The sequence below is a fragment of the Pantherophis guttatus genome, chromosome 2, assembly GCF_059756535.1.
Source record: "Pantherophis guttatus breed Tessera chromosome 2, ASM5975653v1, whole genome shotgun sequence".
Taxonomy (NCBI): Eukaryota; Metazoa; Chordata; class Lepidosauria; order Squamata; family Colubridae; genus Pantherophis; species Pantherophis guttatus.
The window spans coordinates 128,290,841-128,430,921 of NC_142064.1; the positions used below are offsets into that span (position 1 = coordinate 128,290,841).

Consider the following 140,081-nt stretch of genomic DNA (forward strand, 5'->3'; position numbering starts at 1 on the left):
ATAACTTGCTGGCAGTTGATAGAAAGCCTCTCAAGGCTATTTTCAAAGCTTTTGGGGGGGGGGGGTGAGAGGGGGGTTTCATGCCCTGGAGCCAAAGATTACACAGCCCTAAAAGAAGCTATAGGGAGGCAAGATTGGACATGTTTTTCTTTCATTTTCTTTTAGGACAAAGGCAGGAAGAGAAACTTCAGCTTGGCCATAAGGGCCTCCAATGCCACAGGAGCAGAAGTGAATGATTTTTCATAGCTGATCTCTTGGGGTGGGGGGGGAGAATTTTTGGTACTTTCTGAAGCAGCTGGCTAGACAGGAGCAATGATACCTCGTGGATTTATTTCTTCTTTTTTTAATTTCACGAGTCTGCCTTTTTTTTTTTTTTTTTTTTTTTTTTTTTTTACAGAATTATGTTTTCTTCCATTTGGCAGCGACAGCTAGGCATTGTTGCTGTCTAGAAGGTCTAAGCAGCTATGAACTCCTGGCCATCAAAGGTTGCCCTGTGTTGTTGCTAACTGGCAGATCTTTGGTGTCAAAGTTTCTTCCTGGTCCAGACTGTTCCGTCAGGTATGACAGGAGCTGTCAAAAGAGGTAGTACGATGTCACTGTTTGGAAATGGAACTTGAAAACCTGAGGTGAATTTTCAGAGGGGGTGGGTGAGGAGGACCCTCCTCATTCCTAATAAAATATTTATTTTCTCCTGGAAGGTTCTGAAAAGAAATTTGAGCAGCTCTTACACCATTTTCCACCTCTTACAACCACAGAGGAAGCTTTCACCATTGTCGAAGTAGCAGAGTATAAAGCTTTCACCATTGTCAAAATAGGAAAGGCAACTTGAATAATTCCCGGCTTGCCTGTCCACAGAACATTCATGGATTTTTATGGGGCCAAAATTTTGCCAACACCCTGTTTTTCACATGGTTTCTCTGAATGATTATCCTTACCAGAAGACAAAGAAGGGATTGCTGCACTGTTAACTTGGGTGCCAGGAGCTCCCAGCCTATAAAGGTAAAGGTAAAGGTTCCCCTCGCACATACAAGCTAGTCGTTCCCGACTCTAGGGGGCAGTGCTCATCTCTGTTTCTAAGCTGATGAGCCAGTGCTGTCTGATGATGATTCCGTGGTCATGTGGCCGGCACAACTAAACGCTGAAAGCATATGGAGCACTGTTACCTTCCTCCCCAAAGTGGTCCTTATTTTTCTGCTTGCATTTTTACGTGCTTTCGAACTGCTAGGTTGGCAGAAGCTGGAGCAAATAATGGGAGCTCACTCTGTTACGCGGTGCTAGGGATTCGAACCGCCGAACTGCTGACCTTTCTGATCGGCAAGCTCAGCGTCTTAGCTGCTGAGCCACTGCATCCCCTTTGAGCCAAATCAGAGTCAACCTTTCTCAAGCTAAAAATTCTTTCAATGCCAAGCCAGGGGCCCCACACCACAACTGGAGAGAAAAGTAGTTAGCGCTACAGAAAAAAAATCTAAAAAACAATAAAACTTTAAACATCTTTTAAAATACCGAATACAGGTAGTCCTTCACTTACAACAGTTCATTTAGTGACCGTTCAAAGTTACAAAGGCACTGAAAAAAGGGACTTATGACCATTTTTCACACTTACGACCTTTGTAGCATCCCCACGGTCATGTGATCAACATTTAGGCACTTGGCAAGTGACTCATATTTATGACCGGTGCGGTATCATAAATATGGCCTTCTGACAAGCAAAGTCAGTGGGGAAGCCAGATTCACTTAACAGCCGTGTCACTAACTTAACAACTGCAGTGATTCACTTAACAACTGTAGCAAGAAAAGCTGCAAAATGGGGCAAAACTCACTTAACAAATGTCTCACTTAACAATATGCATGGGCTCAATTATGGTCGCATGTTGAGAACTGCTTTTAAACTCCAAGAAGAAAAACATTATATGGGTAGTCCTCAACTTATCATGATTCATTTAGTGACCATTTGAAGTTACCAGTTGTTTATCAGAAGGTCATAAATATGACTCAGCTGCCAAGTGTCTGAATTTTGATCACGTGACCCTAAGGGATGCCGCAACGGTCATAAGTGCGAAAAATGGTCATACGTCACTGTTTTCAATGCAGTTGTAAGTTTGAATGGTCACTAAATGAACTGTTGTAAGTCAAGGATTATCTGTACTTTGGTATCTACAGTGCAGCTGAATGTTGGCAACAAAGGGAGGAGGTGACTCCAGTTTTCTCCCCCACTTAGAAACTAGGATTTATTCAGTGATCCTTTCCTCTAAGGCAGGAGTCTGCAACCTTAAACACTCAAAGAGCCATTTGGACCCGTTTCCCACAGAAAAGAAAACACCGGGAACCACAAAACCTCGGTGGGCATGGCCAACTCGACATCACTCACTTTCACCAATCACATGACCCCCTAGCCATGCCTACCCAGCTGGTCATTAGGGCAGAGAACCAGTTGTTAAAGAACAATGGGAACCACAAGACCCTTTTCACATCTCTCTCTCTCTCTCCCTCCCTCCTCCCCCTCTCCCCCCCCTGTATCTCTCTGTCTCTGCCCCAGCCGCTTCTCCATCCCCTGCCGTCGCCCTTACCTTCTCAGGCCAGGTGAGGAGTGACTGGGAGGGGAGGGCGAGGGGTGGGACCAGACAGTGGTGGGATCATCCAACAGGGAACCACAGCAGAGGGCCCCAAGAGCTGCATGCGGCTCCAGAGCCCAGGTTGCAGAGATCTGGCCTAAGGGAAGAGCCCTTCCTTCCTTCCTTTCTCCATCAAAAGTATCTCACACCTTGTTCTCTTGGGAAGATACAAGGAAACATTTTTTGCTTAAGAACCAAAAGCATGCCAGTGTTGATTTTCCTAAGAACCACCCCACCAGAAGTGGGTTTCACATATTCTTAGCTCTGGTTCACCCTTCTGCACATGCGCCCTGCCTCGAAAACATGACTAAATAGGATGGTATTACGCCGGGGCGGGTGGTCACCCACAGTCGCCGCTACGGGTTCGCCCGAACAGTCTGAACCGGCTGAATGTCACCACTGCACCCCGCTCAGAAATGCCATTTCTAAAAGAGAACCAATTGTTGTGACCCAGGCCCAAGTAGTTAGTATTAAGTACAAACAGTTCGAAAACAAACAGACTTTATTAGAACAGCTGAGAATTAACTCATTCTCAGCGTAGTCCAAACTAAATTAAAGCAAATTCTTCAAAACACCATTCCTCAGTTTATCACCAACCTTGGGATAATTAGCCAAACTGCCAAAGGCTTTTCTTGGCAAAAGTTCAGAAGCAGAAGACGCCGACAAGAAATGAATACAGTGAAACAAGAAGCAAATCTCTCAACGTTGTTTTCCGGCAAAGAGGCCAAGAGCCGTTGCTGGTCTTTTAAGCCTTATGGGAGGGGCCAATCATCTCTTGGCCCTACTCCTGAGTAGTCCTCTCTGCTTTATCTGCTCCTACCTTCTGGTAGCTCTTCTTATAAGTGCACTAGAAACAGGCTCCTCCTGTTCCTCTGCCTCTCTACTGTCAGCCTCTGGAGGCTCCAAAGTCCGCACATCACTCCCCGATGGCCCTGGCCCCATCTCTGCCTCCAATGCAGAGCCGTCCTCCGGGCCTACTCCTGACTCCAGGACTGGCCCATGTTCTTCCTCAGCCTCATCGCTGTCCGACTCCACTGCCAGCTCCGCAGGCTGCTGGCAGACCACAACACCGATATAATAAGCCCTCCACTCTCCACAGGGGCATTTCATCTCCTAGGAGAGGACAGCTTTTGGATAAATATCATGAATATGCAAATTACATATATGCTGATTTATCTGGAAAACAGCTCCTGAGCTTCTGTTTCATTCCCCTTCCTTGCAGTGATGTTCTTGTTTCTTTCCTTTTCTAGATAACCTGTTCAGAAAGCTTGACCTTTTGTTTCCAAGGAAAGTCTTTGCTGGAAATCAAATGTGGCATTGGGATTCATGTGGTTTGCATGTGTGTGTTTGTGTGCTTTGAAAAAAATCTCACGATACAGAAACAAAAACTCTGTAAGGGGGGTTACTGGTTTCAAATTTCTACAGAAATACACCTAGAAGCCAGGATTTCTTCCTTTGGGAAGGCCTTACTTTCCAATGATGTATTTATTTGATGCATGTTCTTATTTGATGCTACCACATGGTGTATGTATTTATTGTATACAACCACATGGCGTGCAAAGAGAAAAGAAAAAAGTGTGCCTCTCAAAATCGTTTAGGCCAGAGGTAGGGAACCATGGCCCCTTTATGACTTGTGGACTTCATCTCCCAGAATCTCATCCCAACGTTTGTTTTTGTGTTCTGATTGGGGGAAAAAAAATTGACTTCCAGCCATTCACATCACTGATCCCGGCATCAGGATTTTCTTTGACAGGCACCCGATATGCTTGATTTTTAAAAAACAGCAACTATTTTTAAGCATGAAATTCCACTCCGAATCTCATCCCAGCCTCCATTTTTGTGTTCGGGTTGAAAAAAAATGTGGGCCCTCCACAGCTGTGTCCCTAATCCCGGCATCAGGAATTTTCTGCCCGGGTACCAGCTATAGTTAATATGGTCGGTAACCAGCATCCTTTTTAAGCATGAAATTCCACCCGAATCTCATCTCGGTGTCCGTTGTTGTGTTCGGGTTGAAAAAAAATTTGGCCTCCCAGCCACCCACATCCCTGACCATCAAGGGATCATGAAGGAATTTTCTTCCCCAGCACCCAATATGGTCAATTTTTAAAAACAGCAACCAGCAGCATTTTTAAGCATGAAATTCCACCCTGAATGTCATCCTTGTGTCCATTTCTGCATTCGGGTTGGAAAAAAGGTTAGTCTCTTCGCCATCTGGGTTGCTGACCCTGGATCAAATGTTGCAAAAAAAAAAAAAAAAGTCATAAAATCAGCCATGTGACCCAATTTATACCTGTCTCAATTTACGAGTATAATCTCAGGCTCAATTAAGGTCATAACTTGAGGACTACCTGTGTTTGCTGCCTACCCACATTCCCATTTCATGCGCCACCTGTTTCAGTGTGAAAGCTGAGATCCTCAGCCTAATGACAATGGAATCTTGGTTTTAATCTGCAACATCAAGATGCCAATCAACTAATCACACCTATTAATCCTTTACAACTGCCTGGAATTCATATTCTGTGAATATGTATAAAACCATGGATGGGTACACGAAACACCTATCAGAATTGCATGTACAAATATGGAAACCTGATTTCTCTCTCACATCACCTTGCCATTCTTCCCCCTCTATCTTTGCACCTTATGCAAAGTGCAGGTGCTAATCGCGCCCCTTAATGATGTATAGATCAGCCTGCAGTGTGGTATTTTCAATTACTTGCAATGTCTCCTGACCTTTTGCAAAGATGTCAAGAGAAATAGGGGTGATTAATCAAATAGGTTTGGACTTACAGGTTTGGCAATATGGAGGAATGGTGTACTCTTTAAAACATGCATGCATATATGCACTTATGCACGCAAGCGCACACATAAAGCTTGCCAGGAAAAAGGATGAGAGTGACACAGTAATTGAGGGATTTTTCATGCAATCTAGCTCAGTTAAATTGACCATTGTAACATGTTAGGAGGCAAGGATGTAAAAACACCCATGGGATGAATAGCATAACTTAATCTTAGCACTGCAAGTATGAATTGCACATCTTGTCATCTCTGATACAAAATCCATGTGGTTTTCCAAAAGTTTGCAACCAGGGGTGGGATTCAGCTGGTTTGGACCGGTTCAGGAGATCCGGATGCTAATTTTACATCTGGTTTACCGAATCGGTAGTTGCAAGTTGTGAGGTGAGTGCAGGGCCCACGTGGAGGCTCTAGGAGGGCGAAAAACAGGCCTACCAGAAGTTCTGGAAGTCCGGAAACGGGCCCGTTTCTGGCCTCTGGAGGGCCTCTGGAGCCCAGGGTAGGCCGTTTTTGCCCTCCCGGAGGCTTGGAAAAAGCCTCTGGAGTCTGGGGAGGGCGCAAACGCCCCCCCCCCACCGTGTTGCAGGAAGCCGAGTAGGCCACGCCCCCTTGGCCATCTCCACCCAGCAACTGGGCAGAGAACTGGTTGCTAAAAATTTTCAGTCCCACCCCTGTTTGCAACATTGGACATTAATTCATGAGTGGAGTTTTCCTACCCATCCTAATTTTGGAGGTGATGGATGTATTTTCCAACACTGATCTAGAAGAACTCTGCTTCTTGTGGATATGTGGAGACAAGGAACTTCAGTTAAGTGTTTCTTGGAGATCTGAATATAGTGATCAAAGCAACCAATTTTCATAAAGTGGATGAGGGTTGCTTTACCACTCTGGATTTCTGAATCTTTGCTAAGGGTTGCCCAACCACTTTTTAAATTTTCCTTTTCAGCCAGATTGATCACCAGCTGAATAAATGAATATAAAGAGGGAATTTTTTTTTAAAAAAAAGCAGAACAAAAAAAGATGAATGTTCAGATGCTGGGTTAGTTAAGTCATGTTCCATTGTCTTTACACTGATTAATTCGGAAAGCAAAAGAGAGCGGAGGAAGAAAAGAGTGGGAGGCTCAGGCTACCCTCTCTGGGCTCCAAAAGCCAAATGACCAATAGATGGCAGGACAGAGTTTGAATTTTCTGTCTCTCTTCGCTGCCATAAACCTAAGGTGACCAGATTTTAACATTGGTAAAGAGGGACATTGTGGGCGTGGCTTATTTTGTGGGCGTGGCTAGCTGGTCATGTGACTGGGTGGGCGTGGCTAGCTGGTCATGTGACCGGGTGGCCATGGCTATGTCTATAGGGTAAGGTGAACAGATTTTAACATTGGTAAGAAGGACACCATTGTGGACGTGGCTTATTGTGTGGGCGTGGCTTGGAGGCCATGTGACTGGGTGGGCGTGGCTAGCTGGTCATGTGACCGGGTGGCCATGGCTATGTGTATAGGGACTACTCAGAGGGCTGAAAAGTCATTTCTGACAGGTCCTCACACTTTTGACTGGTCCTCACACTTATGACCATCCTCACATTTATGCCCGTGCAGCATTCTTAACAACCATGTCACTCATTTCACAACTGCTTCTCTTCAACAAGGTGACAAGATAGGGCAAAAATGTAAAATGTGAGGACAGTCGTAAGTTCGAGGACTGGTCAAAAGTGTGAGGACCAGTCAAAAATAACTTTTTCAGCCCTCTGAGTAGTCCATATGCACAAAAGGACTAACCAGAGGGCTGAAAAAAGTCATTTCTGACAGGTCCTCGCACTTTTGACTGGTCCTCACACTTATGACCATCCTCACATTTATGCCCGTGCAGCATTCTTAACAACCATGTCACTCATTTCACAATTGCTTCTCTTCAACATGGTGACAAGATAGGGCAAAAATGTAAAATGTGAGGACAGTCATAAGTTCGAGGACTGGTCAAAAGTGTGAGGACCAGTCAAAAATAACTTTTTCAGCCCTCTGAGTAGTCCATATGCATTAAAGGATTACAGCAATAGAGAGGGATGAAGGAATGGAAATTAGAGTAGGAGTGAGGGTAAGAGAGGGAGGAAAAGAGGAGAAGGAGAAAGAAAGAGGAAGTAGGGAGGAGAAAAAGAGGGTGGGGGGAAGAGAAAGTAAGAAGGAAAGAAAAGAGAGAGGTGGTAGGTTTGAGGAGAAAGATTGCTGTACAATAAAAAAGATGAAAGGGAAGAAAGCCAACCCCAAGCAAATATAAAGATATTAAGATAAAGAATGAATTGTTAAACTTTAAAGAATAAAAGAGAACAAATATGAATAAATAGCAATAATTAGAAACACACATACAAACATACAATGTATTTTCTTTGAACAGAATATTTGGCTGGTTCACAAATTTAAACAGCGTTTAGTCATTTCAATTAAATTTACAATTTCTATATTTCCTTTTTGCCATATTTATTCCTCATCTATTTTTTTAAAAAAACAATATTACCCTTCATCCTCATCTCTAATCTTAATCAAATTCAATTTTTCCCTTCTATTCTATATTATACCCCTTCCCATTGTCATCTATTTTTATATCCATCCTCACATTGTTTAATTATGTAATTATGTAATACAGTTGTTTAATACAAATTCAACATTTTAATATAAATCAATTAGTTATAAAACTATCTTTTTTGTATATTAATCAATATGAACATGAATATTCCAATTATTTCCATGCAATCCAATTTCTTACAAATCAATTAATTATATTTACCAATAATAATAAACCAAATAATTTCTCCCATATATTCCTCCGAACCACAACTTAACCATTTCTGCTTTCAACACAATATACAATTAATAGTATCTCAATTATTACAATTCCCTACTTAAATACAGCCTTTTTTCCTTTGTGTTTTAAAATCTTGAACTCTCCTCCTAAATTTCCCATTGTTTGCAGTTTTTCACCTACCTTTTTTGGGGAGGAAAAATAAAAATAAAAATAAATCTCTCTCTGCCTCATTTTGTCATACTGCACCAAAGACCCTGGTTTCGGTTTCGGTTCTGAAGCTTAGCTAGGGGGAAAAAAAACTGGTTTACACTGATTGCCTGTAGGGCGGCCCTTTGAAGCCCCGGGCAAGAGTTTAAACAGTTTTTTTTTTCTTCTAGCCATCAGCTGGGGCTCAAGAAAAATCGGGACTTTTTTGAAACGCCGCGGGACGCGGGACAAATTGCCCAAAAGCGGGACTGTCCCGCCAAAAGCGGGACGTCTGGTCACCTTACATAAACCCTCTCTCCAAATTTCTGCAACTTATCTGGTGACAGTCCTGGGAGAAGGCATTACATAAAGGTATCTTTAAAAACAGGAACGAAACAAGAGCAGGGAGCTTTTCACCCTTGTGGAAATCAAGGCAGGACCAGAAAAACCAGAAAGTGGGCAACGGTTAAAATGATTGTGTGGAATACACAAAGCCCCAGGACACGGCTTCCTGAGGCTTGCGTGATAACCACCACCCCATCAGGGATGCTCTGAAGCTTTAGTGCTTAATTTCCTATTAACTGCTGATAAATCCAATTAGGCCCTGCCAATAATTAGCGACATCTGCTCTGTTCTTTTGCAGGGAAAGGCAAATAGCCTGCAGGCTGTGATGGAGGAGCAGGCAAAGCTCAGGCAGCCCCTGTGGCTCGTTCAGCTTTCCCAGCCTGCCTCGGCCTTGCTATTTGCATCCCTCAGAAGCAGCCTGACATGACTTGTTATTTTCCAGATGACTCTAATTAAGTTGTTCTATTCAGTTTGTTAAATTAAAGAAGGGGGGGAGGCCCTGCTTCTCTCCCAGCCTCCCCCCACCCAGGGCCCACTCCAGATGCACCTTCCCTTCTTCCCCATGCTTCCCACTCTGGAGCACTACAAGGAAATAAATAGAGAGGGCTGGTAAAAATTAACTGTAGAGGAGATGGGAAATGAGGTGGAAAATTGTAACGTTTTGCCATTTAAAGGCTGTCTGGCTTATCTCAAAGGGAAATGGAGGTGTGGGAGGAGGGGAGGGAGAAGAAGAAGAGTTAACGTAGCCTGTAGGTAAACTAACAATCCACCCAGAATTTATTGAGGGCGGCGAAAATGCCATTGAGTAATTCGGGTCCAAATGTTGTAAGGTTTGGGCTGCGGGAGGGAGAAGGAGAGAGAAGTAATGTGCCATGTCCTAAACACTTGGCAACTGTGCTGCTCAAAACTAACAGAACAACGGCCTTATTGCTGGGGCACAACGCAAGAGACAAAATGGTTCCTTTGTGTTTGGAGTTGCTAGTATTTCGCACTAGAGGTAGGCCTCCTTGAACAACCACTCGTTCAGCAGTTGTTCAAAGGTATTGTAGAAAGTTAGCACCCACCCTTCTCCTAGAATAATGAAATAATCCAGGAAATATTAAAAAGGCAGAATATTATACCTCCTTAGATGAGAAAAGGAGAAACATGCTCTTGGAAAGCAGCCCCCACCTTTGTTATTAGCCCCAGAAAGATTGGTGCCAACCTATCTACAAGACAAAAGACTGGGCCAGTCTATCTGCAAAACAAAAGACCTTCACCCTCAGGACATGAAAGGATTAGCCCTCACTCAAGATCCAAACCAGGACAAAGCCCTTAAGCCATAATAGGAATTGCCCAACACCCTTTCAGAACACAACCCTCTTCATTGCATCATTATCCAGCAAGATTCAACCAACCCCAGGACTCAAGACAACCTACTAAGTTACCCCTGCATAGCCCCATGGGACTCTGACAACCAATCAGAATATCTGCCCTTACACAGAAACAGGAAGCTCCAAGGCAGGGCCCAAGAGAGGGTATAAATCTCTCTCTCACACCGATGTGCTCATTTGCCCAGGACCCAAAAACACCATGTGGTCCTGTCCACCATTAAACCATCTTTCCAAACAGCCTCCATGTTTCCAGTGTCTTTCTCCCCACTTGGAACTGAACCCAGATGGATATTTCTTCCAACAGTATGCTGGGTCCTCATAGCTGAATCCGTCGCAGTGTCCCCATGGTCACAAGATCATAACTCAGGTATTTAGCAACTGGCTTGCAATGATGACATTGCAGCATCCTGTGGACACATGATCGCTATTCGGGAGCTTCACTGCTGGCTTCCCAATAAGCAAAGTCAATGGGGAAGCTGGAAGGAGGTCACAAGTGGCAATCATGTGGCTACCGAATGCCGCAATCACGTGGGATTCGCCTAACAAAGGCACTGCTGGTACTACCATTGTTAAATCAGTGCAGTCATGTGTCATAGTGCTTTATTACAGCATCGCTTAGCAGCAAAGTTGCCTGTCCCAATTACCATTGTGAGGATGACCTGTATCAGGTTCAGCAGGAAAACATGAAAAACCATACACTTACAAGTAATTATAACTAACAAGCTCTAGATCGGGTCTGGTGTAATTGCACACACTGTACATATCCAATTGGGAAACCAAATAAATTAAAGAGAAAAGGGAATATTCTTATTTTACACCAGCCAACCCTGTTCACTATATTCACTGTCCATATAGGTGGCCTCATTGACTCTCTAAAAGAATGCAAATGACCAGCTGTCTGCAAGGAATATAGATCCTTCCATTCCCCACCATCCAGTCAGAGGTGAAGAAGCTTTTTGGATGAGAAGCGAAACGTTTTCAAAGAAAAACCAGAAAGTCCAGTTGCCTCTTGAAAAAGCACCTTTGGGCCAACCATGACCTGGATGGCTGAGAATCTCCGTAGAAGTCCATCCTTTTGTGTCAGTGCAAATCATTCTTGCTTTCACCATATCCATACACCTTTTTTTTTTTTTGTCTTTAAATTTGTCATCTGTTTCTTCTTGAAAATTTGGTCAATTCCATCCAAACAAGACCTTTTCGGTCTTCCCCATCCTCTCATTCATTTTTTTTATCCTGTAACCTGTAACCTGTATCCTGAGGTATAATCCTTATACCTCATTTGTTCTCCCTATATCAGGGGTTCCTAAACATTTTGCCACCAGATCTCTCTTTTGTGTGATATCAATGTACACACTTTTCCTAATAGTTCAAACACCAAAATGAACAATGAAAACAAACTAACAATGAAAGCCTTCTCTACATGATCAACCTGCTTCAAGTACAACTTCTACACTCTCTTTTGTATTTAATCCACATTCATTCATCATTCATTAATTGTTGTCCCTATTTATTGTTTTGCTTTACAACACATATTTAACTATCCCATTTGCTACACATTCAACATACCCTAATGTTTCTCCTGGTCTACTCAGTTCTCATTTCCATGTAAGACTTAGAATAACTTTATTGTCACTTCGAATGCGCACTAATCAGCATATGTTAAAATGAAATTTCATTGCCTACAGCTCTCAAAGGGTCGCCACCTCCAATATACACTACAGAAACATGACAAAATAAAGAAAGAAATACAAATTTATGCATACATTATATACACATATACAATATATTATATATGTTATATGACACATATATTATATGACAAAGAGAAACAACACAGTCTAGTTCGGATGTATACATGTATATGGCAAAAAAAACAATTCTTGTGAGTTTACCAGACGGATGGCATAGGTGATCAGAAGCAGGCTCTTATATACAGGTAGTCCTCGCTCAACAACGGGTTGCTTAGCAACCATCTGAAATTATGACAGATCTCCCCAGAGCTACTGATGATCCGTTTTTGAAGTTCAGACAGTTGCACACAATCCCAGGATTGCATTTTGGTTGCTTGGCAACTGGCTCATGTTTACAGCCGTTTGCAGCATCCTGCAGTCATGTGACTGAGAGTTTTGGCATTTTTTTTTGCCAGTTTTCAGCATTTACTTCTCATTGGGGAAAAAAACAGCCAATGGGAAGAACAGGTTCACTTGACGACTGTGTCATCGCTTAACAACCACTGCAAAATTTGTAAAGTTGGATGCAATCACATGGTAACCCGTTTAACAACCACCACGATTTACTACTCTAATTCTGGGCTCCAGAGATCATACACAGCCTACTACTTTGCTGCCAACTTTTATGTTTCAGCTTTTCTCCATCCATCTCCAGTTTATCATGGCACATTTTCAGCTGCTAGTTTTTCCACCACTGACATTAATTTTCAGAACCATACAATGTAATATACATTAGCGTACTGTACATGTATGTATGGTATGGTAAATATATGGTAAAATTATATTACCATACAGTGTAATGTTCACTGCAAGTCACAATGTAGCATTACCTCCATGCGAAACAAATGTACATCGCTCTTCATGTGTCCAATCACACTTTTATCATCACTACCACAAGCATTCCTAATGCATTTATTCATAAACAATCATGGCAATTTAGAACATCTTTGCTCTATGCAGAAGCACTTGCTGAGTATCACACTTATTCTCACTTTACCTCCATTATATACTGCTTTTATTGTGTTCAACAACAGCTTCATGTTCACGCAAAATATTTCACAATTCAAGCCTATTCATTTCTTAGTCTAAACTATCTATGTATTATAAACATTATTTCTCCCATTCATGTATTTCTTAATGACCTGCTGAAGAACAAAAATCTGATCTGCATTTTCCCTGCCTTGTATGAAACTGTACTGCACTTCCCATGCCTATTGTCGTGTTTTATACTTGGTCCCAGGGACACATGGCTTTTGCATTCACCCTTTCATTTTGCACAGGGGAATAATGATGACACTCTTCCAATTGTGAGGCAAGGATGAGTGCAGTCTTCACACATGCTTTAAACAAAGCACACAGCCACTCCTACCTACCTACCTATCTTCTATTAATCACCTATCTATCATGTATCATCTATCTATCTATCTATCTATCTATCTATCTATCTATCTATCTATCTATCTATCTATCGTCTATTAATCACCTATCTATCATGTATCATCTATCTATCTATCTAACTATCTATCTATCTATCTATCTATCGTCTATCTATCAATTATCTATCATGTATCATCTATCTATCTATCATCTATCCATCTATCTATTATTTATTAAGAAAATGTATATGGCTGCTGCACTCACTCATGGTGACTCTGGGAGGCTTGCAGAAATAAAACCCCAAACTATATCTTTAAATAATCATTTCTCCAGTCATACCATCAATATCTGCAGCCTTACAATTTTTTTGACATTCTCATAGGACATATGATTTTTTTGACATTAATTTTCTTAGAACGAACATTAAAGCATTCCTAATTCAGCCCTCTTCACCTATTTCTATTTTTTTTAAAAAAACAGCAATCTATTTTTTGCCCTTTTTAATCTTAATAGTTTCTTACTTTCTTTGATTATATTCTTTGCATTTTGTTTCTCTCTGTGCTTATTACACGATAATTATATTTTTTTGCAGAAATTATATCCTTATATGTTTTTTGGCTTATTCACAGCCTCTTTCACTTATTATTCCAGTAAGCATCCTTTTTCATATATTCCATTAGCATGACTCCAAATATTGCTAAAGCATTCTGCCTGAAGAATCCTTTTATACAATTCACAACAGCTTCCATAACTTATTTTCTTACATCCACTTAAAACTTACAGCCATTCATTCTGTTGGGAGATTCATCTGTATCAGGGGTGAAATCTAGCAGGTTCTGACAGGTTCTGGAGAACCGGTAGCGGAAATTTTGAGTAGTTCAGAGAACCGGCATGTATGTGACATGTACTTTCCCTTCCTGCAGCCATTCTACTTCCATTCTAATTTCTTCCCTTTTCTTCCATGTCCATTTTTTCCAAGATACATTTCTGGTGTTATTAAAAAAAAGGATCTGTCTCATACTGAAAATCTCTCATCACTCTTGTATAACTGTGTGCTAATGCTCCCACCCTGCCATCCTGTATTACAATGAAACAGTCTTTTAGATCTACATTCATACCTTTGCCATGCATGTGTGTGTGTGTGTGTGTATGTATACACACAAACACACTTTGCTTAAACCATATTGTTAAAACAAAGAGCTTTTACTAAGCAGCTATATACCAGTCACTACTATCATACATTCTTGATCCAATCATTTTTTTTATATTCTGTTGCTTCGTTCCCACCATCTAAAAGAATAACTTTTGCCTGAGATTACATTTATCCAAAATGTTGCACAATTTTTCTTCAAATTCATCTTTGCTTCTTCTAGCACCACAATTCACTGGAGTGTAAGATGCAACTATCGTTTCAATTTATGAATTCAAATTTTTGTATGCACTCACAAGAACTAAGTTAACACAAATCCAACCTTCTAATATATATAGCCCTTTCATTCATCATAAAACTTACAGCCTTATTTCCCTGCGTAAATTCATCAATTCCATAAGATCACACCTTGTTCATTCAGATCTATCACCACCTTTCCTCTCTTAGTTTCCAAAACACAAAAAGAACTATTTTTCTTACTATTTCACTTCATTCATTTTCTTTATATTTGCTCCACTTACATTCTAAATTACAATGTTCCATAAACCGTGGTCATCATCAGATGGGGCCATGGATGTTGAATTCCATCACTTGCCATAGCTTTGGTCAATCAAAAATTTTACACATATTTTTTTCTTTTACTACAGAAGGCATAGAATAGGCTGTTAACTTTAGTTTATAACAAGCTCCACTATAGCTTAGCTTTATCCCAAGATTGCTTATGCTACTCTTTGCAAGATGGTATCTCTAAACCAGAGATTCTCTTGCTAACCAACATAGTTGGTATCCCATCAAATAGAACAGTGGTCACCAACCTTTTCATCGCCGCGGACCGCTCTCTTCCCAGGATCCTTTGCGCTGCAGCGGCCGGCGGCCCGGTGCCGGCCCAGGAGCCTTTGCGGAGCCTTTGCGCACGGCCCAGGAGCCTTTGCGCTGCAGCGGCCGGCGGCCCGGTGCCAGGTACTCCACGGCCCGGCACCGGTCCGCGGACCGGGGGTTGGGGACCACTGAAATAGAAGATATGTGCAGTTTATTGAGACACACTGATAATGCTTTTGCTCTGATTCAGTGTATTGGCTCTGTCAGGAAGCATATTGGAAAGCCCCTCTTTTTAAATGATGGCAATTCTACTTCATCAATGGGACCAGAATTAATGAGGGTGGAAGGTAAGGAGAGTAGAGCTACTGGGATATTGGGTAAATCTAGTAATCTGAGGTACATACAGTATGCACAGGACTGATACCTATTCAGAGTTGCAGCTTTTATTCATTTGTTTGTTTGTTCATATTTTATAACCACTCAACCAAGTGACTCTGGGTGGCTTAGAATTCTAAAAATACATAAGGCATCTTTCCCAAATACTCTTCAAATCTATAGGGATGACAATTCTCAGAATTTCCAGACAATTGTAAATGTCAATCCTTTCTGCAGTATTTATTACCTAAGACAAGGGTAAAAGACTTCAGAACTTTAAACCTTTTTTTTTTTAAATACAGGGGCAAAAGCAAGACTATGATAATATTGTCAGAGAGCAAGCCACACATTCACTAGAATTGATGATGTTACTTTGTTGGATAAGGAAACGTTGGCCAGCAAATAACCAAGCTCAGAGAGTACCAAGGACTCCACAGTTCCAACATTCTCAGATTTATTGTATAGCACTACAAAGTTGGTTAAACTTTATGAAGCTTTACAATTCTTTATGGACGTTGCACGCATCAGTTGTTGTAAGTAACTGAAACAATTACCTCTTCAGAATTTAAATGGTTCTATTTACTGGACTGAACAATTATATTGCTTACTAGCCAAACGTCACTTGAAAGAGTTTTTTCTCTTAAATGGCAGGTTCTCATCATTTCAGACTTCATTAGCTCAGCTTGGGCATGTCTTTCTACTGGATTTTTTTAAAAAATGTTTTATTTCTTTAATAGTTATATTATTTTTTATCAGTGGTGATGTCATTATCTTTTTTCCTACTTATTCCTTTCAAAAATATTCTTTGCACAGTCTAGAAAGACAGAACCTCCATGGCAGTGGTATTCCCAGGAAGTAGCATCATACTGATTTGGAAGGACAGGAATCCAAAGCATCAGGAATTTCCAGATTTACTTTTGGAAACTGTTCTACTTTAGGTTTTTTTCTTCCCAGTGATGGATAACTTTATAGAATACCACCAATAAATAGCCATAGCTGCTCTATATTTTGAAGTTCCCCAGAAATACAGGTTTGAGTCCTGAAGAGTCCAGCACCGGTCCGTGGCAGGCCAGAAACTGGGCCACACAAACAAGCAAATGTTAAATTTATATTTACTTCTGTGTAGAAAGTCTCATTGTCTGGAAGGTGGGGGTGGGATTTTGTTTTCCTTTATTGTACAAAAGCAGATCAGCTCTGAAACACTTTGATGAAGAAGCATCAAAGGTCCTAAGAATTTTGGACTCAGTTTTCTAGAAGGCAACTGTAACTTTAAGTATTTAGTCAACAGATGAACCTTACCTCCTACTTAGAAATGAGGTTGCTGCAAACGTTTGTCAGCTTGCTTCTTGTGAATTTCCACGGCTGCGCTTAAAGCCTTCTTAGTGTTTTCCCATGACTCCTTTAAGGATTCCATCCATTCATTTACTGACATGGACGGAGGGGGGTCCCTTGGCAACTCGGGCATGGGGACGAATTCCATTCCAGTACTAATCTGGAAAAGGGTTAACCCAGAGGTGGGTTTCAGCAGGTTCTGACCACTTCTGGAGAACCGGTAGCAGAAATTTTGAGTAGTTCGGAGAACCGGTAGTAAAAATTCTGACTGGCCCCGCCCCCATCTATTCTCTGCCTCCCAAGTCCCAGCTGATCGGGAGGAAATGGGGATTTTGCAGTAGCCTTCCCCTGGAATGGGGTGGGAATGGAGATTTTGCAGTATCCTTCCCCAGCCACGCCCACCAAGCCATACCCACCAAGCCACACCCACAGAACTGGCAGTAAAAATTTTTGAAACCCATCACTGGGTTAACCACATGCTGTGGTTTGCATTATTATAAGCAATCTCAGCAAAAGATAATAAATCAGCCCAGTTGGACTGCTGGTAATTTACATAACATCTTAAATATTGACCAATCATTACGTTCGAATGTTGTACCGATTCATTAGTGCTTGGATGGAAAGCTGAGCTCAACCCTTGAGATGACCTCCAGAACTTTGCGGTGAACTGAACCCCTCTATCTGAAATTATCCTGCAAGGTACTCCATGTAATCTATAGATATGTTTAACAAACATCTTGGATAATTTCCTGGTTGATGGCACTCCTGAACATGAGACAAAATGAGCTTGTTTGGAGAATAAATCCACTACGGTCCAGATGACCATATTTCCCCCACTCCAGGGGTGAAATCCTACCGGTTCGGATCGGTTCGGGTGAACAGCTAGGGATTAGGGGCATCAGTTTGCCAAACCGGTAGTAATTACCCTTCCTTGGCCCCACCCATGCCCAGCCCATCACTGCTCACCTCTTCTGGCCGCTCGATATTCCACAGAATTCAATGTTAAATGCAGCAGAGAGAATGCTAACTTTTCTCCCCCCATTCAGAACGGAGCTGCTGCAGCCTGTCCCTTTTAAGGTAGTCCCCAGGAGGAAAGGGGGGGGGGTTTATACCGCTGGAATGGAGTCATTTTTGTGAAAGGCAGAAAAATGGGGAAGGGGATTTTCCTGCCTGTCATCCATTCCTCAATCTCAGCACAGACTGAGGGAAGGATTGTAGGCAGGAATATTCCCCTCCCCATTTTCCTGCCATTCGTGACAAGGAGTGGCTGGGAGGGGAGGGGCCAGTGAGGAGCCCCTTGGTGTGAGTGATGTTGAGTTGGCCATGCCCACCTAGTCACATGACCTCCCCCCAACAAGCCACACCCACAGAACCTGTAGGGGATTTTTTTTTAATTTCACCCCTGCCCCACTCTCCGGTAGATCTACTATAAAATCCATTCCTATTTCCTTCCAGGGTTGAGAAGGGTCGGCCACAGGTTGCAGAAGTCCTGGGGGCTTCCCTGATCTGGTCTTCATGGTAGCATTTGAGAGAGCACTTCATTCACACCACATACTAAAATAAATCTGACCTGGCTGGTTTCTGGTTCAGAAGGTTGTATGGACTGAACCAGGGTGGTTAATTTATGGTTCAGTGTGTGGTCAAGCCCAAGCAATTGGTGAAGTAAGCAAGCTGTGGTTGTTAGCAGGTAAGCATGTTGTATGAACCCAATCTAGATTGGAATTAAAGAGGCCAGTGGTGTAAGGTGGAATCTGTGGTGGAATCTCCTGCTAGAATAGAGGAAGGAATAAATAGGCTAGACCTTGGAGTCCCTCCATGGGACATAATAGAGGCCAGACTCTTGAAGTCTTTATCTTATAAACAGAAGAATAAAAGCAAAGAAACAACTATGACTTACTCATGGAGATGTTCTAGTTCCTTGCAGACAGAAAAAAAATGTTAACAAAGTCTATGGAGATTCTCAGTCATCCAGGTCATGGTTGTCCCAAAGGTGCTTTTTTCAAGAGGAAACTGGACTTTCTGGTTTTTCTTTAAAGACGTTTTTGCTTCTCATCTTTAAAGACATGGCACGTCTTTAAAGAAAAACCACAAAGTCCAGTTGTCTCTTGAAAAAAGCACCTTTGGGACAAACTCTTAACAAGCTAATATCTTGCTTCAATCCGCATGATCAGATCTAGGATGATTTTAATAGGAATATTATATTGACTCACAGCAGTGCTGTGTTCTTTTATTAAATAACCAACAAATTTCAATTGCACCCCTTTGAGATAATCAGGGCCATTTTTAAAAGGCTGGCCAGTCTGAGCAGCTACAACTGTTGGTTGTGTGAATGAGTTGGAAGAAATCATTTTGTGTTTAGCAGAAGTTTGAGATAATAATTGGGCTTACATAATCATCTCGATAGGAGTCAGCACAGCTGGTAGCTATGTAGATCAGTCACTGGGGATAACATTGCAGCTGAACTGTACTTTTATTTTTGGTCTGTCAAGCTGACTTTCTCTGTCTGCACTAGAAGCTCAATTCATGGTGTTCTTTGTTTGCAAAATGTGTCCCCCTACCTATGCAATTGCTGGAGTCTGATTGCATGACCATTTATCATAGACATAATGGACAGAACAAGATACTTGCCAAGCAGAGAGTTCCGTAGCTTGCCTAGGACAACTAGCTTAAAGTCCAACCAAATAGCAGAGTTTTCAAACTGGGTTCCATGAGGGATTAAGGTGGGAGGGGGACTTTAATGTACTCAGCCATCCACTTGCCATTAAGCTATTCCCCAACACTGGTTATATACTTCGCCAGTGTGTGCAAGAAAGCAATTGATAGCCTCTTGACGTCCCCAATACACACCACCTGCTCCTTGCTTGCCCCAAACTCTGACAAATATTTCTATCCTGAGAGATCTCAGGAGTCCCTCCCTTTACTTTCCAACCCACAGAAAAAAAATATATTTGTTTGTATGCATGCACGTGCTCCCAAGAGGTCTACTTATAATCATCAGGGTGGTCTCTTGTTCATATATATTCAATATTATCTGATTCAACCAATCAGAATAGAGCTGGAAGGGAGCTTGGAGGTCTTCTAGTCCAACCTCCTCCTCCAGCAGGAAACCCTATATCACTTCAGACAAATGGCTGTCCAGGCTCTTCTTTAAAAACCTCCAGTGATGAAGCACCCAAAACTTCTGAAGGCAAGCTGTTCCACTGGTTAATTGTTCTCACCGTTAGGGAGTTTCTCCTTAATTCCAGGTTGCTTCTCTCCTTGATAAGTTTCCATCCATTGTTTCTTGTCTTGTCTTCTTGTGCTTTGGAAAATAAGTTGACCCTTCTGTTCTTAGTGGCAGCTCCTCAAATATTGGAATACTTCTATCATGTCACCCCCTAGTCCTTCTTTTCTCTTTAGGAGTAAGACCCTTGGAGCTGTGCAGGAAGAAAGTTAGGCTTGTGTTGCTCAGCTGCAACATATGTGTGCCTCAAATCTCTTTGGAGGGAGACTTTTTCCAAGATACATGACAATGTTGTTTGCAAAGTCAGCCAGACGGAGGAAAGGGGGTGCTTAAAGAGGCTTCAACTAAGCATTCGTAATGGAGAAAGAATCATGCCATCAACCATGCCCTAAATAAAGCATATGCATATCATTTTTATTTGTTTTATTTATTAGGTTGAATAAATATTTATGTAATGTGAACATTTTTCCAGATATGGATCACTGGCTACAAACTGGTAAAATTACAGATGCGAAACCCAGAAAATGAAACAAATTCCAGGGTGGCTGCTGTTGTTGCTGCCGCTTTTTATGACCCGACTTTTGAAAAACAAAAATTAAATTTAATGGATTTCCATTACAAACCATATTTCTTCGTGTGGAACCTTTGGATTTCTTGGATAGAGCTCTTAAAAGAATATCCTAAGATTGCAAGTTGAGCACTAAAATACTTTTATGTTGCTTGCAAACAACTTTTGTCTCTGAGTCCACCACCTCTTTGTATAGAGCAATAAAAAGCAAGTAAAGAAAAAGGCTAAATGTAGAAGGTGATTTCCACTTAAAAGTACTGTAATAGCAGATGCTCCAAATATGGATCTTTCATCCAGCACGATGCAGCCGCATCTCAGCTCCTGGATATTGATTGGCTGAGTTTAAACATTAGCCTCCCGCATAATTGTGAAAATTGAATTATATTTATAAATTGGAAATGTTGCTTTGGAGTTTGCTTCCCGTTTTATTCCCAGTTTTATGTTTCACAATTCCCATCATTCTGAGCATTGAAGCTGCTCAAACCGAGGAATTCTAGTCTCTCACTCTTAGAAGCCAAGAGAAAGGCTGTTTTAGGTTTTGTCATTTGCAGTTCTAGAATAGCCATTTCATTATTTAATATTAGCTTCATGGAAGTAGCCAAAATCAATACCATTGGCATCCACATCCAGGCCAGGATTGTTGCTAATTATAATTATCATTGGTCTGCTTAAAGTTTTAGCTCAGCTCCAATGGGATCACAGGTCCCTGGCTCTTAAATAAAAATAAAATCAATAAAACTGTCAAAACAAAAATACCATAGAAACATAATAAAACAAAATAAAAAGAGGTAAAGAGATAAAAAGCAGAAACAAGGAGAAATATCAATAAGACACGAGTAAAACAGCAATAAACAGAATCAGATAAAAGCCATCTGATTAAAAGCTTCAAAGAATAACATTGTTTTTAATCGGCTGCCTAAAATACGGGTTGACAGGATTTGAGAATCAGTGATGAGAACATAAGGAGCAAGACTTCCAGTGAGCATTTTAAAGGGAAGGCAGGCATATGTGAATGATGTGGGTTGGAAGGAGAGGGGAAAAAATAGAATAAAAAACTGGATTCAGATTGCAGAAGTAATCTTGACCAAAAGATTGTATGGGAGCCTTAAACCAGGATATACGATGCCTTCTATTTTGGGAAAGCTTGAGAACCACAGTGCATCTCTTGATCTTCCAGCCAAGGCAACCTAAGTGGTTTTCAAGATCAGCCAAGACAAAATTGCAAATGAATATTTTTAAAGGATTCTGAATGAAATATACATGAGCAAAATATGAAGGAGAAAAAAAAATCTCTCTACCGTTTTGTCTGCTAGGTCTGAAAAGATTTCATTGTGAGTGATTAAACTTTCACTGCTTGACATGTCAGCTGCATACAATTTTCATAGAAACGGCCATTTATTATATCAATGAGTTTGTGAAGAGATGTGCATCAAATTTCCTCCCAATCCATGTATTTCGTATTGTTCATTGTCTCAAAATGCACCATTGCCGCTTTAACGAAACACAAGCAAAAACCGAGATATTAATAGTTAGTGTTGTGGCCCCGCCCTCTGAGCCTATCTCATCGGAGGAAGAAGGCTCCGAACATGAGGGAAAGGAGTCAGCCAGGCCTCCCTCTCCAGGCCCCTCCCCTCTGGCACTGTCTCAGGTGCCGGCCGAGGAAGGGGAGATTAGCCAGGAGCCAGGTGTCTCTGATGAGAGCGAGGAAGGAGAGCCGTCGTTCCTGGATGCACGCCAACAAAGGCGTGATAAACGGTTGCAGCAGTTAAGGAGGCGTGCTAGGGATTATAACTGAGTCACTGGACCACACCCCAGAGACTATATAAGAGAGGATGGTGGCTGGTAAAACTCTGTGACGAACAAAAACTAACTCTGGCTAGTCACTTGAACAACGCCTGAAGCTGCCGAAGGGATATTGTTTTGCTGGACTATTTACACTGCGTATGTAATTTTATGTTATCTGTTGAAGTAAAGCTCTTGGCAGACGGTGCTTATATTGTTGCCAAGTTTGAGATAACGACCTGTGTGCGTGCCAAGTGCTTTCTTAACCCTTGGCTGGCTGTGTTTGTATATGTGTGAAGACTGGGACAGAACAGTTAGATGTTTTGTTTTCCAGTAAAAGGTCTTCATCCCCTTACCAAGTAGTAAACTTCTTTCCATCAGCATCTTCATGATGGTTTCATTCAGAACCTGTTAAGACGCTCAGACTGAACATCACTTCCTGTTTGAAGGCAGACTGGCTTCAGAGATGCCAGGCACAAAGAATCAAGCCCACATGGTATGTGTTCTGTCCCCCTTCCTCACACAGGCAAACATAATACCAAGCACGCCTGCCAATATTTTATTAGATAAACAGATTAGAATTCTTGGCAGACCAAGATTTTGGCAGCAAACTGCCGAATGCCTGCCAAGACCGTTTTCACTCCCATAAAGCAGAAGAGGACTTATCTTCAGTCTGTTCCAGGAGCAACAAGTTATCCACGAGACAAGAATTTAGTCAATGTTCAGTCCAAAATATATCCAAGCCGAATTTCAGAGATCACGATGTGACTTTCAGGGTTTAACTTTGTCCATCACAAAGCCTCAAGAGCAATGCCACCCACTTTTATTCCTGGTGGGTCATGGCTCCGTGACTCAGTTCAATCTTTGGCCCTCCCACGCCTCTTCCGTTGCTGCACACACTTCTCCCTCTGATGCTGCCTGGGATCAAGTCAGGATTCATCATCCTTGCTCCCTATCAATTGGTGCTCCGATATGCCTTCCTCCTGGCACATCCCAGGCTGTTCCTCCTGGCCTTCGGATGGAACCTGAGGCATTGCCAGAAAGGAGGGTCCTGGAGAGAGAGGCCTTGTCAGTTCCTCCCCATCACCTTCTGAGTCCTCTTCCTCTGTTAGGACAGGCTCGGGAGTCGGGGTCACAACACTATGTTCCAGTTAAGAAAATGTATTGCTCACGCCTATTCCCAAGAATCTAGTCAAGTAACTTCCTCCTCCTCCTCCTCCTCTTTCTCTTCCTCTTCTTCCTCCTCCTCTTCTTCTTCTTCTATTCCCATAACTGCAGGGCCCGCTTTTCAGATCATTGAACACCACTTTGCATGGTCAGCTGCATCTCCAGGGCACAGGCCTGGGGCTTGCATATCTTTGTTGATGGCATCTTGCCATCTCTGTTTTGGGCACCCACGAGGACACCTGCCATTGACTTCTAGTTGGTAGGCAATCTTGGCAACAGTGGAAGGTGCTGCTTTCAGGACAATCTAGCCAAGTTATAGTCTGGCTAAATTTACACTTAACTAGTTAAGTGTGTTAATGAAATACAAGGGGAGGGGAGGTTGGACTTAGATTGCTTGTAGAAACATCACTACTCCAAACTGATTCCTCTTTTAACTTCAACCCCAGGCTCTGCCTCTCCTTCTCCTACATATCCCTTTCCTCCAGTTTCATTGTACAATCCACTATATAGGAGAGCTTCAGCTGCCAGTCTTTAACTGAAACTAGGGTGGGTCTGTCCATTGACTCACATGTGCTCTTGGTACCACTTAGGTATCTGCAACAGGAACATTGACCTCTGCCCTGTCTCTGTGTGCAACCTTGAATCTGGAATGATGCTGAAGTGACCCCTGTATATGTCTACAATGACATATACTCAATGTCCCACTTCAACTTTCAACTCAAAGTGTCTACTTAACACACTGTCCTTCTTTTTGGAGCTCCATATCAACAATACTTTTTTTTTCTCCTAAGAGACCCTCTTGTGTTCTCCAGTTTGAAAGTAGGAGAACTTTGAGCACCAGCTCCTGGATCGCTTGTTGTCCTAACCTTCCTTGTTTTTCTTCCAAAACAGTAAAAACAGTTGAATCCCAGAGAACAGAGAAATAGTGAAAAGGGAGTCTAAGGAAAGGATTGGACTAAAGTCTGTTTTCCAGAATCATTTTGATTCATGTAGATCCTGTAGCAACACCCATAACAACATCCCTATGATGGAAAGCAGCCTGAGTGGAATAATAATGCTTCTGGTTTGAACTTAGTTTTAACCTTGTGTGATTGGATGTATTCCACAGCCACATGAGTTTACCAAATTTAAGACAGCTTTTCCTAATTCAGTGGTTAAGGATGCTATGTGATACCAATCAACTTGAAAAATAGTCAGCCAAGGGTTTTTTTGTTAGCACCAATAAGGAATTTAAAAATAAAACTGCTCTGGAACATATTTGCCCCATTTTCCTTTCCTTAGAGGACAACAAATGGGTATTTTCCCCCATGGAATATTCCAATCCTCTGAAAAGTTGGTTACAAAATGGGGAGGGTCACCCGGAGTCCATCAGCCCTTGAGAAAGCCAACTTATATCTTGAAATGGAACTATTCACTCACTGAGGGCAGTGAGTAACTGAGAGTTAAACCTAGTGGTAGATGAATGAAGGCACAAAGGTCCTGGAGTTTCCCAGGAGACCCCAGGCCTCCTTGCCATTAATCATTGTGAGGTGTTAATACTGATCACCTACCCCAGCATTTCTGCATACCAACAATGCCTTTGGGAAGTTACTCCTCTAAAATCACAATAACAGACTATTTTCAGTCTTGTTGCTGAGGAGGACTAGCTTTTTGGATGTAGACTGCCTCTCAATCTGGAAGCTCCATTAAGGTAGCTTCTTGAGCAAGACTTTTGGAAACATGTTACCTGTGGATGTTCGTACTACCATTTCTTAAGTCAGCTCCCACCATTGTTTCTACTTTTTCCTCTCCTGTAACATTAAGATAATTTCTTACTATGGGAATTTGTTTTTCAGAACCTTAGGAAAATCATAGTCTAAATATCCCAATGTGAATTTAAGAGCTGTCAAAAAAAAAAAAAAATCCCCAAAGATCTCCACAGATGGCAGACGACCTCCAGGAAAGGCAGAACGATCAGAAAAGGAAGGAATTTTTGGCATATCAGAAAAGATATGGCCTGTACAGAAATATTTTTTCTTCATGCCAAAGTATTGTTAGAATATTTTAATTACTATTGTTTATAAACAGTTTTAGCAGAATAAAAGCAATGCAAATTTTAGAGGAGAAATAAAATAAAGAAAAATAGTGAATGGTCAAAAAAGAAAAGAAGAAAAGAAGAAAATTTTAAAAAGGAAAGAATAAGTGACAGGTAGTCCTCAACTTACAACAGTTCATTTAGTGACCGTTCAAAGGTACTACGTCACCAAAACAAGTGATCTATGACCGTTTTTCTCACTTTCGACCATCACAGCATCCCCCTGGTCACATCATCAAAATTCAGTTGCTTGGCAACTGACTTGTATTTATGACGGTTGCAGTGTCCCGGGGTCATGTGATCATCTTTTGTGACCTTCTGACAAACAAAGTCAATGGGGAAGCCAGACTCACTTAACAACCATGTTACTAACTTGCCAACTGCAGTGATTCACTTAACAACTGTGGCAAGAAAAGTCGCAAAATGAGGCAAAACTCACTTAACAAATGTTTCATTTAGCAACAGAAATTTTGGGCTCAATAGTGGTCGTAAGTTGAGGAGTGCCTGTGTAAAAAAGCAGCTTCCAATCTTCTTAATAGCAGTTATGAATGTGTTTATATTTTACCGTTCTAAGATTACATAATAATTTCCTTCTTTCCATAGTCTATCCTTTCTAATCATCAAACCCATAAATCAAAAGTTCGTTTTTCTTTCTTCAATAAAGGGTCTGTAAGGAGTTTTCAGCCACTAATAAATGAGGTTATTGTCCTTTCCCTGCACTCTCCCTTTCTCACTAGCTAATCTTTCTCACACATCTCTGAATACCAGAGCATTTGTACACGCTAAAAGAATACCTGGAGACTTCCAATGAAATTTAAATAATTTAGGGGAAAAAACCAAAATCAATGTCACCATATTTTATGGGATATTAGTTACCTTGTGAAATGTTTGGCACTGCTGTGGGGCAAACACCAAGGCGCTAGAAATGTTTACCAGCTCCTGCTTTAATCAAAAGCCAAGAATAAACTATGGCTTTTAATTCTGTCTTATTTAGAGAACAAACAAGAATTCCTAGTTCTTGCTTCACAGTAAGCAGAACACAATTTAGCTGTTTCTTCTAACTTTCTGATGCTTATGAATAGATGTTATTTAGGTCGATTTATACAAATAACTATGGCATGTTGGCTGAGGAATGCTAGGAATTGAAGTCCACACCGCTTAAAGTTGTCACGGCGGAGAAACATTATAGCAGGGGTGTCAAACTCAATTTCATTGAGGGCTGCATCAGGGTTGTGTTTGACCTCGTGGGGACTGGGGTGGGCATGACTGAGGTGGGCATGGCCAGCTTGACGTCACTTGTGTCGGAGGTGCCTGTGGTGGCCCGAGTGCTCTGCCAGCAAAAATGGGCTCCCAACCTCCATTTTTGGCTGCAACGGCCTCCTGCAACCCTCTGCCAGTGCAAACGAAACTCGGGAGGGCCATGTGTGTTTTCACTGGCAGAGGCACCGTGGGCCAGTCCTTTGCTCTTTTCCAGGGCGGCCCCGTGGGCCAGATCTAAGCACCCCGCGGGCTGGATCCGACCCCCAGGCCTTGAGTTTGACACCCCTGATCTATAGCATTCCACTTCCACTTCTCAGTAGCTCTTATAGATTGCCTTTCTGTTCTGTCCCCGTCCTGCACGCACACACACCAACAGACATCCAAGAGTTAAAGACCAAACCAGCCGGCAAAATCCTTTTTCTTATGATAACGGATCTTGGCAACAACCTAGTGGCTGCCTGCCAAGAGTTTATTACTTACGAAGAGGAGAGATAACTTCTCCCCGCTTCTGGTACATCAAAAGAAACAGCTCAATAATTACAGAGTCAATCAAGTCCAGAGATAATCCAGCAAAGTCTATAGCAAAAGTCCGGCAATGCAGAATGGCGTGGAAGCTTTCAGCTTTGTTCGTCACAAGGTTTGACTGGCCACCACGCTCCCTTTTATACCTTGTGGGGTGTGGTCCAGTGACTCAGCCTAATCTCGGGCACGCCTTTTCTTCTGTTGCACACGCTTATCTCTGCGACACTGGCCTGGATCCAGCCAAGACTCATTACTCTCATCACTGTCCACCTGTGGCTGCGTGGACGTGCTTGGCCCCGGCCCTATCTCTTGCCCTTCGGCAGACACCGAAGGCATTGCCAAAGAGGAGGGTCCTGGAGAGGGAGGCCTTGCCAACTCCTCTCCTTCACTCTCGGAGTCCTCTCCTGCTGATGACACAGGCTCAGGTAACGGAGCCACAACACTTTCTGCCTTTCCAAGGTGGACTATTTTAATATCCAGAGAAGTCACAGGGTATGACTGTGAATTCTGGGAATGGTTGTCTCAGCAAGGTTGACTGGTATCTAGCTAGGAAAGCCTAATCTGAAGAAGGAGAAAACTGTACTCACTCTATTTCACATTGACGCAGAGGTGGGTTTCAGGAGGTTCTGACCAGTTCTGGAGAACCGGTAGCGGAAATTTTGAGTAGTTCAGAGAACCGGTAGAAAAAATTCTGACTGGCTCCGCCCCCATCTATTCTCTGCCTCCAAAGTCCCAGCTGATTGGGAGGAAATGGGGATTTTGCAGTAACCTTCCCCTGGATTGGGGAGGGAATGGAGATTTTACAGTATCCTTCCCCTGCCACGCATACCAAGCCACGCCCACCAAGCCACACCCACAGAACCGGTAGTAAAAAAAATTGAAACCCACTACTGCATTCACGGTGATCCTAAAGCAACTTAGATGCCACTGAGTTAGGCTCAACCGTTGGTGACAGCATGAACAAATGCTTGCCATCACAACCTGTCTTCTGGGATAATCTTTAGCTGTTTCAAGGACAGTCCTACAATCTCTCTGGTTTTATCCATCCACCTTATTTATTGTCTTCTCCTCCTTCTATTTCCTTCAAAGTTGCTAAGCATAGTGTTATTTTTTTTGTAATCCATCATCCACTCCTATCACATGCCCAAATTATGTGGGTTTCTTTTTGCTGTTCGTTGCCTCAGGGGAGCAGGCAGTCTTTATTTGGCCTAGAACTGATTGATTAGCTCATCCTGAATCCACAATGTTCTTACTAACTATTTACAGATCTATAATTTGAAGGCATCATCTTATTTCTCTCGCTCTTTCTCAACATCCAGCTTCCACAGCCATACATTACCACTGGAAAAGGCATTACTTTTACTATTCTGATTGCTGTTGTCATAGAAATATCCTTATCCTTCATGATCTTGTTTAGATTTATCATTGTCTTCCTCCAATATGATTAATCTCCTCTTTACTTCTTCAGCACTCTGCTTTATTTATCTATTCTTAAAACAAAACTATCTACAACTTCACTTTTTTTTTTACTGTCAACTCTGCATTCAATAAACATAGTGGTTGACGTTATCTTTGCTTTCTTCATGTTTAGCATTAACCCACATTTCCCCATTTCATTTTTACATCATAATGAGTTTATTTTTAGTTAATAAAGTACTTTCGTGCCTTGTGCATATTTGTTACTTTGTTACTTTTGTCTTCTGTTAATTTTTATTATGTAAGCCACTTGACAACTTCATGAATAAGTTGAAGAATGAATGAAAAACTGAAAGGAGGAATATTTCAGCTTCCTATTTTGATTCCAGCTGCCATAATATCCTGCAATTCTTATATTTTTTGCTTATCTTTTATTGTTTAGTTTCTCAGATCAATTTTTCTTGAAATTCCAAATTTTCAATCTCTCCATCTTCTGAATTCCATTAGTAGTTGTGTTTTCTTAATTATACTTTTTAACCACAGAATTGTTCAATGCTTTCGATCACTGAATCAATGTTAAGGGACCTAGACTTGTACAATACTAACACCCCAAGATAGCCACTAATAGATGTGTTTCTGTTTGTTATTGGACTATAGCTAAGAATATAATTAGGAATGTCCATTTTAGTTGTCGAGCCTCTCCATTACTAAGCGTGGTATTATCTCATTTAAAACAGTCCACCGTTACAGTCCATCCAAGTTAGTTATTCCAGAAACTTCCAGTTTATTTCATTTAATTTCTATTTTGACAAGTCCGTGTTCTCCTTGAGCCATGCTTTTCACATTCAGTGCTGTAGCTGTTCTGTAAAATAAGAAATTTATCTTGCAATGCTAACACCATTAGTGAGCATGCTTCCTAGCAGCATTGGTTTGGCCATAGCATCACCTTCAGATTTACTCATGAAGGTTCAGTGTTATCCCCCAGTATAATTTAAAAAGTCCCTTCCTCCTTATGGTTTTTATCATCTTGCATCCAAACCAGGGGTAGGCTTCAAAAATTTTAGCAAGGAGTTCTCTGCCTGGTTGCTGAGTGGGCGTGGCCATGGTGGGTGTGGCCTAGTCAGCCTCCTGCACCATGGCGGGGGGGCATTTTGGCTCCAGAGACTTTCCTCAAGCCTCCAGGAGGGCGAAAACGGCCTCCCCAGGCTCTGGAGGTCTTCTGGAGGCTGGAAACAGGCCCGTTTCCGGCCTCCCCGAACTTCTGGTAGGCCCGTTTTTTGCCATTCCCGAGCTTCTGAGCGCGCCCTGCACTTACCTGCATCCAAAACGGGCCATGTGGGGGTGGGAGGGGCCAGCGAGGAGTGGGATTTGGAGGTTCTCCAAACTGCACAGAATCTTAGCTAGAGGTTCTCTCGAACCCTTGAAAACCCCCAGCAGCCCACCCCTGATCCAAACTCATCTTTAATGTTTCAGCCAGGACTACAATTTTATTGGCAACAGTAGAGAGGTGATTTACTACTCTTTCTTCCAGAATTGATTCTGGAGTTCCTCCTCTTAAGTGGGTGATTTCCCTTATAGTTTCAAAGTTCTTCCACTGTGAATTATTGGGATCTTCACTGTTCCCCTTTTGGTCCGCATGGAAGGATGAACCTTCCACTCCCATCAACATCACTGTCAGCTGTATTGAAAACACTGTACCCTCCTACCACATCGTGGTGTTAAGGAGAATTTGGCCAAGGGAAATACTGATTACAAAAGTTCATCTTGCTAAAAAAATCTTATAAGCAATAAAGACCAAGTATTTCAGAGTGTCTTTTTTTTAAATCGGAAATGTTGCTTCTTACTTTTTTGCTATTTTTGTTGTAAAATGCTGCTATATTAATCTGCTGTAAGCAAGAAACAGTATAGTGAATCCAGTAACACTTTAGAAATCACCAGATTAACTGGGTTTTGCAGCCCACAGGGTGCTTTATTGTATGTTATCAGCTATATTCTATGTAGCGTTAAACAGAAATCCTAACCTGAGTTTGGGGGACTCTTAATAAGCTTTTCTTGGCCTTGGTGTTTTGGGCCATATTAATAGAGAATACAGCTTCTGCAAGGAGTTTAAGAGGCTAGAGCTTAGAAGCTGGCAGAGTTATCATTTCTGTAAATCCCACAAATCTCCAAACTGAAGTAGTTACTTCTTGTAACTATTAAGTAGTTCCCCTGCTCGTTCAGTAGGTGGTAGCAATTGTACTGATTTATACCGTGTTTGGGGAAGGGTGAGAGATTCAATCCTAAAAGTCAAGCTAGATCAATTAGACCCCCTAATTGAAGTCCTGAAGTGCAGGTCATTTATAATGTAGGATTGAATTTCCCGGGTTTTCAGACTAACCATGGATGATGACAGCTATTCAGAAATAAGCAATACATGTATGTTCATCTGGGTCTCTGCCACAGAGATGTCAATGGATCATTCATTAGTGAATATCTGCATTTCAAGCTAGGATGTGATGATGGCAATGAAGTACAATTAGTGTGGGCAAAGAGGGGTGCAATTAAGTACCTTTAGTAGGGCTGTGGTTCAATTTGGAGCAGTGCCAAAACCTGACATAGTTTAGATACTTCAGACAGTGGTTGACTTACTCATGATAGGAAGTCTTATCCTAAGGTGACCAGACGTCCCGCTTTTGGCGGGACAGTCCCGATTTTTAGCAATTTGTCCTGCGTCCCGCGGCGTTTCAAAAAAGTCCCGATTTTTCATTCTGCCTCTTGAGCCCCAGCTGATGGCTAGAAGAAAAAAAAACTGTTTAAACTCTTGCCCGGGGCTTCAAAGGGCCACCCTACAGGCCATCAGTGTAAAGAGTTCCTGAAGCAGTTTTTTTTCCCCCTAGCTAAGCTGCAAAACCGAAACCGAAACCAGGATCTTTGGTGCAATGTGACAAAATGAGGCAGAGAGAGATTTATTTTTATTTTTATTTTTCCTCCCCAAAAAAGGTAGGTGAAAAACTGCAAACAATGGGAAATTTAGGAGGAGAGTTCAAGATTTTAAAACACAAAAGAAAAAAAAGCTGTATTTAACTAGGGAATTGTAATAATTGAGATACTATTAATTGTATATTGTGTTGAAAGCAGAAATGGTTAAGTTGTGGTTCAGAGGAATATATGGGGGAAATTATTTGGTTTATTATTATTGGTAAATATAATTAATTGATTTGTAAGAAATTGGATTGCATGGAAATAATTGGAATATTCATGTTCATATTGATTAATATACAAAAAAGATAGTTTTATAATTAATTGATTTATATTAAAATGTTGAATTTGTATTAAACAACTGTATTACATAATTACATAATTAAACAATGTGAGGATGGATATAAAAATAAATGACAATGGGAAGGGGTATAATATAGAATAGAAGGGAAAAATTGAATTTGATTAAGATTAGAGATGAGGATGAAGTAGGTAATATTGGTTTTTTAAAAAAATAGATGAGGAATAAATATGGCAAAAAGGAAATATAGAAATTGTAAATTTAATTGAATTGACTAAACACTGTTTAAATTTGTGAACCAGCCAAATATTCCGTTCAAAGAAAATACATTGTATGTTTGTATGTGTGTTTCTAATTATTGCTATTTATTCATATTTGTTCTCTTTTATTCTTTAAAGTTTAACAATTCATTCTTTATCTTAATATCTTTATATTTGCTTGGGGTTGGCTTTCTTCCCTTTCATCTTTTTTATTGTACAGCAATCTTTCTCCTCAAACCTACCACCTCTCTCTTTTCTTTCCTTCTTACTTTCTCTTCCCCCCACCCTCTTTTTCTCCTCCCTACTTCCTCTTTCTTTCTCCTTCTCCTCTTTTCCTCCCTCTCTTACCCTCACTCCTACTCTAATTTCCATTCCTTCATCCCTCTCTATTGCTGTAATCCTTTAATGCATATGGACTACTCAGAGGGCTGAAAAAGTTATTTTTGACTGGTCCTCACACTTTTGACCAGTCCTCGAACTTATGACTGTCCTCACATTTTACATTTTTGCCCTATCTTGTCATCATGGTGAAGAGAAGCAGTTGTGAAATGAGTGACATGGTTGTTAAGAATGCTGCACGGGCATAAATGTGAGGATGGTCATAAGTGTGAGGACCAGTCAAAAGTGCAAGGACCTGTCAGAAATGACTTTTTTCAGCTCTCTGGTTAGTCCTTTTGTGCATATGGACTACTCAGAGGGCTGAAAAAGTTATTTTTGACTGGTCCTCACACTTTTGACCAGTCCTCGAACTTATGACTGTCCTCACATTTTACATTTTTGCCCTATCTTGTCACCTTGTTGAAGAGAAGCAGTTGTGAAATGAGTGACATGGTTGTTAAGAATGCTGCACGGGCATAAATGTGAGGATGGTCATAAGTGTGAGGACCAGTCAAAAGTGTGAGGACCTGTCAGAAATGACTTTTCAGCCCTCTGAGTAGTCCCTATACACATAGCCATGGCCACCCGGTCACATGACCAGGTAGCCACGCCCACCCAGTCACATGGCCTCCAAGCCACGCTCACACAATAAGCCACGCCCACACAATAAGCCACGCCCACAATGGTGTCCTTCTTACCAATGTTAAAATCTGTTCACCTTACCCTATAGACATAGCCATGGCCACCCGGTCACATGACCAGCTAGCCACGCCCACCCAGTCACATGACCAGCTAGCCATGCCCACAAAATAAGCCACGCCCACAATGTCCCTCTTTACCAATGTTAAAATCTGGTCACCTTATCTTATCCATATTCAGCTTAAGATGGCGAGAAGACATCTCAGAGGAAATTTGGCTAAGACATTCTGTATTGTTGATAAAGATCAAGTATTTCAGAGAGTATATTTTTTAAATCGGAAATGTCATAAAGGCCACAAAAGACAATAAACTTAAGTACAGTACACATATTGAAGTTCTCAACTTAGAAACATTCTTTTAATTCAAAGTTACGGCAGCATTGAAAAAGGGACTTATGACTGGTGCTCACATTGATGACATTGTGGGATCCTTGTGGTCACATGATCAAAATTTGGCACTTGGCAACCAGCCAGTATTTGTAGTGTAGGTTGTAGTGTCCTGAGATAGTGTCCAAAGTAAAAAATGTTTTCCAGGACTGACAATTACATGATTGCCATTGGCAACCTTCCCAAATGGCTTCTGGCAAGCGAAGGCCATGAGGAAGCCAGATTTGCTTAACGACCAGATGGTTCACTTAACAACTGCAGTGATTCACGTAACAACCGTGGCAAAAAAAAAGTTTAAAAAATTGGTGTGACTCATTTAATGTCCATCTTGCTTAGCAATGGGAATTCTTGTCCCAATTGTGGTCGTAAGTTGATGCTGTATCATCAGCATCATGAATCGGGACACTCAAGGAAAAGATCCAGGGGTGAAATGCTCCCAGTTCGGACCGGATCTCCCGATCCGATAGTGATGGCGGCAGGTGGTTCGGAGAACCAGTAGCAAAAATCCCTGCTTCCCCACCCCCCCAATGCCCAGCTGAGCCATGCAATCATCAGAGGCTTTTTTTACAATTATTTTTAAAAGCATTTTTTCTACAACCTCTTCGGCCGAAAAAATGCTTTTAAAAGTAAAAATAAAAAGCCTCTGATGATCGTGTGGCTCAGCTGGGATCGTCAGAGGCTTTTAAAAGCATTTTTTCTACAACCTCTTCAGCCGAAGTGGTTGTAGAAAAAATGGTTTTATAAGTAAAAAAAAAAAAGTTGGCCACGCCCACCCAGTCACATTAACCCACCACCACCACCAAGCCACGCCCACAGAACTGGTAGTAACAAATTTTACATTTCACCACTGAAAAGATCTAAAAGGTAAACCTGGCATTGTTTCCTGAGGGACATCTGCCACAAGAGGAAAATCCTGGGGCTGAAGCTCACCATGCCATACTACGAAAGAACAAATGAAAAGAAAGAAAAAGATTCAAACCATCGAGGGAACCACCAAAGATGCCCAAATACCCTCACCATAATATTTGATGGTCAAATGTGTCCAGTGTTGATGTATTCTTTTGTGATTGGAGTCATTCTTCTATCCTCAGAGTCGTATGCTGTTGTTCATGTCTTAGCCTTTTAATGTTGCTCAGATTCTGCTGGCAGATCCAAGAGGACCAATACTGATAGATGGTGCTAGATCTTGGCCACCAGAATGTAATTCAGAATTTGCAAACGTGCTGTCTCAGCTGAGTGGCTTGCCTTAAAATCCTGATCGATATAGATTGAGAAGCCATTAAAAGCCAAATGAAAATTCAATTTTGAGAAGGCAACTTTCTCAAGGACTAGAAAGGAAACAACGATGGAGGTTAGTCATTTGAGTGCAAAGAAAGATCCAAGGATTTTATTTATTTTTTTAGCAAGGAGAAGCGTGTACTTAAAATCTGGAAAATTACCAGCACAGGTAAGTCCTCGACTTACGACCGCAATTGAATCCAACCTGTCTCTTAAGTGAAACATTTGTTAAGTGAGTTTTGCCTCATTGTACAGCCTTTCTTGCTGCAGTTGTTAAGTGAATCACTACAGTGGGTAAGTTAGTAACCCGGTTGTTAAGTGACTCTGGCTTCCCCATTGACTTTGCTTGTCGGAAGGTCACAAAAGGGGAACACAGGACAGAGGTGGGTTTCAGCAGGTTCTGACCAGTTCTGGAGAACCGGTAGCGGAAATTTTGAGTAGTTCGGAGAACTGGTAGTAAAAATTCTGACTGGCCCCGCCCACATCTATTCTCTGCCTCCTGAGTCCCAGCTGATCAGGAGGAAATGGGGATTTTGCAGTAACCTTCCCCTGCCATGCCCACCAAGCCACGCCCACCAAGCCAACCCACGCCCACCAAGCCATGCCACGCCCACCAAGCCATGCCATGCCACGCCCACAGAACCGGTAGTAAAAAAAATTTGAAACCCACCACTGACACAGGACCTTGGGACGCAGCCATGGTCATAAATATGAGCCATTTTGCCAAGCGTCTGAATTCTGATCACATGATCAAGGGGATGCTGCAAAGGTCATAAGTGTGAAAAATGGTCATAAGCCACTTTTTTTCAGTGCCATCGTAACATTGAACAGGCAGTAAACAAACTGTTGTAAGTCGAGGACTACCTGTAGTTAAAGAACACTTCATGGGGAGGGTTACATACAGCAAGAGAAGGGTAGACAAGTAAGTTGGACAATGGATCAGCAAGAGAAGTTGTAAAGAGAAGGAAATCCCTGCACAATTTGCTGAACGTCACCATCCAAGTTAGGGATAAATTCAAAAGCAGAACTATTGGGAAGAGATGATAAATGATAGCGGAAGGACGGAAGAAGGAAAACAATGAACAATATTCATCACCTTATTTGATAAAAGTATCCTCCACATATCCTCCAATTCAGGAATGGGCTGTACTAATAAAGAAGGACAAGTCCAGGTAGTCCTCGACTTACGACCACAAAACTTCCAATGCTAAGCCAGATAGTTGAGTTTCGTCCCCATTTTACGACCTTCCTCGCCACGGTTGTGAAGTGCAGCTGTTGTTGAGTAACACTATTGTTAAATGCATCTGGCTTTCCTTATTGACTTTGCTTTTCCGAAGGTCGCAAAAGGTGATCAAATATCCCCGGGACACTGCAACCGTCATAAATAAGAGTCAGTTGCCAAGCAACTGAATTTTAGCTGCAAGTGTGGAAAAACAGTCATACGTCCCTTTTTTCAATGCCGCTGTCACTTTGAATGGTCACTAAATGAATAGCTGTAAGACGAGGACAATCTGTTGCAACTTGGTGAGATGTTCTGAATTAAGAACTTCTTGAAGGTGGTGGGAAAAAAACTTAACTAGAGCTTTTCTATATGAGTCTACAGCATAAGGGAGGCAATCCTCCACCAGGTGCTCTTCTGGTCCTCTAACAGGGACCATCTCGCTTCCTAAGGCTGGAGACATGTGTCTGGTTATAAAGCAGGGGTGTCAAACTCAATTTCATTCAGGGCCACATCAGGATTGTGTTTGACCTTGGTGGGTGTGGCCAGGGTAGGTTTGGCCAGCTTGACATCACTCATGGTGGCGCCTATGGTGGCCTGAGCGCTCTGCCAGCGAAAATGGGCTCCAGAGCTCCGTTTTCAACTGCGACGGCCTCCTGCAACCCTCTGCCAGCAAAAACGGAGCTTGGGAGTGCTGCCCGCCGCCCTCACAAGCTCCGTTTCAGATGCGATGGCCTCCTGCAACCCTGCATGCAGCCTTCCTGAGCTCCATTTTTGCTAGCAGAGGCACCATGGACCAGTCCTTTGTTGTTTCCAGGGTGGCCCTGTGGGCCAGATCTAAGCACCCCGTGGACCGGATTCAATCCCCAGGCCTTGAGTTTGACCTCCTGTCTCAGTGGTCAACTCTCAGTGTGCATTCTTGTCCAGGACCAGTGGTGGGTTTCTACCGGTTCATCCCGGTTCTTGTGAACTGGTAGCGGCGGCAGTGGGAGGCTCCGCCCATCCGCCTGGATGTCATAATGGATGCTCTGCGCATGCGCAGAAGATTCTTCACATGCGCAGAAGTGCCACGGGCGAGCGAAGCAAGCGCGCACACACATGCATTCTCACAGTTCCAACCGGTAGCGAAGGTAAGTGAAACCCACTACTGGCCAGGACAACCCTGAACCATAGCAACTTCGATACAGTACAGGTATTTTTATTGCTTCCCTCAGGCTTCTATCTCTTTGACTTTCTGTAAGTGCTTTTAAGGTCTGGCTGCCACCTGTAGCATTTGAGACTTATCTCCGCAGTGTTAAATTACAGGTGGTCCTCAACTTACAACAGTTCATTTAGTGACTGTTCGAAGTTAAAATGGCACGGAAAAAGTTAGGACCGTTGCAGCATCCCCATGGTCACACGATTTACATTTGAATGTTTGATAAACTGACTCATATTTATGATGATTGCGTTGTCCCGGGGGGGAGGGTCGCGTGATCCTCTTTTGCGATCTTCTGATGAGCAAAGTCAAGGGGGAAGCAGGATTCACTGAACAACCGTGTTACTGAATTAACAACTGCAGTGATTCACTTAACGACTGTGGCAAGAAAAGTCCTAAAACGGGGCAAAACTCTTAACAATTTTCTCACTTAGCAATGTTGGGCTCAGTTGCGGTCATAAGTCGAGGGCTACCTGCAGTATTAATAATCAGGTCAGCTAAACAATTGGCAGTGATGGACCCCACAGGTTAGGAAGAGGCATAAGGAGATAAATGTCCCAAAATACAAAGCAGAGGTGAGATCTCTGAAAGCACAGCTGAAAAGGAATCATGTGCAACCTGAGATGGAAGCTGAGATGGAAAGTTGACAAAGGTAGAGAAGACTGACTGATAATCTGTGCACAAAACTAAACCCAGAGAAGGTTTAATAATTAAACCATGGGTGTCAAACTTGATCAAGATGGTTTTTTGCCTTTGCGGAGCCGGGGTGGGCATGTCCTACACGTAATGCATCCTGCCTGTGGGCCGCCATTTTGACACCCCTGCGATACCAAGTCTAAAGTCTTCTATTATTATGAGAAAGAGTGGGAGAAAAAACTAGAGAGACAGGACAGAAAAAATAAATCCCATGCAGCTGGTGAGGAATCAATATGAGTATTAAAGTCCCACAAATCAGTGCAAGATAGCTTGGGAAAAGAGATTCAGAGTCATGTTGAAAACACATCCAAAAATAATTGTAAATTGGGCCCAGGAGGAGGATAAATAGAAGCTACCGTGCAAGAATTAATACGTATGCTTCTGTTTCCCTATTCTCTGCATGGATGATGCAAAGCCTTCAATAGATTTGGGAATAGATTCAAATTTATTTTTCCTAATGAATTCCATACCGTATAGATGAGTTGGTGTAGAAGCTTGGATTTGGACCAAAATAACTTTGATTTGTTCAGAGTTCTCCACCTTGGATCGTATTGGTTGATTGTTATTGTAAACCTCCATGGCCAGATTGTTGAAAATACTGAATGGAGTCCTGCGTGCATGCACAGAACACTGCATTGCAACCCCTGAGGTCATTAAGGAAAGGACAAAATAGTGTCTATTTAGAAGCCCTTGTTTCATCTACTACAGCTAGTCCTGGACTTACTACCAATCGCTTAATGACTGACATTATTTAGGGTTTGTCCTCCAAGTTACGACTGCTGAATCACAATCATGCTATCACATTTTGGGTGCTTGGCAACTGCTCACATTTATGACTAATTGCAGCATCATGTCATGCAGTGGTGGGTTGCTCCCGGTTCGCATCAGTTCACAAGAACCGGTAGTAAAAATTTGTAGTAGTTTGGAGAACCGGTAATAACATTGGCTGGCCATGCCCCCGAACCGGTCCCCGGCCCAGTCGCCGCTCGCTTACCCCGCCCACCTCATCAGACGCTTTTTTTTTTTTTACTTTTAAAAGCATTTTTTCTACCACCTCTTCAGCCGAAGAGGTGGTAAAAAAAATGCTTTGAAAAGCCTCTGACGATCCCAGCTGAGTTGCCTGATCGTCAGAGGCTTTTCAAAGCATTGTTTTCTGCAACTTCTTCAGCCAAAGAGGTGGGGGGAAAATGCTTTGAAAAGCCTCTGACGATTCCAGCTGAGTTGCCTGATCGTCAGAGGCTTTTCAAAGCATTGTTTTCTGCAACCTCTTAAGGTTGTAGAAAAAATCCTTTTAAAAGTTTTTTTAAAAAAAGTTGGTCACGCCCACCCAATTACATTACCCCCACCAAGCCATGCCCACAAAGTAAGCCACGCCCACAGAACCGGTAGTAAAAAAATTTAGAACCCACCCTTGATGTCATGTCATGTGATGCATTTTCAATGTTTTTCACCATTTCTTAGCAAACAGCCCATTGGATTTGCACCTATGACATATGCTTCGCTTAACAACTATGTGATTTGCTTAACAACTTAACATAGGTCAGCATGGTTGACCATTGTAAAAATAGTCATAAAATTAAGTTCGGTCACATAGTGCCTCAACTTACGATTGCAATTACTTATTACTAAACTTCCAGTCCCAATTCTGGTTGCTAAGCTGAGAATTGCCTATACATTCTGTATCTGAAGATGGACCACATATTCCTTTTTGCACATTTTTCAATAACAAAGCAGGGCAACACCCTTTGGAGGAAGCAAACCTAGACAAGGATGGATGACATCATCCAAGACAGATCCTATATCGTAAAAATGTAAAAAGTCATTATTAAAAAAAAATAAATTAAAATACGCAACCACATTCAGAGAGTAAATGATAAACCACAATGAAGCCATTTAAAAACATCTCCAATTTCCTGTGGCTCCTGGAGAATGCAGTAGTATAAAATTAAAGTAAATGAATAGATACTTATTCAGTTCACTTAATCACGGAACTCAGTTTGAAGTCCGGTTTAAAATGTATGTGGCATGAAATAAAATCCAGCCTCACGTCATATTGCAATAATGTGTCTCTATTAAACAAATACAGGCAATCACAGGCTGTTATATGTACTCAATATGATTTTTAAAGTATTTTTTATTAAAAGATTACAATTAGCTAAAATAAAAACTAATACAAACTACATGAAATAGAGGACTAAAAAAGAAAATCAGAAGGATTAGAAAAAGAAAAGAAAAAGAAATATAAAAAAGAAAAAAATAAAGAAGTAATTTCCCCCTTCATCACATTAAGTACAGTTTTGTAAGTTTTCACCATCCCTTAAAATACAACTACTCTCCTCTTCCCAAATCTCATCTCTTAACAAAATCTTAAAGCCTCATCATTCAATCCTAGTCAGCAAAAATCTATTAAGGGCTACCAGAAATAACTCTGTAACTATTTTCACCTTGATCAAATATGCCAACTTTATATCTTTCTCTATACTTTGACCAATCTTGGCTTTTAATCCCTTCAAATAACGTCCTCGAACTTGATTTCTTTTCATCTTTTCTTTGTCTAGTCATAGAAAATCCATCAAAAGTTTAACAGATCTCTTTTGTAAAACCAGTACCAAAAAAAGGTAGCCAAATTACTCCTCTGGTATAATATTTGTATATCCTTCTTAAATATCAAGACATCAACCAGTTTCATTTGTATATCTGGTGTATTCTCTTTTTTCATATCATTCTTGTAACTTGTCATGTTTAAATCCATATTCAAATCAACTTCAATCCTACCCGGTATAACCTATTTCTCTTCTGTAATTTGCAGACCCATCCATCTATGATGTTAAATATTCTTAAAATTCATTTTGGAGTCCATAGTTCACTAATCTACATAAAACATCTACTGTCAAAGTGTTTTGCTCCATTCTATTCAACCACGTCAAAGCTGAGTATTCTTCTCCTTTAATTATAATCTTTAGTTTCTTTTGATTCCGTCTAGTGCCCAATATTCAAAGTCCCATTTTTTTTAATTTTTCAAGAAAAACAAACAAACCCCAAACAACTACAATTTGTGGAGAGGAGTCCTATAATTAATTTCAAATTCTTATTTCAAATCGATATGGACAATTAGTTCCTTTTTAACTTTCCAAATCAACACTCTAAACACCTTTTTGCTGTTTACTCTAAAATAATATTTAAATATTTTAAACTACTTTTGTGAAGGAGACTGTCCATAAAAACTTAATGTTCTGAAGATTTTTAATAGTTCAAAAGCAATAAAAACTAATCCCAAAGGTGATTAAGTAATGAGGCTCAGTTGAGCTTTTTGTTCTTAGTTTCTGTTATACTTGTGATCTTAGATGTAATCCCTCAAGCCCTGGTTCTTGACTCATAAGCAAATCACAAAAACCTTGATTCCTACAATCTAGTCATAAGAAGTAGCTGTCTGGAGTGCATGTGGGCAATCTTATGCTCTATCCTTTCTCCAGAGAGATTTTGCCAGCTGAGATTCGGTATCCAGGCTACCATAAACACCATTCCACTGCAGCAGGAACATCTGTCTCTCCATGGCCACACCAGAAGTCTTCTGTTATGTGTACCAAATATGGACCACAATAGGTTTCTTCTCAGCTAAGTACCAGATTATTAGGAATGCAGTTGTACTAATATGGAGGTTCTCACTCCAACCTTCAAAGTATGAGTAGCAATCCAGCAATTCAAATACTCAATCCAACTCTGAACTACCCAGTTTTAGAGGGGAAAAAATTAAAGAACTATTCTAATTATAATGTTCATTTGCTAAAGAGGTCTCCAGCTGCTGATTTAAATCGCCAGTATCATTAACTACTCTGAAAGAGCAAAATCTTGATGTAGTCTAAGGCAGGGGTCCACAAACAACTATCTGATCCCAACTTAACAGTCCTATAACACAGGATTATTTCTCTTCCAAGCTTTCATATAAATTTTAATCAGTAGCCAGTAAAAAATAAAGCTTTTGGCTGATGAGAAATTAAGAGGGGATAGTTACTTGATACAGGAAATCAGAGTGTGTGAAGACAGTTCAGGCAAACATGTTTTTGAATAAATGGCAAAAAAAACCTCTGACCTAGTAGTACTGTATGCTTAAGGGCTCTTGATGATAAGTGACAATATTTGTAACAAACAATTACAAAAGGATTGGGGAAATAGGTTTTCCAGACTGAATGAAGCCAGCAAAAAATGTTTTTGCCTTAATGCCCTCAACTCTAGTCACCCAAACAATAAAGAGGTTGTGGGAATTATAATCCAAAACAATGGATACAAACAGGTAGGACTCCTACAAAGTGATAGTTGGAGTTATAACCTATTTGGAGGCATATACTAGAGGGTTGGGACACTATACAGGTAGTCCTCGACTTACAACCACGACTGAGCCCATAATTTCTGATGTTAAGCAAGACATTTGGTTAAATGAGTTTTGCCCCTTTTACGACCTTTCTTGCCACAGTTGTTAAGTGAATCACTGAAGTTGATAAGTTAGTAACCCAGTTATTAAGTAAATGTGGCTTCCCCATTCACTTTGCTTGTCAGAAGGTCGCAAAATGGGATCACATGACCTTGGGGCACAGCAATGGTCATAAGTATGAACCAGTTGCCAAGCATCTGAATTTTGATCACACGATCCTGGGGAATACTACAAAGGTTATAAGTGTGAAAAACGATCTTAAGTCACTTTTTTCAATGCTGTTGTAACTTTGAATGGTCACTAAATGAACTGTTGTAAGTTGAGGACTACCTGTATTTAGAGTGGTCCCCTCGGGATTCACAATGCGTCTTTTCTTGCCTCAAAGAAAGCATGGTGGCCAATGAGAGAATACTGTCTTATCCTCACACCGGCCACCTAAGACAAGCCACACTAGTAAAAATTGCTATCTTAAAGACACTGAAGAGTGTGAATGTGAACCCAGAACTGTATCCATGTAGGACCTTAGGGCCTGGTTGTGCAAGGAAGGAAAAGCAGCTTGTGTTGATTAAGCACAACCCAATATATCTTCCTTTATCAAATTGAAGTATAGCTTCCCGGTAAGGGGATCTATTCCTTCTTGGCAGGGGCCAGACGAATGGAGAGGTGATGCATCACTGTCAGCCTATTTTATTGTAGAGCCAGGCAGGGTGCAGCACAATGCCATGATAGTGGCGCCATGTTCCTAGTTCAGGAGCAAGTTGTTTAATAACCCTTTGACCATTTCATTACAGTAATCAAGAAAAATCAGTGGAGGTGGCAGGATGACTTAGGAGCCCAGGCCTGGCTCATTAACTCTGAACTGAAGCAGATAGCTGCTGGACAGATTGCGATTGCTTTTCTCGGGACCATGGTGTGGGTGCTGCCGTGAGGCCATTTTATTAGCAGCGCATTCATGAAGTCAAGATTGCTGCGCTGTCACTATTCGCTGGCCTTGGCATCTAACAATGGAACTGTGGGGTGTCGGATGGGGAAGAGATGAGGCAAGCATCCCTCTGCTTCTCCAGCAAAACTGTGATGGAAGCCTTCTGCTTGAGATGGAAAGATTCCTGGAAACTGAAGGAAAAGAAGGCAGCCATATGTTGAAGGGAGGAAAACAGCATAATGGGAAGGGCTGTCTTGGTTGGACTGCAAGTACACGGAGTGCTTCTATACCAGAGACAAATTCCTTGTGTGTCTAACAAGACTTGATCAAAGTATTTCTCTTCTTCTCTTCTCTTCTCTTCTCTTCTCTTCTCTTCTCTTCTCTTCTCTTCTCTTCTCTTCTCTTCTCTTCTCTTCTCTTCTCTTCTCCCCTCCCCTCCCCTCCCCTCCCCTCCCCTCCTCTCCTCATTTCTATTCTATTCTACTCTACTCTACTCTCTCTTCTGTCTTCTCTTCTCTTCTCTTCTCTTCTCTTCTCTTCTCTTCTCTTCTCTTCTCTTCTCTTCTCCTCTCCTCTCCTCTCCTCTCCTCTTCTTTCCTCTCCTCTCCTCTCCTCTCCTCTCCTCTCCTCTCCTCTCCTCTCCTCTCCTCTCCTCTCCTCTCCTCTCCTTGGATTATCCCCCCACCCCATCTATGTGGACTCCAGGAGTTGAAAATGACTTGATAGCACTTATTTGATGCATTGATGCATTTATTTACAATAGGCATGTTGAATAGAGAGTTTACTGTTCCTAAAGCAAGAGAAACACTCCAAGAGACTCCCTCAAATCTTCCAGGTATTGCATCTGTTCCTCAAATGACAAGTTGCTTGCTTCTTAGTATCCCCTGCAATGATAAATTCCTTGGAGCCAGGGGACATTGACCTCCCATCAGGTACACATTGGTCACTGAAGACAATTTGTAAACAAATGTGTGGATCAATGGATTTTTTTTCTAGGCCAGGCGATGTCCTGGTCATAAACCACCTGCTTACATTCACCCATTATCTCTTTCGCTCAGAATCCATGACAACTGAATTAGAAAAGTCCTCAAGAGAATTTTTCAGACCAAACATAAACTCTGGAAGCTAAAAACAGCAGTATCTGTAAGTCAGTTCCTAAACACGGTTCAAAGCTGCTTATTTTAGTCTCTGAAATTATGCCTGTTCCCCATCAATAAGCTCACATGCTGAAACTTCCAGTGTTGGAGCATTCACAACTTCTGGAGGCAAGTTGTTCCATTGATTACTGTAATTGTTCTAACTGTCAGGAAATGTCTTCTTAGTCCTAGGTTGCTTCTCTCCTTGATTAGTTTTCATCCATTGTTTCTTGTGCTTTGGAAAATGGCTTGACTCCTTCTTCTTTGTGGCAACCCCTGAGGTATTGGAACAGTACCCCCCAGACCTTTTCATTAAAGTAGACATACCCAATTCCAGCAACCATTCTTTATATGTTTTAGCCTCCAGTCCCCAGTCCTGGATATTACCAGAATAAAATAAGTATTTATTCTTATTCTATTTATTCTTAGCCTCTACGGGGAGGGAATATATGGTAAGGGTGTGGCTAACTAATGAGGACCAATCAGTCCGAAATAGATCTATATTTGTCTCCCAATAGGCAGCAAAGTGCTTGGAAAGCCTAGGAAAGTGGATGTGATTTCACTGAGCTATGGCTGCAAACTTGGAAAATACCAAGTAGGAAAATACCCAGTTGAAGAAAAATACATACATACATGCATACATACATACATACATACATGAGAGGAATATATATATGAGAGGAATAAGTACAGTTCTGGTAGGCACTGGGTTCCCAAATCTTGCCAATTCTTATCTACTTCTGCTGTATTATCCAAGGCAACAGGACCCAAAAAAATATATATGGTATATAACACATTTTACAGATCTTGAGGTTGTCAGATGGAATATGTGTTGGGGATGTTATTTAACACTGACACTATCTCACAGATGGGCTGAAGACAAGATGAAAGCTATGCCATGGAGACATGGTGTAAAAAATATATTGTTACAGCATCTTTGTACTGTAGTAGTAGTAGTGTGAATGATCTTCCGGGTAGATATGAAACAGATTAAGGACCACCATTTATTCCTTGTTTTAAAAACATGTCTCTTTGTCTAGAACACATATTATGTCTGCATATCATCGGGAAGATTCTAATTCAAGATATATATCTTGCTCCTGCACTAATATTGTATTCTGTGTAGCGTATTAGCAAATGCAGGATGATCCAGCAAAAGTAGAAGTATCACCATGATGTGTGTGTGTGTGTGTGTGTGTGTGTGTGTGTGTGTGTGAGAGAGAGAGAGAGAGAGAGAGAGAGAGAGAGAGAAAGAGAGAGAGAGAGAGAGACAGAGAGAAGGAAAATAGGTCTTTCTTTTCTTTGAAATATTTTCTTTCTCTTAAAGAAAAAAAGAACTGATATCTCATTTCTCACTTCAAGAGCAACTCTCAATATTTATGGATCATTATCCAATTCTGTGACTCAGGTGCTGATGGTCTGATGCATTTATATTTCCTGATTATTGCAATAATATGTGGGAACAAACTTTCTCAGGAAAGAAGGAAGATGGAAAAACCGAGTGCCAGGCACAAATAATCAGGAGTATTCATTGAGTTCAAAGCACTGAAGAGCTTATTATTGCTATACAATGTAGTCAACTAATGATCAAGGCTAAATTGGCTCTAGATAAGGGTCAATGCAATTCATGGGGAAATGGACTCGGGTCTCTTGTGGCAATGCAATGACTCCAACTGATGATATGTTTAACTCTGCCTTCCAGCTCAGCGTGCTCTTCTACATGGAGGTAAAATATCGGCAAATGATGTTTGGGAGGTGCCTGAAGCTAACAAACTACAAACAGATACCTGCATACAGACTAGGTTCACTCACCACACAAGGCTATAGGTAGTTGAACTAAGTTTTATAAAATAAATTCATACAACATTCTGAGCCAAAACCAAAGATCACATATTGTGATTTAGTGTAATATGTGAGCACCAGTATTCTTTCCTGAATTTTGCAGCCCATGTCTCACAACCGTAATAAAAATAAAGGCAAAAAGTGTTGGCAAGAGGCAAAAGAAGAACTCTATTGCCACTCAGTATTTCTGCCCAATTTAGAATAGAATAGAATAGAATAGAATAGAATAGAATAGAATAGAATAGAATAGAATAGAATAGAATAGAATAGAATAGAATAGAATAGAATAGAATAACAGAGTTGGAAGGGACCTTGGAGGTCTTCTTCTTCCTGCCCAGGCAGGAAACCCTACACCACTTCAGACAAATGGTTATCCAATATCTTCTTAAAAATTTCCAGTGTTGGGGCATTCACAACTTCTGTAGGCAAGTTGTTCCACTTATTAATTGTTCTAACTGTCAGGAAATTTCTCCTTAGTTCTAAATTGCTTCTCTCCTTGATTAGTTTCCACCCACTGCTTCTTGTTCTACCCTCAGGTGCTTTGGAGAATAGTTTGACTCCCTATTTGATGTAGGTTGATTGATATCCAGCCATACTCTTCCAAGGTCACTAGGAGAAAGCTACTACATGCCTCTATGTTATGTCATCACAAGAAATACAGACTCTACCAAGAGGCCATAACTGAATAGTTCTATTCTCAGGGAACTAAAAACTTTTGCCCTAATGAGGTAATTTTTCTTTGTCTGGAAAAATTAGCAATAGCAACAGCACTTAGATTTATATACCGCTTCATAGTGCTTTACAGCCCTCTCTAAGTGGTTTACAGAGTCAGCCTATTGCCCCCAACAATCTGGGTCTTCATTTTATCGACCTCGGAAGGATGGAAGGCTGAGTCAACCTTGAGCCTGGTGAGATTTGAACTGCCAAATTGCTGGCAGCCAGTGATCAGCCGAAGAAGCCTGCAGTACTGCACTCTAACCACTGCGCCACCGTGGCTCTTATTCAGAAGTCCTAAGCCTTAAATAAAGGGGGCAATGGAACAAGATGGAAGGTGGGACTGGAGCAACCTTATTATTATAGGACATACATTTTGTTTTTAATAGAGGCTTATCAGCCCTTTTGAACAGTGACATCCACATATCCAATTTTGGAACAAGGAGAGCCACTTCTGGGGGAAAGACATGGCAGTGTCATCACTGATCAAAAGGGCTGATAAGTTCCTCTTTTTAAAAAAAGATATGTTCTATAACTATTAGCCTTCCCTTCCTTTGTCCTCCAATTGTGTTGGACTACAAGTACCATCGCCCATTCTGAAGACCATCCCTCTTCTTTTTCCTTTCCTTCACTACCTTCCCCTCCCGCCCATTTATATTAATGTGCCAGATTCAGGGAATCTTTAATATTCATATGATGGGGATGGCAGCTACAGAGCTATTCAGAGTCTCGAGGTCCCGCCTGCCCTGATCCTAATTGGCTGTGACAAGGACAGGCACACCAGCAGCACGGGCTGCATCTTAAGCAGGACCAGTTGAGGCAAGAGCCGGTCCCAGGTGAGCCACCAATTCCATTCCATTCTTTGCATGCAACCCACGTCAAGACCTGTCACTTCCACCTCAGCCTATTGCACTTCTGAGGGTCACTGAGTTTCACCCTCAGCATCTTCATTCAGGCCTGCTGGGCCAAACCAAGCCCCTCTAACCCCACTTCCTACTTCCAACGGTGGGCAATCAGATGCATAAAACAGTGGGCCCAGCTGAGGAAAAGGGCAATCCTGGTGCTTTCCCCAGAAGTTTTGGATTTCAGTCCTCCAAGATCCCAAGCTAAATAAAATCCTCCCTCAGAGTTTACATAAGAACGAATTCCTCGAGGCTGGAATGATACCTGACCTTGATCCCCACAATAATATACTCCTGCTTCCCTCCCCCCACCCCCATTCCCACCCTGTACTGATCAAGTACAAGTAGTCCTCGACCTACGACCACAATTGAACCCAGAATTTATGCAGCTAAGTGAGAAATTTGTTAAGTGAGTTTTGCCCCCATTTTATGACTTTTTTTGCGACATTTGTTAAGTCACTGCAATTGTTAAATTAGTAACACGGTTGTTAAGTGAATCTGGCTTCCCCCTTGACTTTGCTTGTCAGAAGGTTGCATGGCGATCACATGACACTGGGACACTACAACCGTCATAAATGTGAGCCAGTCATCAAGCATCTGAATATAAATCATGTGGCTATAGGGATGCTGCAATGGTCATAAATGTGAAAAATGGTCATAAGTCACTTTTTTCAGTGCCATTTTAACTTTGGTCACTAAATGAACTGTTGTAAGTTGAGGACCACCTGTAATTTAACACTGGGGAGATAAGTCTCAAATGCTACAGGCGGCAGCCAGATTTACAGAAAGCACGTACAGAAAGTCAAAGAATTAGAAGCGTCAGAGAAACAATAAAAATAAAACTTCTGGCCTGAACAGAACCATCACCAACCTAGTTCTCTAACACGGTCTTTGTGTGTGTGTGTGTGTGTGTGTGTGTGTGTGTGTGTGTGTGTGTGCATGCACATGCACCCGTGTAGGTGAGGGACCTGGGATGGGTGTGGCCTGCTCGTAACGTATCCAGCTCGCGGGCCACCAGTTTGACACCCCTGCTAGGAGAAATGTCATAGGAATCTAACTACAGGCTCATTTCTTCATATAATTTCATTCACTAATATAATTTCATTCACTCGTATAATTTCATTCATTCATTCACACTGCAGAATCCTTCCAGACACCCAGCTGCTTACAATCTGAACTGTTTCTTGGGCTGTAAAGGAGGCTGCAGGAGAACTGTGCTTTCAAACATGAAAGATTCTGTTAATATATAATATATATATATATATAATATAGTATAAAATTAGCCTTGGTAGTACAGGGGTTTAAGGCACGCTGTTATTAAGCTGGTTATTAAGACCAGCTGCCTGCAATTACTGCAGGGTTCGAATCTCGCCAAGGCTCAAGGTTGACTCAGCCTTCCATCCTTTCTAAGGTAGGTGAAATGAGGACCCAGTTTGTGGGGGCAATAAGCTGACTTTGTATAAATATACAAAAGGATGAAGGCTATTGCTGAGCACATTGTAAGCCGCCCTGAGTCTCCGGAGAAGGGCGGCATATAAATCAAATTTAAAAAAAAAAAATTACAATTACAAGAAGAATTGGGTTATCTGGTTGGATTCCCCATCTGATCTACCTGGTAAGACTGACACTCAGGGCCGGATTTAGATGAAAAGAGGCCCTAGGCTATTCCACTTATGAGGCCCTTTCACCTATAGTGAAAGTGTAATTTTAATTTTGCTAACAATTTGAATGTAGGCCCCTCTTGATCTTGAGGCCCTAGGCTGAAGCCTAGTTAGCCTATAGGAAAATCCGGCCCTGCTGACACTGTATTCCTTCCAAACGGTGGCATGAAAACCCAAAGTTTGTGTCAGTCTAAGTCTAACTTTCATTCATTGGATTTCCTCCCCAAGAATAGCCAACACGAGAGAGTATTATGGGACAAATGTAGTTCAGGTTGCAGGTGTCAGAAACCTTTAAGTCACTCCCTTAAAGGATTGTAACTGCTCTTCTCTGAAATTTGATGGAGCAGCTGGCAATCACTCTAGAATAAATTAAATTAGGATTATTGTACTCAACATTTCTCCCGTTAGTTCTATAATCTTCTAGGAAAATGAGGAAAGACCACTCCCTAACATTTTGGGAGAATTTAGTGGATAATATAAAGTGGATAATACTAGTTACAGCAACCAGTTGTCTGAGTCTGACTCAATAACTTCACATATTCAAATGTATCACATTCAGGTGATAGAAATATCATTTAGAGATTTTTCCCCAAGATAAATGTTAGCCATTTACGGCAGGGGCGTCAAACTCACGGTGTCACGTTGTCGTCACGTGATGTATCACGACTTTTCCCCCCTTTGCTAAACCGGAGGGTGGGCGTGGCCAGTGCATGACGCATCGGGCCCACGGGCCGCGAGTTTGACACCCCTGATTTACTGCAATGATATATGCTATCATTTCACAACAAATCACATAAGTTATCTTTCAGAGGACAGTTTAAAACCGCAGTTTAAAACAAATTATTAGCAGGCACCCTTGATTGAGTAGCAGGTTGTTATAAGATGTGTATGCACTTTATGGCTATCTCGTTAGCTATGGTGTTTAAAGCACAAGGCTAGAAACAGGAAGACCGTGAGTTCTATTCCCTCCATGGGTGGGAAGCTGGTGACTTTGGGCCAGTCCCTCTCTCTCAAGCCTAGGAAGCAGACAAGAATTCCAAACCACTTTTAAAACTCTTGCTGAAAAAAATTTCAGGGAATACTGCAGTCTAAGCGGTTGCCAGGAGTCAAAAACTGATTTGAAATAGTTCGCATACATTCATCTTCTCCCTCCCTCTCTCTCCCTCTCTCTCCCTCTCTCTCTCTCTTCTGTTTCTCTCCCTCACTCTCTCTCTCCTCCCTCCCTCTCTTTCTCTTGTTTCTCTCCCTCACTCTCCCTTCTTCCCTCCCTCTCTCTCCCTCTCTCTCTCTTGTTTCTCTCCCTCACTCTCTCTCTCCTCCCTCCCTCTCTTTCTCTTGTTTCTCTCCCTCACTCTCCCTTCTTCCCTCCCTCTCTCTTCCTCTCTCTCCCTCTCTCTCTCTCTTCTGTTTCTCTCCCTCCCTCTCTCTCTCTTCCCTCCCTCTCTCTCTCTCTTCTGTTTCTCTCCCTCCCTCTCTCTCTCTCTTCCCTCCCTCTCTCTCTCCTGTTTCTCTCCCTCACTCTCCCTTCTTCCCTCCCTCTCTCTTCCTCTCTCTCCCTCTCTCTCTCTCTCTTCTGTTTCTCTCCCTCCCTCTCTCTCTCTCTTCCCTCCCTCTCTCTCTCCTGTTTCTCTCCCTCACTCTCCCTTCTTCCCTCCCTCTCTCTCGCTCTCTCTCATCTGTTTCTCTCCCTCCCTCCCTCTCCCGCCCCCCCCTCTCTCCTGTTTCTCTCCCTCCCACTCTCTCCCTCCTCCCTCTCCCTCCCTCTCTCCCCCCCACCCTTATATGCTATGCCATGTTTAAATTAAAGCACAATTCAAAAGTTCGGGAAGACTGTCTGAATATATTGGTTTCCCAGAAATGCTCCACATTTTCCAGGCAGGAGTTTCATCACCTAGAGACAGTTGGTCAATCTCTCTTTTTCTGGACTGAGTATACTTCAAAAATGATTTGGAAGTGCCTTTCTATTTTTTAGGCTTCCTCATGAGCCTGGAAGAAGAAAAAAAGACCTGTGCTTTAAGAAAGCCATTCGGGTAAGGTTAAGGCACCTCTTAAAGCAGCAGCAAAGTTTTCCCAAACAGGTGCAAAAGCCTGAAAAAAATCAAGCTGCTTTAGGTGAACTCAGTTTCTCTTTGAAAGATGCCAAGTATGGATTAGGCATTATTTTAGGAAGTTGCTTATTACTGATTTCTTTGGAGTTAAGAAATTTCCTAAAGACAAGTTATACTACACCAAGGGATTTTCCATCCATCCTGGACAAAAAAAAGCTCTGAATAAGTTTAAGGATTATCAAGAGAAGCTTTAATTTTTGGAAACGGCAAAAGGGAGACTAAAATGTTGATTTTGGAAAGTTAAGGGGCTGGATAGGCTTGAAAGAATGTTTCCTGTGGGGCACTTAAAAATTCATAAAACAGCATATGAAGTCTTTGAAACTGTAAGAAATGTTCCTGTGGGAAAATTTTGTTGGTTGTAAAATAAACAGATGATAACAAGGGACTTGAAGGGAAGCACAAAAAATTACTCTTAAAGGCAAACCGACCCTTTAATACAATGGGACAACACTATTTGACTACAGAAGAAATTAAGTTTATTTGGGAACAATTTACTGAGAACTTACAAGATTGGGTGATACTACAGCAGAGGATATAGAACAGACGTCTTCAAACTTGGCAACTTTAAGACTTATGGACTTCAACTCCCAGAATTCTCCAGCCAGCATAGAATTCTGGGAGTTGAAGTCCATAAGTCTTAAAGTTGCCAAGTTTGAAGACCTCTGATATAAAAGAACAACACATTTCATAGATTAAAACAGAGACAGAGAGTGATTTGAAGATGGATTTCGAGTTTAAAAATAAGTTGCGGATCTGCAAATAGATTTTAAAATAGCAGAAGATAAGTGTGATATGGAAAACAATGCCAAAATGGATTTACAAATAAAATCAGTTGATGTCTTAATAATCAAAGGGGACATACAAATCAGAACAATTACTTGGAAAGCCTTCATTTAAGAAATTTAAGAAAAGTGTAGAATCAAGGAAACTTGCTGAGAAGAAACAAAGAGGAATTTCTCCTGAAAGGAGACAACAGAAGGTGATATGAAATCAACTTGTGGCACAATACTTGATGGGACCAAATACCAAGTTTTTTTTAAATGAAAAAAAAAAACATTGTATGACATGACTTTACAGATTCGTTTATAAGTGGGGGGGGAGCTTTCTTCTGCTTTATTTCTTAGAGAAAAGGATAAATTTGAATTATAAAATTGTTTTTTTTAATCAAGGATTGTTTTTTGATTAAAATATACATGTAATATCTCTGGTAGGTCGTAATAGACTTTTGCTGATTAGCATCGAATGATGTGATTTTTGCAACTTGCTTATCAATAAGGGATCGGATATGGGAAGAAGATTTTTTTTAATTGAAGTACTAAAGAAAATGTTAAGTTAGCCAAATTGTTTATACTTGTCTGGAGGGCAGGGATAGTAACCTTTTATATATCTTTTCTTTCTTATTTGCCCCCCCCGCCCCTTTCCTATTTCTTCCCACTTTTTTCTTTAAAAATTCTTTTTTTATATTTTCTTGTATTTCTACATTTACATTGATAGCCTTTGATACAATAATTGGGATATGGGGGGGGGGCGTGTCCAGTTGCTTTAATGAATTACAGATACACTGATAGTTATGTAAGGTCTGAAGGAATTCTTCCGAATCATTTTTGAAGGCTACACTACCTGGCTGTCACTCTAATCTTCAACCAACTTTGATTATAGACCTATTAAGATTGGCAGAAACCTCCAGCATTTTAAAGCTTTTCAGCAAACAGCGCTAAGAAACTTCATCTGCTGGGCCAAACTATAGGCCACTCAACTCAGGAGATTATATAGATCTAATATAAATACATATAACTCAGGGATCTAGGTCTAAATCCATATATCTACAACTATAATAAAAAGGAGGGTTGGTGCGTGCGTGCGTGCGAACATATAAAAGCCATGAAAATCTATGTCAGTTTTTGGCTTGGATCTATCTATCTCAGCAAATCTAGAAGATCTGAAGGTTTTACACTACAGTTGGAATAAACAAAAGTGACCTGTGATTAGGAAAAGGCTTTAGGGCATTTGTAAAAATTATATGATTGCCTGAGGATTTGCACCTTAGATCCTATATGCTTCTATCATCATAATACCATAAAATAATTATATCTTTAGGTATAGCCCCAGGCAGAGATGTCAGCTGTCTGTATGATAGATTTGATGTCTCTGACTTTTGTGTGTTTCATATCTGTTTGTATGATAATGGAAAATTCTTTAACTGGTGTAAATTACAGTATATAATTATATTATGTGCTAGTGTGTGTGTGTGTGTATGTAGGTATAGGTATAGGTATAGCTTTAGGTATAAGTATAGGTATAGGTATAGGTATAGGTATACATATACATATATACATATATATACATATATACATATATACATATATACATATATACATATATACATACATACATACATACATACATACATACATACATACATATGCAAGTTTTGGTGTATTCAGGTCTTTTCCCATGTAAGATTGAGAGTATGTTGGCGACGTTTCGATGAGGTCCCACTCGTCATCTTCAGGCTGGTGTCTTCGGCTTCGTGCTTGTGCGAGGAAAGCGTGATCGGAGCTGCCGTTTCTCTATAAATACTGTGGGGATGTGTGGGGTGCTGGCTTTGTTGCTGTGAGCGGGTTGGTTGCCTGTGTTGTTACGTCTTGATTGGTTGATGGAGTTGATGTTTGCAGATTAGTCAGCTGTTTCGTATCATCCTATGTGGGTGAGGTCCTTGATGTGTGCCCATTAGTCTTTTCTGTTTTAACGACCTGGGTAATGGGCTGTGTGTTAACATCCTGAGTTCTAGTGTTGTGATATCCTGAGTTTTTTGATGTAATGTCCTGAGTAGACGGCTGTGATGCCACATCCCGGGCTTTGGTTTGGCTCTGAGTTTGAGGTCTTGCTATGTGTTCATGGCATGTGTCAGTTTGCTTTGTGTGGGGATCGGAGGGGGGTGCAGCAGCTGGTGATGCCACCGTGGTCTGGCTTCTGGATGGTGGTTGTATTTCGTCTATGGGATGGGTTTGGGTTTGAATCTGGTGAGGATGATTGGTGGTGGTGTCAACAACAGGACACAAAATTGACTTTGAAGGAACCAAATTAATCTCCAAAACTGAACACTTCAACAAGAGAATAATCATGGAAGGCATCGAAATAGAGAAACACCCCCATAACATGAATAAATGCGATGATACCTCCCGCCTACCAGACATCTGGAAACTAGCCCTAGTCAACAGAAGAGTCCCAGCCACGAAGATTAACACCGGACCCAAGATAACACATGACACCACCACCAATCATCCTCACCAGATTCAAACCCAAACCCATCCCATAGACAAAATACAACCACCATCCAGAAGCCAGACCACAGCGGCATCACCAGCTGCTGCACCCCCCTCCGATCCCCACACAAAGCAAACTGACAAGAAACATCACCAAGATACTCTCAATCTTACATGGGAAAAGACCCAAATACACAAAAACTTGCATACCTCTACCCGTGAAAATCTACGAAAACATAAATATATATATACATATATACATATATACATACATATACATATATACATATATACATACATATATATATACATATATATATATATATATATATATATATATATATATATATATATATATATATATATATAAAGAACTTGATCTCCATATACATGGAGATTGGTTATTAGCATTTTTTAAAAATCTACAATAGCCCCATAACTGCAGAATTCTTGAGGTTCCCCCCACCCCCAGGGACTCTCTACATTTCAATATGAATAATGCTTATTTGTGTGGGTTATAATGTGTAACGTTAAGAGTTCCAGGAAAATTCACTTTCTATTAGTACCTCATATCTGCTGAGCAGGGAGAAGTTTCAAGGATATGGTAGTGCACTATTAATGACTGCTGATCAAGATGGCTAAACATAATAGAACAGAGATTCCATTGCAGTTGCTTGGAAACATTGACGGAAGGATTCTGTGCTGCCTAGATCCTGTTAGGAGGTTTCCCAATCTAGCTGCCCAGTCTGGGCTCATCATCATCATCTTATCAGATTCAGGTGACTCCCAAGACAACATACAAAACAATAAATGAAAGATCTGCAAGTCATAGTTTATTAAAATCAATAATAAATAAAATAATAACAATATAATGACACCATTATTAAAGAAATAGCAAAAACAATCAGCCAATAGTGAATAATCATTTCCCAAACATTCAATAAGAATCAGACGTCAGGCCCCAAAACCAAGACTGGCATGTGGTGATTCTTCCAAGCTGAGTTCTTTATTACTTCCAGTGGTGAGATTCAACCGGTTCGCACCACTTTGGCTGAACCAGTTGTTAAATTGCTGTCTGGCCCTGCCCTGCCCCTTCCAGAAGTTTCTACGCATCCTATTTTGGCTCCCAGGTAAGTGCAGGAGGCCTACTAGGTCCAAAATGGGGCACGGAGGGGGTGCGGCGTGGCCTGCCCTGTGGCCCGTTTTTGCTCCCAGGGAGCTGCAGGGAGGCCTACTAGGCCCAAAACGGGGGGGGTGCCCCCCCGCAGCCCGTTTTTGCTCCCAGGGGGGTGCAGGAGGCCACATGCTGCCTGTCACATTCCTGGCCATGTCCACCATGGCCACGCCCACCTGGGGCGTGGCCATTAGGGCAGAGAACCAGTTGTTAAATTATTTGAAACCCACCACTGATTACTTCCACTACCTATAGACAGAATCTTGCCAGATTAAGCTCTCTACTATATGCATCTACCATATACTCTTAGAACTATTATGGAGGGACTGTCTTCTCCCTCTTTCTTTTACATAAAATATCTGGACCAAGTTGTCTCTTATTCCTCTGGAATGCACTCCATCCTTCCTGGGGATCCACCTCTTCACTATATCTCATCACAGCAACCTTCCTGAACCTACTATATTCATTATTTTTATGTTCAGCACTCCAAAACAATAGTTTTGGACATTTTCTGTACAGCATCTTTTCAGGTATTTGAAGCCTGTCAGTCATCTTTTCTCAAGGCAAAAAAGGACCAGCTCCTTCAATCTCTTTTCATAGGACTTATTTTTTTTTGTCCTCCAATCATCCTTGTTGCTCTTCTCTGAACTTGTTACAGTTTGTCTGAATTCTTAAAGTTCTGACTTCCGGTTGGCTCCGCGAACTTTGCTGACACTCCTTTGTGGGCGCCCGATCCTCGGCACCGTAAAAGCCCCAGAACAGCCGAAAAACAGCTGTCTGGGGCTTGGAAACCCTCTCCCCGGGCAAAGGGGAGAGAGAAGAGCAGACAGGCGGAGGTAGAGCCCCCCAAGCGCCCTAGGAGAAATCTTGGGGCGCGAAGGGTGAGAGCTCCCTAGAAGCCTGTCAATCTGCTCCGGACCTTGGGATGACTCTGCTAAAGTGGAACAAGAAACTGCGACCATTCCAGCAACACAATTTTAAATTTGGGCTTGGAGTGCTGGCAGAACAAAGCAGGAGAAAAAAGAAAAAAAATGCAAGTAATACTTTAACTCTGTTTAAAAATGCAGAAAATGGCGCCTAAGAGCGTAAGTAAAAGCTACTAGTGAAAGTGCTTGTTAACGCTTGTTAACGCTTGTAACATTGATACAGCTACTGGATTACACCCTAAGAAAAAGATTTAAAGTGGAAGCGGCATGGAAAAGAACTTGGTGTTGACTTCAATTAATTTATATCTTCATACTGTGTGGAAAATAGTTGAATTTGTCGACCTGATAGCTGGATAAATATAAAGTGAAGACTGAAACATGGCTGACATCTGGGCTAGAGAGTCACTGTTTGGTGAATCAGCAAATTCTCAAGTTGTGACTGTAAAGGTTTTTCAAGAATTATTAGACTCTTTTAATTCTGCTCTTTTGGAAACAATTGAAAGAATTTTTCAAAAAGGTAGCTTGGAAAATTGTAATGATTTGCTGGCTGAGAAACAGGAGGAAATTAAACAGAGGATTTTGATGCCGGAGGACAAAGACGCTGTCAGGCTAGAAATGGAGGTTGAAACAGACGCTTCCACTCAACTAAAAGAAAACAAGTAGACTCTTTATTGCAAGTTGACAAACTTTATGGCAACAATTCTTGGCTTTACAGACAAAGGAATGAAATGATTGATTATACAAGCAGGAGGAGTCGAAATAGGGGTCTTAAACCAGAGAAAATGATTTTAAGAAGAGAGCGAGTTTTCAAGATACATCAACCTCACATCAAAATTCAAAAATTTTCGAAGAGAAGATTAGGGGGAGGAGCAATGCTGAAAGAATTATTGAAGAAGAAGGATTGGAAAAAATATAGAAAGAAGGGAAGAATAGAAGATTAATTCTTTTTTGGGGGGGATTTTAGTAATAAATTCAAAATTTTAATTAATTGGTATTTTTAAAGGTTATTCTAATTATTCTAAGACAATGATATACAGGAAGTGTTTTCTTACAATTAGTTTTGGATATAAAAACAATTGCTTTTTAAAAGTTATGGAAGTATTAAAATGGTTAATTGAAAATTTGAAGGATATCTTCCTGCAGGTTTTGAAATTTAATTGTGAAATAAATTAAGAATGTTTTTTGATGTATTGAGAGATTTTTAAAATGTTTAATATAAGATTATAGTATCTTAAAAGGTATATGAGAGAAAATGTCTAAGGTTTGAAAATGTTCAATTTTATGAAGGATTAAAGAGGATAAATGTTAAATTTAGAATTTTATTAGGGAGTAATGCTGAAAAGGAATGGTGTTTGAGGCTGGGGAAATGAAACTTATCTATGATTTTTAATGTTGGTAATATTGTAAAATTATTGGATTATACATCCAAAAAAGGTCTTTATATTTAGGAAGATATAAAAGGGAGGTTGATGAATTTGTAAAAGAGGAGTTAAAGAGCGTGAGGGTATTTTGAACTCTGTAGTTAGTATATTTTAGCTTATGCTTGTTAAATGTAATACCCTGTTTTTGCCCTGGGAAGACGGCAGTGGGGGGGTGGGGAGGGAGGGATAAAGGTTGGGTTGGGATAAAAGTGTTGAATAGATAAATGTTTTAATAGAAAAGCAAATGTGGGGGAAATGTAATAATAAATGAAATGATAATATTAAGTTGCGATAGTTAGAAGATTATAAGAATAAATGTACAATTAGGATGATAATGCAGATAGATAGAATAAATCTGAAAAGAAACTGAAAGAAAGTATCTACGATTAGAATACAGGAGTTGCTCAGATACTAAAGGAGGAGAATATTCCACAGCAAAGAAGTTAGAAAGGAGAGAGGAGGAGAGGGTAGGAAGAGGAGAGGGAGGGAGAGGAATGGAAGAAAGGAGAGGAGGAAGGGAAGGGGACAGGAGTAGGAGAGAAGGTGAGAAGGGGGAAAAGAAGAGAGACGTGGGGGAAAGGAAAAGGAAGTAGGATGAGGTAGGAGAGGAGGAAGGAGAAAGTAGGAGAGAAGAGGAGGGAGGGAAGGGAAAGAAAGGAGGAGAAGGAGAAGGTTTGTTGTGGAATGAGGGAAGAAAGAGAAGAAGAGCAACTCCGAATGTAATTAAAATGTCTTATTTTAATGCTTTCTTTAAGGGAAACATGTATATGTAGGATTTATTATGTATAAGAAAATGTACATTTTCTATTATGTGGGGAGGGGGAAAGAGTGGGGGGGAGAAAATTGTTTGTATTTTTTATAAAACTTTTCAATAAAAAAAATGAATTCTTAAAGTTCTAAACACAAGGGACAAGACTTCAGTGGAATCCAAGTAAGAATAAAGTTGGAAGAATTTGAATGCTTGAACAGCAACAACTTATTTTCTGCATTTTGAAAATTATATATTCTGGACATAAACTGTTTCAACTCCTACCCTCAAAATGACTCTATAAAGCACTGCACACCAGAACAATTAGACACAAGAACAGTTTTTTCCCAAACGCCATCACTCTGCTAAACAAATAATTCACTCAATACTGTCAAACTAGTTATTAAATCTGCATTACTATTAATCTTCTCATCATTCCTATCACCCATCTCCTCCCACTTATGACTATATGTTGCTGGTATCCTTACGATTTATATTGACTGCTTCCTAATATGATTTGATTGCTTATTTGTTCCCTATGACTATCATTAAGTGTTGTACCTTATGATTCTTGACCAATGTATCTTGTCTTTTTATGTATATCGAGGGCCCATGCACCAAGCCAAATTCCTTGTGTGTCCAATCACACTTGGCCAGTAAAGAATTCTATTCTGTTTTGTTCTGTTCTGTTCTATTCTATATTTCTATTGATGTAGTCTAAATATTTTTGCAGCCACATCATAGTGCTGACTCATACTTAGTTTGCAATCAACTGCTCCGCCAAGATCTTTTTTTCAGAATTAACGTAACCAAGCCAGATAGCCCCATTCTGTGTTTGTGCGCTTGATTTTTGTTTCCTGGGTGAAATTAAATGGTTAAAAAAATGTCCTGTTACTTTTAGCCAATCTCTTCAACTTATGATGATTGCTTTGGATTTTATTCTTACCTTCTGGGAAGCTAGCTGCCTCAACTCAGGTATTTCTCATCTGGAAATCTGATTATCAATCTTTCAATTTTTCAATGAAGTGTTTCTCTGAGGTCCTTAATTCAAGGTCTTCATCTTCAATTTACAGGATTTGAATTGAAGTCATCCTGGTCAAGCACACTGTGCTTTAGCAAAACACATTTGACTAGCCTTTCTGAGATGGAACACATTGTGAGCCAGCAGTCCATCATCCAGATAATTCAAAATCATGCTCTCAAATCATATTCAAGATACATTGGACTGAGAATGAACCAAAACACTTGTCCATGCTGCATCCATGTTGTTTGCAAGGCAACTCACTGGTCTGGATACTGACATCTAATTCTTGTTTTTTCTTTCTTTGAAAATAACAAGGTATGACAAATCTGACAGTTAGAACAATTAATCATTGGAACGACATGCCTCCAGAAGTGCTGCAACATTGAAGGTTTTTAAGAAGAGATTGGACAACCATTTGTCCAGAATGGTATAGGGTCTCCTGCTTGAGCAGGGGGTTGGACTATAAGACCTCCAAGTTCCCTTCCAACTCCGTTGGCTCTTTGTGGTTCCGGAATTTTTTATTATTGGTAGATTTGAGCCTCCAAATATAAAAATATAATGAGATTTCATAAGAATTTCTACAGATCCACCTAAACTGAACATTTGCCATAGGGACGCAAGGAAAACTCAGAGTACTCTTACTTAGGGTTCCTCTGCAACTACATTTGCTTCAGGTCTTTCAGATAAACCCAGCAGTTGTACCAGGGGTGAAATGCTCCTGGTTTGGACCGGATCACCCGATCTGGTAGCGATGGCGGCAGGTGGTTCGGAGAACTGGTAGCAAAAATCCCTTCCCCCCCCCCATGTCCAGCTGAGCCGCGCAATCATTAGAGGCTTTTTTTTTTACTTTTAAAAGCATTTTTTCTACAACCTCTTCGGCCGAAAAAATGCTTTTAAAAGTAAAAAAAAAAAAAAGCCTCTGATGATCATGCGGCTCAGCTGGGATCGTCAGACGCTTTTAAAAGCATTTGAAAAGCATTTCGGCCAAAGAAGTTGTAGAAAAAAATGCTTTTAAAAGCCTCTGACGATCCCAGCTGAGTTGCCTGATCGTCAGAGGCTTTTAAAAGCATTTTTTTCTACAACCTCTTAAGGTTGTAGAAAAAATGCTTTTAAAAGTAAAAAACAAAGTTGGCCATGCCCACCCAGTCACATTACCCCCACCCCCAGCAAGCCATGGCCACAGAACTGGTAGTAACAAATTTTACATTTCACCACTGAGTTGTACCTACCTTTGGTCTAGAACAGGGGTCTCAAACTCGATTTCATTGAGGGCTGCATCAGGGTTGTGTTTGACTTTGTGGGCCAGGGTGGGCATAGCCAGCTTGAGGACATTCATGTTGGCAACGCCTGTGGTGGCCTGAGTGCTCTGCCAGTGAAAACAGGCTCCCGAGCTCCATTGTGATGACCTGGGGTGTGGCACAAAGGCAACATAGCCAGAGAATAAGTATGAGTCCCTTTTTTAGCTCCATCTTTGCCCCCAACGTCCCTGTTATTCTCTGGTCTGGAGAAAAACTCTCCCACAAACCTGTAACAGGCTTTGGCTGAAAATACTCCAGTCCAAGCATTATTAGCAGAAAACTTCCAACTATTTATTTATTTATTCATTTACTGGTTCGATTTATATGCCGCCCTTCTCCGGAGACTCAGGGCGGCTTACAATGCATTAAGCAATAGCCTTCATACTTTTTGTATATACCTGCTTAGTAGCGCTTTCGCCACCCCCCCCCCCAATGGTGTTCTTTTTTATACAAAGTCAGCTTATTGCCCCCACAAACCGGGTCCTCCTTTTACCTACCTCGAAAGGATGGAAGGCTGAGTCAACCTTGAGCCTGGTGAGATTTGAACTTGCAGTAATTGCAGGCAGCTGGTGCTACTTAGCAGCATTTTAGTCTACTGCGCCACCAAGGCTCTAAATCCAACAAGGCAAGATAAGGTAATTAATCCAACAAAGCAAGCAAGATAAGGAGTTCCAGAAGTGAAGTAGCATGGCAGTAAAACAAACCAGTTGGGAGGATGCCAGGAACTCAGATAAAGCAGTTAACATGAGATGAACTCAGCATTTGTTCCCGACAACCGCCCCTCCCATTTGCCTCTCCTTTAAACTCCATCCCCAGCTGTGCCTTGTGAAGGGAATCGGGGCCCTTTCCTCCCTTGTAAGCCACGCAACCCACGTTGCTCTCTTCTCCGTTCTTCCCTGCGTGCCCTAGGATGGGGGGGGGTGGCCCTTGGTCTTCATCTGAACCCCTTCTCCCTTGTTCTACCTCTCCCCTGCTCTGCCCAGCCAGACTTTGCCCTTCCCCAGTTTCCTCCACAGCCAATCGAGCCACTATCTCACTCTGTCAGCTGCTCGTCTTCCATCTCAGAGTCAGACTCTGACGGGGGCATGACATCCATTTTCACTGGCAAAAGGCTGCAGGAGGTCGTCACAGCAAAAAACAGAGCCCGGGAGGGCCACACGCAGCCCTCCTGGGCTCTATTTTCACTAGAAGAGGCACCACGGGCCATCCTTCACTGTTTGCACGGTGACCCCATGGGCCAAATCTAAGGGCCTTGAGTTTGACACCCTTGGTCTAGAAGAACTGATTTTGAGACCATAAGTTAGGTGGTCTGCTGTCCAGTACTGGGAAGGTTGGGTGGCATTTGGACAAACAAGGATAGAATTGCTCCCTGGAGAGTTTGTGGGAAGGAAAAAAAATCCTCATTTGATTTACATGAGATGTGGCTGGCTTTATAAGGGTTTTGTAGGAAGACTTTTAATCTGATGCTTTGGCAGAGGCCTGCTGGAGATCCAGACTTATTTCCCTCCTAGGATTTTGTGGATTCTTCCCCCACCCCCTCCCCATTTTAAAATGTCAAGACCAACCATGACTTGAGATGGAATATTGCATCAAATGGCCTGCATTGTGCTAAACGGCAGAAAATATTTTCCCCCCTTTTGCTTTGATGTCAGACATCGGTTTCCATTAGCTGTTAATATCTTTAGCCTCAATAATGTGCATCGAATAATGCAGAACACAGAAGCTAACACATTGTGCACTACAGAGAGAAGACAGAAACGGAGAGAGAGAGAGAGAGAGAGGTGAGGATGGCTGGGATGTCTTGGAGCAAGTCAGGAAGAGGCCTAATTGAGCTCTATATCTTATGGCCCAATAAAAGCAATTATTTTCCAAATTACGTTAAATTATCTAGAGAGATCAGGAGCTCTCAAACGTCTATCAGGTACAACAAAAGATCAATTTGCTGGCTGTTCTTTTATGCATGATCCTTTGCATCCATCGGTAGTCCGATTTGATCACAACATTAACAGAAGTGGAAGTTGATGGGCATTAAATTAATTCAAACGCACAAATTTTATGAAACCCTGAATTGGTACAGAATTTGATTTCTGCAATGCATCTCCAATCCCGCTTTCTAATCTTTGCTGGTTTGTTTGCAGTTTTCCTATTCTATTCACAACGTGTCACACATTGCTTTGCTTCCACTCCTTTTTTAAAACCTAGTTCTGAAGGTTATAAAGATATATCTGAAAAACTATGGACGCGATGAAATCACAAAATCCAAAGAGGGATTTAACTAGGATAAAAAGAGCCAGTTAGGTGTAGTGGTTAAGATGCTGGTTTAGAAACCAGGAGACTGTGAGTTGTAGTCCCACCTTAGACATGAAAACTGGCTGGGTGTCTCTGAGTTATCTCTTAGTCCCATGATGGCGAACCTATGACAAGCGTGCCACAGCTGGCACACAGAGCCCTCTCGGCGGGCACACAAGCTGTCACCCAGCTCAGCTCCACTGTGTGTGTGCACATGCACCCCCTGCTGGCCAGTTGATTTTTGGGATGCGCGGAGGCGGGGCGCATGCGGGAGACGGGAGAGTCGCGTGCATCCACAGGGAGCAGGGGCTGGAATGCAGGGGAGTGCGGCGCCCCCCCCGCCCACAGCCCATTTTTGGGGCCAGGAGGCTACAGGGAGGCCTACTAGACCCAAAACGGGGAGAGGGCGGGTCACCGGTTCAGACCAGTTTGGGCAAACTGGATGCTAATTTTACATCTGGTTCACCGAACCGGTAGTTGCAATGACTGGCTGGCCCTTCCCACCCCACTCCTCCCCTTCCAGGAGTCTCCACGCGGCTCATTTTGGATGCGAGGTAAGTACAGGGCCTATGCGGAGGATTTGGGAGGGTGAAAAACAGGCCTCCCTTAGCTTTTATCCTCCCGCTCCTTTTAAAGACAAAAGTCGATGCAGAAAGTTGTAAAATTGTATATATCTGAGGTTAGTATTGTATTTTAACGTCTGGTGTACGTGTTTTTGTTTTTTGTTTTTGTCCCTTGATTTTTTTTGCTATTGTGCATTTGGTTTTAAAATGTAAAATACTCAATAAAAATTATTTTTTTTAAAAAAAAGGAAAGAAAAACAGGCCTCCCAGAAGTTCTGGAATTTCTGAAATGGGCCCATTTCCTGCCTCCAGAGGGCCTCCGGAGCCTGGGTGAGACCATTTTTGCCCTCTCAGAGCCTTGAGGAAAGCATCTGGAGCCTGGGGAGGGCGAAAATGACTCCCCTGCCATGGTGCAGGAGGCTGAGTAGGACACGCCCACCATGGCCACGCCCACCCAGCAACCGTGCAGAGAACCGGTTGCTAAAATGTTTAATGCGCGGGGACGGGGGAGCATGGGGGTCGTGTGTGCATGCACTTGGGGGTCATGCGTGCATGCATGGGGGGGCGCGCATTGCATTATGGGTGCCGGCATGCATGTGTGCTTTTGGCACACGATGAGAAAAAGGTTAGCCATCACTGTTTTAGCCCAACTCATCCCATAGGATAGTTGTTGTAAATAAAATAGGAGGAGGAAGATGTATTGCGTATGTTTGCTACCTTGAATTATATACCGTATAAAGTAATAAAGGTGGAATAAACATCTAATACATAAATAAATAAATAAATTTTCCAGTATTTTGTATTCTGTTATTGACAGTGCAAGCTTATGAAGTACAGGTAGCTCTTGACTTATAACCACAACTGGTATCAGAATTTCCATTGGTAAGTAAGGTGGTCATTAATAGAATCATACCCGATTTTGACTTTTCTTGCCATGATTGTTAAATGAATCACTGCAGTTGTTAAGTCAATCACACAGACATCAAGACTTTCCCCGTGACTTTGCTTGTTGGAAATCAGATGGAAAGGCTGCAAATGGTGCACACTGACCCCAGGACGCCGCAACCATTGTAAATACTTGCCAGTTGCCAAGCACCCAAATTTTGTCACGTGACCACGGGGATGTTGTGATAGTTGTAAGTGTAAGACCGGTCTTAAGTTACTTTTTTTCAGTGCAATTGTAACTTTGAACAGTCACTAAATAAATGGTTGTAAGTCATGGATGCAAATGTATGTAAATATAGCTAATTTATGCAGCTCATAAAAGCCAGCTTTTTCTTAGTCCATAATTTTAGGTAAACATGCATTTTTCAACCAGGGTCGGTCTTACTATAACACAAAATTAGGTGAGGGCCTCAGGCTCCAAATCTTGGGCTTCATGACAGGGAAGCCAGCTGTTGATTTTGCGATATGTTCCAGAGCGTTTTTATGTCTAGTCATGAGATAGTGCCTATTTGGCTCCGGTGCCAAAACAAGATGGATGCTTTCTGTACTACCTCCCATTACTTGGCTAGGCAAGATTCCTTATTGTTGAGTCAGCTAACCAAATATTTTAGGAAGGCTAAACAAAATGAGATGATCTACAAAAAATTAGCTGATGTTGGAGATTGGGTAACTGGGTAACTAACAGACTGCAAATTCCTGAAAATGCAGGGGTTCATCCTGGCATGGTGAAAGCATCATAAGTTCTTTCTGGTTTGCTGGATTTCAAATTATTTTCAAGAGCGTTTCCAATCACAACTTCTCCTTCTTCTCCTCCTCCTCCTCCTCCTCTTTCTCCTCCTCTTTCTCCTCTTTCTCCTCCTTCTTCTTCTCCTCCTCCTTCTTCTTCCTCCTCCTTCTCCTCCTCCTTCTTCTTCTCCTTCTCCTTCTTCTTCCTCCTCCTCCTCCTCCCCCCTTTTTACCTTTTTTGGGAGTCAAGGGAGATACAAAGCTCTAGCTCTTGCTCTTCTGGCAGCCTCAATCATTGTTAATTGATGTTGTTGTAGTGTGTCTTTGATGTCTCTCCATCTTATTCTGGGTCTGTCTCATGTTCTTTGACCTTCTCCTCTTTTTGCATATGCTTTTTATGGTATGGAATCCCCCGACATCCTCACCAGGTGAACAAACCACTGTATTTCCTGTTTTTGTGTGTGATTTAAGATTGGTTCTATGCCAATTCTTTCCCTTATCGCAGCACATTAAGCAAGCTAAACAGGATGTGGATCTCCACTTCTGGATTATCCTTGCTCAGAAGAAATGAAAAGGGATGTAGTTACTTAAACACAGCACGTTCAGTGTGCACTTGAGGATATCTTATACTTTCTCCCATGACAAACCTGGTTCAGTGAGAATTTCCAAAGATGCCAGTCTGAACTTTTCATAGCAACTGTACAAAATGAGGTGAACATTGCCCTCCTATCCATAGCATCTCCATTTTACCAGGAGTGAGTTTAAGTCTATTGACTCTTAGCCAGGTTATAACCGAACATGCTAATAGGAAAGACTGGGGAACTTAAAGCAGCTCTCCAATGCCTTGCAGAAGCCCAATTTGTTCCCATTCCTTTCTGCATCATATACAGAACTTTGCCCTTCCTTCTGCAGAAAGCATCTCGCTCCCTGCTGCATTATTCTCTGCGTAGCTGTGCCTCCCTTTTAACTGTGCTTCATCTTTAAGAATTGATCTGTACAGTCTTCGACATGATCAAAGGTTGACATGTGGGTAGGTGCTTAATGCTGCCCTGTCACTGCCTGTTCTTTGCAGCTTCAATAATTCATCACAGGAGCCTGGAAAAACATTGCCAGACAAAAGAAGCAGGCAAAAGCAAGGATTTTGTCTGTGGAAGTCCGGTACAGAGGAAAGCGGATATGTTATAGCTTAGCTGTCAATTCATTAAGCTTGCTCCATCTTAATTGGGTTTTACATGCTCTGTTGCTTCTCCAGCAGAGAGTTTTCCCCCTCAGTCTCTCTCTTTTAAAAAGTAGAAGCCTTGCTCTTCAGATCTCATCTTCCAATATCTAATTAATGTAAAAGTCTCATTCTTGGAATATCAAGGGCTCCTCTAGGCTTAGAGACCCTGCCTGAAGAACAAGTGTTGGTTTTTAATAGCAGTAGCACAATCATGGTTCTCTTCCTGCTCCTTGGAGAACTAAATTTCCCCTAAGGAAGGTGATGTTGGAATAGCTCTTCACAGGAGTGAAATACAGCAGGTTCTGGAGAACTGGTAGCGGAAATTTTGAGCAGTTCAGAGAATGGCAAATACCACCTCTGACTGGCCCCAGGAATGGGGAGGGAATGGGGATTTTGCAGTATCCTTCCCCTGCCACGCCCACCAAGCCACACCACACCACACCACGCCCACCAAGCCACGCCCACAGAACTGGTAGTAAAAGAATTTGGATTTCACCACTGGCTTTTCATGATAATTCTCACAACTGTGATAGCAGTACTGGCTGCCATATTGTGATGAAATGCTGTTTGCAACAAATCAATTCCTCTGTCCTAACCAACATGACAGGATGCCGGAATTAAACATGGCCTGGTCAGTTTGTCAAAGTCTGGTCTGTCATTCTATCATATGATCTCCCAGACACAGCAGCTAAGCAGAAGGTGATAGGTTTGTCAACCTATTCTAGACCAGGAGTGTCAAACTCAAGGACCACGGGCCGAATTCCGGCCCATGGGGGTGGTTAGATCTGATCTGCGGGGCCACCCTGGAAACAGTGAAGGACTGGCCTGTGGTGCCTCTGCCAGTGAAAAGGGAGCTTGGGAGGGCCGTGCCCAGCCCTCCCGAGCTCCGTTTTTGCTGGCAGAGGGCTATAGGAGGCCATTGCAGTCGAAAACCCAGGCCACCACAGGCGCCCCTGACACGAGTGATGTCAAGCTGGCCACACCCACCCCAGCCACACCCACCCAGCCCCCTGAGGTCAAACACAACCCTGATGCGGCCCTCAATGAAATCGAGTTTGACACCCCTGGTCTAGAAAAAGAGCAGATAAGGCAGGGTTTTCGCACGTACAATTTCACATGCAGAGAGGCAGACAGAAAGTGGGTTGCAAATTGACTGATGAGTCAGGGAGAAAGAATTGGGCCTGGAGTTTTATAGTGATAGATTTAAAAAAATAGAAGATTATGGCTAGTAAACTAATTTGGATTAAATTTGCTGGTCCCAAAATGGAAGGCAAAGCAGAGAAGACTTGTCTGTTATAGAATGGGTGAAAGGTCACTGAAAATGAATCCAGAGTGAAAAAGAAGATTACTAACGATGGGAAATAAGCATCATAGGATCAAATCTACTCTGTGCAGATTACCAGAGAGAGAAAAAGAAACAAGGCCCGCATTCTGCCAGCTGGAGGGATTGCCAGCTAAGCATAGATGAAAAGCCCTTGATTAACTCCAAGGAAAGAAGGGGAGGGAGGAGGGACTTAAGGATACTTCCCGTGTAACTATAGGCTTATGTTGATTGGATTGGATTATGGTTATATGATTGGATTTTGGGCACTTGGCAACCAGGCTACATTTATGACTGTTTGCAGCACCCTGCAGTCACATGACCATGATTACAAATTTTTCCAGAAACCTGCATTTACGTCCAGTTTCTGGAAAAAAACTCCCCATAGCAAACAATGGCTTCACCTAATGTCCATGTCCTTAGAAGGTCAGATTCTGAAGATGAAAATGAAATACTTTGGCCACCTAATGAGAAGGAAGGACTCACTGGAGAAGAGCCTAATGCTGGGAAGGATTGAGGGCAAAAGAAGAAGGGGACGGCAGAGAATGAGGTGGTTGGATGGAGTCACTGAAGCAGTCAGCGTGAGCTTAAATGGACTCCAGAGGATGGTAGAGGACAGGAAGGCCTGGAGGAACATCGTCCATGGGGTCGCAATGGGTCAGACACGACTTCGCAACTAACAACAACAACAAATGACTGTGAGGTTCGCTTAATGACTGCCCCCAAAAAAGTCATAAAATTGCATCCAGTCATGTGATGACCTGCTTTACGAATGTCACAATGCCAGGGTCAATTATGGTCATATAAGTTGAAACTATTTGTAATTGTTTCTGCTTTGGCTAGAAGCAGAAACTAGAAAGAACAGATCATTACCAAAAGCCGAAAGGTTTTTTTCTGGGGGTGTCTTTGGTAAGAATAATGACTGATCCCTACCCCATGAGACAATCTCTGCAGCCAGATATCAGGATAACAAATACTGCATGGAAACTCTCCTCTCCTCTCCTCTCCTCTCCTCTCCTCTCAGTTTTTGTGGCCTCATCAAACTCAGTGCTCCAATGCAAAGGCCGAGTTTAAATGGTGAAAGAAAATCATCCAGATTTCCTTGTTCTCTTAAAACTCAGCATTTGCATCAAGAGCACTGAGTTTAAATGGAGAATCCAAAAAGATTGTGGAGGCCTGCTAAGATGGTGGCTGTTGAGACAAAGGTTTAGAAAGTGAGGTACTTCCTTCCTGTCTCAGGAATGAGGAAAACACATTTCCTGGGGTTTCCATCTATGAGGGAGTTCCTGGGTAGTTTTTATAGTAGACTTCACAGTCAGATATCTATATTCAGGGGTGGGCTGCTGCTGGTTGTAACAATCAGTTTGCAAATGTGAGTGCACGCCTTCCACACATGCATCGAAAAACTGGTGATTATATAGGACGTGATAGCGCCAGGGCGGTTGGGCAGGGCCAGTCCTGACCGGAACTACCGGTTTGCCCTAACCGGCAGCAGCCCACCACTGTTTATACTGTATGGACATGATGAAACTAGTAAATCTTTAATAGGAACTGTTCTCCATGTCTTCTCTGTTATGCTGCCCATGTGCTTTGAAATGACCCAGGAACAAAGCTGAGCATGTGAGGAAGACCATATTGTATCAGGAGCCAGCCTGTCCATTTTAGGTGAGAGGCATTGTGTATTCTGAGGTAAATCTTTGTCCATAGCCCTTAAGAACCTATTAGATCAGTGATGCTTTTTGTCTGGGGAAAATGGGCTGTTCTAACACTGCACGGCTGCCCAACTAGGAAGCCAGGCATAGAGGAATTGATGGGGTGGAGAGAGGGAATGCCCTTCCCTACTCGAAGTGACTGCCACAAGAGACTATATCCTGGACCCTCCATAATTATCTTGAAGGATAGCCCTATGTAAATATATATTGATGGAAAATAGAGGCAGACATTGCAAGAACCAGGAAGTGAAAAAGAAAAAAACTCAGTTCTGTGCCTAGAATGTAAGTAACTGGTCATTCTAATTTCTTAATTATTTTCCAAGGCTTAAGAGGTACTTCTCTTAATTTAATTCCCCAACAATAATTCCATGAGAGATTATGAGGATTGAGCCTGAGTGGCCCAAAGTTATCCAGTGACTTCTGTAATCCAGTGGGGACTTCAGCATGGGTCTCCATGGTCCATGTTTAATTTAACTGCTACACAACCCAGCTAGTTTTCTTCTACTTCTGCCCTTAGCTCTGTAGCAAGACACTTGATTGATTGGATAACAATCATGCTGAATTGTTTTTTTCTTCTTTTAAAAAAGAAATCTCTTATTAATTCTAATAGTTATCGTTGTCAGGATTGTTGGGATTATTACAATGGTTTTATGTTAAGAAGGAGAGTGATGGCTCAGTGGTTAAAGATGTTGAACTTGTCAGCTGGACAACTTGGGTTCAAGACCTGAATAATATGTGATGGTATGAGTGCCTGTTACTTGCCCCAGATGAGCATCGTCCTCTACGGTTGGAGATGACTGGATAGGGAAAACCTTTACCTCTACCTTTTTTATGTTAAGACTGTATTTTCTTGCAATTTATATAGGGATGAGCAATTAATAATAGCAACACAATCACAACTTTGATCCGGTCCTCACCAAAGAGCATCAATAAGAAATCTGTCCCAACTCAGTTGGAGACTATATCATGGACCCTTCATGCAAAGTAGGAGCTTTAACACTCAATTATAAAATCTTCATTTCCATTATTGGGTGGAATAACAACATATACGTTTGCTAAAAAGAATAAGAACATAAAACACTGATTTTTCAAGATAGGCTATCAGTGTGACCGCTAATGATAAAGATATAGAAAGTATGTTGATTACCTGATATTTGAAATAAAGCTGAGAACTCATAGTAAGAGTAATTATTATTATTTACATACCTTCATATGGCTTAATGAGACCTCTTGATCTTGAGAGACAGATGACCCCAGCTACCGGACTGTAGTCTCTGCCCATGTGAAAAGATCTCTCTGAATTGTGATACAAAATAGTCCACTCCTATTACTGACAATCCACTACTGAAGACCTGAAATTGAGATACTGCCTTAGTTTGAAGATCCTTGTTAAATGAAAATGCTCTTTTAATCCTTGCTAATCTCATAGGGTGTTGAGATCATCCCATTGTGACAGAACACAAGATTACCAGCTGGTTGGAGACAAGTCATTGCTTCATTGATGATGTACATATATCATGGTGATATACACGCATATCCTCTACCCCCTCAAATATACAGTCTCATTATTGCCTCTGGTCAAATAGACTTCAGGTTTTAGCATCGCTTCAAATTGTGTAATACCTGTTTATTCACTGATTATAGGTCAAGTGAGAAATACACTAGAGAAATATACTCTATACAAGAAATGGTGATCCTAATCTGTCCTTCACTCATTCAGAGTTACCCTGAGGTTAAAATAGGTGGCTGCACAAGAGAAGAGGAGAGGAGAGGAGAGGAGAGGAGAGGAGGGGAGGGGAGGGGAGGGGAGGGGAGGGGAGGGGAGGGGAGGGGAGGGGAGATATGAAAATATCTTTGTTATTATGATGTATTGAGGGAAGGTGGATTTTGTCCACCTTGGATTAATAGATGCGGCAGATTTTAGTAATATGACCCCCTTAGAGAGGGTTCGCAACTTGGGTGTCCTCCTGGACTCGCAGCTGGCCTTAGAAGACCATTTGACGGCTGTGGCCAGGGAGGCTTTTTATCAGGTCTGCCTGATCTACCAGTTGCATCCCTTTCTGGACCGGGACTCCTTGCACACAGTCACTCACGCCCTCGTCACCTCCCGTCAAGACTACTGTAATGCTCTCTACATGGGGCTCCCCTTGAAGAGCACCAGGAGGCTCTAACTGGTCCAGAATGCGGCCGCGCGGGTGATTATGGGATTATTATTCATAGGATTCCTGACCTTCGCACCTTTCGCCGCGCCCTCAAAACGCTATTGTTTCACCAAGCAGGGCTATTTTAATGGGTTGTCTTTAGTTTAGTTTTTTCAGCTAAATTATTTAATAATTTTTAATTCGTCTTTTAACTTTTATATTGTTGTGGGTTTTATCTCTGGCTGTACACCGCCCTGAGTCTTCCGGGAGAAGGGCAGTATAAAAATTTAATTAATTAATTAAATAAATAAATAAATAATATATGAAAATCTGTAAAACCTGAGCTAACAAAGGGAGGTTGGTGGGCATCAAGGAGGCACCAAGGGGACACAATGGCTCAGTGGTTAAGGACGCTGAGCTTGTCAGCTCGAAAGCTGACAGCCTGGGTTTGAGATCAGAGTACCATGCAATGGGATGAGCTCCCATTACTTGGCTCAGCTCCTGCCAACTAGCAGTTCAAAAGCAGGCAAATACGAGTAGATAAACAGGCACCACTTCGGTAGGAAGGTAAACAGCATGCCGTGCACCTCGGCAGATAGTCATGCTGGCCACATGACCACAGAAATATCTTCAGACAAAGCTGGGTCTCTCTCAGCTAAGAAACTTAGATGAGCACTGCCCCCTAGAGTCAGACACACCTGGGCACGGGAAACCTTAGCCTTTCTCTTTCTTAAGACTGTATTTTCTTGCAACCAGTATAAGGAAGAGCAATTAATAATAGCAACACAATCACAACTTTATTTACTTTCATTGACCGTTAGGAGGAACCATATGACCGTTCCCTCCTTTATGAGACACTTCAGTCAGGAGTAGCCAGATATTCTTCTGTTGTACTCAAACCCTCTGCTAGGAATTGAACTCAGACCTTTGCACTTCAGATGATTCTATGCAGCATAGTTAGCGTTAGGAGCTATCCAGCTCTTGGTGCTGAACAACTGCAAGAAGTATATCTAGAAGTGATATCCGAATGGTATATTATCTCACTTTCCCTTAAGCTCTCAGAGAAGAGAGATTCAAGTAGTCCTTGACTTACGACCATCATTGAGCCCAAAATTTAAGTTGCTATGTGAGAATTTTAAGTGAAGTTTGCCCCACTTTACGACTTTTCTTGCCACCGTTGTTAAGTGAATCACTGTAGTTAAGTTAGTTGCATGGTTGTTAAGTGAATCTGGCTTCCCCATTCACTTGGCTTGTCAAAACGTGGCGAAAGGGGATCACATGACCCTGAGACACTGCAACTGTCATAAATACGAACCAGCTGTCAAGCATCCGAATATAAATCACGTGACTATGAGGATGCTAAAATGGTCATGAGTGTGAAAAACAGTCCTATGTCACTTTTTTCAGTGCCGTTGTAACTTTGAACACTCACTAAATCAACTGTTGTAAGACCAGGGCTACCTGTACAGATGTTATACTATGTCATGCTCCACATGTATGGACTTTAAATGACATAAATACCAGTGGTGGGTTTCTACCAGTTTGCCCCAGTTTGGATGAAGCGGTAAGTGACAGCGGTGGGAGGCTCCGCCCACCCACCCAGATGTCATCACAGATGCTCTGTGCATGCGCAGAAGCGCTGCACGCGAACGAAGGAAGTGCGCACGCACGCTCCCAGTTCCGAACCTGTAGCAAAGGTAAATGGAATCCACATACCTCTTTGAAGAGGGGAAGTTTCTTTTTATTTGGTGTATTGCTTGAGGCAAGAGCCCTCTGGTGTGAATTGTCTTTGGCATTGTAGACACCAATTCTGCTGCTCCTCCAGGCATTTTAAAGCCCTGTCCTAACCGGGTTAAAGGAACACCCAACCAGAGAATGGGGAGATGCCAAGAAAGGTCTACTTTGGCCCTTGTTGACGCCCTGATCAGCTTTGGCTGTTCACACATCCATAAGGAGGAAGCCACTGCACACAGAGTTGAACATGTGAAAAGAAAGCCTCCCTGCAGATGTTTAGATCAAGCTTAAATTAGACTTAAGTGACATAACAGAAGGAGGCTATTTTTCTCCATCTTTTCAGTGAGAATTCAACTGGAGGGGGTAGATAAAAGAAGGAAGGGAAAGATTTAAGCAACCCCACTCCTTCAGTTCCTCCGTAATAGATAATTGATGTCCTACAATAGCATCTGAGGCACATTTTTATAACAAAGCACAAAACGGAACAAAAAAAAATTGTAGATAATTTGTGCAAAATAGTGTTTGGCCCTAAAGGCACCGTATAATCATTTGCCAGTTTCTGCGGAAGTCGTGGTGTCTTTTTATTTATTTATATATTTCAGCAAGTGATGATTCAGCTGACCTAAATCTTGACCCTTTGGGGAATATGGGGCAAAAAATAGAGCCTAAAATTATTTTTTTTAAAAAAAAAAACCATGAATTTTGTTGACGTGCAGTTTTGAGGTGAAGTAAGGTGAAGGGAAAATCAGAAATTTCTTTTTTGCAGTGCAAATTCTATGCTCTACAGGCAGTAGATGCCACTCAACGGGGGAGCTTTTGAATGAGCCTATCCATGAGTATCAGCCATTAACAAAGGAAAGGCTGAGTGTGGATTAAGGATAGATCCACCTTGTATACAGGTAGCCCTTAACTTACGACCACAATTGAGTTCAAATTTTTTCTTACTAAGTGAGACATTTGTTAAGTGAACTTTGCTCAATTTTACAACCGTTCTTGCCACCGTTGTTAAGTGAATCACTGCAGCTGTTTAATTAGTAACACGGTTGTGAAGTGAGTCTGGTATTCCCATTGACTTTGCTTGTCAGAAGGTTACAAAAAGTGACCAGATGACCCCGGGATACAACAATGGTTATATATGTGAGTCAGTTGCTAAGCGTCCGAATTTTGATCACATGGCCATGGGGATGCTGCAATGGTCGTTAAGTGTGAAAAACAGTCATGTCACTTTTTTCAATGCCATCGTAACATTGAATGGTCACTACATGAACTGTTGTAAGTCGAGAACTACCTGTACTTATTTGCATTTATCCCCTCTATATGTCTATGGAGATTCTTAGTCATCCAGGTCGTGGTTGTTCCAAAGTTCCTTTTTCAAGAGGCGACTGCACTTTCTGGTTTTTCTTTGAAGATGTTTTGCTTCTTGTCCAAGAAGCTTCTTCAGCTCCAAGAAGAAGCAGCTTCTTGGATGAGAAGCGACACGTCTTCAAAGAAAAACCAGAAAGTCCAGTCGCCTCTTGAAAAAGCAACTTTGGGACTATCCTCTCTATAAACCCACCATTTCTGACCCAGGATTTAAGTGTAACTTTCATTCTGACATGTCCATAGTTAGGAATTATCATTTGAAACTGGGAAGGGGATCAACAGGTGATTTCCCCCCCCCCCTGCTCCAGGGGTGGGTTCTAAATTTTTTTAGTACCGGTTCTGTGCGTAATTTATTTTGTGGGCATGGCTTGATGGTCATGTGACAATTATTTAGATTTAGCAGAGGTACTGGTCTACCAGGTTTTTAACTGCTTGCAGAGCTGTACTGATCTACCCATTTATTTTTTGCAGGCACTGGTCTACCCATTTATTTTTGCAGGCACCGATCTACTCATGTATTTTTGCAGGCACCGGTCTACTCATTTGTTTTCTTTTAACACTGATCAGCTGTAGGGCGGCCCTTTGAAGCCCCGTGGCAAGAGTTTAAACAGTTTTTTTCCTTATAGCCCATCAGCTGGGACTCAGGAGGCAGCAATAGATTGGGGGTGGGGCCAAATAAAAGGTAAGAATAACGCGGCGGGTGGGGGGGACACGGGGGGGCAGAACTGGTTCGGTGACATCATATAGTCACCGCTACCGGCTCGGGAGAACCGGGCCAAACCGGGAGGAACCCACCACTACCCCCGTCCCATACCATGGTTGGAAAGCACAAGGTAGAAATAAGTTTATTGTCTCCTCCTAGGCCAAGTCTGTGATGCCCAGGCTACCCCACAAAACAACACAGTGAGATAGGGGTTTATGGGGTTGCGTAACTGAAGTGGAGAGGACGCTGACTCCCTGAGGTCTCCGAGGCAATTTGGCAGCTGATTCAAGAGAGGCTCTTGGTTCACACAGCTCTTATTAACCTGCCCGTGGCTTGGGGTTCCTGAGAGATTTGCAATGACAGCTCCCTGGATTAAGTAGCACATCCATTCACTTTCTTCAGACTGCGGGAAGAGCTCAATTTGCTTTTTGATTGGAAGCAGCGTGCACTTGCACATGTATGTTTGCATCTGTGAAAAAGGGCCTCCCAACCATTCTGCGAGTGTGTACTTGAGCTCATTAAGTTTGGGATGGCCGGAATCCGTGTCTCCCTTGCTTGCAATTACCAGCAACATGGGCAAAGCTTGTTTGAAATGCTAACATGTTTAACATGCTGCTAGATGAAAGAGATGGAACAGCACTATTCCTAGCCCCACCCACTCCCAGCATTCCAGTCTCTCTGCCCTATTGGCAATGGGGGGAATGACTCTATATCAGCTCCACAGTTAACTAGGGGCACTTGGGAAGTAGCAAATCCTATGATCCATGATTATATCCACTTTTTTTCCTTTTCTTCAACATTACATATCCCAGGCTTGGAAAGAAACAGCTTTGGGGGCTTCTGTAGGGGAGTGGGAGAAGGTTTCACAATTTCAGATGTTCTGCTCTGAATTTAAACATAGTTTTTCTAACTTCAAGAAAGAAACGTGAAGATTCCTAGACGTGCCTAGGATTCTTCCCAAGAACATTGGATTGCAGTTTAGAGTCACCCTTTATTATACTCTATTGCCTTTTTAAGAGAGAATGAAATAAAAAAAAGAACTGGGGTGGGAAAATCCTTTAGAGGTATCTGTGCTCCCTTGCTTGCTCTTGGCCTCACCTGAACAACTTCTTATAGTTATTTTCTACAGAGAGTCTCAATCATCCAGGTCATGCTTGTCCCAAAAGTGCTTTTCAGAAAGGCAACTGGACTTCCTTGATTTTTTCCTTGAAGACCTTTCACTTCTCAGCCAAGAAGTTTTTTATGCAATTCTTTGAAAACAGGTGGGTGGGTGAGTGGTCCATTCGGCAGTTTTCAGTTCATACAATAAGAAGGCAAATTTAGGTTCTCAGTAGAGGATTCCGTTTTTGATAACACACATTTCAAAGTGGTCTTTGTAGGTGAGAAGAGAAACTAGCTGTTCTGTCCCCGTACCATGCACACACCCAACCAGCCAGCCGAGGGTTAAATACACCTTCAAACACACAACATCAGTGATAAGGAACTTGGCAGCAACTCCGTGGCTGCCTGCCAAGAGCTTTTACTCCGATAACACAGACAAAAATACACACAGTTTGAATAGTCCAGTTTGTAATTAAATCCATGGCAAATAAGTGTTGTGTCCAAAGGTACAAGTGCCTCACCAGAGATTAGCTTTGTCCGTCACAGAGTCCGAATGGCCACCACACTCCCTTTTATAGCCAGTGGGGTGTGGTCCAGTGACTCAGCTTAATCTCTGGCACGCCTCCTTTTCTGCTGCTCACGCTTGTCTCTCCGACGCTGGTGTGGGTCCAACCACAATGTTTCTTCGTCACTATCCAACGGCTCGGAAACACCTGGCTCCTGGCCAATCTCTTCTCCTTCGGGAGACACCTGAGGCATTGCCAGAGAGGAGGGTCCTGGAGAGGGAGGCCTGGCTGTCTCCTCTCCTTCATGTTCGGAACCTTCTTCCTCCGATAAGATAGGCTCGGAGGACGGAGCCACAACACTAGCTTACCCAATCGGAACAAACCAAAGAGAAGCAGTCAACTTTATTTCCCTGGCACAAACTTGGTTAATTCAGAGTCTAGGTTGCAGGGGCAGTAAGCAAAAGATGGCTACTTCTTGACTGAGACATTCAACCATGGCAACCTGGATCGGGAACATGGGGGTTCAACTCAGGGGTGAAATCTACTTACCTTCCTTACCGGTTCGGAAGCGCACACACCGCATGCGCACACATCTTCTGTGCATGCGCAGAAGGTAAAAAAACATTACTTCCTGGTACCGGATCACCAAACCACAGGGAAAAATCACTACCGGATTGGAAGATCCGGTCCGATCCAGGAGCATTTCACCTCTGGTTCAGCTGTAAGCTAAAGCTTCTTGGGACAGAAATAAATTCTTCTCATTCCTTTCTGCTTGCTGTTTGGCATTCTCTATTCTGGGGTCATCAGCAGGAATCTCCAAAGATCTCTAACTTCAGGATGGAAAGGGGCTTGGTTCCTGGTAATCTGATATTTTGGAGGGAATACCTGTGGCCTCTTTTATAAACTGCCCGCTTAATGAGGAGCGAGGTATTTGCCAGCAACTCTCAAGTAGCTCACTGCAACCTGGATTTGAAGGATCAATGCTGGGCCTTGTCCTTTTATCTTTTTCTCCTTTCACAGATCTGGGATAGGTTCACTTGGAGTCCCAGAATTCAGTTGTTTGTTTATTTAATTCATGTTGATAGCCATCCTCTCCACATAAAACTCAGAATGGCGTATAATTAAAACAATAATCACACCATAAAAATAATTATCAAAATATAATGACACAGAGCAACTGTGCCAGAAGCAATTCGACAACAACAACAAAAAAATGGACAGATTCACAAGACCACCTGACCCAACGCCTCAGCAGAAAAAAACCAAGTTCTTCAAGGCCTTAAAAAATAATTCCCGCCCCTCAGAGTAGACAGTCTGATTCAATATAAGCTTCATTTATATTACCTTAGATAATGCTACTTTCAGTTTAGTAACTTTTACAAGTGGGAAATCCATGGTCTCCCAGGTATTGCTGCCAGGAGTTGTAGTTCAATGACATTTAGAAAGCCTCTGGACTCCTTCAGGGGAAGATAGGGTGTCACAACCTTTACGCAAAGTGGCTACAAAGAGATTAATTTCTAGTAATAAGCAGAGTAGTTGGGTTCAGAAACTAAATGAGCACTTTTGCATTGCCGCTTGAATCAGTATTTCCTTTCCTCACTGCTGTTTACTCCATTGAGATCAATGGATCAATAAACAAAACTACATTGGGGAGAAGTAGGAGGTGAATTCACACTAGGCAGCAAAATGTGTATACCCATGGAAAACGACAAGTGACTCAAATGTGCTCTGTGCAATACATCCAATACCACAGGGAAAATTGGTTGTCAGACTGGATTCTCCGCTGTTTGCCTAGAAACCTAGCATTTATTTAAATAGTTTGGGGTGGGAGGAGGAAGGACATACTAATTTGGATGGACTCAATTCAAATAAACAGATTACGATGCTTGCAAGCATTGCCAAGTCAATGCAAAAATGTTCATTGACTTGTACACAGTTCTGGATGTCTAATTTCAGAATCGATTTGGCATAATTGCATGCTGCATTCACAGAACTAGATTAGCAAATCACGTCCCGTTTAGTGATATAATTTGATAGAAAGCATTTTATTTTAAAAACAACAACAACAACAACAACAACAACTGCAGCCAATGATAGAAGAATCATAAAAGGAGGCTGACAAGCTTAGAAGCCTGGTGGTCCCAAATGGCTTATCCTCTCCATATGAGAGGATTGATTCAACAATATCTTAACAATCTTTAAAATCAAAGGACTTGTGGATCTGGTTTGGTTCTGCAACCCAACAAGGCAGACACAGACTTCAGAGGATAATTAGAACTGCAGAAAAAACAATTGCTACCAAGCTGCCTTCCATTGAGGACCTATATACTGCACAAGTCAAAAAGAGGTCTGTGAAAATATTTACAGACCCCTCACATCTTGGCCATAAACTGTTTCAACTCCTACCCTCAAAACAATGCTATAGAGCACTGCACACAAAAACAGCTAGACTCAAGAACAGTTTTTTCCCGAACGCCATCACTCTGCTAAACAAATAATTCCCTCAACACTGTCCAACTATTTACTAAGTCTGCACTACTATTAATCTTTTCATTGTTCCCACCACCCATCTCCTTCCACTTATGACTGTATGACTGTAACTTTGTTGCTTACATACATGTTTCCTGATTGCTTATTTGTACCCTGTGATTATCATTAAGTGTTGTACCTTATGATTCTTGATGAACGTATCTTTTCTTTTATGTACACTGAGAGTGTATGCACCAAGACAAATTCCTTGTGTGTCTAATCACACTTGGCCAATAAAAAATTCTATTCTATTCTATTCTATTCTATTCTATTCTATTCTATTCTATTCTATTCTATTCTATTCTATTCTATTCTAATTCTATTCTATTCTATTCTATTCTATTCTATTCTATTCTATTTCTATTCTGAATATGAGCTTTGGTTTGCCCAAAGTCACTGCTGATTTACCCTGAGGTACAAAATTAGTTCCTAACCATATTTCATAAAACTTAAACTCCAGCACCCATTGCATGATGGATACTCAAATCAACAGATTCTTCCCCATCACACATCAAGAATGGGACCGGCCTTGGCAGCTGCATTTAGCTGTTTTGGACAGAGAGACAGTCAGAACAGAGCAATATGGATAATGCAGTGTTTCAGATTGATTTATGGTCTATATCAAGAAGCCAGTCCTTCGCTGTTTCCATGGTGGCCCCATGGGGCGGCCCCTGGGCAGGGATGAAATCCAGCAGGTTCTGACAGATTCTGGAGAACCAGTAGTAGAAATTTTGAGTAGATCAGAAAACCAGCAAATACCACCTCTGGCTGGCCCCAGAGTGGAGTGGGAATGGAGATTTTGCAAATCCTTCCCCTGGAGTGGAGTGAGAATGGAGATTTTGCAGTATCCTTCCCCTGGAGTGGGGTGGGAATGGAGATTTTGCAGTATCCTTCCCCTGGAGTGGGGTGGGAATGGAGATTTTGCAATATTCTTCCCCTGCCACGTCCACCAAACCACACCACGTCCACCAAGCCACGCCCACAGAACCAGTAGTAAAAAAATTTGGATTTCACCACTGCCCCTGGGCTTTTAGTTTGGTACGCCTGGTCTATACTATGCTGATCACTGTCATTGATCCTTGATTACTCATTTGATTTAGTACATTCACATTCTGATTTTTTTTTTTACTTTTGGCTTTGAATAGAGCAAAGTCCATTTTCTCTCCACTGTCCTTTGCCAGTTCCTTTTCTGCAACTGGCAAGGGATGCTAACTGGGTATTATAATACATCCTTCTGATTAGTCTTGTCTTAGTGGTGAGGCTGCTGGCATTTTTGCGTTCTCCTTGGAGGCTTAACCTTGGGGGACCCTCATGATGTTCTTCTGCATTTCAGAACTTACCACTCAACTTGCCAACATCAAAATATACTAATTTACATTCATCACATCACAAAGAAACTCCAAAACTACACCTATGTTGGGTGTAATCTGTCAGAATTTAAATTATGCTTTTATATTGTCCAAAGGTCCTTCTGAATTGCAAACCATCTATCTTACTGGTTATCTAATGACTTAACATGTATATTTCAGGGGTGAAATCTACTTACCTTCCTTACCGGTTCGGAAGTGCACGCGCAGACGCTCTGCACGTGCGCAAAACCTTGTGCGCATGTGCAGAGGGTAAAATACACATTACTTCCTGGTTAAAACCAGGAAGTAACGACACCTAGGCAGGTGGGTGGAGCCTCGCGCCGCCATCGCTACCGGTTCTCCGAACCACCTGCCGCAGTTGCTACTGGATCGCCTGATCCGGTCCAAACCGGGAGCATTTGACCCCTGGTATATTTACTCAAGAGCACGAGAAAAAAAAAATCTGCTTTAAATCAAGAGTTTACGTTCTTCTTTCTCTTGTCATTTTAACCCCCATGCTTTCCCTTTGATCGAAAACATCTCGAGTCAAAACAAACTGTCCTGATGCAAAGATGGCTTTTCAGCTTTGTGTCGAAGGAGCCACGCCTGGTTTTCGCAGATGGTCTTACCATTGGTGGCAATGGGATCACAGAGAGGCAACGCGCGTCTGATCACAAACTAATTGATTAGAACATTTTGCTTTAAAATATGAAAGCAGCCGCTGGGTCATCCAATCTGCGCACCTTTCCTTTGCTAAGCTGCCTTTCTTTCCCCATTGGGGGAATTCAGCGGCTAGAAAAATCACCGTAATTACTTGAACTTAGAGATGGTTTCGGGTTTTTGCAGCACTTTCAGGATTTCTTCTGTTCAGCCTCTTTTCTTTTCATTAAAGGACATTGATGGTGGAAAAAAGGACGAGAAAGGGAAACTCAGGAAAGGGGGGGGGGAGAAGGGAGTTCAAAAGCGCCCAGGTGCTAACGAGCTCCAGGGAACAGTTGGCAGGCCCTTTACTGCCTTGGAAGCCAGACAAGGGGGAGGAACCTTTCGCTAAAGGCCAATGCAACTCGAGTGGGAAAACGTTACCTGCTCTGAGGAACAGCTTAGGCCCCAAAGAGACCTTGAGAAGGATGTCGCCATGCTACCTCCTGCTGGTCGAAGTCTGCTCCGTTCCAGCCATGGCTTCATGATCTGGAGGCAGGGCAGGGCAGGGGGAGAATAGCAATAGCACTTAGACTTATATACCGCTTCACGGTGCTTTACAGCCCTCTCTAAGCGGTTTTACAGAGTCGGCCTATTGCCCCCAACAATCTGGTCCTCGTTTTACCGACCTTGGAAGGAGGGCAGACTGAATCAACCTTGAGTCGGTGAGAATCGAACTGCTGGCAGCCGGCAGACAGCAGAATTAGCCTGCAGTGCTGCATTCTAACCACTGTGCCACCATGAGAAAGACGGGAAAGACTACCCTTACTGAATGCAGAAGCACAGATTGCTGGAGACACAAAGGATCAACTTATTTTCCAAAGCACCAGAAGGCAAGGCAAAAAAACAAACAAACAATGGATGGAAACTAATCAAGGAGAGAAGCAACCTGGAATGAAGGAGAAACCTCCTAACAATGAGAACAATCAACCAGTGGTACAGCTTGCCTTCAGAGGTTGTGGGTGCTTCATCACTGGAGGCTTTTAAGAAAATACTGGACAGTCACTTCTCTGAAATGGGATAGGATCTCCTCCCTGAGCAGGGGATTGGACTAGAAGACCTCTAAGGTCCCTTCCAGTTCTATTCTGATTGAGAAGAATCTGCTTTCTCACCACTGGTCCATCCTGGGTTTTGTGAAGGGAAAACCAAGAATACTGTATAATGTATGGATTCCTTGACTTACGGCCGCAATTGGGACCAGCATCTCCGTTGCTAAGCAAGGTGGTTTAGTGAGACATGCCTGATCTTATGACCTTTCTTGCCACGGTTGTTAAGTGAATCACTGAAGTTGTTAAGTAAATCATGTAGTTAAGTGAATCTGGACTCCCCCATTGCTATCACATGACCCTGGGGCACTGTAACCATTGTAAACACCTGCCAATTACCAAGCACCCAAATTCTGATTCCGTGTCCATGTGGATGCTGCAACAGTTTGTAAGCATGAGGACTGATTGCAAGCCACTTTTTTCAGTGCTAGTATAACTTTAAACAGTCACTAAATGAATGTTTGTAAGTCAAGGACTAGTTGTAGTGCTCCCAGCATTCCAAGCACTTCACCTCCTTTGTCTAGCTCCATCCTTCCAGTAGCATTTCTTAATAAGCCAGTATAAAAAGAAATAAAAAACTCCCACAAATGAAACTTGGAGGTCTTTTAATGTTCCTAGTCTAGCCAACAGTCCAGGAATTTCCTGGTGGTCTCCCATCCAGCTCCAACTGTTTACCTTCCTCCAGCAGAAAAGCATACTGAAGCTGAATGAGAAAGACTGAGACGATCTTAATAACACAAGTGAAACTTGGTTTTTTTTTAATATTCCCAGTCTAGCCAGGAATTTCCTGGTGGTCTCCCATCTAGCTCCGACTGTTTACCTTCCTCCAGCAGAAAAGCATACTAAAGCTGTGTGAGAGAGACTGAGACAATCTTAATGAGGGCCCCTTACTGAGTTCATGGAGGAGTTGAGATTCAAACCAGAGGCTTCCTGATTTATAGCTCAGCAGCTACCATACCACATCTGATCACAGAATCCCACAAATCAGTGTTCTACTGGGTTATTCAAAATGGAGTTAGGCACATTGCTGTACAGTATCACCCCTGGCCTAAATCTTTTCCCCTTTTAAATGTAAATTTTAATTTGTTTTTAAATTATTGGGTATTTTAAATTTGTCTCAGCCAAATTATTTAATTCGTTTTTATTCTATTTTAAATTTTTGTATTTATGTGTTTTATTCTGTGGCTGTTCACCGCCCTGAGTCCTTCAGGAGTAGGGCGGTATATAAATCCAATAAAAACAAAAAACAAAACAAACCCCTTCTTTTGCTGTGGAAAATGCATCTAGCAAGAGAGAAAGCTTCCCCCATTTTCCCAATGCATAGGGAAGAGTCAAACCCTTCAGCTTCATCTTTAGACTATCAAGATGCCACCTGGCCAACTGAGCCCACAAACTTGATGAGAATCTTGCTATCAATTCTATCTCAATAATCAGTCCCGGAATACAATACAGGAGGCATCATGTCTCTACCAGCCTATGTCCAGATTGAATATTTTGCTTGGCACCATGCTATGGGCATGTACAGCATAATCAATGCACACATATGCTCATTTGAGCCCTCTGGCACATTTCAACATTTGCAATACTGGCAAATATCTGTAGTTTGGGTGGAGGTTGAGGGTAGAAATTCATTCTCTGAGTTTATGGCTTGGTTTCTGGACATTTCCTTACCATGCTAGCCTAGTTAACATCTCCAGCAGAATGTAGATGTCCTTATGCTTATAAGGGCTTTATGTGATGGGGATGGCTAGGTATTGTGATGGGGAGGTCATGTCAGGTGTGGGTCACATCAACTAAGTTGCTTGTGATAGGTCTTGTGATGGGGAGGTCACATTAGATGAGGGCACAGCCCCTCAACCAACCCATGCAAACCCTCTCCAACCAGCACTTCGCCTCCCAATGATCCTCACCCGACATGACCCACACCAAACCTCTGGGGGTTCGCAGGAGTTTGGGAGAACCTCTAGTTAAGATTCTGTGCAGTTTAGAGAACCCCAAATCCCACTCCTGGCTGGCCCGTTCACCCCACCCCGCCCCTCCCAGGAGTCCCCACACGGCCCATTTTGGATGCAGGTAAGTGCAGGACGTGCACGGAGGCTTGGGCCTACCGGAAGTTCTGGAAGGCCATCCAGACTCCAGAGGGCCTCCGGAGCCTGGGAGGCTGTTTTCACCCTCTTGGAGGCTCAAGGAATGCCTCCAGAGCCTGGGGAGGGCAAAAACGCCCCTTCCCCACCATGGTGCAGGAGGCCAACTAGCCATGCCCACCATGGCCACGCCCATTCAGCAACTGGGCAGAGAACACCTTACTAAAATTTTTGAAGCCCATCCCTGAACCCATCACAAGATCCATCAGAAGACCCTCACTTGACATGACCCTCACTTGACATGACCTCACCATCACAAGACCTGCTGACCACACAAAGCCCTTATAAACAAGCCCTTATAAATAAACACTGACGTTGAAATCCCTTCAATTCTACTGAAGATGTTACCTAACCTGGTAATAAAACTTTTGGAAATCAATCTACAAGCTCAGAGAATGAACCTCCATCCTCACATTTCAACATGGACTGAGAACTGGCCTCGGGTGTGACAATGTGAGTTAGGAGGCACAGCTCAGAAGATCAGGATAAAATCTGTTCAGAACACCTGTCTAGAATTTGGACATCTGAAGCCTGGCTTTGTGGGAAGGTGTGTGGCCCCTAAGCTCCACTCAACTATTTGAAAAGCAAGCTTTTTTTCCGTCATGGTTATTTGCTGGTTATAGGGACAAATGAAAAGTTGTAGGTGGAACGGATAATATTGCACGACAATCTTTCTTGTTATGATGCCATCAGCCAGCTGTGCATCTTCCATATATCCCTGCCACTCTTCCGTCTTCCTTGCAGGGATAGGCATTTTCCTGATATACATAACAGTCACACGCCTAATCCTTGCTTAAAAGACTACGGTAAACTCATCCACCTCTCTCAGGTTACACCAGAGCCAGCGGCTGCAGAAAATATGGCTCTCTTCACCTCCCTGCACGACTAGCACTCTACTCCAGCAGGCCGGTCAGCTGTCTGTCTCCGCAATGCAATCAGTAGTGGGCTGCAACAAACAGGCCCCCGGGGATTTGCTGGGGAATTCTGTGAAGGCTGCAATTTGCCGGCAATAAGATTACAAGAAGGTATAACAAAGCTGGCTAATTTAATTAGGCTCCTGATTGCAGAAAGATTAAAGATGTGACAGACTGGCTGAGCATGGAGAGAGAGACAGAGAGAGAGAGAAGCGCTGGGATAGAGGGTACACCAAACCACTTTGGGTAGCAGAGAGAACAATATATTATGCTCTGTACAAGCTGACCAGCAAGCAACAAGGAGGGATGGACCACTCAAGCAAAGCATGAGGAAGAGGATTCAAAGGTGGCAATGGGCACTTTTTTATGCTCTCTGCTTTTTCCTGTCAAGAAGAAAGGGGCAAATGCAGGGGTGAAATCCAGCAGGTTCTGACAGGTTCTGGAGAACCGGTAGTGGAAATTTTGAGTAGTTCAAAGAACCAGCAAAAACCACCACTGGCTGGTCCCAGAGTGGGGTGGGAATGGGGATTTTGCAGTATCCTTCCCCAGGAGTGGGGAGGGAATGGGGATTTTGCAGTATCTTTCCCCAGGAGTGGGGAGGGAATGGGGATTTTGCAGTATCCTTCCCCTGCCATGCCCACCAAGCTACACCATACCCAGCAAGCCATGCCCACAGAACTGGTAGTAAAAAAATTTGGATTTCACCACTGGGCAAATGTGCCCACTTGGGCCACCAAAGTCTTGTACATATCTGCTTTGGGGGTAGAGAGGGACACTATTGACTCTAAAATGATTGCTTCTTTCCTGCAGATGAGGAGAGCAGGGCAGAGTGAAGATGCTGTTGCAGTGGGGGTTGTTCAGCCTTCTGAAATTCTCCCAATCCCGAGGACAATAATGTCCCAGTTGGCTAGGGGGTGCAAAAGGTACTGGCCAAAAAGTGGCAAAACTGCCAAAATCTGGAAGGCAGTCCTGCTGGGAACATAACACCTGTCTCCTTTGAGTCCTGCTGACTTTGTGGACAAGGTCATTCCGTTTTCTTGGCAGAATAACAGAATGCCTTCTCCTTGGAGGTTTTTCCCCTGACTTTCCAGCTTGTCCTTGGGATTTGTTAGTGGTCTCCCATCCAATGATTCACCAAGCCTGGGTACTGCTATCTTAGCAGCTAAACTTAGTCAGATGCTGATTGAAGCCTAACAGCAAGCAAGTGATGAGCCAAAAGTCACTGATTGCTTACCAAAATCCTTAATCTATTTTCCTTAACCAGCCTTAATTTTAGCTAAGCCACTCCCTCTCCCAGTAGCTTTCTAGAACAGAAGATAAAGGGATGGGGCTCTCAGCTGTCCCCTTATGTATTTATATATATCATCATTGTCTTTTAATGACCGCATAGTCCCTTGAAGGCTGGAGTCTGGGCAACTGAATGGAGCCGAACATTTACTGGCCGGATGCCCTTCTTGTTGCCAACGCGGAGTTATATTCAGCAGATATAATTCCAACGTGCCCAGAGAGAGAAATATCTGCCTCTACCTAGGATCGAACTCACAGCCTCCTGATTGTGAGGCAAGAGCTCCAACTCTAGGCCACCGCACCCATGTATTTATTTATAAATACATAAATCAATCTGCATCTATTAAACAAATTGACATAGTGCCATCCATTTACTACTCTGGGTGGCAAACAAATAAAAACAGAAAACAACACCATTTAAAACAATAAACTATGTTGAGGCCCTGATTTAAAAAAAAAAAAAAAAACACCCTCACATCCATCCACCTACCATGGCTTGCAAGCTGCCTATGGGGAGAACTAGATCTTCACTGTTTTCCTAAAGATCAACCAGGTTGGGGCCTTCCATGTGTCCAGGCAGAGGCTGTTCCATAAGGCAGGTGCCAGGGCAAAGAAGACACACTTGTGAGGCCATGCTCTGTCCATCTCTGTAAATTTGAACCCGGGAACAGTGTGTGACAGAGGGACAAGCAAAGCCACAACTTTTGATTAGCAATGGGGTAAAGAAGATGTCTAAATGCCCACAGCAACATCTCCCTTCAGGTTGTCCGCTTGACATATTGAATGAAAATTATTCCCCTGCCAGCAAGGGAGACATTCATGGGGACTGGAGGCTTTGGGGCAGGGGTAAACATGTTTAGAAGGTATTAGTTGGGAAAGGGTGGCCTACAGGAAGCTATTGCTTTCCAGAAGCTCAGGTTCATCTCATCTCTGACCTAGAGATAGGAAATTCCACCCCATCACATAAGGGCAGCTTTTGCAGGCCTCATTCTCAACTTCCCAGTTTTGAGTCCAATGGGGACTCCCATAGTTGCATCTATGGAGGGATGGCCTACTTTGGTATTAGAACAGTCCCTGAACACCCCTGGATAACCCATCGTAGGAGAAAAGCAATTTCTTCTTCTCAGACTGTTGCTTGATGGGTTTCTTTATGTAACAACAACGGGGTTGCAACTTCAGGGAAGGATTCTGAGATTAGATATTATCAGGAATTTGCTGATGGTAAGAGCTGACGGCTGTGGAATCAGAAGTAAAATCAGTGCTGAATTTGAGACTCCTAACCTGCAAAGTCTGTGCTGCTAATACATTTCTCAAGGTGCTCAATCCCCCTCCACATAGTCAAAAAAGTGCCCTCAAAGGCTGCATTCCCACAACACAAGTGACCTAGGTATCCTCTTCCCCAAACAGAATAATTACCTCAGCATGAGCTGCAAAATTCCAGTTGCACATGAGATGGCAGCAAAGAGTTTGGCTTTTTTTTCCTGCTGCCACCTAGTGGTTATCCAACTCTTTACCGCCTGAATGTTAGCATATAATGTTTGTTTCGCAATTGGTGGAAAAGAAGCTGGGAAGCTGTCACTTTAGTGACCAATTCCTGCCTATTTTTCCTGAGGGAGTGGCAGGATTGGTGCCATTGTGAATGGACTTCGCAAGAGACAAACCTCTCCTAATCCCTTTATATTCCCCCCTGTCCCCCTAAGGCTACAGGAGAGACAGAGATAGGTAATCCTAGAGAAGCTATTCTCAGTCTGAGAATTGAATTGGGTTAATTAATTCCAACAGAGGAAAGGGATTATTATCTCATAATGATTTTTTTTTACCTCAACCAAGACTAGGGATGCTTGGATCTCAATTGAACACTCATCTGGCTTAGGGCATTCCACATTAGTGACCAAGAGCATCTTTGGAGTGTCACCAAGCATACAATATACAAAAGTATGAAGGCTATTGCTTAACGCATTGTAAGCTGCCCTGAGTCTCCGGAGAAGGGCGGCATATAAATCAAATTAAAAAAAAAAAAACCCATTCTCAATGTGATACAAATGTCTTTGGCTTCGCACCATGTAGGGAAACATACCTGTGTGACTGTGATGAAAAAAAATCAAGTGGGTTTGCCATGTCACTGTGCTTATCCTAGGCCAGGATGAAATATGGTCAAACTTTTAAAAGGGTCTCCCAATCTCTCTATTGCAAGGAGAAATTCTAGTTGTGCCCAGGGGGTGGCTGCTGGGGGTTCGCAGGGGTTCAGGAGAACCTCTAGCTAAGATTCTGTGCAGTTCGGAGAACCCCCAAATCCCACTCCTGGCTGGCCCCGCCCATCCTGCCCCTCCCTTCCCAGGAGTCCCCACACGGCCCGTTTTGGATGCAGGTAAGTGCAAGGCACGTGCAGAGGCTCGGGGAGGGCGAAAAACGGGCCTACCTGAAGTTAGGGAAGGCCATAAATGGGTCCATTTCTGGCCTCCAGAGGGCCTCTGGAACCTGGGGAGACTGTTTTTGCCCTCTCAGAGGCTCAAGGAAAGGCTCTGGAACCCGGGGAGGGCAAAAAGCCTACCAGAAGTTTGGGAAGGCCAGAAATGGGCCCATTTCTGGCCTCTAGAGGGCCTCTGGAGCCTGAGGAGGCTGTTTTTGCCCTCTCAGAGGCTCAGGGAAAGGCTCTGGAGCCCGGGGAGGGCAAAAAGCCCCCCCCCCCGCCGTGATGCAGGAGGCCGACTAGGCCATGCCCACCATGGCTACCCCCACCGAGCAACCGGGCAGAGAACCTGTTGCTAAAATTTTTGAAGCCCACCCCTGGTTCTGCCTCAAGCAAGCAAAAGAAACTAGGACCTGACCAAGGATAAAGAATTAGAAAAACTGGGGCTGCATCCTCTTCTTCCTTCTCCTCCATTAATCCTCACCTCATAATTTTGACAATTTTAAACAAAAGCATTGCAATTAAACAATTCCACCTGGAGTCGAGAATTAAGCATGCCCCTTTCCCTCCCTGTTCCTATAGATTGGACCTGACCTGAGCCCCACAAGGAAGTGACCTATGCTATCATGTCTGGAGTCTGACTTAGAAAAATATTGGGAGGGCCTCGCTTGCCATCTAATGGCTAAAAAGTGAAATATCCTATCTCTGTTCTGATCCCGAAAAGGAGTCAAGAAGTTTCTTATGGCTCTCCATGATATGAGTTCAGATTATGTCTGAACCTTATATAGGCACAAGTTTAAGGTATCAGTTTTTCCCTTTATTCTTAAAATCAGGGAGAAAATTGATCTATTAAAGAATATAGTTTAAAGATGAAATGGATAAAAATATCTATTTAATTCCTTGAATATTCCTAATGCTCCCCAAAGACAAGACCTAAAATTTTAAGCACCATTGGCACATCTGGGTTGTACCTAAAGGAAATCTTTCATCAAAGTTATCTCGAGGATGTAGCATTGTGGTAGATATGGTCAGATCCAGAGGAAGATAACAAGATCATGAAGACAGGTTTTGGAAACTGGCAAATATTTTGAAACACAGGCCTTACGTGGCTGCTGGCTTTCTTTCCTTGCTAACACTGTATAATTAAAATAATAATAGTAATAATAATTAAAAGGCAGGCTAGAGGACTGGTATGAAAGAGTGGCTTCTAGTGGTCCCATCAAAAGTTGGAAAGTGCTTTTTGGCTTTCTGTTATAAACCATTTGTCAGGAAACGTTTGAAGCAGAGGTGCTATTCAACAGGTTCTGACCAATTCTGGAGAACCAGTGCAGAAATTTTGAGTAGTTTGGAGAAGCGGTAAATACCACCTCTGTCTGGTTCCCCCCCACCCCCCCATCTTTGCCTCTTGAGTCCCAGCTGATCGGGAGGAAATGGGAATTTTGCAGTAATTTTCTCCTGGAGTGGGAAGGGAATGGAGATTTTACAGTATCCTTCCCTTGGAGTGGGATGGGAATAGAGATTTTACAGTATCCTTCCCCTGCCATGCCCACCAAGCCATGCCATGCCATGCCCACCAAGCCACACCCACAGAACCGGTAGTAAAAAAAATTTCCCTACCAGTTCTGTGGGCATGGCTTGGTGGGCATGGCAGGGGAAGGATATTGCAAAATCTCCATTCCCACCCCACTCGGGGGCCAGCCAGAGGTGGTATTTGCTGGTTCTCCAAACTACTCAAAATTTTTGCTACCGGTTCTCCAGAACCTGTTAGAACCTGCTGGATTTCACCCCTGCTCAGAACACATGTTTTACTCTAGCTTTCTAATAGCTGGTACAATAGATGTCTCCTCAATGGGCCCTAATGACTGGGAAAGAATGGGAGTTTCCTCTTCAGGTCTTTTAACAGAAAAAGCTATTGGAACTCAGGAGGTGAGACCCCCAGTGTGAGAGAGGATTAGATGAAGACTGAACAGTTCTCTCTGGAAATCTGTGGAAGTTATAGATCAATTGTCTGCCTACAAGAAGGGAAGTACACTGCTTCTTTTCATTTGTGTCCAATTTGGGTATTATAAACTCCAATGATTGCAATGGAAGTCAACCTAAAGATCTCTGGATACCCCTGGAGTTTTTCACCATTCCAAGAAATTGAGATATTATAAAACCAAATCATTGTGTGCTATATTTTTGACAAGCATGATGTCAAGCATTGGTCATATTGCCCCCTCCCAACCCAATAATAACTAATAAGAAACTTAAGATTAAAAAGTTGTGTATTTTTAGCAAGGGAACGAGAAGGTGGTTTTTAAACCAAGTTACATTCTGGCCCATTTAGTTTTATTGCTCTACCTCAGGGGTGTCAAACTCACGTCCTCGCATCGTCGTCACATGATGTATCACAACTTTTTTCTCCTTCGCTAAACCAGGGGTAGGCGTGGTCAATGCATGACGCATCCGGTCCGCAGGCCATGAGTTTGACACCCCTGCTCTACCTGGAGTAGTAACAGTTATCTAATAAGGCTATAAGTGCTTCAGATTTGATTCCGAAAAGGGACTTCAGAGCACAAACACAGCAACCTTTTAAAGCAGCTACATCTTTTGCTAGAGTCCTTTGCAGCTACCTCATGGTCCCAGAAAAAGAATGGCCTGCTTTAAGAATAGGTGCAGACAGATGCTATGTGTGTGCCCTTATGACCTCTAAAATACCTTTTTCAATTGGATACAAAATCCTGCACATTCCTCTATCCAGGATTTCAGGGCAGGCCTTCTTGTTTGAAGGAGCTGTGAACTGAACCTGAATCCTTTGTAAATTACTCAGATGTTCTGTCATAGCTAACACTGTAGAATTGGCTGTTGCTATTTGTAAACACTAATTTTAGAATAGGGAGCTGAAGGGCTCTTGCTCAATATCCTAGAGCAGTGTATGAAGGAAATAAAGCATTTGTGAGAATGAATGTTTAGCAATAGGTTCAACACTGAACAGAAGGTAACACAAAGATTTGTGATATCTCTTGGGTATTTAATATATTTATGGATAACTACTGTATATAAGGAGTGCTTATGTTAGAGATGTGTTGATTTAGGCAGAGAGTGTACTTACATTTTTCTATGTAGAGGATGCTGAGGTTTTGGTTGAGAACTCTAATGAATTGCAGTAACTATCAGGTTGCTTATATGATGCAAAGAAAATATGGATTTAAAATTAATAGAGAAAAGATCAAGGTAGTTATGTTTGATAGGGAAAACTGAGAGAAAAATAGAACTAAAGAATGTTTACCAAAGATGGGAAAATGGATAGAGAAGTTTTAAAGTGTGTAAATATGGAAGGTCGGTCTGTGGTGAGGATTGTTGTGAGAATTAAAGGAAGCAAAAATGACTGTGCCTTTGCCTGTTTTGTTATGTGACAATAAGAGTTCAGTAGGTTAGGAGAAATAAAAAGGAGATTAAACATAGTGGTGCTTATAAGTGCATGTGATAAATCAAATAGAGTGAGAAATGAATGGATGATGAGTAAAGGTTGACTGAATGTGAAAGTGAATGACCACTATGAATGAATTCGGGAGATGGTTTGGTCATTCATTCATGTTGGGAAAATGAATGAGGACTGAACTGCAAATCAAATATATTCTTGACTAGATCAAAAAAAAGTTAAAGTTATGATTGGATGGAGCTGATGACATTCTGAAAAACAGAGAAGTGACAAGCCTAATCTATGAAAGGAAATAAATGGAGCAAGGTATGAAAACAAGAATGGATTGCCAACATAGAAAGTTATGGAGAAATACTGTATAATGGACATTATTGGAAGGAAGGATAGATGTAGTCGTTCTTTTTCCTTATAATTTTAATTGCTTAACTTTTCCTTCAATTTTGTTGTCATACTATTATTTCTTTTATCTATTTAAAAGGAAATAGAGGGACCATGTGTACCTATGTTTATAAAGCATGTTGCCTGGGGTATACGCAAAATAAAGAGCACCATTATGGTATTAAGATACTTAGTTCTTAAAATATAGGATTAGATTTCCTCTCCCCCGTGCAGTGGTGAAAGGTAGGTTAGGCACAGTAAGTTTGGGGGAGAAGATTTGGCTATGATTAAAACACTTCGGTCCTGGAAATTCAGCCACTATCTGAAATGCACAACCGCCTGTTCAGAGATGGTGTTTGCTGTTTTCCTTTGTAACTACACTCCTCTCCAAGTCTGGGAGTAGATACTAACACCCATCCAGACTTGGACAAATTGGGGTTGATTCAATCTAATCAATTCGCTCACCCAGTAAGGTGCCTCATTCGGACATAGAAAACTTCCTGATTCTCATTGCCTGCAACTGCTTCCGATTACAAAGGGAATTTCAGGCATCTGGAAAACCACAGTAGATGTCTAATAACTTTTATCTGGTGTGACAAGCCGTAGTCCTACAAACTTAGGTTGTTGTTGTTAGTTGCAAAGTCGTGTCCGACCCATCGCGACCCCATGGACAATGTTCCTCCAGGCCTTCCTGTCCTCTACCATCCCCTGGAGACCATTTAAGCTCACGCGGACTGCTTCAATGACTCCATCCAGCCACCTCATTCTCTGCCGTCCCCTTCTTCTTTTGCCCTCAATCGTTCCCAGCATTAGGCTCTTCTCCAGTGTGTCCTTCCTTAGGGAACCTACGAACTTAGGTTAATAGTGCCAAATCTTTATTTTCTACCCTTAATTCATGCTCAGATTTTCTCTAAAGAGCGGCCCAGTTGGGCTGCTTCCCTTACCCTTCCTCTAATCAGAAGTGTGAAAGGATTAAGCAGTGACAACGACAGGAAGGTCAGGCTGCAAAACCCGGTGGCAAATATAGCCTTTTTATTTCCCAAAAAGATTTCTTTTTCAAAGACTGAGGCCAGAAAATTGTGATGAAATAGCAATTGAGAAGAGACTTTCTATTCCATAGCCTTTGGGTGGTGTTTTGTGTTGTGTGTTGTGTTTTGTTTGCAGGGTTCAGAGAAGTTTTGCCCCCAAGCTCAGTAACAGTAACAGAGCTGGAAGGGATCTTGGAGGTCATCTAGTCCAACCCCCTGCTCACGCAGGAGACCTGTACTAGGGATTTGAACCGCCAAACTGCTGACCTTTCTGATTAACAAGCTCAGTGTCTTACCCATTGAGCCACCTAGACAGGATTGCAACTCAAGCTTCACTCTGGGTTTGGAAGAGTTATGAAACAGACTTCATTCATTTGATGAAGCAATGAGCTCTTTTGATCCTCTTTTTAAAAAAAAAAAAAAAAAAAACATATCACAACAGAAGGACCTGAAAGGCTTTGAACTTTGTGTCTATAGTTTGAGAGCAATTCCAGAGACGCTATTATTTCTCCCTGTTTTCATGCAACCCTTTCCTTACTCTTGTTTTTAACCTTAAGATTTTCACAATGATAATAAAGGGACACATACCAAAAGATCTCTGTGTGCTTGCTCAGATGTTTGGCCCTGAATAAGGTAGGGTAAACCTGAGAGTGAGAGTTCACGAGGTTTAACTTTGGAGGATTGCTAGCAGGGAAGATTTGAGAAGCAGAGTTCTGCAAACCTTAATGGAAAAGTCCTGCAGGGTATGAGTGCCCCCTTGAGGTATATGTTTATATGACATAACCTTTTTTAAGCCTTATCTGCTGGCCACTGTTATCTTCTTCTTTTCCTGGCTTAACTAGAGTCACCACAGGCAGCCAGGCAGCTGTAGATTTAGGATTGGGAGGGAAGGGGCCCCGGAAGGATTGCTTATTGCTCCCCCTTTAAATTTTTGGCCCGTGAATTGTGCGGTTATTTATTCTATGTGGAAAAACAAGCATGCCACATGACTGCACCTGTCTCTTTTGCTCCTTTATATGGCAGCCTCCTGGGTAAGGCTCCGGTTTCCGATCAAGATCTTCAGTTACACATTCCAATCAGGGTTACAGCTTCTGGTTGGACTGTTTCTACTAGGCAAGAAGAAGCAGGTGGGCCTGCCAAAAATAAATGCAGCCAAGCAAAGAGGGAGAGAGCCTAAACCAGCCTTCTGCCAAGAACGTAGGCTTCAACTCCCAGAATTCACTATGGCGACCATAGAAGCTAGATATTCTAGGAACTGAAGTCAATGCATATGATGGATACCAAGCCTGGGGAAAGCTTTTGGAAGCTATAGCATCCAGTGGTTATCACTGTTAGTTGAGGATTCTGGAACTTGTAGTCCAAACACATCCAGGCGGAAGAAGGTTGATGAAGATTGCTGTACGGTTTGTACACCTTATCAGGCAGGATTACAGCATGCTCAAATCCAACTCACCAAAGCCTAATACATAATAAGCTCCTTAAAATCCTCTGCTTTGCCAAGCTTCATATATCACAAATATCAGGACTGTATATCCAGGGCTATGCATATTTTTTATTATCACCAAGTAATCAAACTCTTTTATCAAAGCAAACGTTTTCTAGATGAACTTATTATGTGGACTTCTACATTTGTTTACTGCTTTTGCATATTTTATTTTAGAAATGAAGCGCACTATAGATCCATCAACCCGGCTGGACTACTGTAATGCTCTCTACATGGGGCTTCCCTTGAAGAGCACTCGGAGGCTCCAACTGGTCCAGAATGCGGCCGCGCAGGTGGTTATGGGCTCAACCTGTTGTGCCCATGTGACACCCCTCCTGCACGAGCTGCACTGGCTCCCAGTGGTCTTCCGGGTGCGATTCAAGGTGCTGGTCACCACCTTTAAAGCACTCCATGGCATAGGGCCCGGGTACCTTCGAGACCAACTTCTGCCATCAATAGCCTCCCACCGGCCAGTCTCCCACCGGCCACAGAGAGGGTCTCCTCAGGGTGCCATCGGTCAAGTTATGTCGGCTGGCGACACCCAGGGGGAGGGCCTTCTCTGTCGGAGCCCCTCCCCTGTGGAATGAACTGTCCCCGGAAATGCGTAAGATCTCCGACCTCCGTGTAGTTCGCTGTGCCCTCAAGACCCTGCTGTTCCGCCAGGCCGGGCTATCAATGTAATAATTTTAAATTGGGTGTTTTAAATGTTTTGGGTTTTAAATCTGAGCCGAAATTATTTAATAATTTTAATTATTTTTAATTGATGTCTGTCTTTGTGCTTTTAATAGGCTGTACACCGCCCTAAGTCCTTCGGGAGAAGGTCAGTATAGAAATTTATTTATTTGTTTGTTTGTTTGTTTGTTTATTTATTTATTTATTTATTTATATGACATTCTTGTTCAGCCTCATTTCCCTTTGAGAGGGAGAGAAAGAGGGAGAGAGTGGGAGAGAGGGAGAGAGGGAGACGGGGAGAGGGCAGTGGTGGATTTCAATTTTTATTACTACCGGTTCTGTGGGCATGGCTTGGTGGGCGTGGTGTGGCTTGGTGGGTGTGGCAGGGGAAGGATACTGCAAAATCTCCATTCCCACCCCACTCCAGGGGAAGGATACTGCAAAATCCCCATTCCCTCCCCACTCCTGGGGGAAGGATATTGCAAAATCTCCATTCCCATCCCACTCTGGGGCCAGCCAGAGGTGGTATTTGCCGGTTTTCTGAACCACTCAAAATTTCCGCTACCAGTTCTCCAGAACCTGTCAGCACCTGCTGAATTTCGCCCCTGGGAGAGGGAGGGAGAGAGAGAGAAAGAACATTTCTTTTGAAATTCCTACAGGAGGCATAAGTCTCTGAACAGATGTTTCAGATCCATTCATATCCAAAAACACTGACTTTTCTTCATCTTTCCCTCCTCTATCACTGTGTTGCAATCCTTCAAATCCAAAGAGATAAGAAACAATACGGTATAGACATTTGCATTAATTATAGAGTTGTAGACAGAAATATCCTCAATGTGTATTGCCTTTATCAATTTCATTCCATCTTAGCTGTCAGTTTCCTGATTACCCACTGATGCGATTCTAAATGGCTCTAGACTGACAGCTGGAGATATACAGTCAAAAATATATATATATTTTGCTCAAGACCATCTCATTTGTGCAAACCCTTTCTGTATGTGTATCCTAACAAGTGCAAATTATTCCTATATGCTAACTTTGTCTTTCTTAACTTTCCATGTACAGCTGAGCCCTGAAATCCTTGGATGAAGTAGAAATGCACAACCAGCTGCCCCCAGAAGAAACAAAATATACAGATTTCCAGTGCAGCAGGAGATAATGAAAAGCACTTTTGTTAAGAGACCAGGTACCTAGTAATACTTCACTGTGGTAGATGTCCTGTCCTGCCTTGCCAACTCAAAATGGAATTGTGAAGTAGTATGGAAGGAAAAGAAAAGAGATTGCTCTTTAGCCTCAGATCAGTGGTGAAATGCAGCTGGTTCTATCCAGCTTGGGTAAACTGGTAGTGAGCCCTGGGCCAGGAGTTGGAGACCCCTGATTTGTTCTCCCTAAGCAATCTTTTCTTATTAGTGAAGACATTTCAAGCTTTTCTAAAGAGATGCAATTAGTTCACGTGGGATTATAGCAGTTGGCCTATCCTAGGCCCAGAAGTAGCAAATCCAGAAATCCTGGTCCAAAACATTACTACTCATTTTTACAGTTCCCGATTTGGAAACACATCAGGCTGGCTCAAAATTACAAGCTGTGTAGTAGTTGAGTAGAGTTAGACTAGCTAGCTCCCAAATCTGTAACACCTAATTGTCCAGCCTAGAATAACAATGACAAGGGGGTTGGGTTAAAAGGAGAAAGCTAGTAACAATTGGGCAGGAAAGCAAATTAATAAATAGTATTTTGTGGATGCATTAACTCCACCTGGGAGACTTGGGTGAATCATGAAATACAAGGAAACTATGAAGATAGATGATAGATAGATAGATAGATAGACAGACAGACAGACATAGACAGAAAAAGAGAGGATAGATATAGACAGACAGACTAGATAGACAGATAGGCAGACAGATAGGCAGGCAGACAGACAGAGAAAATAAAAAAAAAAATCACACATATTAAATTGGCAGTTGTGAAGTCTGCAATACAGAGGCATAGAAATCACAAGGGAAACTACAGATACAAGGCCAATGGGATGAGAAGACGAGAATGAGAAACAGGCAGCATGGCTACCTTAGCAACATCCTACTGATTTACAGGACAAAGGAAACTGCAAGCTGTTATACATGCAGGTACCCAAATGCGTATAAAAAGCAAGTATGATGGAAAGAGGGTTGATAGCAAGCTTTAGGAAATACGAGCCAAGGAGCGTGTCAGCACAAATTTATTGAGCTTGACTTTTTGTGAAAATAAACACGAGTGCCTCCGTGTAACAAGGAACTCCTAGCATTTGAGAATTCTGCACAATAACATGTATGAATTACTCTGCAAGGTATGAACAGGCAGAGTAAACTGATGGGATAAAGAGCTGTAGCTATCATTAACTGAATATACACACTATCTGGACACTAAAATTGCATCACTTGATAGGTATCTAGCTATAATTCCTTGCTATTGACCATGTTGTCTTTATGATAGTTCAATTGTAATCCAAAATGCCTGGAAAGCAACCAATTGCCTAGCCTGATTTATAGGGCCTCCTGAATAATTGCCTCCAGTGATCTGGAGAAAAGTGGGGAAAGAGCTTTTTCTCCAGTCCCTGATGAGACACATGTATTCAGGAAGGCAGTTTCAAACATTAAAAATTCAACCCAATGAAATGTTATTTTCATGTCTCTCCCTTTACTAAAGATCTGTCCGTTCCAGTTGAAGTTTGAGTTTAGACCTCTTTCTGTTTTGCATCAAAATCCTGGGAGCGATATACAGATGCCCTTTTGATAACCAAGTAGTTTCCCCACTTTACGGAGCTCTTAGGAACTTTGCATGGTCATATTGTATAAACACACAAAGGCATGGCAGCAGAAATGCCGCTTAAAATAAAAACATGTAGCACATCAGATTTCTGCTGTTAACTAGAGGCAGAAGAGAGTATAGAAGGGGACAGTGCAAAATAAATAATGACAAAAAAAGTCTGGATAGTGGATATTGAGCCACAGTGGTGCAGTGGTTAGAGTGTAGTACTGCAGACTACTTCTGCTAATCACTGGCTGCCAGCAGTTTGGCAGACCGAATCTCACCAGGCTCAAGGTTGACTCAGCCTTCCATCCTTCCGAGGTGGGTAAAATGAGGACCCAGATTGTTGGGGGCAATAGGCTGACTCTGTAAACCGCTTAGAGAGGGCTGTAAAAGCACTATGAAGCGGTATGTAAGTCTAAGTGCTATTGCTATATTGCAGTACCTAGAGACCGCAGAATAGAAGAGAAAGAACTAGAGAAAAAAATCACAAAAAATAAAAGTAGAACAACTACGGCAAAAAAAGAAAGCAAAGATAGTAACAATAATTACAGGCTCCTGTGGAGTAATTCCAAAACGTCTGGAGCTTGAATGACATCAGCATTAACCAAACTTCAACTCCCAGAATTCTCCAGCGAGCTATGCTATATGCTATATGCTATATGCTATATGCTATATGCTATATGCTATATGCTATGCTATGCTATAGCTATGCTATGCTATGATGGCTCCAGCCAGCTATGCTGGCTGGAGAATTCTGGGTGTTGAAGTCCACAAGTCTTAAAGCTGCCAAGTTTGAAGACCTCTGGGCTAAAAACCAGGAGGCTGTGAGTTTTAGTCCCACTTTAGGCACAAAGCCAGATGAGTGACTTTGGGCCAGTGACTCTTTTTCCTTCCGCCATAGGAGGCAAGCAAGGGCAAGCTACTTCTGAAAAACCTTGCTAAGAAAAATACAGGGAGTAGACCAGGCAGTTGTCAGGCAACAACAATAGCTTGAAGGCACCAAAACAAGTGGAAGAGGATAACAAAAGTAATATAAATATAAGTTCAATTTAAAGGAGCAGAACAAATTCATAGCCTCCCAGCAATTGACAGCAAATACAGAAATTGAGGGGTCCTTGAAGCTCTCTCAGCTGGTTTATTTTCTTGCAAATGTTTCATTACCCAAACTAGGTAACATCACCAGTGCTTCAACTGATGATGTTACCTAGTTTAGGTAATCAAAATCTCTCCCCCCCCCCAAAAAAAACCACCCCAAGCTTAGAGAGCACCAAGGACCCCTCATGTCAACCCTGAGCTACAAATATTCTCTATTAATCCAGAAACTTGCTGCTTTGCATCAGCACACCTAGGCAAGTGAGGGATAGAAAAGGGTAACAGATATTGGCAAAACATAACTGTATCTAAGCCATCCAAGTAAACTAGGAGCCAAGCTCCCCCTCTGCCAGCAAAGGGACAGCCATATCCTGAAGTAAATGCATGCGCATGTTAGTGCCACCTACAGGGGGTGGCAGCAGTAACTCTTGCCGTTTGTCAATTCTGTCAATCAATCTGTCCAATCACTTTCTTCGCAGACAAGAAGTAGAGCAGCTTTGGCCGCATCCCAGCACCTTCCCGACAAGATCATAAAGAGACAATGGCTGAACCCATTCCGGAATCTGCCAGCAGCAAAGTGCAAAGTTCAAGAGAAGCACTGAGTCCTCTCCAGTGAGAGATAGATAAGCTTCTTGCCTTGAATCCTGACTCACTGATGATACAGGCCTTCTTGTGATGACTTAGCTCTTGGACCGCAGACTTGCAGAAACTCAGCTTCCTTGCAGAGAGGCATTGGCAGCTGGTAACGAACACTCAATCACTCTGGCCTTCTCTGGCCTTGGTTATGAAATCCTTGTGAATCCCAGGGTTGGACCTCAGATCTCCTGCAAGAAGTCCGCGGGAAAGAGTCCCACTTTGCGGCCAGTGTAGACTTTGACATACCCATTCACCTCCTCTCCTTTCTGTACCACAATCTATAAGAGGATAAGAGACGTTAGATGAGGCAGAATCCCCAAGTAGCTTACCAATTTTTCTAGGAAGGAGTTCTTGTAGATTTATATGGAGGGAAGGAGGAGGGGATGGGATTGCCAATAAGTAGCACAAGACCTGAGTTTAGAAAAAAAAAAAAAAACCCTTAGAATTGCTTGGGAGCTGAATGCTATTTAGATGACTTGTTTAAAAAAGCTGGGTTTTATAACTATCATGTACCCAGATTCCCCAGATACTCAGTATAAATCGAAACATGATCAGTCTCTTTTAAACTGTTTTCCTCCTAGCTCTGGCTTACGTGAGAATTATCAGATGAAAACTCAACAAAAACCCCACTTCTCAATTTCAGAAAGAATTTTCAGGGGGAAAAAAGAAAGAGAAATTGTGCTATTGTAGCATTTGTTTACTTAACTTTTAAATCGTCTGCCAGAAAGGATGGGATATAAGATCAATTTGTGGGAAAATATGTGGCAGTTTTCCCGTGATTGTGACCTTTCAGCTCAAGGTGGAAACATTTGTAAAAGTTATCATTGTTTTCGGCTGTTCAGAACAGTGGGGGGAGGGGAGACATTTATTTATATCTGAATGAAGTACTTCAAAGAGACATACCTGATCCTTTTTTAATGTAATCTGACCAATTTCTTTGTTGCCCACAAAGGACCTCATGACTTTATGCACACGTTCTCCTGCACGCACTCGAATAATGAAGTTTGGCGGAAAGTATCCAATTTTTTCTCCAATCTCCCCAATTTTCTTCCCCTAAGAGATTCATGCACGAAGTTACTTTATAAAGAAATAACCTGCCCCCCAAATTCCCAATTCATGAAACAAGATAGGATTAACATGAGGGTTTTTTTCTTCAAAAAAAGCAGAGAGGAAAATTGGCAATTTGCAGTGATTCTCTCCTTCAGCACATAAATACACTTTTGCTCTTAAAAAAAGGAGGAAGAGACAAGTAACTAATATTTTGGAACATTAGCTCTTGCCAACATGATATATTTTAATTATCCTCATTCCTCTCAAAATTGACATCAGTAATCCTGCAAACTGTTCATTAAGCCATTTTCAGGACAGTAAGTGACTTGCATGTTCTAAATGGGGGACATTAAAAAATATTGTGAGAGAAAAATGAGTGAATTTTACAAAAGGAAATATTTCAAAAGGAAAAATACAAAATTAATATTACTCGTGGCTTTGAATCCTTTCATGAAAATATACGGTTTTTAACATGGTCATTCATAACATTTTATTGACAGAGGATGGATTTATATATTTTGTGGTGGAGTAGGCAGCCTATTGATGACTGGACTGAACATTTTTAAAATGTGGGGGGAGGGCATATGATTTAGATAATAGTACAAAGCAGGTGGAAATAGGATATTCTGGGGCCCCGTCCCCTTTGGTTGGGCGTCTTAGTGATATTGTTTAATTTTTTAACCCTTCCCTGACTACAGCTGCCAAAAACTAGCTGTAGAGTTTCATACAATGTTGAAGCAGGACACACCCAAACATTTGTAGCAAACAAACTCTCTTTCCCCCCCACTCCCCAAAACTTAGGAAGAAACTACAATAGAAAGCCCTGGATTTCACGTTTAAGACATGACTCTCTTTTTTAAAATGCTTGTTTTTAATTTTATACTACCGAAAATAAGACCCAACTGGAAAATAAGCCCTAGTAGGATTTTTCAGGATGCTCGTAATATAAGCCCTACCCCAAAAATAAGCCCCAGTTAAGATGGTCAACCAGACAGAGGCATTTAGTACTGTATTTCTCCCAAAAATAAGGCCTAACTGGAAAATAAGCCATAATGCATCTTTTGGAGCAAAAATTAATGTAAGACCCAGTCTTATTTTGGGGGAAACACGGTATATACAACCCCTGGCCGTTAAACAGTTGCCCATTTTTCATTTTCACTCAGTAACTGACTTATTAGGAGGAGGAGGGGGGCAACACTATTTTGCCAAGTTTAGTTAAATCACTCAAATATGTCTCGAGTCACACTGAAGGAAGACTCCAGCTGGGATGCCATAGTAAAAACCGAAACAGAGGAAATCCCAAATATTTTGCTTGTGACTAACCACTGATATTTAAAAGCTTTTAAAGATCAAGAGCTTTCTTCAAAACGAATAGGCTTAGATCCCGAAAGAGAAACCATCTTCTTACCCGCCACCATTCTTCATTGGAGTCGTCAACAATTGCAACTTTGTCCCCAGGGCTGAAAGGGAACAAGGGACCAAAGATGAAAATACTGTTGTGAGTCAGAACTGCTGAACAACATGGCCCATTTTGGCCATTTAATCCTTTCTTTCCCAGTTCTGAATATCTGACCAAGGTGGCAACTTCCCCCCATACTTCCTTCATGGTTCTTCCACAAATTCAACAAGGTAATGAGATACAAAAGTCTTAGCCGAGCACCAGAACATCCAGCAGCCTGATAAACGCTCAATTCTTCTCTCTCCATCTTGCAACCATTGGTAGGATTCTATATTTATTGTTTACGGTGCCTACATTTGCGTACAGGGTAACCCTGTTTACTTGTCTTCTAGCCCTTCTTCACAAAACTCTATAAAGAAGCTGTCAAGTGAAGACCTCACAGTCTTCCATGGGATGCATCAGTGGTGGGTTGGCCCCGGTTCGGACCGGTTCGCAAGAACTGGTAGTAAAACTGGCGGGAGGCTCCACCCACCACCCCGGATGTCATCATAGGCGATCTGCGCATGTGATTCCATTGCAAACCAGTAGTAAAGGTAAGTAGAACCCACTCATGGGATGCATGCAGCGGTGGGTTTCACATTATATTACTACCAGTTCACCACACGCGTGCACGCTCGCTTCATGCGCAAGTGCGCCCAGTTTGCACACACGCCTGCCTTCCACACATGAGCCCGGCCTTCCACGCATGCACTTTGCTCACACACGCCCCTTCTGCACATGCGCCCGGCCTCAAAAACGTGCCTAAACAGGATGGCATAGAGCCAGGGCTGGTGGGCAGGCCCACTCGTGATTTCCTCTACCGGTTCAGGCAAACTGGTCCAAAACAGCTGAATACCACCTCTGGATGCATGTACTGAATTAAGAGGGATACAGAAATGGTATTCCACAAGCCTTTGATATTCCTGAATAAGGAAACTTCCTTCAAGACAAGTTATGTCTTGATGTTTTATTTGAGTTCTCAGCATTCTCACATTACTCTTTACATTAATGTAAAACCAGCTCAGCGAAGCTTTGAGTTCCAAATCTCTTTGTTATCAATGACTTTTTCAGAGACTATCTTCATATGTTGCCTTTTAGCTCCGTGCCCCATAGATTACAAATTCCATATATTACTCCATAGGTTACTCATCAGTCTCTGAAGTCCGGAGACTGCACTCCCTTCTACTGACTTGACTTTGACAAAATATATCAGAAACTCAACCCAGACACTTCTATGTTGGGATTTGTTTCTAGAAGTGGTTTAACAAGGTTTGAGGCTGGTGATGTTCTGATCAATAAAAACAAGACAATTTCGTTACTCACTGGAAATCCAAGTCATCCTTCTCCAAGGCTTTGAAGCGATAAAGTGCAATAAAGTAGTGAGACTGTGGGAACCCAGTTTGCTGCTTCTTACTCTGTTCAAAAGAAGAAGAAAAAGTAAAGCTCGCTTCAAGTCAAACTTGACTCTTGTCAGTTTGTCAGTTTTCTTGGCAATGTTATGGAAGTGGCAGCTATAGCCCCTTTAGGGATGGTTGATGGATTTCCAAGCTAGATTGTAGCCTTGGGCTTCCCAGAAAGTTTACACGTAGGTAATAACCTGGGGTAATCCTGCCAAGCTAAGGTCAACTATAGAAGAGAATATTTGTAACTCAGGGTTGAACTGTGGCAACCTTGATGCTCTCTGAGCTTCGTGGTTTTCTTGCAGATGTTTCATTACCGAACCAGGTAATACCAGTTACCTAATTTGGGTAAAGTATTAATGGTATTACCTAGTATATTTTGCTCTTAGGTATTCACGTTCTTGTCAGAAATCTTTAATGCTGGCAAAACACAAGCTCTTATATAGATACCTTCTATAACATTAGTCTCAGGATGAGCAAGAAATCAAAACAGATTATTCATAGGTGTACAAATAAACATGTTTATATGACCAGGAGCATCCATGTATGGATCTCCAAAGGGGATTTAATCCACCTCTGGAAAGCAGGATATCAGCCATTCAAAGTCTTGTAGCTACCCAACCTTACAGCTCTACAAATATAGGCCATAGGTCTTTCTGTGGTCCTAGGCAAGGCTGTCTAATTCTCAGTTATCTGGCACAAGTAGTAACAAAGCCATCCTCTTCCATTATACTTTATGCATAAATATAGAGGTAATAGACAGTAGATTTTCTGAAATCTATTTTGTTCATACGCTCAAAATCTACTGTATGTCAACTTCTTTAAGTGTATATGGATGATTAGTGGAATCTGATTGGTGGAATCTGAGAGGCCATAGGCAATAAAGCAAGCGAGCAGGAGTCTGCTTCCTTGCTCAATCTCAAGAGACCGAGTTCTTGCGTTGAGATTCTGACCTTGAGAGAATAATATACATGAGTTGAGTGGCTTGTCTATGTACCATTTTCCTATTTTCCCCCCTCCATGCAGTCCTTTCTACTAATGTGATTTGTGCAGGAAAAAAAGACAACGCAGAGTTGACTATACAGGGAAAAAACAGCATGCAACCATTTGAATAATCAGAGCGGCAAGTGAAGAAAAGTGACTTGTAACAGCATCACACCCTTGTAGGATTTGGAGACAAGAAAGTGTGTAGTCATTGTGTTCAATCTGGAAACCAGCAAGCACAATCTCTCCCTCTTCCCCTCTCTCATGCAAGAGTGAGGGGCAAGCACCTTGTCATCCGGGGCATTCTTCTCTGCTTTCTGTCCTTCTGGTTTTCCTGGATTAAAGACAAACAAGCAAGCAAATGAAATTCAGATGGGATGAAATTCAGATAATCCTTGAGTTACGGCAGTTCATTTAGCAACTGTTCAAAGTTACGACATAACCCCCTCCCCCAAGTACTTATGTAACAGTCCTGAACTTACGAATGTTGCAGTACCATGGCACTCATTTAGGAATGACTACAGAGGCCCTGCCTATTTCCCGCCCTCTCCTGGGTCTCCACAGGTATTGGGCCTGTGGATATTCACTTTGTAAAGATCTAGCGAGTCTTTGGTTTCTTGGCCTATTTCAGTGCTTAAAGCCTTTAGTGTGTTTACAGAGAATGGAAGTCGAAAGTACTGCAAGATCATGTGAGATCTTGCACTACTGATCTCGCATGATCTCATGGTACTTTAGGACTCTGTTTTCTGCAAACGGAGGCTTGGATGAGATCTGGAGCAAAAGGCTTTGCAAACAGAGGCAAGGCCTAAAGCACCAAAGCCTTCCCTCTGTTTGCAAAGCCTTTTGCCATCTTTGCAAAAAGCCTTTGCTGCCAAAAATGGGGGCCCAGAGGGACACATACACCCCTTCCGGGCTCCGTTCTCATCAGCAAAGACTTTTTGCAAAGACAACCAGAACCTATAGGGATGCAATCTTTCATCCCTGCAGGCCTCAGCAAGCCTTTGCTCAAGACAAAACTGCGGCAGAGAGGCTGGAGAGAAGACAACTCCCTTGATCATTGAGATCTACGTATGGTAAATGACCCAGTCAGGCAGGGGGAGGCATGAGATATCTCAGTGGGTTGGAGGAGGCCTTGGGTGTTTGGAAGCACTAGGCTCCCCATGGCCTTCCCCACCCTGAGATGCCTCATGTAGTTAACAACACAGACATTCAATTAGCAAATGTGTGAGAAAAAGCAGGGAGTGATCACATTCCAGTTACATGATTCATTGCTATGAATCCTCGGGTTACGAATGTAATTGGCAGGCTCCATTACATTTGTAACTCGAAGATTACCTGTATGGAAAAAAAGATCAGCTTTCCTTCTCCTAGGGCACTGAAAATAAAATGCCATAATTTCCCCAAGGCCTAAAAAGGAAATAATTCATAAATTAACTCCCCCGTCTCTGCTTTTCTTGTATTAGTCTGCCTTCCTTCCCCTGCTTACAGCAGTCACAAATTTAGGTGTCCTTTTTTTTTCTGATCTTGATTCATTACATTCATTTCAGTTTTATATTTGCATTTTCTAGTTAAAGGATAAATCTTGGCCAACAGGCAGCATCTAGGTCAGGGGTGTCAAACTCAAGGCCCGTGAGCTAGATCCAGCCCATGGGGTACTTAGATTTGGCCCATGGGGTCACCCTGGATACAGTGAAGGACCAGCCCGCTGTGCCTCTGCCAGTGACAACAGAGCTCGTGCGCCCCTCCTGAGCTCTGTTTTCACTGGCAGATGGTTGCAGGAGACCGTTGCAGCCTAAAACGGAACTTGGGAGCCCGTTTTCGCTGGCAGAGCGCTCAGGCCACCACAGGCGCCCCAACATGAGTGACGTTGAGCTGGCCAAGCCCACCCTGGCCATGTCCACCCTGGCCACCCAAGATCAAACGCAACCTTCCTGCAGCCCTCAATGAAATCGAGTTTGACATCCCTGACCTAGGTGAACTTCACTCAAAAACGTAAGCAGAATCACACCTGGTTACAGTTGAACAACATCTGGAGAGCTATCAGTTGCCTCTCCTGAGATGTCACATGGCAAAAAGTTTTAATTTGTGGGCACCAGGGGTTTCTTTTCTTTTCAGTGATCTTCTTGCTTCTGTTGTACGTTGAGCAACATTTGCTGAACAAATATTTAGACTCTGGATTCCAGAGACAACAGATGTATATTAACACTTACCTCCCTCTGGTTTGTCACTTTCTGATTTGGGGGCTTCTGTTTCTTCTTCCATCATGGCAGCCAAAGGCTAAAATGTGGGAAGGAAAATCTATCAGAAAATATTCATTTGACAGTATTTATTTATATGCCACCTCAATCAATAAACTTAGGACGGTGCAGAAACAAAATACAATACTGACAAACTCCTATCCTTCATCTACACTAAACTTCAAACCTTATACTAGATGTCTATGGAGATTCTCAGCCACCCAGGTCATGGTTGTCCCAAAGGTGCTTTTTCAAGAACCTTTTTCAGCTCTGCAGAATCTTGGATGAGAAGTGAACCGTCTTCAAAGAAAAAACAGAAAGTCCCAGTTGCCTCTTGAAAAAGCACCTTTGGGACTTACACTAGATGGTTGCCTCCAACTTCTCATTAAATGGCACAGGCCTATTGGAAATGAATGATTTTGAGCGCCTTCTGAAGTCACAGAAGGGTAGAACCCAAGATTACCAACAGGAGCAGTTTATTCCATAGTGCAGTGGTATTATGGAAAAGGTCTGCCATAGGATGCACATCATGCGCTTCCTTTGTTTCTGACCCACAATGCTACAAGTTCAGCAGTGCTGTAGAATGCAGAGTTCTCAGCATCAAGAGATTCTGGATGGCAGATTAGTGCCTTGTAGCCTTGAATTTAAGGAGAGAAGGAGAGGAATAGATGAATATTTTAAGTAATTTAAAGGGGGATGGTGAAAATATAGCCCTCCAGATTTCACTGGACTCACATCAGTCCCAGCCAACATGAGTAATGGAGAATCTAGAAATAGCTGGAATGGTACATGTGGTGCGGTGGTGCAGTGGTTAGAATGAAGTATTGCAAGCTAACTCTGCTGACTGCCAGCCAACTGCCAGCAATTTGATCCTGACCAGCTCAAGATTGACTCAGCCTTCCATCCTTCCAAGGTCAGTAAAATGAGGACCCAGATTTTGGGGGGCAATATGCTGATTCTGTAAAACCGCTTAGAGAGGGGCTGTAAAGTACTGTAAAGCGGCATATAAATCTAAGTGCTATTGCTACATGTGGCCAATGTTAGCTTTAGAATTGCTTCTATCTTCATCCATTATTTCAGCTTGGATAGCCTCTTATGCACCACCAGGGGTGAAATGCTCTCGGTTCGGTCCGGTTCGCCCAAACCGGTAGTAATAAAGGCTACTGGTTCACCGAACTGGTAGTAAAAAATGTTTTTAAAAAAGTTCTGACAATCAGCTGAGCAACGCGCGATAATCGGAACTTTTTAAAAAACGTTTTAAGCATTTTTTTACTACCAGTTCTCTGGAATCAGTAGTTAAAAATGCTTTAAAAAGTAAAAAAAAAAAAAAAAGTTCCGAAGATCGGGCATCACTCAGCTGATTGTTGGAACTTTTTTTTTTTACTTTTTAGGCATTTTTTTTACTACCGGTTCTCTGGAACCGGTAGTAAAAATGCTTTCAAAAAGTAAAAAAAAGGCTCTGATAATCACAGCTGTGCTGCGCGATCATCAGAGCCTTTTTAAAAATTTTAAAAGCATTTTTTAAAAACCTATTTGCCCGAATAGGTTGTAAAAGAAATGCTTTAAAAAGTAAAAAAAAAAAAAAGTTGGCCACGCCCACCCAGTCACATTACCCCACCACCAAGCCATGCGCACAGAACTGGTAATAACAAATTTTACATTTCACCACTGTGCACCACCCTTTTATGTTGGGATGTTGCATCATACTGTCTTCCTACGTTTTTTTTGTTATCCTGCCCTTTCTTGCGCTCCTTGTTTGCCATGATCACACCTGACCGTAGGGTATCGAAGACAGGATCATTTCGGCTAGCTGTGAAATAAACCAAAAAAAAAGTTGTAAAAGTTACAAAGGTGTTTCTGAGAATGGATGCTCAAGAGTTAACATCCTATTGGACGGCTGACTTACCACCTGAGAGTTGTTGGGCACTGTACAATGGAGAGCTGTAAGCACGGCGGAAACCTGGAGGCTGAAGAGTAAAAGGTAAAGATTATACCCAGTCAAGAACGTTGGAAAAAGGGCACAAAGTCCATTTTTCTCCCAAAGCTTGGTGACAGAGGCAGCTATTATCCTTGCCAAGAATCTCTAGCCTTAGTCTAATGCTTGCTTTATAAATAACACCATGTAGCAAACATTTTCATAAGATGCAGAAAGAATTATTCTGCTGATTTATCAAAAAGACTTAATAAAGCAAGTATGGACGAAATGCAGGGTCTCCCAAAACTTTGGCAGTAGCCTCTAAAACCTATCCTAAACTTGACACTTTATTATCATTTTCAGGATGATGGAAACGGGAAGTCATTTCATGCATGAAATATTAATTCATTGCATGTATTTAATATAGTTTAGTTTTATTTTTGTCCTTTTCTAGGGCAAAACTTATGTATGCCTACTTCTAGTCAACTTGGCAGAGCAGCCCCTGGTATTTTATTTTTTTATGACTTATCACTTTGTTGTTTGTATATACACTAAGAGCTTATGTCCCGGAGATAGATTCCTTGTGTGTCCAATCATACTTGGCTACTAAGAAATATTCTATTATCCATTTGCCCTTGTAAAAGATGATGTATGTTCTGCAATATGGAAACTACAGTATTGTGAAATCCCCAATTAGAAAGAGAAGAGCCCTGGTTGCAACTGTTTTTTGCATTCCAATATTCAGAAAAAGCTAGCTCCTATTGATTGGACCTGCTAAAGAGAAACTAACTGACTGGCTTCACCCACATGACCTGTGATGTTCTAAGTCAGGGGTGTCAAACTCAAGGCCTGCAGGCCGAATCCAGCCGCGGGGTGCTTAGATCTGGCCCATGGGGCCACCCTGGAAACAGCGAAGGACCGGCCCATGGTGCCTCTGCCAGCAAAAACGGAGCTCAGGAGGGCCGCATGCTTGCAGGAGACTGTCACAGCCTAAAATGGAGCTCAGAAGCCTGTTTTCGCTGGCAGAATGTTCGGGCCACCACAGCCGCCCCCGACATGAGTGATGTCAAGCTGGCCATGCCCACCCTGGCCACACCCCCCACCCCAAGGTCAAACACAACTCTGATGCAGCTCTCAATGAAATTGAATCTAAGCTAAGACTGTCTCAGCTATGTTTGTTCTCATTTATGTCATCTGATTCACTGTGATCCCTAACTGGCTAAGGGCACAGAAAAAAAATGGCACCCCAAAGGCCAAATAACTGCATATAATACTGGAGAAAAGGGGGGAAAAGGGATTTCTGGAGAACCATTTGGTCGTCTCCAAATACATGAAAAATGTTCATAACCGAACTTTTAGTATAAAGCTATTTATAAAGAATATGTTACTAGCTGCTTCAGCTTTTAATAATATACAAAAATACTGGGTAATTTGTTAGCTTACTCACCCACTGCTCTCCTCCAATTCTGCAGTTAGGGAATTGTGGCTTCAATCTATCAAAGGCAATGCGCTGAATCTACACTAAGAATTGGAGTCTATTTTTCAAAAGTATAAAGTCCATTGTAGGGCCAATAAATGTACTTTTTCTCTCACAAGAATAATTTCCAATTGAAAAATAAGGTAATCCTTATATACACTGTAACGACTGCGCATTTCTACTTTTTATTCTGGCCCATGGAGAGGCAATGGCATACATTTATTTGAGATAGTCACTTCCACAGATTGATATTCAGATTGTGCATTATTTTATCCATGTAAAACAAGTGTAGCAAACTAGCTCTTAAATCAAGGTGCTCTACTTAAAATTCTTGCAGCACCATAGATCCCAGGGTTGATTTGGAGGAAATATTAATAACAATACTGGATATAAATGCAAGAAGAAATGATGCAAGATAAAAATGGCAGCTCTTCCATGTAATCATTTAAAGGCTTCAAGGCAAGTAGAGCTGATGAGTAAGATTACACCATACATATTCATCCATGAATGCCACCCACACATAAAACTGTTGTGGAGGAGAGAAGCTATGTTCTTGGCTCTGATTCCAGAAAACTTACCCAGGTTTGTTGTTTCTTGCCTACTAGCAGTAGAGAGGCAGTTTGATATAGTGGTTAAGTAAGGTGACCAACTTTTTTACAATGAGAAGGAGGGTTACACAAATAAATTGAAGGAAAAAAAATATTGTAAATAAAAGAAACATTTTATTCATTGCAACAATGAGTCTAATGCGTGTGTGTGTGTGTCGTGTCATATTTCGGTAAGAAGTAAACAAAGCCACTTGTGCGCAGCGCACTCTTGGGTGCGGCACACTCTCTCAAAACAATTCTCCTGTGAGGAGCGCATGCGTCTCATAATTGCGTCTTGCCAATCGTCATGTCAAATACAAATACGTCACATCACACGCAACGGATCAGATCGGCATCAATCGAATATGGAGATTTACAGATTAGTCTTCAAATATCGAAAAAGAGGACATGTAGGAGGACACGTTTCGAGAGAGGACAGAATTTACAAAAAAAAGGACTGTCCTCCCTAAAGGAGGACGATTAGTCACCTTAGGTTAAGGTATCAGGTAAGAGACCATGAGTTCTAGTCCTGCCTTAGGCATGAAGCCAGCTGGTCTCCCTCAGCCTTAGAAAAGAAGCAAGGGCAAACCGCTTCTGAAATCTTGCCCAAAAAATTGCAGGAACTTCCCTAGGCAGTTGGCAAGAGTCAAAAGCTGGCACACACACACACACACACACACACACACACACACACACACACACCAGTGAGGAAACGGCAATCTCATGGTCAGAGTTTTGGGAAGTTCCTGCCATATTTACCAGACACGGTCACTGATATGAACTCTCCAGAAACTCAGTCATATCGAGTAATAATTAGAGACTTCACAAATAGATCATGGCTGAATAAAATGCCTTACTGCAGGAAGAGCAGCAGGAATCAAAGCCCATACCTAAATTCCAGGGTTAAATTTCTTAAGCTTCCTTCTCACCTTGTCTAGTCAACAGATTTTTAGCCATTCTTTTCACAACATTGAGTTCTGAAGGCACAAGATCTGCGTTTAGTAACAATTCTATCTGAGATCTATTTTTTCTGTCAGCTGGTTTTCCTAAATATGAACTCCATGGGGAGGAACTGGCTCTGACTCAACCTCGACAGGACAGAGTGTCTGTGTGGTTTTGACCTTCCAGGCCCACCCCCAGAGTCCTCTTTGATTCTGGATGGGGTGGCACTTTTCCAGACTCGGTGTGAAATTTGGAGACCTCCCGGATTCATAGCTTCTGCTTGAAGAGCAGATGAGAGCAGTGGCTAGAGGGGCTTTTGTATAGAGTCGCCCAGTGTACCAATTGCACCCTTTCCTGTATCAGGAGGCCTTGCTAATAGTTACTCATGCTTTGGTCAACTCCCATTTGAATTACTGCCATGCACTCTATATGGGGCTGCTCTTGAAGACCACCCAGAAATTTCAACTGGTCCAGAACATGGCAGTGCACATGGTGACAAGTGCCCCTAGGTTTGCCCATGGTAAACTTCTGTTGTATGAGCTGTGCAGGCTTTTAATTTCTTTCTGGGTACAAGTCAAAGTGCTAGTCGTCACCTTGAACGTCTTATATGGCACAGGGCCAGTTTATCTGCAAAACCGCTTTTCTCTAAGCTCATCTACTTGTTTTACCAGATCAGATAGGGAAGGCATGCTCCTAGTCCCTTCCTTTAAATATTGGTGTCTTATGGGAGCTAGGAAGCCTGCCTTTTCCATGGCAGCCCCTGCCAATGGAACACTCTTCCCTCTGACATTTGGCAGGCCCCACTGTCTGTAAAGCACTGAAGACTTGATTTTCTCCACAAGCACTCTGATCATATGAGGTGACTGAATATTGGAAGCTTGATTTGGCATCATTTTTTTTGCTTTTGTTTTTAATGTGCTGAGTTCTTGCAGTTTTAATATGATTTTATGTTGTTTTCGTTCTTGATTGGTAGCTGCCCAGAATTGTTATAAGATAGGTCATCATATCAGTGTTTTAGATAAATAAAGAAATTCTTTTAAGTTTCTTATTGGTAGCCATCCTATAGACTTCATGATATAGATTTTTTTTTAAATCATCAAATACTGATGGATCCAAAATCAAATTACACGGCTTTCTTTCCTCATTTCTTTAAAAGACACTCTTACAATATTCTCCACTTGAGGACCTGCATACTGCACAAGTCAAAAAGAGGGCTGTGAAAATATTTACAGACCCCTCGCATCCTGGACATTAACTGTTTCAACTCCTACCCTCAAAATGACACTATAGAGCACTGCACACCAGAACAACTAGACACAAGAACAGTTTTTTCCCCAAACGCCATCACTCTGCTAAATTCCCTCAACACTGTCAAACTATTTACTAAGTCTGCACTACTATTAATCTTCTCATCATTCCCACCACCCATCTCCTCCCACTGATGACTTGTTGCTTGGATCCTTATGATTTATATTGATATTGTTTCCTGATTGCTTATTTGTACCCTATGACTATCATTAAGTGTTGTACCTTATGATTCTTGATGAATGTATCTTTTCTTTTATGTACTCCGAGAGTGTATGCACTAAGACAAATTCCTTGTGTGTCCAATCACACTTGGCCAATAAAAAATTCTATTCTATTCTACAGTATTCTATTTTGGTAATTAAAATATAGTAACCTCAGCCTTATACCTCATCCCAACCTGGATCCAATGATAATACACAAAAAAAACCCACCAATTTTATCTAATTATATTCTAGCTGTGAGCACTCAGCTTGTAAATAGACAGGTTCTTGAGTGTACAGCTTTTGTTACACTTATGATTAAAAACTACTGAAAAAAAACCCTACCCTTTTCAAAGTACGGTAGCATACCTTTCTGGAAAAAAGTTATTCCCCCTTCTACATCTCAGTGTTCTCTACATGTCTAATGGAGCAAGCACAGAACCAAAACTGCAGCTTGTCATATCAAATCATGTTATGGATAGCAATTGGCAGAGGGGAGATACATTGCATTGGGGCTCAGAAGAGGCCGACTTACTATCTTGCCAAAACAGCGCTGAAATTCCACATAACTTTGGCAGTGATGATGAATGTGAGTTTTGCAGTTCTTGCATTTCAAGCCATATTTGTTGTTGACTGCAAGGAAAAGAAAGGCAATCATTGGCATTACATAGGCTAAGGCGTCTCTTCCCCCCCAGCCCCCACCCCCGAATGTCCCCATTTCTGGAATCAAGCAATAGGTAACACCACAGCATGCCTTCTCATTGAGCCAAACAGAAGCCATTTAAAAGCATACAAAAAAGCCATTTGTCTCCCAGATGGAGGGGAAATTACTTTCAGGAAAAGACTGCAGGATGGAACATCAGCATTCCCTAAATATGCTTCCTCTTGGCATTTTAAAATGTTCTGCCGGAAACCACAAGGGAAAACTTTGTGTATGTTCAGTTCTATCAAAAAAATGTAGCCTAGCAACAAAGGATTTCTAGCTTTTAGCTTGAGAGGTCTTCTTGCTCCCCACCATGTCTTGGCCTCGTGGATAGAAAGAAGCAACAGGAGGCCCACTTGGTTGACCTATGGCCTGTCTTGAGCAAAGAAGATATTCCAAGTATAGCGCCATGTATTGGGCTACCATTCCCGCCATGCTCAGGCATCATGACCAATCTCCACTATGGATGATAAAGGTTTCATGTATTTCTGGATTATACCAGAGTTGGGTTTCAGCAGGTTCGGACCAGTTCTGGAGAACCGGTAGCAGAAATTTTGAGTAGTTCGGAGAACCAGTAAATACCACCTCTGACTGGCCCCGCCCCCATCTATTCTCTGCCTCCCGAGTCCCAGCTGATCTGGAGGAAATGGGGATTTTGCAGTAACCTTCCCCTGGAGCGGGGTGGGAATGGAGATTTTACAGTATCCTTCCCCTCCCATGCCCACCAAGCCACTCCCACAGAGCCAGTAGTAAAAAATTTTGAAACCCACCACTGGATTATATCACTGCTTATACCAAACTGGGGAAGGCTGGTATAGTATATTTCCATTTGTTCCTTTGGCTTTGATTCCTTGAATCTCCTTTCTGGCTCCTGCTTTTCAGTTTCGGCCTCATTTCTGGTAGCAAACTTCTCTTCAACCCTGACAAACTCTCATTTCTCTTTTACACAAGGAGGGGAGGACTGACATGTGATCGCCTCCATCACAAACGGTTTTAACTAAACTACGATCATCAGTTTAACTAAAACTACCAAATATCAGCATTTTCTCAGCAAAAGGAAATGAGTTTGGTGTAGAGGAAAAAGTAGCTTGGGTTACTTTAAAAAATAGACTAATGGAATGCATACATCTGACAATGTTTTGAAAGATAAGTTTTTTTAAAAAAAATGTTTAAAAAACAGAAATATCATCAGGCATACTTTTCTCCCTTTGGCTTGGCTTTAGATGCACCTCTACGGGCAGCCATCTTGGAAGTCAAAATAGTGGGTGATTCAAAAGGCCACGGCTTTCAGAACTTGAAGAGCTGCTAAAGCTTGAATTTACACGTAAGTATTCAGGGATGGAGTGTGGGCAAATGTATCATAATGCAAATGACGCTACTTATGTATTTGTATCAGAAACAATGGCACAGTGGTGGGATTCAAGTAATTTAACAACCGGTTCTCTGCCCTAATGATTTCTTCCAACGACCAGTTTGCCAAACTGCTCAGAAAGTTAACAACTGGTTCTCCCGAAGGGGTGCGAACTGGCTGAATCCCACCACTGCACAAGGGCCTGATTGAGTGGTGGGTTTCAAATTTTTTTACTACCGGTTCTGTGGGCGTAGCTTGGTGGGCATGGGATGGCTTGGTGGGTGTGGCTTGGTGAGTGTAGCAAGGGAAGGATACTGTAAAATCTCCATTCCATCCCCAATCCAGGGGAAGATTACTGCAAAATCCCCATTTCTTCCCGATCAGCTGGGACTCAGGTGGCAGAGAATAGATGGAGACGGGGCCAGTCAGAGGTGGTATTTCTCCGAACTACTCAAAATTTCCGCTAACGGTTCTCCAGAACTGGTCAGGACCTGCTGAAACCCACCTCTGGCCTGATTGCATTGTTTGCACAATGACCTCATGATTGCACCGGACATCACCTGTAACTATGGATGTCTATTAGTACATTCTGCCATTCTTTATGGAATGTTCCTCTATCGCTCGTAGTTTGCTATGAAAGATTGCTGAATTTCAGCATGGCTGCAAGAGATAACTATGAGGGGCCCTTGGTGCCCTCTGAGCTTGTTTGTTTTCTTGCAGACGTTTCATTACCCTAGCTGGTAACACCATCAGGGCTAGTAAGGAGTGCTGTTTGCTGTCAGTTTATATTCTGGTGTCTTGCCTGTCTGCGTGAGGGTGGGGGGTGGTCTTAGGGATTCTTTAGTTGGGCAAACTACTTATTTAGAGATAACTACCTACATTAAACTATTAAACAACCATGTAAGGTGAACGTGAGCATATACCATTCTCTGTTTCAACAGTTGGCTTATCATTTTTCCACTAAATCATAATCTGTATCTCCTCCCCCCATTTGAGCAACTGTTCCAAATCATATGCCTGCTAGGACTTACTCGGCTTTCAATATAGCCCACCATCCCACTTTTGCTGCTTTTTTCTTTTTTCCAGGCATGATTCATGCATCTTTAATTACTACACATGGCATGATAGAAACTCACGGACAATCATGCGGGCACAGACATCACAAAACTTAGGTTTCTTGAAGTAGTGATCCTTGAATTTGTGAGGTTTATCGTTAACTGGTTTTTCCGGCTCAGGTGGTGCCTCAGGCTCTTCCTCGTCCTCCTCCACTTCCTCATAGTAGTAGATGGTTCCCCCGGAAGAGGTGACCAGCTCCCCGTTGGCTTGTGGCTCCTCTGAGGTAGGCTCCTCCTCCATGGGCTTGCGTTGGAAAAACTGCTTTAGCTTCTGCAACTGAGGGTCCAGGTTGGGATGGGGCAGAGTGGGTGGGTGGGTGGGTGGGGCGGACAATCAGCACTTGATAGATGCCAACCAAGAACCTTGGCAACCAGTGGAATTGGCATGCACACACCCCCAACTTGTCTAGCCCCAAAAGGCAAGGGAATGGAAGTGGGGTTCACGGCGAAAACAGGGAGACAAAAAAACCCAATTCCTACTTGTGGAAGTTTTCTTCAAAGAAAATGCAAGCAAATGTCCAGCGTGAAGATACAAGAAGCAGCAATGTTGCAACATGAAACTGCATGAAGAGTCCACCACAAAGCTCGTTAATTGCATGTAGCAGTTTTCTACTCCATATATTAGCTAATGGTAACCAAGCTGTTGGTGTGTACAGGTGTGGAGTAGTAGTAGTAGTAGTAGTAGTAGTAGTAGTAGTAGTAGTAGTAGGCCTGGGGACCAAATGGGGGAGTCCACATTGGAGGTGGCTGCCAGATTGATGCCAGACTCCACCTCTCCCCACTTGCTCTTTGCTCTCCACCATCCATCATTTGGGTTATCATGTTGATGTATTTATTCTCATTGTGTTCCTTTGCCATTGGTTACTTTATTGTTATATTATTTTACTACTGTTCTCTTTACACCCTTTTTCATTTTTCTTCCTTTTTACTATTGTAGGCTGCCTAGAGTAGTCCCATGGTGAGTTATGCAGCAAATAAATGTAACAAATAAGTAAATAAATAAAAATAGACTTAGATGGGGAACAGCATGCCATGTGATAGCATTTCTAGAATGCTAGAAACCAAATAAAGGTTTGTTGGTTGGTTATCTTTTCAACCAAATAATCAACTATTGGTAATCTATAATTTAGTTAATAGAGTTCAAGTCTTTATGTATGTTATCCCAGCAAGCCATAAAAACCTCACAGAATCATTTACTCGTTTATTAGGCCACCTGATTCTTAAATGATTCTGAGTAACTCAGAATCCAACATACTAAAAGAAATTCAGCTAATCAGAAGAGCAATGCCCAAAAATGCTCATATTATACCCATGTTGCACATTAAGAAAGAGGGGTTGAAAGCAAACTTTAACTAGAGAGTTCCAAACTAAGCGACTCTCTTGGCACACTTAAATTTAATGGATTATAACATTCTAGCTTTTTAATTACTATTTTTCATTACACCTTAGCGCAGGGCTGTCAAACTCCCAGCCCATGGGCCCGATGCGTCACACGCAGGCCACGCCCACGCCCAGTTTAGCGAAGGAGGGAAAAGTCCCGATACATCATGTGACGCCACCGTGATGACGTGAGTTTGACACCCCTGCCTTAGCATAATCAGACTAACCTTTCAGTCCCAGGCCCACTGCTTAAACCGAGCCACATTGATTAATCAATGGGAGGTTTTGCTTGCTAATCTATTCTATCGGCAAAGCTTTCATAACATACTTTGAGCCTAATGCTCAATGTGGATATACATTATCTCAACACTCGAACTGCTAGGGAGGGGCATTTGTCAGCTTTGATGAGATTGTAAAAGCTTGTTTTGCTTAGCTTAAGTCACAGCATACACGCAAGGCCCATTTCACTTTAGCTATTTACATCCCACTTCCAAGATGCATATATTAATAGCAGAAGTCAAATTATCCACAGCATTAATTGGTTAATCCATCAGATCAGTTGGAACAATGTCAGTCTCAGTAATCCATCCTCCTGCTTTGTTCATTAGACCAGCTTTTATTAGAGAGGTGTCCATGACTTTTAATTGAATAAATAATATATACTCAGTACAGGTAATCCTCGATTTACAACAGTTCATTTAGTGACTGTTCAAAGTTACAACGGCCCTGAAAAAAGTGATTTACGACCATTTTTCACACTTATGACTGTTGCAGCATGGTCCCCATGGTCACATCATCAAAATTCAGACGCTTGGTGACTGACTCATGTTTGTGACCGTTTTAATGTCCCAGGGTCATGTGATCCCCTTTCGCGACCTTCTGACAAGCAAAGTCAACAGGGAAGGCCAGATTCACTTCGCATCTGTGTTACTAACTTAACAATTGCAGTGATTTACTTAACAACGGTGGCAAGAAATTCGTACAATGGGGAAAACTCAGTTAACAACTGTCTCGCTTAGCAACAGAAATGTTGGACTCAATTGCGGTCGTGAGTCGAGGACTACCTGTATAGACTGGGAAAATACTCAGAAAGGCAGACAGGCTAATTGAGGAAAGAGGGTAAGCTGCTGGATAATTCCTCAGTTCATTACGTTCTCTATAGTGGTAGTGAGAGGGGGAGCTGCTTCACCACACCTGAGAAAGTAAACTCCAGTAAGTTCAGAGAAGAGCAATTAAGAGGATCAAAGGCCTGGAGACTAAACCAGTGGTGGGTTGCTCCCGGTTCTGTCCGGTTCTTGCAAACTGGTAGTAAAAGCGATGGGAGGCTCCGCTCACCCGCCCAGATGTCATATTGGATGATTTGCACATGCGCAGAAGCGCACATGCTCCCATTGCGAACCGGTAGTAAAGGTAAATAGAACCCAGCCCTGGACTCAACCTGTTAGGATATGGTTTGAGCCTAACAAGTTGTCCAGGCAATATATGTGTACTGTAACTTTAATGTGAATATGTATTGTGTGACTTTAAAGTTTTACTGCTGAATCATTATAATGCTGATTCATGCTGTAATTAGTTGGAACGTATTTAAGAAAGGCACTGTAACGTATTCAGTTGATGATAAGCTACCATAGTGTGTGGAGTTGCTACCATTGTGCTATCATTGTTGGATGGATCTGCTACCATCGTGGTTTGTGAACAAGAGTGAGTTTGTTATTCTAACCAACTACTGTTTGTGTGGTAAGAAGATTTTGTATCACTGGACTGATTTAACTGGCAAAGACTTGGATTGATTTAAAGACTATGAGATTGTTTTTTCACTATAAAGTAAACTTTTGATAAACCAGTTTGCACATCTCTTATTCATTGCTCTCAGCAACGTTTCTCTGTGCTCTACACTCTGCTGGTTGGTAACACAACAACAATATCCTTAACAAAACCATATGAAGAACGGCTGCAGGTTTTGGATTTGGCTAATCTAAAGAAAAGAAGGATTGGGCGGGACATGATAGCATTATTCCAATATTTGAGGGGCTGCCCCAAAGAAGAGGGGGTCAAATTATTCTCCAAAGCACCGGAGGGCAGGACAAGAAACAATGGTTGGAAACTAATCGAAGAGAGAAGCAGTCTGGAATTAAGGAGAAACTTCCTAATAGTGAGGACAATTAACCAGTGGAACAGCTTGCCTTCAGAAATCATGGGCAAGCCATCACTGGAGGCTTTTAAGAAGAGACTGGACAGCCACTTGTCTAAAATGGTATAGGTTCTCCTGCTTGAACAGGGGACTGGACTAGAAAACCTCCAAGGTCCCTTCCACGTTGTGGCTTGCCAGCAGCCAGCAGAGGTGGCAGCAGATTCGGACAGTGAGGAGGTTGGGGAGGAACATGGGCCAGTCCCGTAGTCTGGGGAAGGCTCAAATGAGGGCTCTGCGTCGGAGGCAGAGAGGGGGCCAGAGCCATCTGGTAGTTATGTGTTGCCTTTGGAGGCTCCGGAATCTGACATCACCAAGGCAGAAGAACAGTGTGAGCCAGTTCCCAGTGTGCGCATGTGCAGAGCTGCTAGAAGGCAAGAACAATTAAGAAAAAAAAAGGGCGACTCGGGAGTAAGGCTTGGAGATAATTGGCCCCTCCCATACGACATAAAAGAGGAGCAAATGGACGTGAGACTTTGCAGGAAGCAATTAGTTCATATAGTCAATTCAAGCTCTGAGAAGTCCGTTTGACTCTGTGCTCCATTTGGCCTTGCAAAACTAATTGACAATTAGGTCTCTGGCAGCATTTCAAGGGAGATAAAGGTGGGTGCTTATCAACATTACCCTGAAAGACTGTGTCAACTCGAGCAGACATCTGTCGGAATCTTCACAGACTGTATGCGAATCATTACGGACTGTGAATGACCGTAATTCATAGCCGTCTCAATAAAAGAGGTTTTTGGGACTAAGATTGTGATTTATGTTTTCTCAGGAAGCCTAGGTCAGAACATTCCAGTTCTGTTCTAAGTCCTCATTGAAGTGCACATTTATACTGTATGTACCCCTATTGTCCTATCAATCCTTAAGATATTGGTACGGTAACTTATTTCCACAAGGGTGATGGTCATCTTGACTCTGAGCCCAGTGAACTGTGTAAGATCTGAGACAGGAGGATGGTTTACTGGTACAGATATTGTTTCTATACTAAGCAGGGCAGTCAAAGCAGCAGAGGACAGAGGATTCCTGGGAAAGGAACAAGTTGCAAATTCCAGAGTCAGCAAGGAGAAAGCAATGAGTGACATGCAGCCCATTTCCTGAGGCTAAGGGCTGATAGTCTCAGGGGGAAAGCAGCAAATCATTCGCCTGCATATATTTATTTATTCATATTCAGGGTCTCTTGAGATCCCGAACTTGGGCAGTTTAATGAAATGCGGAAATTCTTGCAGCATTGGTGCTCTTGAAGCAGGCTTCTGGCAACAGAGAACATACGATTACCCAACACACAACACTCGGGGCTCTGTCCAGCGTTTTTCAGAACAAAATATGAGAATATAGATCCCGTACCAAGCAAACAGTTTTCTGTATGCCTGAGCAATATTTCCATCTGTGTTATTCTGTAGGTTCTCCTGATTGGGTTGTAGAAGGGACTTCATTCTTATGTTCTCTTTCAAAGTTTCTGTATGGTTAAGAACAGCACCTCTTGCCAATGCTTACTTCCATTTCAGCCCTCAATTCCTCTCTCTCTAGGAAACTCTAGGCAAACTTACAGCAAAACAAGAATATCAAAGTCTCTTCTGCTACAAGTCTGTTTCTTAGGTGAGATTTTTGGCACTGTATGAATAGCACATTAAACCATGCTGTGTTTAACCCACTGAATAAATAGCAAAGGGTTGGGTTTGCAAATCTTACTAAGTCAGAAACCAACCAAAGACATTTTGGTTTAGTGAAATGTCTGAATCAGGTCACAGATTTGCCTTCAGCACTTTCCACTTCAGGTCTGACTGCTTATATCACTTCCAGTTCAGGTTCCCAAAGTCCTACTAATTCGATCTTCTACCTGAAGTCTGCATGGAAAGAGGGCTTGTAAATCTTGTTACAGACGCAACCTAGAACTAAGGAGAAATTTCCTGACAGTTAGAACAATTAATCAGTGGAACAACTTGCCTCCAGAAGTTGTCAATGCTCCAACACTGGAATTTTTTAAGATGTTGGATAACCATTTGTCTGAAGTGGTGTAGGGTTTCCTGCCTAAGCAGGGGGTTGGACTAGAAGACCTCCAAGGTCCCTTCCAATTCTATTCTATTCTATTCTATTCTATTCTATTCTATTCTATTCTATTCTATTCTATTCTATTCTATTCTATTCTATTCTATTCGTCTTCAGTTCTCCTCTTACCCCGCAGTCAGTGGCAATTGCCCTATGCAGTCATAATAGCTTGTGATATTTTGAGCTTGCCAACCTGTTAACCAGGGAAATGACAGATTTTTATCTTAACAGAAGACCCAAGGCATGTAACAAGAATGAGTTACACGACTCATCCATCACAGTTATTGCTCAATGAACAGAGTGACAAACGGAAAATCCCAGTCCCTTGTACAAATCTGACTCATACAATTAATTCACTAGTTGGGCATTGGACAAACCATTTTTAGCTTTTACCAACCCTTACCTGAAATAAAGTTACCAGAATAATGGTCTGACTTAAAGGGCTTATTGTAAGCATTATGGAGGATGCATATGAAACACTTTCTCAAAAGTACTTATGAATATTAGGGATACAGGTGTCAAGTATTTGGTCTAGTAGTTAAGGTACCAGGCTAGAAAATAGGACACTGTGAGTTTTAATCCTGCCTTAGGCAGGAAAGCTGGCTGGGTGACTGCGGGTCAGTCACTCTCTCTCAGCCCAACCCATCTCACACAATTGCTGATATGGGGAAAATAGGAGGAAGAGAAAGGAGCATTAGGTACATTCCCCACCTTGAGTTACTTACAAAAATGATAAAGGCAGGATAAAAAGATCTTTAAAAAATAGAGAGAACGGGTTAGATTGCCAAAGATATTTCTAATAGGAACCCACATTTTATAGACTCAACTCTTAATTATTTTTAGTTCATATTCCTGTTGTTCTTTCACTTCTTATCCTGTATCATTTTAATTTTATTAAATGTTTTTTATTATTATCAATTGGAGAACAGTTCTATAAAGTGGAAGGTTATTGCTCTGGTGCAGAATGCAGATTAAAAATTACCCTGTTACCTAAAACTACATGAGAATGCCACCATCTGAAATCAGTATCCAACTGTACTCCCTTAGTTCTAATGTGGCTTTAGAAAGGGAGGAGGAAAACTTTTTATTTTGACGGCAAAGCCGAGCTATCTAATTTTTCCCTTCCCTTTCTCTCCCTCTGCCTTGTGGCAACCACGAAGCCTCAAAGATGGCCTCATCCAGGTTTGCTTCAAGGTTGACACCAACACTCCCTTTGCAAGTATCTAAGATATGCTATAGACCAGTGAAAGTGCTTTAAGTTATTTTACCACTATGACCTTGGCATCTTAATTAAGTAAATGGACCCAATACTGAACTACTATTGATCTAGCAAAATAATATGTCACTTGATAGTTGGAATTCCTTCTCTTTTATGGAATGGAACACCTATCAGAATAGGACAGATGGGGAAAAAACAGCACAAGAAATAGAAACAGCTTTTCAACTTGGAGAAAGGCAGAATTCAGACCTATGAGTTTAGCTGGGTTAGAAGCCGTTGATGAAGTAACTAACATTCAATTTCAAACACACATCCTGATTTGTTGGGTTTCTGCTTATTATTTTAAATGCAGGAGTTGAATAGGATGCATAGGTAAGAATATAAATTAACCACCAATTGCCATGGGCCATAGGCTTATTTGATATAGCATAGGCTGATTTAATCCAGCATTTTTAGTGGATCCATATATTTAGTGGTTTCATATATTACAAGCCTCACAGACAAGAATGTGTGTATCCACATATAAACGACTCACTTTTCTAGTATTTATACTCCCGTGCTAATGTTCAGAACTCACAGAAAGAAATCATGCCTTTATCCAAAAGCTAGCTCATCTTTCCACATGAAATTCCTCATAGATAAGCTTGCTAACATAGATAAGCTACCAAAACTTATCCATTCTCTGCAGTTTTCAGGAATTCCATGAACCTTCAAAAGATTGCAGCAATTATGCAGCTTAAATATATTTGAACGCTTCACTGGGACGGATGTCCACCAGTGCAGAAATCTGACCTCCTTTTTGCAAAGTTCCACGATGCTGTGCAGTTTTCAGCCAGGTTGCAATTTCATTCCTAGATGTAATTTTGCCACTTAAATAGGATTTGGAAGTGTGCTTCTTGAACAGCAGGTTTCCATATGTACCTACAATCCTTTTTTTTTTTTAAAAAAGCAAAGTGAATTCTAAAGCTTGTACTGGTAATTTCAATGTCAAATAATACAGATACCTGGATTTGAAAGACCAGCATATAGAAGTGGGGCAAAGGTTTGCTCACTTCTGCCCTAGAGTTAGGATTAAATCTAATGAGTTTAAGCTACCAGATGACAATAATATTTTGATGGCAAGAAGAGTTTGAAAATAGAACCAATTATCTTGATAGAAGTGGATCCCCCCCCCCCCCGGAGATCTTCAAACTGGAGAGGAACTACTGTGTTTTCCCAAAAATAAGACCCTGTCTTATATTTTTTTGAACCCTGAAATAAGCGCTTGGCCTTATTGCCATGCGCTCAAAAGCCCAATTGGGCTTATTATCAGAGGATGTCTTATTTTGGGGGAAACAGGGTATGTGTTAGGATAAAGCTTTGGCTTTATTAAATCATGTTAGGGGCCTTCAAAATGTTTCTCCAATTGAACTAAACTATTAGTTTACCCCCATGAATGTTTTTTATTGGACATGGTGAGTTGCATTAGAATGTGTGTTCTCATAAGCAAGGAAGTGTGAAAGAACTGTGCATTGCACAGAAGAAAAATCCTTACAGTGTCTGTGGCGCTGCCATCATTCCATTATAATTTGCTGTGTAGGCATCTTCCCCTTTTTCCTCTACTTAAAAATTAGTAATAACATTATTAATACCTTATTGACAACTAGTTCTTTGTAACAGGTTGACCTATGTTCAAGAAAATACATTCTCAAAAATCCCATTGGGCAAGACTTATACTGGATCACAGAAAAGAGAACTTTGCTAAATTTGAGGCTGGACAAGTGGGACCAATGGCAGCAACTTTAACCTTTGGTAGAGATAATGGTGAAGAGGAAGTAACTTCTCCAGTCATGAAACCCAACATGTTAATTGTAAAAAAAAAAGAAAAAGTGTTCCTCGTGAACACAGTAGATGTGGTTTAGGATGGGCTATATAACCTTAATCGAAAGGAGAGGATTGGTTGCAGCCATCATGGCCAAAGGCTGTCATTAGAAGGTTCTGGCATCATTGGATTGTCTGAATAACCATGTCTCTCCAGAGCAGATTTTCAACCTTGTGGCTTCTAGATATATTAGACTACAACTCTCAGACTTCTCACTCAATAATTCAAAATATCCAGAGGACAGGAGGTTGGAAAAGACTCCAGAAAGACCCTGTGGCTGATTGTGGAGGAATTAGGAGATAGGATTTACACCCTTACCCTCCTAGAATAACCCATAACACTTACCCCTTCTGGAGATTTCCCCCTTATAGATATGGGGGAAGCGGATGGCTCAATAATCTCTTTTTCTGTCATACTGTGCAAAAAAAGAGAACAGATGTAAAGATAAAATACAAACATAGAAGAAATTTCAACTCTTTGCAAAAAAAGCAAAAGCTGGTGTTTTATCTAGTTGGGTCATATATCCAATACTTTTGATACACTGGCAATAACAGTTTATAATTCCCAACTGTGAGGAAGCTGACACTTAAATGTCAAAATTACAGGCCTGTTTGAAAATGCAAATACTCACATTGGATTTAAACCTAAACCATGTTTATCCCCAGAATGCAATTTCAGCATCAACACTTAACCATAAACCTATAAAAATTCCTATAAAAATGGTACTTTTGAACACATGGAGTATCACTTTCAGTCCAATAACTATTGCCCCCTTTTAACTGATACAATAGAGATGATGCAGAATTCATCAGACCGGGAGGGAATTTAATAAGACGTCAAATCTACACAATCATGAGCATTTTGTTGCATCATTTTAATTGCAAATGGGATTGGGAAAACAAATTACTAGTGCCTATGGACAATTACTGCCTTATTAATCTACACAACATTTTTGTTTTGGCAGCAGAGCAAAATGCCATCTCAGCTCAGTTTTACAAATTTTATTTTTCATTACCTCAAAAGCCTTTTTCCCAATACCCACTTTTGAAGCTGAATGCAGAGTTAAATGGATCCACACATATTTAGCCTTCCAAATAACTTCTTCACTGCATCTATTATCTATTATCTTTCATAAAGCAGTGTGCCGTGGTTCTATCCAAAATAAATGCCTTGCCTCTAATTGTATGATGAACTTCTAAAATATGAGCAATATGGGTTTATGAATAGAGGGGAAATCTTACTCTATGATTAGTAATCAATACGGTATTCACAAATGATTAAGGAGAAACTCTATCTATTCCAAGGTCATTTCCCAACTAGTGATTCATAGTATTATCTAGAGTCATTCAACTATCAATGTGCCAAAATAATAGCAGTGACAATAGGCTTTGTATCATTTCATTGATAGATGATCTAATAAGATGCTATAAGTCATTATTGGGGAAGAGAATTTCAGTTCTATTCCCTTTAGGAAGAAGTGATTTAATCATCTCCACTTAGCTGAGCAGCATTCTCTCTGACTGCCTTTCTTGTCCCCAATAGGAAAAGATGGGGATGAACTAGAAATCCATTAAATACAAGATATCTGTCCTCTCCATAAGCTCCAGTTCCTCCTCTTTCATTTGAGAAATTAAGCCATTTTTGGAAATGAAACATGTAGAACAAAAAAAGGTAGAAATTGATTGCAATGTCTCTGGCAGAAAATATGACAGTATCTTGTTTTTGTTTTTGTTTTAAATTTGATTTATATGCCGCCCTTCTCCGGAGACTCAGGGCGGCTTATAATGCGGTAAGCAATAACCTTCATTCTTTTGTATATTTATACAATGTCAGCTTATTGCTCCCACAATCTGGGTCCTCAATTTACCTACCTTAAAAAGGATGGAAGGCTGAGTCAACCTTGAGCCTTGGCGAGATTTGAACCTGCAGTAATTGCAGGCAGCTGGTCATAATAACCAGCTTAATAACAGGGTGCCTTAGACCACTGTACTACCAAGGCTCTTGGTAGTTGAGCTTTAAGAAGTTTATGATGACATAAACTTTATTGCAACGATAGCCTACTTCATTTAATGCATGGAGGATTACTTTGAGATAAGAATATAAAGGCATCCATCTGGCTTGCTTTTTATGCATGACCAGCTGTTCCCTGTACTAACTTATGGCTATAAGGTGGTTGTTGTTGTTTTTTTTAAGAGATTTAAGATACTGTCCTGAAACCCAATAGTTCATACCCAATTTAACAGATATCAATTGGGAACTACTTGCTTCAGCCTCCAGAACCTCTCCAAAAACTGGTACAAAATGTAAATTTTGAATAGAATAGAATAGAATAGAAATAGAATAGAATAGAATAGAATAGAATAGAATAGAATAGAATAGAATAGAATAGAATAGAATAGAATAGAATAGAATAGAAGGTCTTCTAGTCCAACCCCCTGCTTAGGCAGGAAACCCTATACCATTTCAGACAAATGGTTATCCAATCTCTTTTTAAAAACTTCCAGTGTTGAAGCATTCACAACTTCCGGAGGCAAGTTGTTCCACTGATTAATTGTTCTAACTGTCAGGAAATTTCTCCTTAAGAAATTTAAGCAACTCCTCCAAGTTGCTTCTCTCCTTGATTAGTTTCCACCCATTAGTTTCCACCCATTGCTTCTTGTCCTGTCTTCAGGTGGTTTGGAGAATAGCTTGACTCCCTCTTCTTTGTGGCAGCCCTTGAGATATTGGAACACTGCTATCATGTCTCCCCTAGTCCTTCTTTTCATTAAACTAGACATACCCAATTCCTGCAACCGTTTTTCATATGTTTTAGCCTCCAGTCCCCTAATCATCTTTGTTGCTTTTCTCTGCACTAGAGTCTCAACATCTTTTTTACATCGTGGCGACCAAAACTGAATGCAGTATTCCAAGTATGGCCTTACCAAGGCATTTTAAGTGGTATTAACACTTCACGTGATCTTGATTCTATCCCTCTGTTTATGCAGACCAGAACTGTGTTGGCTTTTTTGGCAGCTGCTGCACACTGTTGGCTCATATTTAAACAGTTGTCCACTAGGACTCCAAGATCCCTCTCTTAATAGTTACTACTATTAAGCAAGGCACCACATATACTGTAGCTGTGCATTTTGTTTTTCTTGCCTAAATATAGAACCTTACTTTTTTTCACCATTGAATTTCATTTTTCTAGTAAATTCTAGTAAATTTCTAGTAAAACAAAAGGGAAATAGTATTAAATGCATGAGGAGTAACCATTGCAGTGATATTTAGCTAACTACGGAAATTAAATCAAACTTCCTTTCTATCTTTGTATAGTCACATGGTACAACTTTTCAGAGTCTAATATTTGCTGGCTTGCTGCTCAAAGGCCAAGATATCTCTTGGCATCCCACAAAATGTCATATTTCTCTGCCAATCCTTTGTGTGCATGGAAGTAGGATGCTCATCTCTAAAAGTCAATTGTAATTCTAATTCGTCAACCTATTACTTGTAGAACACAGGATCCAAACCAATCTAGTGAGTAGAGATGGGCAGAAAATATTTCTGAAGTGAAAGACTAGTTTTCAGGGCTTAGTGACTTTGATTTGTTGAGATAAGTGGTTTTACTCCCATGGAAAGGGGCAATTTATTCAAGCAGTATTTCTTGATTTTGTTTGCAACTTAGAGCAGCCCATTCAGGCTTTCAGTCCTGCAAAACCATTGTGAAAGATTTTGACTAATTTTGACCAGTATTTCCTCCTCCAAAGAGTAAAAACACATCTTTCATGTATCTGGCAAGGAATGAAGAATTCAATTTGTTGATACTTTTAGAAAAACATGAAGGACCACAGCTCAGGACATTGCTGGGAAAATAGCTGGCAGTTGTCTTCTCCAGCAAAGTGCTGGAAGTCAACAACTTCCAGAAACTCCAATTGATGGATTATTTGGCTGGGAATTATGGGAATGGCAGTCCCAACATGTTTGGAATATGCCAGATTAGAGAAAAACTGTCCTAGGCAGATAGTATTTTAAGGACATAGCAATTAGAAGTCCTCAGCTTAGTTCAAATCTGGAAGGGAATGTCAGTCTTTTGCAGTAGGCCAGATCAAGAGACATTGCAAGAATTATAGGAATGCTGTACTGTACTTTATTGTTGTAGGGCATAATAAGCACATTTTGAAAGCCTGCCATTTTCCCTCTGGCCCTTCTTATCCCAAACTAAACCATGGTTGAAGTTATTTTGAATTTGTCCTCTATGTCTTCCCTTAGGACAACTCAGTTGTTTTTTTTATTTTCCAAAGTTATCTCTGCGTACCCCTAAATGAGGTAAAATCTGCTTTTCCTGTTTCCAGCCCTCCCTTTTTGGAAATTGCTCAAGACTGACATGTGAGGGAATTCTCTGCATTGGGATTCCCTGATCATGTTATAGAAATTCTAAGGTTTTAGAACAATCCAAGAAGCCCTATAGCAGGAGTGTCCAACTTGTGGCCCGTGGGCCGGATGTATCACGTGCTGGCCATGCCCACACCAGGTTTAGCGAAGGGGGGGGGGAAGTTGCGATACATCATGTGACACTGCCATAACAATGTGAGTTTGTCACCCCTGCCCTATAGGAAAGGTTCACCCTAGAAGCACACAAGTAGCTCAGCAGGCAATATGAAGCTGAATAGAAGTGATAGGAAAATCTCCTTTGCATACAATCTCTCTTTCTCACACTCACTTTTACACTGCGTACAAATATACAGGAGGAAAAAAGTGCTTGTACATTGGGCACTAGCTGTGGGTAAACAGCACCAGGGTTAGGTTTTAGCTTAAAACCCATTAGAAATAAGCGGGAACCAACTACGAATGCATATTATTCAATCAAAGTAAATGTTATATTCAAATTAGACACAATCCTTGTCAAAACTGATTGAAGCATGGCTTCTAAAAACGACTGAAATTGGGACTCCTTTCAGACCGAGTCAGTCATTCGAAAATCCATCACCATCCATCATCTTTGCAAATAGGGTGTTTTGTTCCAAGCAAGGAACAACCTCAGAGCTTTATTTTTTCATTTTACTGTATCTCAGGAGAAAAGTAAATGCAATCATTTCCTTTCACTGGATTTAGAGCAAATATTAGTTCTATGTTGTGCTATCATACAGTGTTTGCATTCCGCTGCTAACTACAGGATGGGAAAAAGCCAAATACTATCTGGAGAATTGGCTCTCTCTCTTTTTTTCCAGGAAGGATGCATTTTCAACAAATCTTTCAGGTACATAGACCCCTAATTACCACTTCTCTAGGGACTTTGCCAGCTAGGTCAGATTAGTTATCTCTAATTAATTCAGAGATGTTACTGTAAATTCAGCTGGTAAAATGGCAGACCATTGCACGGATGAAAAAGAGATGATAATTCAAGTTACTTATTGTGAATATACACTTATTTTTAAAATCCATTCTAAAGAGTGATTCCTAACTGCAAGAATCATAACGCAGAAGACACATTTCTGTTATAGATTTGTGCTGGAAATAAGTGTCATGGCTCCTCTTCCTAACTAAGAATCTTAGGAACTGTAGTTTGATTAAATTCCTGAGAAAGCATGACTGCTAAAACACCTTTAAATCTATAATGAAATCTCCACACAGGACTTCCATGGTGGAGTTTATAGGATCAAGTACGGCAGCCAAAATTCAAAGATAGAGCTCTTTTATTTCCCTGCCTGACTGCTCTTCCTAAAGGTGGTATGGAAAGGAGCAATTCATTGTGATTAAAAGAAAATAAAAAGAAATATCAATTCTTGAAAAGCAGTTACATTTCATACCACTGGTAGGGTTGCCAGGTCTGCTTCCCAAAAATAGCGGACAAGCGGGGGGGGGGGGGGGGGGGGTTAAGTAGTAAAAAAATTAAAAAAAATTTACAATTAAATTATATATTTTCTTACAAACATTTTAATACGTATTAAAATAATCACTTCAAAACTTTACTTAAAATTCAAAACATCAAATATATTATAATAATATGTAAAATATTAAATTACATTTTACTTTGCTGTCGTGTGTATTTTTTATTTGACTGCGCAGCTTTGATCTCATCATTAATTTTTTCGGAGAATCGAGTTCAATGGATATTCGATCTTTGTCTCATTCTAACTTATGAAAAAAAAGACAAAACGCGATTCTCCTATCCTTATTCTCTTAGACTGTACAGCTTTAGATTACGTACCATTTCATCATAAAGCTTTTGAATAAAAAAAATGTCCACTATTTTGTGAAAAAAAATAGTGAACATAATGTGAAAATAGTGGACTGTCTGCTCAAATAGTGGACACCTGGCAACCTTGCATACCAGACCAGAAATATGTTATTCTGCGGTTAGTGCCTGGTTAAAAATCAGATTAGATACAGCACTGAGGGGCTAGAAGCTATTTCTTGTATATCAGCTAGGAATCTCGGTGTCTCATTCCTGGATAATTAGGGATATGTTTATTTATTTATTATTCCAATCTATTGTGATTACCCAGAAAAAAGGAAAAGGCACTTTGTATGCACTCAGAGGTATCTGCCCTTAGTATTCCTCTAGTCTAGGCCGTGGTTGTCCAATCTTTTGGGCTGCATTGAATAAAGAATTGTCTTGGGCCGAATAAAAAACAGAATAAAATTAAGGTATATAAATAACAAACTTCCTTTATTTTTTTTATAACTTTTATTATCTTCTGAGGCCATATTATTAGCTGTCCAGGGCCACATGCCACCATGGGCCAAACGAGTCAACACATCCAAGTTGAAATGCCTAAATTATACTAAGAGCAAATACCACAGAATGGTTGTAATTCTCTCACTTCCTCCCCCCTCCCCTCCCTTCTGAACCCTCTAGAAATATATCCGGCCACCTAGATTTCCCCCGTGTCTCAGAGTGCTATTGCTTATCAGTACCAGGACGGAGCCCCATTATCAAACCAGGAGAAAAAAAATGCCTTTTTTTTTTTTTTGCTTTCCTCTGATTCTTACATTATCACCTCAACTTTTGTGACAAGGTTAGGGAGTGGCCCAATGGTGGGTTGCCCCTGGTTCGCACCGGTTCTATAGAACCAGTAGTAAAACCGGCGGGAGGCTCCGCCCACCGACCCCGACGTCACCAAAACGCTTCTGCGCATGCGCAGAAGAGCGCGTGTGCAGCCCTGCTGCGAACCAGTAATAAAGGTAAGTAGAACCCATCCCTGGAGTGGCCAATCCCAATCCCAATCCCAGCTCAAGCCTGCGATCAGTCATGTTAGTGCAGTTTCTTGGTGGGAAAACTTTGGGGCTTTCCAATGCATCTCTCTATCTCCAAAATTTCTGATTGCCCCCAAATGGACAGAAAGCCCTCTGCAATGGGCCTGGCAGGCCAGCCCTTCCCCCCAATTCCATTCAGACATTGCCATAAGCTTCCAATTCATCTCAGGGCTGTATGGAGAATGAAGCTGCCTCCAGCACTGAAGGTTCAAATTGTGCTCAAAGTTTACCTTCTCCCCTTTCCATTCTGGATCTGTGGCGTCCCACATATTAAATCATTGCTCACATTTCAGCCTAGGAAGCAGGCCCTTATCTTGCCTCCTGGGAGCTGCAAAGGGCCGCAGATTGAAACCTCAACCGAGTGGTGAAATCAATTTTTTTTTTTACTATCGGTTCTGTGGGCGTGGCTTGGTGGGCTTGGTGTGGCTTGGTGGGCATGGCAGGGGAAGGATACTGCAAAATCCCCATTCCCTCCCCACTCCTAGGGGAAGGATATTGCAAAATCTCCATTCCCACCTCACTCTGAAGCCAGCCAGAGGCGGTATTTGCCAGTTCTCCAAACTGCTCAAAATTTCCGCTACTGGTTTTCCAGAACCTGTCAGAATCTGCTGGATTTCACCCCTGCCTCAACCCTGTTCCTTCTCAGAATGAGACTTGCTGAGCTGGTAACAGGTGCATTTTTTTCTCTGCAGAACTCAAACATCCAGAAAAAAAACGGTCCTGCAAAAATGAAATCTTTGGCCAGTCTTGAACACTGGCAGCAGCTCAAATTACAAATTACAGTATACAAGGATCCCATCATATTCCCAGGCCTACAGGCAGTCATAAAATGCCATTTCTCTGTTGTGATACCAACCCCCACTCCAGATCTTCTAGAATTCAGCCATTATTGACCTCCATAAATTGGACAGACACACATCTCAAATACAGGAAGCTTAACAAGGAGAAACAACAGGCCACATTTTCAAAGGGGACACTTTACTCTCTAGCTTTCCAATTCTCAGAATAGATTTTTGTATTCCTGTTTTTAAAAAAACTTATAAATAATAAGACTAGGGGGGAAAAGGGGGGAAATACTTACTTTCTAAAAGAGAGGAAGTATTCCTGTTAATTGTATCTTTCCCAAACTGTCCCAATTTCAGCTCTCTTCCATTCTCCCCAACATCTTTTAGAGATTTGCCAAGGATAATTTCAATTTTCCTCTTGGGTCTCAAGATGTAAATGCTTCGGGAGTGACAGGACAAGAAAGGAATGAACAGCTGCCCTCCATGGGCAGGGCTGACACAGAGAAATCTGAGCCTGGATTTGGGCATGAGTTGCAGGCCAAAAACAGGACCAAAGGAGGCAGTAGCTGATCAGATCTGCCCAGCCCTTGGAAGAACTGGAAGGCCTGAGATTTGTCCCAAACTGGCCCAGAGATGAGTTGCTTTGCCCAAGACGAGAAACAAATTCTGACTGCTCAGTGCTGCAGAAATTTGCACTCATGTCTCAAGCTAAGACTTCTCATCAATATAGGTTGCTTGCTGAAAGTTAGGTAAAACGTAGGCTTGATATTTCGTTTCTAACTCTCTAGATTCCAGATTTTCTCATGCAAGGACCTGGCAGCAAAGCATTACAAAATCCACCTCGCTCTCCTGCCCCTGTTTCCAAACTAGAAATAAAACCTTTTTCTTTCTTTTGGACAAATTGCCTCTAGGTTAAACACGTTGGATCCAAGGTATGACAGCAGAAATCCTAGCTTCTCTTGAAAAGCAAGCTGATTTGGTTAGCAGTTTCATGGTTAGGTAATCGACTGGCCCAAAGGAGAGCTGGGTTCTAGTCCACCCTTGGCCGCCAAAGCTCACTGGGTGATTTTTGGCCACTTATTCAGCCTTCACCTACCTGTCAGGATGCTCGTTGCGAGGGAAATGGAAGGAAGTAGTGCTTGGGCAGGATAAACAATAAATAAATGTACAGTCAAGCTCATTTACAGTGTTGTTAGAAGAGAAAGAACTACATATACCCCTTTGAGCTGAATAAAAGGTAGAATATAAATCTAATCAATAAATAAATAAGACCAGAGGACTGTTATGCTTTTTCCCCCCCTCAAACAAACTTGACTTATTGTACATGCCTGCCAGCCATTTCAATTTATATTCAAATCTCAGAAAATGAATGGTGTTTATAAGACGCTTATAGCAGAAAACGTAGTTATTCGCTTAGAGAAGGACTAGCAGCCATTGGAGCTGAAATCAAATAAATCTGGAAGGTCCTAGCTTTTGCAAGAACTGAATGCATCTGACCTCTCTGTGGGCTCACTAATGCAGCATGTCAAGACTAAATCTTATTATTTTGCAAAGTATCACACAGATTGCTATTTACAACACAAAAGGGAGATTTAATACAATAATGGGGCAGTACTGCAAAGAGTTTGCCTCTGGGTTTTTTGTTTTTGTCTGCTTCCTGGGATATCTCATTCTTTGGCACCAGCCTTCCTCAAAGTAGGCAAAGATCTTGGCCATTGTAGAGTTTTTGCTATGAATACTGCCCACAGCTGGTCTGGCTGCCAGTGAATCAGTTCTCTGTCCTACATGTCTCCCCCACTATTTCATTATATGAATTCTCTGAAGAATAGAATAGAATAGAATAGAATAGAATAGAATAGAATAGAATAGAATAGAATAGAATAGAATAGAATAGAAATTGGAAAGAACCTTGGAGGCTTTCTAATCCAACCCCCTGCTCAGGCAGGAAACCCTACACCATTTCAGACAAATGGTTGTCCAAATTCTTCTTAAAAACTTCCAGTGTTGGAGCATTCACAACTTCTGGAGGCAAGTCGTTCCACTGATTTAAGTGTTCTATCAGGAAAGATCTTCTTAGTTCTAGGTTGCTTCTCTCCTTGATTAGTTTCCATCCCATTGCTTCTTGTCCTGCCTTCAGGTGCTTTGGAAAATAGCTTGACTCCCTCTTCTTTGTGGCAGCCCCTGAGATATTGGAAGACTGCTATCATGTCTCCCCTAGTCCTTCTTTTCATTAAACTAGACATACCCAATTCCTGCAACCGTTCTTCATATGTTTTAGCCTCCAGTCCCCAGGAATTTGTTTCCGGTGCATAAGCTTTCAGTATACATACAGCAACAAAATGATAAAATCATAAATCTTAAGATACAATCATAAATCATAAGATACAACCAACAAAATGACAGCCGTAAGATAACAATGGGAGTAGGTAATAGGAATGAGGAGGATAGTAATACAGTCCTGCTACATGGTTAAATATTTTTTGGCATAGACAATGCTGTTGGGAATTACGGGTTTAGCAGAGTGATGGCATACGAGTAAAAACTGTCTTGGTGTGTAATTGTTTTGGCATGCAATGCCCTGTGGCAATATCCTGAGGGAAGAAGTTAGAACAGTTTATGTCCAGGATGTGAGAGGTCTGTAGGTATTTTCTCAGCCTTCTTTCTAGCTCATGCAGTATATAGTTTAGTTTGGTTTTAGTTTAGTTTTATTTGATTTGTATACCACCCTACTCCCGAAGGACTCAGGGCAGTAAACAGCCACAGGATAAAAAAACATAAATACAAAATTTAAAACTGAATAAAATCAAATTAAACAATTTGGCCGAAGACAGATTTAAAACACCCCAATAAATTAAAAACGAATTAAAATTTACATTTTAAAAAGGAAAAAAGGGAAACAGTTAGGCCAGGCCAGCCTGATGGAATAAGGTGTTCAGTGGAAGGCAGTCTGGTTCCGATTTTTTTTTCTGCAGTCCTATCTGTCTGTTCCAGTTTGTGCCTGTCCTGTTTGGTTGCTGTACCAAACCAGACAGTTAGAGAAGTACAAATGACAGACTCCGTAATTCCACTATAGAACTGTATCAGCAGATCCTTGGGCAGTCGGTGCTTTCCGAGTTGACGCAGGAAGAGCATTCTTTGTTGTGCCTTTTTAATGACGGTTCTAATGTTATTTATTTTATTTAAAATATGCCTATAGCTACCCATCTTTTAACCAACTCTGGGCAACTTCCAATGAGAAGTTATATAACAATGTATTATAAAACTAAACACATTAAAGCATTAAAAATAATGAAGACCTAAGTGCTAAGTCAAACTTCTAATGTGCAATTTTTCAATCTTATTCCATTGCTTAGGGGAAAAGCCAGATCTTCAGAAGCTTTATGGAAGGCTGGTGAGGGTAGAAACCTCTCGAATTTCAGGAAACAAAGTGTCCCACAGGGCAGGAGCCACCATGGAAAAAGCATATTTCCTACTCTTATCACATGTTGTAATATTACTCCTTTACACTTCTGACAGTTCTCTGAAATTCTTTGTTATGGTCCTTCCTGAGATTTTTCTTTGATTTCTCTAATTGATATTTTCCACCCTTTATTTTTTTTTACATTCAGTTTGCTTTCTTTTATTTCTTGGTCTTTAGCAGTCTCTTTTCACATTCATCCCTTTTTTATTTCATTCCACCATTCCTCTGGCTCCTTTCAATTAGGACATTAATTCCTGATGTTCTTCTTGAAAATGGTTGGTATAAGCTCATGTGGTGGAAATCGGAACACTTTTTCCTTCCTCCTTTACTTGACTTGTAACTTGCAATGAATAGTTCATCATCTGCTCCAAAGTCAGCCTCTGACCACATCTATGCCACTATAACAGAAGGATCTTCTACCTCTTGTACTAATTATTTAATCAATCTGATTTCTATGTACCTTCTGATGATGTCCATATACATCAGCATTATTTTGATTGTTGGAAGACTATGTTGGCAATGAAGAAATTCACTGGACTGGCAGACATTGATAAGTTATTTTGCTTCATTTCGGTTACCCAAGTCATAGGATCCAACTACGTCTTCTTCCTTAATATTTCCAGTTTTGGCATTTCAATCTCCACCACAACCAGTGCATTTTGTTTGCAGGTTCTGTTGATTTCAGAGTAAATTTAACTATAAACTTCTTCAACTTCCTCTTCCTCTGTGGTTAGATCAGGGGTGAAATCCAGCAGGTTCTGACAGGTTCTGGAGAACGGTTAGCGGAAATTTTGAGCAGTTGGGAGAACTGGCAAATACCACCTCTGGCTGGCCCCAGAGTGGGGTGGGAATGAAGATTTTGCAATATCCTTCCCCCAGGAGTGGGGAGGGAATGGGGATTTTACAGTATCCTTCCCCTGCCATGCCTACCAAGCCATGCCCACAGAACCGGTAATAAAAAAATTTGGATTTCACCACTGGGTTAGATCATAAAGTTGAATAATCATTGTATTAAAAGGGTGTCTACGAAGTCTAACTTTTATTTGGTTGATTGCATTTTGCCCAAACACTGCCCTTGCTAGATCTTCCCTTGGAATACAACACTGCTTTTATGTCTGAGTAACAAACAGCATCAAAACTGATACAAAGATGAACATCCAA

At 41.8% G+C, this 140,081-nt stretch overlaps 1 protein-coding gene and 2 long non-coding RNA genes across 5 annotated transcripts; 1 reads left to right on the forward strand and 2 right to left on the reverse strand.

The window, feature by feature from the left end:
• Nucleotides 1-311: 311 nt before the first annotated feature.
• LOC148115318 (uncharacterized) lies at nt 312-61,954 on the reverse strand. Its single transcript, XR_015732388.1, has 2 exons — nt 61,776-61,954; nt 312-570 (listed from the first exon to the last, which is right to left on the reverse strand). It is a non-coding gene; the product is annotated as an uncharacterized LOC148115318 (long non-coding RNA).
• A 37,769-nt stretch (nt 61,955-99,723) lies between these two features.
• STAC3 (SH3 and cysteine rich domain 3) lies at nt 99,724-135,936 on the reverse strand. Of its 3 annotated transcripts, none has more exons than XM_034419250.3 (12): nt 135,757-135,936; nt 127,788-127,857; nt 118,770-118,992; nt 116,115-116,212; nt 111,057-111,117; nt 110,869-110,960; nt 109,124-109,190; nt 107,201-107,247; nt 105,853-105,944; nt 104,500-104,551; nt 102,945-103,094; nt 99,724-102,319 (listed from the first exon to the last, which is right to left on the reverse strand). In XM_034419250.3, the coding sequence occupies exons 2-12, from the start codon at nt 127,854-127,856 to the stop codon at nt 102,221-102,223; spliced, it is 1,050 nt and encodes a 349-aa protein (XP_034275141.2). In that variant the 5' UTR covers nt 127,857; nt 135,757-135,936; the 3' UTR covers nt 99,724-102,220. The 3 variants fall into 3 exon arrangements, with proteins under 3 accessions (XP_034275141.2, XP_034275140.2, XP_087742810.1); XM_034419249.3 differs by having other exon boundaries at nt 118,770-119,025; XM_087886684.1 differs by lacking the exon at nt 118,770-118,992 and having other exon boundaries at nt 135,757-135,927.
• On the forward strand, nt 117,520-120,267 carry LOC117666527 (uncharacterized). The gene is made up of 4 exons (XR_015732390.1): nt 117,520-117,606; nt 118,869-118,972; nt 119,686-119,706; nt 120,198-120,267. It is a non-coding gene; the product is annotated as an uncharacterized LOC117666527 (long non-coding RNA).
• Nucleotides 135,937-140,081: the final 4,145 nt, after the last annotated feature.

Excerpts from the sequence above, each read along its gene's own strand:
- STAC3 (XM_034419249.3), bottom strand. The coding sequence starts at position 127,856 with ATGACAGAAAAAGAGATTATTGAGCCATCCGCTTCCCCCATATCTATA. Across the intron at positions 111,118-116,114 it reads AGCGCTGTTTTGGCAAGATA|CCTCCAGGTTTCCGCCGTGC; the intron begins GTAAGTCGGCCT and ends TTTACTCTTCAG. Across the intron at positions 107,248-109,123 it reads AAGTGACAAACCAGAGGGAG|GAAAACCAGAAGGACAGAAA; the intron begins GTAAGTGTTAAT and ends TCTTTAATCCAG.